At 37.0% G+C, this 128560-nt stretch overlaps 1 protein-coding gene and 1 long non-coding RNA gene across 3 annotated transcripts in view; both read left to right on the top strand.

The window, feature by feature from the left end:
• The first annotated feature begins 15539 nt into the window (after window positions 1–15539).
• On the top strand, window positions 15540–102274 carry ACVR1C (activin A receptor type 1C). Of its 2 annotated transcripts, XM_079924107.1 has the most exons (9): window positions 15540–15721; window positions 60570–60800; window positions 81572–81811; window positions 86586–86816; window positions 89404–89571; window positions 90908–91064; window positions 93043–93167; window positions 95311–95441; window positions 99654–102274. In XM_079924107.1, the coding sequence occupies exons 1-9, from the start codon at window positions 15649–15651 to the stop codon at window positions 99777–99779; spliced, it is 1482 nt and encodes a 493-aa protein (XP_079780233.1). In that variant the 5' UTR covers window positions 15540–15648; the 3' UTR covers window positions 99780–102274. The 2 variants fall into 2 exon arrangements, with proteins under 2 accessions (XP_079780233.1, XP_079780234.1); XM_079924108.1 differs by lacking the exons at window positions 95311–95441; window positions 99654–102274 and adding an exon at window positions 93429–93923.
• A 21835-nt stretch (window positions 102275–124109) lies between these two features.
• Window positions 124110–128560, top strand: part of LOC307187619 — a 17298-nt gene continuing 12847 nt past the window's right edge. Inside the window, exon 1 of the long non-coding RNA XR_013828665.1 lies at window positions 124110–124321. This is a non-coding gene — a long non-coding RNA (uncharacterized lncRNA). The remainder of the gene's footprint in view (window positions 124322–128560) is intronic.

The raw sequence follows: 128560 nt of genomic DNA, 5'->3' as shown, positions 1-128560 counted from the left end.
TTTCCATCCCTTACGCCCTCCCTTTCTGGCTGACTCTACTCCCTGGGTAGGGCTCAGCTTGGACATCTTCTTCCAGAGGAGGATTTTTCTGACTTCTTCTCCCTCCCTCTTTATTTCAGGATGGGTTAAGTGCCTTGTGCTTCCTCATATGAGTGTCCTAAGAATATCTCCATCATAGTATTTGTTTCATATTATTAAAACCATAAGCTTACACTTGACATTTCTTTCCCAAACTTGAAGCTTTCCCATCTTGAATATTTTATTCATATATGTATAAACACACAATGTATCATCAATTACATAACTAAACTACATCTGATATATCTGTAGTGCTGAATTAATGTTTATTAAATTGAACTTAGCCATTTTTATTATGGATAGCCTTATATTATATATATTTGTATTGGAGACTTATCTTTCTTGCTGAATCTTATCTTGCTTAAACATAGATGTTAAAAAATGTTGAAGCGTAGAAGCGCCTTAGAAATTATCTTATTAATATATTTCTCTTGTAATTATACACAAGAGGAAAATGAGGTTAGGAGAGGAGAGAAGCCTATGTGGTTAAGCTTAATTTCTGGAATCATACTGTCAGGGTTCAAATCCTGGTTCACCACTTCCTAGCTATGGGAACTTAACTGTAAATTCTGAGCTTCACTTTTTTTGATGCGAGGATGAGGCCAATAATATTAAGTCCTTAAGAGGGATAATATGTTGTTTCAATGAGAAAACCCCTTTTTTTACGCTTGGTAAAATTCTTATCATGTTTCAAGCACTAACTACATGTTACTTGTTGTAGTTTGCCCCTAAAATACATAGTAGTTAGTGAAAGAACCAGAAGAAGAACCCAAGTTTTCTGACTTTCATTCCAGTTACATTAACAGTTTAATTAATCCTCTACTATGGCAGACTACATGTTTACCAGTTTTGGCACTGGCCTTGCCCCCCAAACACCTAATACTTAGCAAGAGGGCTAAGCAATGAGGGCTTTTTGCTGGAGCCTTTAAAAGTGCGTGCAAGGTAAAGGGAAAGCATTCTTAAGCAAAAACAAAACAAAATGAGAACAATGACAGAAATTTGGACTAGATGAATAGACAAATTCTTTTTCTCACATGTAATACATTCTGCAAAACATTTAGATAAGCCACTGAATACATTTCAAGTCAAGTTTGCTTCGGTGGTTTAAAAATAATCATCCAAGGTGAGTTGGAGGGAAACATGTCTGGCTGTGTCCTCTCAATGACAACGTGCTTGTAAAATGGCGAGCATTTGGGAGTCCTTGATAAAATCATGACAATCATTTGAGCCATAATCATAGTGAATAGTGTCAATAAATTATTCTTTTAAACATTGTCTGTAGCATTACATAATGTTCAAGTTCTTGTTTTTAAATCAATTCTACAGGATTCTCACTAATCTAAAGAAACCAAAAATATTTTACCATTGCAGTGGGACAACCAATTGCTCATCAGTTCAGCTTTGTATAGAATGTTCTATTCAATGTAATGTCTGGCATCCATTTTCTTGCCTTGCCTACAATATCCTCTATCAAGGCTTCAAGACATTATTTAATGTTAGCCATGCTCACTGGAAACTGATTAGTTTGATCATATATATAATCAAATAATCAGTTTTAACAGATGGTTTTAATGGATATGTTTTTAATATATATTATTGTAAAATTAATCTGTTTTAATATATAGCATCAAAAGGTTTTTGATAATCCCAATATTGAAGTTGACAGAAATCATTGTGTTTTTATTGAAAACAATAATGCTTAACTATAGATTTAGATCAGTATATCGTAGGAACCTAAATCCTTTAAAAAAAGGGATATATGTTACCTGTGCAGAGTTGAGGCTGGCATGGTACGTTGGTTCTTTATGACAATGTGATCTACCAAACCAATGCTGAGACTGCCCACCTCCAATTCTTTTGTTAATGAGTAAGAACTGTGTCATATTCCTACCACAGGACAAAGGGGAGTGACTTAGGCCAATGATAATTTAGTCCACAGGGCTGGACACATTGCAACCAACAAATCAGAAGGAAGGGGATAATGAGCAATGGGGCAGTAACCAAAGGTGTGTGCTGCATCACCTCTAGAAATCAATTCGAAGAATAGATCCTAGTGCTAGGATGATGAGTGTTTTCTCACACCACGATGGCATTCCTAATGATCAGGCATTTATGTTCGTGAACAGCTTGGAGGATAAAGGTGTGCAGAAGTAATAACTAGCATGAATTTAGCTGTGGTAATAAGATACATACCGTTTAAAAACTGCTCTAGTATCTATGCAAATACGATACGTATTTAGGGAAACTTTTATTATTTCAGGCCACCAACTGGTGCTAGTTAATAAGAGGTTTTAGTTAATAAATAGGATTAGTGTTACACCAAGAGTCTCAGGAAATAATAGTTGTTCCCAAACCTGGCTATGAAGCTGAATCACATGGACTTGAGAAATTCCAAGGACTTGTGGGATAGATGAAGAGGTGTTAGTATGAAAGGTGGAATGGTCCAACGTATTTTTAATTTGAGCAATAAAAAAGCTTTGAGATATTTTGTGACCTATAGAGTTTAGAGTAACACCGTATGAAATAAACACGCCTGCCCTGAGCACGCTGGTATTCTTAAAAGGTGAATAAAACGTACTCAGGTGTGAATAGAAACCCTCATTTAAAAAAATGGAACAAACTCGCTTGTGTTTGCCTCTATCCAGTGGTTCTTAACTTTCTTGGTTCAAGGGCCTCATTGAGAATCTGATCAAGGTTATGGAACACTTCCCAGAGAGATGCACATTTACATATTCACACAGTGCTTTGAATATTAATACTCCCTTCTCTAATGTTCTTGGTCTTATTAGAAAAACCGAAACAGCATAACTAATAACTAACAACAGATACGATTGATCAAGTCCTTACCAGTTTTCCAAGTTCTACCTAGATCTACTGAATTAGAAGCTTCAGGGGCTCAAAAATACGTAATTTCATAAAGTCCTTTTGTTGTTTCTGATGAAATTAATTGGATCCCTCTTGATTAGTCAGAGAAACAAGGGCTTTAGAGTCAGACAAACTTGAGTTAAAAAATCAAAACTTTACATTCAATGAGCAAGGAAGTCACTTAAACACTGTGTCTTAGTCCCTCTCACCTATAGAATGTGAAAGGCAGCTGTCTTCACAAGAGTGTGATAAAAATAATATGATATAATGTATGACAGGCTCAGAGCACGCCCCTAGCATATAGTAAGCACTATATGCATCTTTTCTTTATCGTAGATACTCATAAGGGGCCTGATTTGTTTGCAGTGAGGATATTGTCCTAATATTAAATAATTCCTTGAGATAAAAAATTCAGAAAGCAGAAATCATGATACTAAAACCAAGATAAAATAGGAAAGGCAAGAGCTGCAGATGGCTTTTATTTGAGTCGCATAATGTATAAACATATTATCACGGCAGAGCTTCAGAAAACAAAGCTCATTGCTCCCCAGATGCACAGGTCTCATCTTTAACCTTAATTTTGCAAGGCTTCTGGAAGGTTTCCAATTCTTAAAGCTTTTAAATTTTCATGTCAATATAGTGAATTCTTGGTTGTGTGAAAGGAGACACAAGTGTTCAGAATGGTTCTGAATTGGGAAAAGGATAATATAAATCATGTTTTATGTCTAGCAACAAACCTTTGAGCATGATGCAATAAACACTGTGGAGAAGAGTTAAGATTTAGAGATGTACCCCGATTGTTTGGTCAACCAAAAAAGAATATTCTTATTGGAAACGTTAGCTTTAAAAAGGATAAAAATGGGGGGTCTGGGTTAGACAAAAAAAAAAAAAGAACAGTAGCGGCATTGGGTGAAATAACTGAGAAAATGGAAAAGGAGGAAACAGCCAAAAACAGGGAAGCAGTGATGACTGCTGGCATTTTGGGAGAGATTTTAAAGTAATTTTGCATAGCTCAGTAACTTACTTGGGAGGTTTTCTCTCGCTTCTTAGGTTAATGTATCTTTGATACATCCAAGAATCTAAGAGATGGGTCAGGAGAGTTAAGGTCAATGATGGAGTGTCCCGAAATAGAATCAGATCACTAAAAGAGCTTAGTGACATTTAGTGACCCATGAGGCCACTATTGTCTCACAGAGAATCAACATATGAGATAAATATTTGCCCTGAGCTGGTGAGTGTCCTCTCAAAATGTTGAGTGCGGAACCATGGCTGTGAATCAGTACTTTCACAGAGAACAGAGCCAACACGTGTTTGTTTTTTTTCCGTGGTCTTTACGTTTTCCACCCATGGACTTCACTGAAAATCTGACAAAAGATTTTATATACCCTTCCTAGAGAAATTGTTTACATTTACATATAAGCATAGTTTTTTGTTGTTTGATCGCCACTTCTCTCATGTTCTTGGTCGTCTAGGGAAATATAAACAATGTAACAAGTAATAATACCTTCAATTATTAATTAAGCTAATAATAACTAATAGTTACCATTAATTAAGTCCTTACTGTGGTAAGGACATTGTGCTAAGCCCTTTATATGCATTACCTCATTATATCCTCACATTTACCCTATGAATTAAGTAATATTATGGACCCCATTTTATAGATGAGAAAACTGAGGCTTAGAGAACTTAAATAGCTTGCTTAAAGCTCTACGGCTAGCAAGTGGCAGAGCCTGGAATCAAACTGAGGTCCGTGTGGTGCCAGTGCATATAATCTTAAACACTCCTTCATAATACCTCTAATTTTTTTATAGAATTTTTTTATAGGCACTTAAGATTCCATATTCCAACCTGGGCTCTAAAAGATTAGTGAACCTTCTGAATTTATACATTGTGTGCGTGTGTGTGCAATGTTTGTTTTTCTGGAGATCGATAGCTTTAAGCGGATTCCCTTAGGATACCTCGTCTAAAACAGTAAAGAGTCAGTCATCTAGCTCTGTCAGATTTTAGCTGTGGAGTAAGTTAGGCCATCATAGAGCCACATATTTGGGCCACATTGACCGTCTTCTCTCCACTTCTGTCATCTCACAGAATTGCTGTTATTGAGTTGTTTTTGGAATAATGCCCTAGTCTTGAATTGAAGAATACTGCCAGAAATAGATGTATAAAATCTACGACTGCATTTGCTTTAGGAATATTTTTGAGTATATTTTAAATATACTCAAATATTTTAAATATTTAAAATGTTTAAAAATACCTCCAGTGTCTTCTAAACGAAACCTCAACCAACAAATTACTTTTAGAAGAGAGAATATACCTTCCTTATGCATAATAAAGAAAGTAATGATGTATCCCTTTACGCAAAAGCCAAAATTTCAGACTCGAATCTGCAATCCAACTTTAGTACTTTTGGAGGGGTCTTTGGCTTGCATACTTGAATTTTATCTCACCCTCAGTTATAGTCATCTACTCTGATTTGTATTTTCCCTTGTTTTGTGTGTGTGTGTAAATAAATATATATATTTCATTCCATGAATTTTTGTTTTTGGCGGGAGAAGGATTTATTACTTGCAGCAAGTAGGGAGAACACAAGGGATCTTTCCTAAAGCAGTGTCTCCATTCCATGAATTCTTGTAAAGCGTCTGAAATTCTTTATGGAACACTGAGGAATATAAATTAAAAATTTAAGTTTTCCTCCTTCTTCCTTTTCTATCACTTCATGCCTAAAAAGAGGCAGAGCTTTAAGACCTTGCAAATGTTTGTTCTTTAATGCCTTAACCGACAAAGATCATTTTCAAGGAAATGATCCCCAGTTAGGGCAAAATAGCAGATTAAAATAGTACAAATGCCTTCAATGACAAACACTTTTCTTACTGATTAACTTAGCAGAGGACCATATCTTGCTTCCCTCCTCCCCTACAAATATTTTCTCAGGCAAAAATGGATTTCTTTCATTCACGACTGGATTTTCTGAGAAGTAGCTGTATTGTAGCTATTTTGTGTTGTGAATCTAATAAAGCCACATGGTTTAAACCCAGATTTGAAGGGGCAAAGTTCTCTTCCGGTTGTGTATACTTAAGTACCTGAATGTGAAGTCTAGCCCAGTGAAAAGATCAACACACCAGCTCAGGCGTTAGCTAATATTGCTGGTATTTATGCATAGAGTTAACATTTGGCTCAAGAAAGAACTTTGAATTTTCTTAGTCAATTAAAACAAGTAATTGGTTAAGAGTCTAAACCTTGGTGCCATAGAGCATGATTCTTGAAAACATTTTAGGTCAGGTTGAACCAATTATGAACTCTGCTGGGAAACTGTAAAAAATCAGGAAAAACTTTAAGACAGCTACAGTGGGTGTCTGTTCTGAAAAAAGTGTATACAGAAAATCTTTTCCACTGCCTTGCATACCAAGAGAACTCTCAAATTTTTGCTTCTCACCAAGATCAGTCTTATAAACCCTACACTTACATATCTCACTACTGGTTCCTCAGCTCTAACGCATGTCTCATCATTTCGAACTCAGTATCTGAAGTGGAATTCATACACATCCAACCTGACTCTTTTTTTTAAGTATAGTTGATTTACAATGTTGTGTTAGTTTTAGATGTACAACAAAGTGATTCAGTTATGCATATATATATATATATATATATATATATATATATAAAATATACTTTTTCAGATTCTTTTCCCTTATAGGTTATTACAAAATATTGAGTATAGTCCCTGTGCTATACAGCAGGTTCTTGTTGGTTATCTATTTAATATATAGTAGTGTATATATGTAAATCCAACCTGACTCTTCTCAGTGTTCCCTCTCTGAGTGAATGGCCCACCCAGGGCAGGCATCAGAACGCTGAGGGATACCTTGAATCATTCCTCTCCTTTCCTGTCTCCCCCTCCTCTTTCAACAAACTGCTCTTTTTTCTATTTCCTTTGTCAAAATTTGTTCCTGCCAAGAGTCTTTTTTCAGCCAGATGACTGAGCAATCCTCCTGGCTAGTGACCTAGATTTCACTCTTGCCTAGGCACAGCCCATTCTCTGCATTAGAAGCTGGAATGGTATTTTAACATTTCAATCTGATCATGCCATTCCCTTTATTGAAAACTTCCAGTGACTCCCCATTACTTTAAAAATTAGGATCCAAATCCTTAATGTTGCCTAAAAGGTGCCCATCTTCAGACTCATCTCTAGCATTCGGATTTCTCTAAAACCAAGTGCCTACTTGCCTTGAGTCTTTCATACACACACACACACACACACACACACACACACACACACACACACGCAAGCACTCAACCCCTAACTAATTTCTATTCTACTTTCAAACTCTGCTCAACACACATCCTAACAGAAACTTTCCTTGCTACTTCTGACAGATTCAACCCACTGTAATTTTTAGAGTACCCTATATTTGCCCTTTCTAATACTTATCACAATTTAATTAATTCTGTAACTAGTTTTTAATATCTTTTTCTTTTGTTTGACATAAATTTCAAAAAAGTAGATGACATTTTTTTTTTACACTATATACCCAGTGTCTGAAATTAGTGCCTTGCACAAAGCAGGTATTGGGTGAATTAAGTGACAATTGGTGAACCACCTTGTGAGTTAGGTACAAAATGCCACTCTAAATAGTTATATGATTTTTACCTTGTGGAAATTATTAAACATTAATGCTACTAACTATTCCTATTTCCTTTGGGAAGAAGTCAATTTTAAACACAATTTTTAGTAAAAACTAGGAAAGAAGAGGATGGACATATACATTGACTGAGTGCTTACAGTGTAGAACGGCTTTAGATCATCAAGCGATACTAATTCTAGTGTAATTCTCACAATTGCTCAGTGAGAATTCATGAGAAAAGAACAGAGACCCAAAGGATAACTTGACCATAGTTACACAGTTATCAAATGACAGAGATGGCAATAATTCAAAGGTTTCAACAAAATAAGTCCACTTTTGGGAAATAACAGGACCAAATGTATCTTCTGGTGTATTAACACTCGTTAACAAAGGAGATGCTGGGATCTAGGTGTATTTGACTCAAGTGTCAAGAAACCATTTCCATCACATAACTGTCACTCCATCTATGGAATGAACGAAGAAAAGGCTCTTAGCAGTAGTGCTTTGATATACACGCTGAAGATGTATTAATTGCCCATAAAACTTAAAACTAAAGTGAAACTTTGGGGCTTTGTAGGAGCCATCTAAATTAAATCAAGATACAGCATAGCAAGTTTTCCATCTGCTTCTATGCCATGTGCTATCAGATACTTTGACCTTTGAGATTTATGAAAGAGTACGACAAAATCCTGTTCTCCAGTTTGTTTATCCTAAGGACATCATGGCTTCAAGGTCTTCCAGGACCTTGAAGAAACAGATGACAACCTGTTGTCCACTTCTCTGCCTCTCTGGTATAGTCTGAGCTTGATCTCTTAATAGATAGCTGCAGCAGGGTAATGGGACAGGCCACCCTCTTCAGCGAAATGAAATTCATATTTGGTGCTTTTGATTGCAGACTTGACTGTCAGTGATCCACAAAGAGATACGTACGGTGCTGCAGTGAATTGGGTCCTTGCTACTCTGTGTGTGTGCACATGTGTGTGCACCTGAATGTGCACATGTGTGTGCACATGAATGTGTATCTCTTTTGGTGCTTTTGGTGCTTTGGATTCTGATATGGTTCTCCTGTGAAGTGGTAAGGTCACACCTATGTGGGTGGAAGGAGAGTAAGTGGTCTCACTTTAAAGAGTTGGATATTACTGGAGTCAATGATGTGGTGAAGAGGAGGATTCTCAGAAAAGAATGAACATTTAGAAGGTGGGCTTTAGAAAGGCAAGAGGGAATGTCTGTTGCTCTCTGGGGTCAGCCTCCCCCTAAATAAGATGGCCTCTGCCGAACAGGCCACAGGGAAATGAGTCTGGAGCTGAGGGGGGAAACGCCTCTCTAGGAGACCACAGGAAAGAACATGAACAAATAATACTTTATGAACTATGTTGCCTGGTTGTATGTTCCTATCTGGTTTGGTTTCCCTTGTTATTATATCTGAGCTTCAAGTGGAGTTTGTTTCACTCCTCCAGCCTTGCATCAACTCCAGGACTAGGAATTTAGAGAGCAGTTGTGTTCCACATCAAGCTGTAGTATTACACGTGAATTTTTCTTCTATTTATGTCCCCATGTCCCCACTCTCTGGGCCCACGTGGTGGTGGCAGAGTTGATTACTGAGTTGTTTATCCGTCAACCTCTTGCCTACATGACAATATTCTCTCCATTGAAACCTCAGAAGGTATTAGACTTGAGTTATTGAGCAAGGTTCTGGACTCTTTAGAGGAATATCTTTAGATTCTTCTTTCTCGTAAGTTTCTCCATAGCCCTCAGATTTCCCACTAATAATTGCTGTTTTCTGAAAGTCATGTAAGAAAAAATTTTTCTTCAAAAAAAAAAAAAACACTTAAAGGCACAATATACAAATACACAGCTATATACTAGCCTGAAAGAATTTTGTTCATTCTGAAATATAATTTATCAACCAATAACCATACAATTTCAGAACGTTTCTTGTTTGAATGGGAGGAATGGGTGGGAGATTAGGAGCCCTTTGTGTAGGACAGAGGGGGCAAAAGAGGAATAAGAGAGGCTAGAAATAGCAAAGACCAGCTGGGCTTACTTTGCCTCTTTTCTTGGAGTGAGGCTAATTTACTTTCAACTGGTGGAGTCCTTTTGCCCAGAGTGGGAAGAGATAAGCTGTGAGCCAACTTGTTTTTCAGTGATGGACCAAGTATTGGATGACTTTTTCCCTCAACCACAGCAGTTTCTTAAGAATCTGGTTTCCAGAGAATTCATAAATAGAAGTATCAGTGTATTTTACATCTCTATACAATAGATAAGGAGAAGGGGCACACCAAGAAAATAATGTACCTCATCTTCCAAAATGTCATGGTTTGCTGTATGTTTGGTAATCCTAATGTAGGAGTCACCTTAAAGGAAATGAGTGGGTTGATAATGACTTATTATGAACCTCTAAGAGCAGGACACATGTGGGTCCTATCACAAGATAAGCACCCTACTTGGCAGCAGGTTAGTAAAAGCTACTGGGTCACATAGACAATCCAACAGGAAGTAATTGAGTTTGGATTATTTTTGAGATCTCCCAGCATCCTTCGCATCACTCTCAAGTTTACTCCTCTGGAGCTTTGGGCAGTAATGCTTTCTATCATTGTTCTTTTTGGTTTCTTGTCCTGTTAGGTTATAGAAAAATCCCTGACGTCTCAGTTTAGGAACAAGAGTCTCACTCTTAGGGGATAGAAAGTGAGTACTTCTGATAACTATTTTTGGGCTTTTGTCATTGGCAATCTTTTTTACTTTGTGCATTTTATGTTTTACAGTCAAAAGTAAATAAATAAATAAATAAATATTTTTAAAAACCTGATGCTCTGTTCCCAAGCCTTCCTTGAAGCTACAGTTAGGGTGAAGAAAGGCACAGCTAGTGTTCAGATGCAGCAGCAGGAGAGATCCTAGCGGAATCATCCACTGTCCGGCCTCAGAGTGTTGATGGCATCAGATGCACTGTCTGTGCCCATTGGGGGACAGGGCAGAGCACTTCAAAGGCCAGTCCCCCTGGGTGCTTATTATGTGCCAAGTTAATTTCAGTTGCCAATGTCAGAACTGCCAGTGTTAGAACTAGCAATACGTCTTAGGTAGCATTCTGTTACATGAACACATTTGTGCTATAAAAAGATCCTTCTGGCTGAAGAGTCCATGAGAATAGATTGGAGAGGAGTGAATCTCAAGGAAGGGGGACCAGTTAGGAGGCATGTTTGACATTTCAAGTAAAAGAAGATGATGACTTGCGGTAGGATGGTCGCAGTGAGATGGAAAGAAGTGAAAAAATTTGAGAGATTTTTAATAAAAGTTAGAATCCATAGAAACTGCTGATTAACTGGATGTAAAAGATGAAACAGAGGGAAGTGATAAGGGGGAAAGAAACAGGGTATTTGTCTGGGGTTAAAAATAACTGTCCTTTTTGAGTGATTTACTCAGGAAGAGATGCATTTGTACTGAGTCATCTAACTCTCTTACCTCCCTGTAACCTCACTCTGGTAGAGTATAATTACAGGCCCATTTTAAGGAAATGATCCAAGTGGTGGAGGCTTGCTTACTTGGAACTGAATCTCTGACCTGCCTTTTATAGATAGAGCCTGTATTGAATGCACCTAATCAGCTTAGCACACTGACATTAGCCAGTGGAAGAGAAAACAGACAAAGTTTGAGTTTGTTGAAAGACCATATTAATAGTATTAAAAGCATACAAAAATCAGTGAAGGGGGTGCAGTCATTTTGGAAGGTGGTGAAAACACCTAGTGTGAATACTTTACAAAGATATTAAGCTTTTAGCAGTGGCAGTCGAGCTAAGAAACTGTTTGATATCCCCCCATTATCCATGTCCACAGAGCGGGGTCATTATTTTTCTTTTTTATGAGACCTGAGCTGTCTCATGAGGTATAGACACTTTGAAGGTATATATTGTAGAATCTCAACAAAGTTCCTAAAACACATGACTATTTTCATGGGATGGAATGGAATTAACAACAGACAAGAGAAGAAGAAGAACCGAAGTGAAACTAAAATTTCCCAGTGTAAAACTTTCTGGGATTAAGAGATGAGATGAGTGAAGATGAGTGTGTCATGCACTTCTTTAGAGAGAATGTGAGTTTAGGGAAGGAAAAACGCAGTAAAATGAGAAAAGATTAGACCTTGACAGTATATAGCAAATTATCATAGTATGCCTCCTCACCATATGCTTGTTCCATGACAAGTTCATGTTCCAAGATGAAATGAGAAATTAAGATGCATGGCATTCATGATTCTGGAAAGGATAATAATAAAAGAAACCTGTACAATAAAAAAAATCCTAAACAACCACACCCAACCAATAGTCATTTTCAAAGTTCAGTTATTACACATTTACTTGCCTTATTCATTTGGAATGTTATTCTGCAAATGCATCAAATCTTTACAATTTATACCTGTTTCCCTGGTTATGTAAGATTTACTCACCCGAAGTCTGTTTTGCTGATGGGTTATGAACTCCTCAATTATTTGTTGTTTTTGTTTTCCGTTGATGATGAGAATCCAGGAGTCATGATGTAATGTTGCTATGGTAATGAATATGTACAAATAGATGATTAAGGGTGGGGGGAACCTTAAATCTTTAGAAACATATTTGCATGTAAATTTCTTTCCAGTGAAATTTTTTAAAATTTCACATGTAAATTTTTTTGTTATGTACAAAAGTATGAAAGATGTACTATATTATATCGTATCTTGAACAATGCATTTGTGCTGCTTGTATTAAGTAACAGGAGTCACTCACTATGCTCCAAGGAGTGTTTTCTTAATAATAGTTCATTTTTAAAGATATTGGATTAAAACTGGATTAATTTCCATAGGTGCGTTTATGTGTGTGTGTACAAATAAAGTATACTCTTTTGAGTAAAAATTGGGACACATTATAAGGGTGAAGCTCTTTTCTTCAAGCCTATCAGAAATATTTATAGTTGCCTAAGAATATACTTTGCCAGCCATTGGAACTCAATACATGCTGAGTGGTTAACTTGTTACTTCAAAGCTGCCATAGAACTGATGTTGGAAGAAGACATGAACTTAGGACAGAGGGAAATGGTATTTGGAGATGTAGTTTAATATAATCCTACAAGTTAAGTATTTAGATTTTGACTTATTAACCTTTTTTTGTTGTATCACAGAACTTTGCACCAAGATGTCAAGAGTTGCTGCTTCCTTCATTGGCTGGCCACATGTTGTCTGGCAAGGTACTTAACAACGCTTGGCTTTTTTATACTGTGCTTAAGACAAAGGTAATGATCTTTTGCCATTTGAGGAGGATTCATTAGACCAGCATTGTCCAATAGAGATAGAATGCGAGCCACACATATAATTTAAAATTTTCTAATAGCTATACTAAAAAGTAAAAAGGAAGAGGTGAAATTAATTTTAGTAACATTTTATTTGACCCAATGTATCCAAAATATTATCATTTCAACATGTAAGCAATATAAAATTATTAATGATATATTTTACATTCTTATTTTGTAATAAGTCTTTGAAATCCAGCATGCATTTTTTTTTTTTTTTTTGCGTTGCACGGGCCTCTCACTGTTGTGGCCTCTCCCGTTGCGGAGCACAGGCTCCGGACACGCAGGCTCAGCGGCCATGGCTCACGGGCCCAGCCGCTCCGCGGCATGTGGGATCTTCCCAGACCGGGGTACGAACCCGTGTCCCCTGCATCGGCAGGTGGACTCTCAACCACTGCGCCACCAGGGAAGCCCCAGCATGCATTTTATACTTACAGCACATGTCAATTTGGACTAGACACAGTTCAAGTGCTCACTACTCACATGTGGCTGGTGGATAACATAGCAGACAATGCACCATTAGACTAAGAGGAAAGTGTTGAATTTATTTAGAATATTGAAATTATTCAGTATCAGACTTCTTGGGCTAATAACCTTGCTTTCTTAGAAGATGAGAGCTTTCCAACTTGCAGGGAAATTGCTTACTGTATTCAAGAGACAAAATAAATATGTGGAGGGTAAATACCTGACATTAGCATAATGCCTTGGTTTGACAGTATGTTCACTTTCACTACCCTTTTTAATCCTGTCGTGGTTCTGAGAAATAGGGAGGAACGAAGTTCCACTTACTTTTGAGGAAGCAGGCCCTGATCTTTAGGCTCCAAGTCTCATGATCGAATGGTAGATCACCATCTAGGGTATAGTTACCAAATAATGAGCAAGCCAAGTCAGCCAAAATATAATGTGTTCTAGCATTTTCTTTTCTTTTTTTAAAAAAAGCATCTGTTTTGTGGGTGTCTGGAAGGGCTCAGGCTTGTCCCAGATCTCCATTTTTTTTTTTGATTTATTTGTTTGCTTGGATCCAGAATGAAATGAGAACAAAGTCTTTTTATGCTTAGGAATGTTTTGATTCATACAAGGTGGTGGTGGTGGGGGTGAGATCCTCAAGACTGTCACTATCATGCATCAAAGTCCAACAAATATCCCACCCCCAATACTGTGACTCTTTGATTAAGTCAACTGCATACAGCATTTCACCATAGGTCTTCTATAGATGTGCTATTTAGAGCTAAAGTAGGTGAAGAAGCAAGTAATATCTCTTACTCGAAAGCAATTCATTTATATGACAATCACTTTTCAAAGAGGCCCCTAACAGCAGCAATAACACCAGCACTGGATTCTTGGCTTTTTGTGTTGTTCAGTTTAAAATAATCCCATTCAGACTGACATATACACACTACCATATATAAAATAGATAACTAATAAGGAGCTACTATATAGCACAGGAAACTCTACTGAATACTCTGTAATGGCTTATATGGGAAAAGAATCTAAAACAGAGTGGATATATGTATATGTATAACTGATTCACTTTGCTGTACACCTGAAACTAACACAACATTGTAAATCAACTATACTCCAATAAAACTTTTAAAAAATAATTCCACTCACTTTAATGTACAAGCTACATACCTGGATTAAATTTAGGCTACTTTCTATTAATTGGTAATGCTGCCCTTATATTTTCAAACGCAATCCACATGGGAAGCACACTCATTTGATAAGCCCCAGGGATTTAAACAATACTCAAAGTGTCTAGTGCAGTACTTTCAATCATTCTTCACCTCCCCTTAAAGCTTGTGTATGATTCCAACCCGCCCCTCAGTTTTTCAACTGCTGAAATTGTACTTGCTAAGTATTTTGCATAGGACGGGTCCTCTACTTCCTTCTAAACCTGGATTACACATTGCAGACGACCACATCACCTGGTGCAGGTAGTCCAGCTTCGGTCGCCATTCATGGGGGGGCGGGTCACTTGAAGGCATCAGATTAGAGATGAAGTTTGTTAAGCCAAAACTATAGGTAGCCTAGGAAGTGAGGCACCTGGTTATTTCCAGGGCTGGACAGAGAGGGCGCCCTTCCACAGACGCGCGCACAGCCAGGACGTGGCGGAGTGAGGAGCCAGGAGGAATACCCAGGATGTTTCAGGGCTCAGTCTAGTTAGAAAACCTTTAGGGCACTGGACAACAAATGAGTGTCGAGACCTGGACGCGTGGATCTTCTGTAGGAGACTATAGAGCGGAGCAACAGGAAGCAACTGCTGCAGGGTTTAAGTCTTCCTGAAGTCTCAGTAGGGCTTTCCCTCCTGTCCCGACGCCCTTCTCAGCGTATCCAGTCTTGGGGACTCCGCGCCACCCCACCTGCTTTCTTTGCCTCCCCCTGCACCCCCCCCGCCTCCACCTTTCTGCGATCTCACTGCTTCTCCTGCGGGCCGCCCTTGCCCGCCAGCCGGGCTGCGGCAGGCCCCGTGCGGCTGCCGGAGAGCCCAGGGGGCGGAGGCGCGGCAGGGGCGGGCTCTGTCGCCCCCCCGCCCCCCGCCAGCCGGGCTGCCGGGGCCAGTGGCTGGAGCGCCGCGCACCGCCAGCCGCGGGGGCGGGGGATGGGGGAGGCAGGGGAGGGGGGCGCCCGCGCTGATTAGAGCCAACCGCACACTTCAAAAGGGTGTCGGGCAGTGCTTCCCTCCTGCGCCCCGGGAACTTCAAAGCGGCCCGCGCTGCCCCGGCCGTCGCGCTCGGCTCCGGGGCCTCGCAGCCCGGGCGCGGCGCCTGGTGGCCATGACCCGAGCGTTCCGCGCCGCGCTTCGCCAGGCTCTCCTGCTGCTCGTCGCGGCCGCCGCGCTCTCGGCAGGTACTACAAGCGACCCTTTCTCCGCGCCCGTGAGGGTGGGCGTCGGGGGCGGTCTGCGGGTGGGCAAGGGGTGGGGAAAGAAAGTGCTCCGAGCGAACTGACCTTCCTCGGGGCGGAGTGCAAAGCGCCAGTTAGATTGAAGGGGCGCGGGATAGGGCGCAGCGTGGGCACCTGAAGTCGGCCAGCAGGGTAGACAGGTGTGTTGGGGATGAAGCCACCAGGAGGGGGGAAGAGCTCCAGGGACGTTGGGGTATGGGATTAGGGGTGAGGTGGGTGACACATTTGGGGGCAGATTGTAGCGGAGGGAGTAGGAGAGTGTTTGTGGGTGTGTGCAGGGCTGGGAGTTGGGTGGCACCGTGAGTTCACTCTGCAGGGGCTTGGGGGACGCTCCGTGCTGAGCTCCGGAGAGCTAAGCAAGGATGACGACACGGTGGTGGTGGGAGAGTGGGGAGTGGTGGTGGCGATTCAGTCAGAGTTTTAGGAGATGAGGGATACCTCAAAAGCCGCTGGTGCCAAGCTCTGTAGGCGGGAGTGGGAGCTTAAATCTGCGTGGTTTGCAAGGCACAATGCTTTCGAGGTATGATCTTTACTAAGAGCTGCAGGGAAAAAAATTTCTGGCAAGAGTCCCAGCGTTTATGACAGGTCTGTGCTTTGATAGGCTAAATAGAGCCCTCGGCCCAAGCTAGAAATTAAACATTTCTTCATAATGTTTACTAGAAACTGGGGCAAATGCATATAGTGTGCTATGATGAAGAGCCCTTTAACTCTAAAATTCTTTTCATTATCACATTATTCTGGGTTATGGAGAGAGACCAGGAGCAGATTCCTTGCTAACTCATTCTTTAAACATGTCAATCAGACATTTAAGACATTTGCACATAAAAACCTGGTGTTTTTCCGTAGGGCTGTACTTTGTCTGAAGCTGATTTTGATGCATTTTTGTTTTCTCCGATGACAGTCTGTTTGACATTAATAGCTATACTCCAGGGTAGGTAGTTTTCCTCTTAGTGACATGTGCACGAGAATGTTTTGAATAGTATGATTGCTGTCACGTGCAGATTCAGTGTTTTAGATGGTCTGAGAGACTCACCAAATACAATATTCAAATGAAAATTTGATTGTTGGAAGTGATCAGTTGATACAATATTAGAATGAAAACATTTCAGTTATCTTTGAAAAGGCACAGCCTTTTAGGAAGCAGTTACCCAGAGACTTGTCAGGAGGATGATGGGATAAAGGGAAGTATTTGCATTCAGAGTTAGTAAATTCATCACTGGGAAGAAAAATGACTATGGGAAGGTCTTTATGAGAAATGGGCAGAAACTCCACTAACTTGGAATACTCAAAGTGCTCTTGATGACTTAGTAGAATTTACACACACAAAGTCTTCTGGAGATCACAGTTTTAACTGGACACCTGTGAAGTTGCCTCTGAAGGCTATCTTTACAAACCCTTTTTTATTTCAGGGAGCTAATAGCTTTGTTGCAGACATTTAAAAAAATAGACTCAATTATTTTTTATCTAGCTTGAAAGGTATATTTTGTTGTATGACAGAATCATTAGAAGATTTCAGAGACTCTGGGCATAGCAACATGGGAAACACATGCCCTGCCTGCTATGTTCTTAAAAAGGCATGGAAACTTTTGACATTGAAATGTGCAAAAAAAAAATTTGATTGTTTCCTTAAAATTTGAAGGCTAAGAAAAATGCCTGATATGGAAATAATGTGGCAATACAGTAGAGAAGGACTTATCAAAATTGAACTTTAACGATGAACTTTTCTATGTAGAATGCAATCATTCTGAAACCTGTTTAAGAAATTTTACTCCTCTTTGTGTCCCACAGGAAAAAAAAAGTATATTGCAATCTACATTTTTGATTCTTATTTTTTTATACAAATCTTTGATTATTTGATAGAGGGAGTCAAGGTTATTTATTTATTTAATCTTTTAAATTGTTTTCTCATGTGGCTACCTTCATTATCTTTGACCTGGTCACTTTTTTTTTTTTTTTTTTTTGCGTTACGTGGGCCTCTCACTGTTGTGGCCTCTCCCATTGCGGAGCGCAGGCTCAGCGGCCATGGCTCACGGGCCCAGCCACTCCGTGGCATGTGGGACCTTCCTGGACCGGGGCACGAACCCGTGTCCCCTGCATCGGCAGGCGGACTCTCAACCACTGCGCCGCCAGGGAAGCCCTTGACCTGGTCACTTTTACAAATTGCATTGTTAATCATATTTACCATGTTTTGGAGATGTACATGCCATTGTTGACATGTTATATGAGAAGTTGCTATTGACAGTGACATAGCAAAACCACATGACAGAAAACACTACTTTCCAACTTGGCTCTGTTGAGCACCAAGCCTAGGATCTTAAATATCTGAAGATATTGATGAACGAATAAACCCTTTTTGCTTTGGCTGTTCTTCCCCAGCATCTCTAGCACCTTAGGTATGTCAAGCCTTGACAGCAGAGTAGAAATCATTGCTCCTTGGTGAAAATCTCAGAGGGTAACCGCTGGTCTGGTGGAAACTTAGAGAAACTATTTATTGGTCTGGACTGGCTAAAAAAATTAGGCTGCTCTGTGTTGCTCTAATTATCTAGTTTCTGGGTTCCTTGATGTTGATAAGAAAGACCTGACATGACCTCACAACATTTATCATGTGTATTAAACAAAGAATTGCCAGAAAATGCCCTGGAGTTCTCAAATTTGAAGCTGGACTTGGGCATTATACAGATTTACACATTGTATATTTTCTAATAATTTCATGAAACTCCTTTGTCTTCTGGCTAGAAAGGATTATTAAGAGTCCAGAAAGCTAGATGCTGTTACTCTAAAGGTGAAAAGATAACTGTTTCATTTAATAACCACAGTGGGGTAGGGGTTTCAGGTAGTGAGGGTTTTTTTTTCCCCCACTTAACAGCAGTTAGCAGTTCCTACCATACATTTTAAACTGTGCTGGAAGTAAAAGTGAAAGCCTTGGACTGAGTTTATAATGCAAAAGATGGCACCTTTGCCCTTCTTTAAGCATGGTCATTTATTGGTTGATTGACACAAGTGTAGCAAGAGGCTCCCTGGTTCCAAAAAAGAGACTTCTTTGGACTAGGAGAAACTCTGTGCAGAAGTCCTTGGGAGCGTATTTCTTCATTGATTGTACTGCCTGAACCTGTTTTCTAGCCTCAAACTTACAGAAGTATAAAATAGAGAGTTCCTCCGATTTTCTACAATGACGCAAAAATACAGGATTTGAGGTGTGAGAGTAAGAGAGGAGCAAAGGATGACACAAAATTTTGACCCAAGCAATAGAAGAATAGACCATTAAGTAAGGTGAGGCTGACTGCAGGTGGAGCAGGCCTGGGGAGAGGTGGGGCATGGTGGAGGAGAGCTGGAGCTCAGTTTTGGGTATGTTGAGTGTTAAATGTCTCATAGGTACTGGGGTGGAGATGTCATGTGAGCAATTGGTTTTATGAGTCTGGAGTTCAGTCTGACCTGAAGATTAAAAATCTAAAGCCAATGGCATTTACAGATAATTTTATTTATTTATTTATCTTTAAATATAATTTATTTATTTGACTGCATTGGGTCTTCATTGCTGGGTGTGGGCTTTCTCTAGTTGTGGCGAGCGGGGGCTACTCTTCGTTGTGGTGCACGGGCTTCTCATTGTGGTGGCTTCTCTTGTTGCAGACACGGGCTCTGGGCGTGTGGGCTTCAGTAGTTGTGGTTCACGGGCTCAGTGGTTGTAGCTCACAGGCTCAGTAGTTGTGGCGCACAGGCTTAGTTGCTCTGCGGCATGTGGGATCTTCCTGGACCAGGGATCAAACCCATGTCCCCTGCATTGGCAGGTGGATTTTTAACCACTGCACCACTGGGGAACAAATAATTTTTTAGTATAAGTAAGTTACAAATATGACATGGGGCATATATATATTAAAAATTAATTGCTGTTTAATTCTAGTTTAACTGGGTATTCTGTACTTTTATCTGGCAGCCCAACATTAAATAAATATTGTGGTGAGATGAACTGCTTCAGATATATGTATTCCCGGCTCTTGCATTAGAGAATACACTTATTTTCTAGTTCTCATCTCTTAAAACTTCTGTTCTAGCTTTGCTGCCATCCCCATGTGTATCTCTGAATAGATCACTTCCAAGTCTTGGCACTGAATGTCCTTCCGAGTCAACAGAGGGGGATACCCAGCCTTTCCTAATCTTACATGAGTACCTTAACATAAAAGGATGTGTGAAAGAGAAACAATACTCTCTAGACTCTCTGCAAATATTTATTGTTACGTGAAAGCAGTTGGTTTTGCCCAAAGTTATGGTCTTTTGAATGTGATTGTTGCTTTCAAATGCATTTTTAGGGTATAGGGGGACTGGTTCCAGGATCCCCGGGATACTGAAATTTGAAACTTGAGGATGCTCACGTCCCTTATGTAAAACGGTGTAGTATTTACATATGATCTATGTACATCCTCCCATGTATTGTACTTTAAATCATCTAGATTACTTATAATACTCAATACCGTGTAAATACTATGTAAATAGTTGTAAATATAATGTAAAACCTATGTAAAGAGTTACCAGTGCATGGCAAATTCAACTTTTGCTTTTTTGGAACTCTCTGGAGTTGGTTGGTTATATCTGCAGATGCGGAACCTGTGGCTACAGAGGGCCAACTGTGTTTTCCTTTTGAATAAACATTCATGTGTTTCTCTTTAAAAAACTTCTAGGCAGCAGCTGAGATCCAGGTTGTTGTATTTTTCTTGGCAGAACTTGCATCTCTTATTGTAAATAAGGAAAGGTTCAAGAGAGGAGAACAACTAGGGTCACACAGGACCTGATAATCTGACAGTTTATGGTTCCAGAGCATCTTCCTAAAAGAATGATCTTGAGTCCTTCAGGAGAGGGACAGGGATACATAAATATCAGCCAGAGGATGTTTAGTTCCTGCTCTAGCTAAGTCTCGACCTGCTACCAAATAATTAGCATTGGCTTCATTTTGAGGTTTGCACGGGAAAAGTGTCCTATAAGTGAACTGTAGGCATGGATCATTAAAAACTCAAACAGATATGTTCACATGAATAGAAAGAGTTTGTTTTAATAAATAAACAATAGGATTAATTTTCAAATATAAATGGAAAACAGAACTAAACAGGAAAAAAAGGAAAAGTTCTAAGCACAGAGTGTGTATTTATCATTCCTTATCTTTTATATCTTTTTCGGGATTTTTTATCGATTGGGATTTCATGTTTAAAAATTTTCACAGCAAATACTAAAAATCTCAAGGTTTATCTTTACATTGTTTAAGAAATTGGGATAGGACTTCACTGGTGGCACAGTGGTTAAGAATCCGCCTGCCAGTGCAGGGATCACGGATTCGAGCCCTGGTCTGGGAAGATCCCACATGCCACGGAGCAACTAAGCCCGGGCGCCACAACTACTGAGCCTGTGCTCTAGAGCCCGTGAGCCACAGCTACTGAGCCCACGTGCCACAACTACTGAAGCCTGTGCGCCTAGAGCCTGTGCTCTGCAATGAGAAGCCCACACACCACAATGAAAATTAGCCCCTGCTCGCCGCAGCTAGAGAAAGCCCGCGTGCAGCAACAAAGACCCAACGCAGCCAAAAATAAATAAATAAATTTATTTTAAAAAATTGGGATAATATTGGGATATGTTCATAAATGATATAGAAATTCAAGATAGATGCACAACTATATGAATGTACTAAAGCCATCAAATTACATACTTTGACAAATTGTATGGTATATTATTTTATCTCAATAAAGCTGTTAAAAAGTAAATACAATAATAATAAAAAAAAGAAATTACTCTTTTGTTAAGGGACCTAGGAATACCTAAATACTGTCTTGGTTCAGCTGTGCCTCTCCTCCAGTCTAAGATGGCTTACTAAGGGGGGCATCTAGAAAAGGGAGGGAAAATAAGGCAAGGTAACTTTTTTTTGTTGTTGCCTGGTACTTTGGCTGCAAATTCCATGGCAGAACTCTAATATTCTCCCTTTTTCTAAACTTTGAACAACTAAATAGCCTAGGATAAAGAAAGGGAGGTTATGATAAGTCAGAATCCTGGATCCTGACACTACGCTACCAACAAAAGGTCTTGCAATGCATGGATGAAGCCAGAGTGACAAAGCAGGGGACCTCTATCTCCAGTAGCTCATGGTAGTTCAACCTTCATGGCAGCTCTGACAGGAGTTCTAGGCCATAATCTCAGGGGTGACTGCTAAGTGGGGAAAGATGGAGTGTCTGTGGAGTTAGGTGGCTGGTTCTCTTCTATGAGGAAGCAGGTCCTGCCCTTCCCACGCTTGCTATGAAAAGAAGTAGGAGACAGGGACATGACCATGAGCCCTGTGCCTTTCATGTTCTTTGAAAGCTGGATCCCTGAAGCGCGTGGGTCTCTCGGTTCCCTGGAACCTGAACAATACAGATCACTACTCCTCTCACTTAGGGATCCAGCAAAAAGTAAAAGAGAGGGAGGAGGTGAGTAGGAGTGTGAAAGAGACAAGGAAGACTTTATTTTCATAGAAGCCAATACTCCATTATTTTTCACTCTTTTGCCTTATCATGTGGCTCTTGAATTCATCTGCTCTGATTGGCCAACCAGGCTAACAAGGTTCTATTCTGTCCTGATGCTTCCCTTTTTCTCCTCTAGAATAATTTCCCTTTTCTGTTGTTCTCTTCTGGTTTTTTTAGAGTAGGTATGTGAAGATGCTGTTTCTTCGGAACTGTTTTAAATTAATCCCCTCAAGAATTCATGGGTGAATCATTCCGTATGACTCAAGAGCTTGGCTTATTAGTTTTTTTAAAACAATTTAAATTTGCCAGTGACTTAAGCATCCCAAATTAGATCAGTCTACTTTTTCATTAAACTTTTCACGTCAAGAAAATGATTAGGTTCTCTAATTTTGAAAGTGAAACACATATATTTTCTTCTAATCTGTTTTATCATTCTTGTCTCATGCTAAAGTAAAATGACAGAGATAGATGCTACATCTCTGTATGCTGATTAAGTTCCTTATACATTTTTCATTCAGTGCCATGATTGAATTAATACTTTGGTCAAAAACCAGATTAGAAAAAAATCTAATCCATCAGGATCTGGACAATTATCATTTTAACGCAAAATGTTTAGTTTCATAAGTGCATGCTTATCTTAGAGATGTTAACTCAGAGGGTGGTAATCCAGATTAACACAGCTTTCAGGAGCCAGATTGTTTTCAAACAGAGCCAAAATATATTAAAGAATATTAACTCATCACATCTCATAACTTTATCTGATGACATTTTCCTGGCCTGATCCCCTAGAAATGTGTTTTTTCCTTCTTTCCATTCCCATTATTTCTCTTCAAGAGTGAAGATCTACACTGTGAACCTTTGCCTCTCTAAAATCATAGTGAGACTGCATTCTCACTCAAATTCCACTTGGAATCAAGAGTGTGTATTTCCAGGAAATAGACAATACACTCTAAATTTGAAACACTGAAAAAAGAATAATTATATGATTAGCAGAAGATTCCTTACAGAATAATAAATGCATAGTTGAATGAACCTCTCTCCCTTTTATAGCTGTTCTCTAGATACAGCTGTTCTCTAGATATATTAGCTATATTATATTAAAAGGCATTGCTTTTTTGCACATAGAAGAAAGTTGACTTTGTTAAAACAGCTGGACCTCTTTAAAAGGATTGAGAGTTACTGTGACAAATCAAGATGAGATGCTCCTTTAGAGTTAGTTTTCCTGAACTCTCCTTTGAATATTGTCTTTATCATAGTTTTTCATAATATTTCCTTATTACCTTTTTAATACCTATAGTATTTGTAGTGCTGTCCCTTCTTATATTCTTGACATTGAGAATTTGAATATTCTTTCTTTTTCCCTTGATCAGTCTAGCTGGAGGTTTATCGATTTTATTGATTTCTTTCAAATAAAAAACTTTTGGTTTTATTGACTTTCTTTGTTGTTTTTTTCCTTCAATTGTTTTCTGCTCTTATCAGCACTGTTTCTTTTCTCTACTTACTTTGAATTTATTCTTTTTCATTCTATCTTCTTAAGTTGGTACCTTAGATCAAGAGTTGACAAACTTTTTCTTATAGGGGCAGATAGTACATATTTTACTCTTATGGACCCTACAGTCTCTGCTGCAGCTACTTAATTCTACCATTGTAGTATAAAAGCAGGCATAGACAATACATAAATAGGTGTTGCTGTGTTTCAATAAAATTTTATTTACAAGTGGGACAGCCAGTGGGCCATAGTTTGCTGACTCTTTCTTAAGTCATTCACTTAAGACCTTCCTTCTTTTCTGCTATAAGCATTTAAAGCTCTAAATTTCCTTCTCAGCAGCTGCTTCAGCTCATCCATAAATTGTGCTGTACTGTGTTTTTGTTACCATTGAGTTCAAAATATTTTCTAGTTTTTGTGATTTTTCTGGGACCTGTGGGTTATTTAGATATCTGTTGGTTAATTTCCAAATATTTTGGGAATTTCCAGATCATTTTGTTATTGACTTCTAATTTAAATCCATTGGGGATGAAAATACATCAGCTGTATGATTTCAGTTTTTTAAATTTCATTTTTATTTGTTTCAGAACCTAGCATGTGTCTGACCTGGTGAATGTACCACATGCACTTGAAAATAATATGTATTCTGTTGTTGTAGGGTGGAGTGTTCTATAAATGTTATTCAGGTCAAGTTGCTTCACATGTTATTCAAGTCATCTATATCTTTACTGATATTCTGTCTTCTTATTTTATCAATCACTGAGAGAGGATTGTTGACATCTTCAACTTACATTTGAATTCAGCTATTCTTCTTTTTAGTTTTTCCAATTTTTGCTTTATGTATTTGAAAAGTTTGTTAATGGGTACATACACATTAAGATTATTATGTCCTCTTGATGTATATTCAGCATTAGGAAACCACTTGCTTTATCCCTGATAATATTTATTATCATGACATATCTTTCTTTATCACTGGCAGTATTCTTTGCTTTAAAGTCTACTCTGTCAAAATTAATATAGACATCCCAGCTATGCTTAATATTTGTATATCTATCCTTTTTTTACTATTAATATAGCTATTCCAGCTATCTTGTGCTGAATGTCTGCATGTTATAGATTTCCCATCCTCATATTTTTAACTTTATGTGTACATACATACATTTATACATGTACATATACGTAATATATACATATGTATATATGTATGTGTGTGTTTATGTATGTGTATAGATGGTTACTTGAAGAGAGCAAATGGTTAGGTATTGTTTTTCATCCAGTCTTCCATACTTGTCTTTTAAATGCAGTGTTTAGACCATATACATTTAATGCATTTATCAATGTGGTTATGTTTAAATCTGTCATCTTATTATGTTTATATCTCTCCTTCTCTTTCTTCCTTTTTTTGCCTTCATTTAATTGACTAAATGTTAGTATTCTATATTATTTCTTTTTTAAAAATTAATTAATTAATTAATGGCTGTGTTGGGTCTTCGTTTCTGTGCGAGGGCTTTCTCTAGTTGTGGCAAGCGGGGGCCACTCTTCATCGCGGTGCGTGGGCCTCTCACTATCGCAGCCTCTCTTGTTGCGGAGCACAGGCTCCAGGCGCGCAGGCACAGTAATTGTGTCTCACAGGCCCAGTTGCTCTGCGGCATGTGGGATCTTCCCAGACCAGGGCTCAAACCCGCGTCCCCTGCATTAGCAGGCAGACTCTCAACCACTGCACCACCAGGGAAGCCCTTATATTATTTCTAATACTAGTTTATAAGCTACATCTCTTTGTTTTTAGTGATTACTGCAAGATTTATAACATCCATCTTTAAATTATCAGAGTTTAATCTAAGAACATTATTATCATATTCTTCCATTTCTGTCTTCTTGTCCTTTGTGCTATTAATCTCATATATTTTACTTCTAAATATTTTATAAACCATGGGACAAGTTATTATTCTGGCTTTAAATATTTAATTTTATTTATTTTATTTGTTTTTAGTTTTATTAACTTTTCCATTGAAGTATAGTTGATGTAATTACCTTTAAGTGAATTAAAAAATGAATGTGGGGGCTTCCCTCGTGGTGCAGTGGTTAAGAATCTGCCTGCCAATGCAGGGGACACAGGTTCGATCCCTGGTCCAGGAAGATCCCACGTGCCACGGGGCAACTAAGCCCGTGCATCAAAACTACTGAGCCTGAGCTCTAGAGCCTGTGAACCACAACTACTGAGCCCTCACGCCACAACTACTATAGCTCGGGTGCCTTAGAGCCCGCAGGCCGCAACTACTGAGCCCACGTGCTACAACTACTGAAGCCCGTGCACCTAGAGCCTGTGCTCCGCAACAAGAGAAGCAATGAGAAGCCTGCACACCACAATGAAGAGTAGCCCCTGCTTGCCACAACTAGAGAAAGCCCACACGCAGCAACAAAGACCCAACGCAGCCCAAAAAAAATAGAAGAAAAAAATGAATGTGGTATTTTGCGTTTACCCACCTATTTATCATTTCCATTTATTGCTCTTCATTATTTTGTGTGGATCTGAATTTACAACTGGTGTCACTTTCTTTCAGCCCACCTATTTATCATTTCCATTTATTGCTCTTCATTATTTTGTGTGGATCTGAATTTACAACTGGTGTCACTTTCTTTCACTTACACTGGAATTGAAAGTTTTCTACATCTTTGACTCAACTTCTGTTTTGTAAATAAGTTCATTTGTACCATTTTTTTTTAGATTACACATATAAGTGATATCATGTGATATTTGTCTTTCTCTGTCTGACTTACTTCACTTCGTATGGCAATCTCTAGATCCATGCATGTTGCTGCAAAATTATTTTGTTCCTTTTTATGGCTGAGTAATATTCCATTGTATATGTATACCACATCTTCTTTATCCATTTCTAATCTGTTTTTGTTTTCTGGAAATGCTTTTATTTTCATTTTTCTCAAAATTTTATTATTAAGCTTTTCATACACTGGAATTGAAAGAATTTTATAGTTACTACTGATACATTCACCAACTAGATTATATTTGCTTTGTCCATATACATCCATTTATCTCTCTATTCATTAATACATATTATTTTTGATGCATTTTTAAATAAATTACAAATAGCAGTACACTATTCTCTAAGTACCTCAGCATGCATGTCATTACACAAATTCAATATTTGCAAACACTTGCAAACACAACACTATCCTCTTTTGATGAAACATTTACATATAATGACATTCACAAGTCTTATGTGTGCATTCTTGGTGTTGAGAAATGCAGTCACTTAATCTTCTTCAAGATGTTAATGTTAAACGTCACCACAATGAGTTTACTCATGTCCTTACCCAGTCATTTCTCAATGCCATACTCCCAAAAGCATTTGCTGTTCTTATTTTTTTCACTGTAGATTAGTTTTGGCTGCTGAGTGTGTTGCTTTGTAAATGCCAATTAGGTAAAGTTTGTTGATAGTGTTGTTCACATCATCACATTTTTACTGAGAGGGGAGTGTTAAAAATCTCCTACTGTACTTGTGGATTTGTCTCTCTCTCCCTTTATTTCTGTCGGTTTTTATTTCATGTGTTTTGAAACTCTCTTATTAGACACATACACATTTAGAGTTGTCTGTCTACCTGATGCAATGACTATTTAATTACTATAAAGTCTCTCTCTTCATCTCAGTAATACTTCTTGTCTTGAGTCTATTCTCTCTGATATTATTATAACCATGCTTCATATTTGCATGTATATTTTCCCCATCCTTTTACTTACAACCCATCTGTATCTTTATATTTGAAGTGCACCCTTTGTATATAATGTTCAGTTGGTTCTTGATTTTTATCCTTTAACGATATGACAATATCTGCATTTAATTTGGTGCAGATATTGCATCAAATTAAATGGCTAGTCCATTAACATTTAGTGTAATATTTGATATGGATTTAAGCCTACCATCTTGCTATTTGTCTCTCTTTCTATTGTTCCTCTGTTTCTTCTCTTTTGCCTTCTTTGTGTTTGATCATTTTTGGGGCATATTCCATTCATTTCCTTTATGGATTTATTTACACTCTGTTTTAATTATTGTTATTTTTAATGTATCTAGAGTAACCTAAAATTAATAATAATAAATTAGGTTACTCTAGACCTAACTGTATTCTTTCTTAACTTAATGTTTACTTTGAGTCAATATTGTACTATTTCATACTTCACTCTTTATACCTGACACTTCATTCTTCCTACTTTACTCCCCTCTTTATCCCATGACATCTCCTACTTTAATGTAAAGACCATATAATAATATGATTACATTTACCAATAGTATGATTATACTTGACACCAACCAAAAATTATTAGAAACACAAATAATCAAGGAAAAAACCTTACTGTCCGGAGACAGGGCACTCAATAGAACCTAGTTTAGATGTGATGCAGATATTGGAACTATCATACAGGGAATTAAAAATAACTGTGATTAAAAGCTGTGTGGAAAAGGTGAAAAATATGCATGAACATCATTTGCACTCTGAGTGCCATCCCAAGTGAAAGAAAATTGACAGAGTGAGGCACCTTTATTGATAAAGGCTTGTTTTTTCAAAGGATTAAAGCTTAAATGACAGAGCTTGGTTTATGAGTCCTAAATGGAAAAGGCTTCCCAAACAGGTGTTGAATTCCTCCCTATTCACAACTTGCTCAGCTTAATACATGCTTCTTGTGCTCCCTGAAGTGCCTGAAAGTTTTTATTTTTAATTTAGTCTTTTTGCTTTGAAACAGGTTTCATTTACTGTGTGCTTTTGGCATTATTTATTCTTTTCAATTTTATTTTCTAAAATACTGTTGTCCTAGATTCTACTCTACCCTGGAGCCCATTTTTATGTTTTAAAACTGATTAGGTGGTTTATTTCATTTGTTTGCTTCTGTTTCCTGATTTTATGTTTAGTAGAAATAAAGCACCATGTTACGGTATGCCTGATGAGAAAAAAATATGCATGAACAGACGTGGCATTTTAGCAGAAAGATAGAGTGTAAGAAAATGTCAAATGGAAATGCTAGATGTGAAACATGAGATGAAGAATGTTCTTGATGTGCTTATCAGTAGACTTAACACAGCCGAAGAAAGAATCATGAACTTGAAGACGGAACAATAGAAATTACCTTATAATTATGTAATTTTACTATTATAAAGTCATTACACAAAAGTGGAAGGTGTCAGGAGGTAAAGACGGAAGAATGAAAAGAACAAAAACAGGGCATCCAAGAGGTGTAATACAATATCAAGTGGCATAACATATGTGTAAATGGAATCAGGTGGAAAAGAGAATGGGATAGAAGAAATATTTGAAGAGATTGATGAATAATTTTCCAAATATAATGAAAGATATCAAATCATCAATCACAGAGACTCAAAGAAGCCCAAGCAGGATAAATATCTCTCCCTCCAACCCCCACACTATTAGACATATCATATACAAATTGATCAGATTCAAAGATGGAGAGTAAATCTTGAAGGAAGCCCAAATAAAATAGACCTATAACATACAAAGGAACAAAGTTAAGAATTAAAGCAGATGTCTCATCAGAAGCTATGCAAATCAGAAAACAATAAAGTGACAACTTTAAAGTACAGTATAAAACTGTCAACTCAGTATTCCATAAAGTTATCCTTTAAAATGGAGGAGAAACAGACATTTTCAGGCAAATAAAAACTGAGAATTTATTACCACAAGACCTGCACTACAAGAAATGTTAAAGTAACTTTTTCAGACGGAATGAGTACAACATCAGAGACTTGTATCCACAGAGTGAAGTAAAGATCTCTGGAAATGGCTAAAATGAAGATAAATATAAAATAAATTTTTCCTTAACTTTAATCACTCTAAAAGATGATTGACTCTCTGAAACAAAAATAAACTCTGTGAGTTTATAGCATATGTATGGATAAAATGTATGACAGCTTCAGCACAAAGGATGGGAAGGAGGAAATGGGAATATACAATTGTTAAGTTTCTCATATGTGAAGGGTTATATAGTATTATTTGAAGTTATACTATAATTAATTAAAGATGTATATTTTACAATCAAGGGCAATGCCTAAAATAGTAAAGTGTAAATTAAAATATTAAGGTATAAATAAGAAACAAGTACTGTACATAAAATAAAATGAAAAATTTTAAATCCCAAAACATGATGACAAAATGGCAAAGGCACCAAACATAGATGGAACAAATAGAAAGAAACTAGCAAGTTGGTAGATTTTAATTCAACCATATCCATAATCACATTAAATGCAAGTGGTTTAAATACAGTAATTAAAAAGATGAGACTATCAAATTGAAAAAACAAACAAGAACTAACTATATGCTGGCTATAAAAAACTCACTTTCAATATGAGAAATGCACTTTAACTATAAAGACACAAATAGGTTAAATGTAAAAGAATGAGAAAAGTGGTACCATGCAAACAATAATCATAAGAAAACTGGAGTGACTATCTTAATTATAAAATTGACTTCAGAAAATGGAATGTTGAAAGGGATGTTCCATAATGATAAAGGAGATAACTAACCAAGAAGATATGATAATCTTAAATGCGTATGCACCTAAATACAGAGCTTCAACATTCGTGTAACAACAATTGATAGAACTGAAAGGAGAAAAGACAAATCCGTAATTAAATTTTGAGTCTTCAACACTCCCCTCTCATAATTGATAAAATAAGCAGACCAAAAATTAGTAAGAATATATAAGGTCTGAAAAATACTTTTAACCAACTTGACTTAATTGACATTTGTGTAACATTCCTATCAACAACAGAATATACATCATTTTAAAGTGCACATAGAATGTTAATCCACATAGATCGATTGTGGGTCATAGAACAAACCTAATAAATTTAAAAGAACTTAAAATATACAGGGTATTTTCTTTGAACATAATGGAAGTAAACTAGAAATCAACAACAGGAGCCTACCTGGAAAATCCCCAAATATTTGGAAATTAAGCAATAAACTTCTGAATACTCATGGATCAAAGTAAAAGTCAAAAGAAAAATTAGATATTTTTAATGGAAGGAAATGAAAACACAACATATCAAAAACTGTGGGCTATACCCAAAGCAGTGATTAGAGTGAAATTTATAGGAACAGCAAATAAAGCAAACAGAAGGAAGGAAATAAAGATAAGAAGAGAAGCCAAGGAAGTTAGAAATAGAAAAAACATTAAAGAAAATCAAGGAAACCAAAAACTTTGTTTTTAAAGATCAATATAATTGGTTTACCTCTATCTAGATTTACCAAGGAAAAGGGCAATACACAAATTACCAATGTCAGAAGTGAAAGACGACATCACTATAGACCCTACATACATAAAAATAAGGGAATATTTCAAACATTTTTATGCTCACAATTAGGATATTTAGATAAATGAACACATTTCTCTTTTTTGATTTTTTTTATTGGAGTATAGTTGATTTATAATGTTGTGTTAGTTTCTGCTGTACAGCAAAGTGAATTAGTTATACATATGTATATATCCATTCTTTTTTAGAGTCTTTTCCCATATAGGTCATTACAGAGTATTGAGTAGAGCTCCCTGTGCTGTACACTAGGTTTTTATTAGTTATCTATTTTATATGTACTAGTCTGTATATGCCAGTTCCAATCTCCCAATTTATCCCTTCCCACTTTTCCCCCTTGGTAACCATAAGTTTGTTTTCTACATCCATGACTCAGTTCTTGCTTTGGAAATAGGTTCATTTGTACCATTTTTTGGTTCCACATATAAGTGATATCATATGATATTTGTCTTTCTCTGTCTGACTGACTTCACTTCACTGACAGACTCTAGGTCCATCAACCTCACTACAAATGGCATTATTTCATTCTTTTTTATGGCTGAGTAATATTCCATTGTATATATATGTACCACATCTTCTTTATCTATTCCTCCATCAATGGACATTTAGGTTGCTTCCATGTCCTGGCTATTGTAAATAGTGCTGCAATGAACACTGGGGTGCATGTATCCTTTTGAATTATGGTTTTCTCTGGTTATATGCCCAGGAGTGAGATTTCTGGATCGTATAGATCCAGCTGGATCATATGATAATATCTCTATTTTTATCGATAGTGTTTTTAAGGAATCTCCATACTGTTCTCCATAGTGGCTGTACCAACTTGCATTCCCACCAACAGTGTAGGAGGGTTATGAACACATTTCTTAAAAAGTACAAACTACCAAGTTTACTCAAGAAGTAACTGAATAGTCAGAGGGATTTATTTCATAGCTCAAAGCTTGAAAACTTTTATCAAAGAAGTATCCAGTCCCAGATGGCTTAACTGGCGAATTCTATAAAACATTTTAAGAAGAATAATGTCTATTTCCACAAATTCTTTCAGAATATGGAAGTAGAGTGAACACTTTTCAGTTCGTTTTATAAGACCAGCATTACACTGAGACCAAAACTAGGTAAAGACATCTCAATGAAAAAAACCTACAGACCAGTATCTCTCATAGAGATGCAAAAACTTCAACAAAATATCAAATTGAATCCAACAATATAATAACAGGGTAATACATCATGATCAAGTGGGGTTTTACCTGGGTATACAAGACTTTCGACATTCAGAAATCTGTTATTACAATTCACCATTTCAGTAGCCCAAAGAAAATAAAAATATGACAATATCAATAGATGCACAAAACCCAGATGACAGCACTCACATCTATAATAAAAACTCTCGGGCTTCCCTGGTGGCGCAGTGGTTGAGAGTCCGCCTGCCGATGCAGGGGACGCGGGTTCGTGCCCCGGTCCGGGAAGATCCCACATGCCGCAGAGCGGCTGGGCCCATGAGCCATGGCCGCTGACCCTACGCGTCCGGAGCCTGTGTTCCACAACGAGAGAGGCCACAGCAGTGAGAGGCCCGCGTACCGCAAAAAAAAAAAAAAAAAAAAGTGTAATTAAAAACTCTCACCAAACTAAGAATAGAAGGTGAACTTTCTTAACATGAGAAAGAGCTTTTTCAGAAAACTTACGGCTAACATTGTACTTAGCTGTGAAAGACTGGATGCGTCTCACTAAGTGTGGGAACAAGGCAAGGATGTCTGTTCTTACTACTTCTAATAAATACCAAATGTAAAGTCCTAGCCAATGCATTAAGGTAAGAAAACTGTATAAAAGTCATATGGATTAGACAGGAATAAACAAAAATTCTTTATTCACAGATGATTTGATTTTATATATTAAAATACTAAAGAATCTCCAAAAAATTGTTAGAACCAATAAGTTCTTGTTTAAGTTCAAGGTTGCATGATACACAGTATAAAAAAATCAATTGTCTTTTTATGTAGTAGCAATGAAAAATTAGAAATTGGAAAAAAGGAACCATTTACAGTAGCATTTAAAAATCCATGTAATATTTAGGTATCAATCTAACAAAATATGTGGAGAATCTGTATTTTGGAAACTGTAAAACACAGTTGAAAGATTCAAAGACCTAAATAAATGGAATGATATACTATATTTACAGAATTGAAGGCTCAATGTTGTTAATAAGTCAGCTATCTACAAATAAGTCTATAGATTCAGTGTAATCACAGTCAACATCCCAATCAAAATTCCAGCAGGGAGTTTTGCAGAATTCACCAAACTTTAAAAAAAAATTACTATATATGGAAAGGCAAATGAGCTAAAAGAACCAATCAGTTTTGAAAAAGAAGAACAAAGTTGGAACCTCACAATGCCTGATTCAAGGCTTATAAATCTACAATAATTAAGACAGTGCATTACTGGCAAAAGGAGAGAGGAATATTGGTTAATGGAATAGAATAAAGAAATGAGAAATAGATCCACACATTATGATCAATTGATTTTTTACAAAAGTATAAAGGCAACTCAGTAGAGAAAGGACAATCTTTTCAACAAATGATGCTAGAAAAATAGGCAAAAAAAAAAGAATAAAGAACCTCAAAACATGACTGACATGGTTATAATTGTTAAGTCAGAATGGGTAATACATGTAAAAATAACATCTAAAACTATAAAAACTTCTAATAGAAAACATAGAAGAAAATCTTGTGATCTTGGGTTAGGCAACATTTTTTAGATGAGAGCACCAAAACCATGATCCATAAAAGAAAATATTGATAAATTGGACTTTATCAAAATTTAAAACTTTTATTCCTTGAAAGGTGCTGCTAAGAGAATGAAAAGACAAGCTGAAAGCCGGGAGATAATATTTGCAAGACACATGTTTGATAAAGCACTTGAATCAGAATATATGAAGAATTCTCAGGACTCAATAACAGGGAAACAAAGAACCCAATAAGAAGTGGGCAAAAGACCTGAACAGGTATAAGGAAGATATCTGAATGGAAATAAGCACACCAAAAAATGAGGAAACACTTATTAAAACCACGACATGCTGCCACACACCTGTTCCAGTGGTGAAAAAACCAAAATAAAACAAAACAACAAACAAAAAACAAGATAAAAATACCAAGTGCTGTCAGGAAGGCTAAATACCTAGAACTCTCATACATTACCAGTGGGAATATAAATGGTACAGCCACTTTGAAAAACACTGGTAACTTTCTATAAAGTTAAACATACACTTTCTGTAAAATGTACTAATCCCACTCCTAGATATTTAGAGAAGAGAAATGAAACATTTCATATAAAAATCTGTATATTAATGTTTATTACAGACTTGTTCCAAATCAGCAAAAACTTGGGAAATACGTCCTTTAACTAGTGAATGGATCAACAAACTCTTGAGCATTCATTCAATGAACTTTAAACATTTTTAAAAAAATTTTTATTGGAGTATAGTTGATTTACAATGTTGTGTTAGTTTCTGCTGTACAGCAAAGTGAATCAGTTATACATACAGTTTTAGATCCTTTTCCCACATAGGTCATTATAGAGTATTGAGTAGTGTTCCCTGTGCTATACAGGAGGTCCTTATTAGTTATCTATTTTATACATAATAGTGTGTATATGTCAATCCCAATCTCCTAATTTATCCCTCCCACCCTCTTTCCCCCCGGTAACCATAAGTTTCTTTTCTACATCTGTGACTCAATTTCTGTTTTGTAAATAACTTCATTTGTATCATATTTTTTTGATTCTGCCTATAAGTGATATCATATGATATTTGTCTTTCTCTCTCTGACTTACTTCACTTAGTATGATAATCTCTAGATCCATCCTCATTCAATGAACTTTGGTTGTATGCAACAACATGAATGAATCTCAAATGCCTTCAGGCAAATGGCAGAAGCCAGACTCAAAAGGCAACATTCATTTGACATTCTAGAGAAGGCAAATGTATAACAGAAAACAACATTGTTTGCTATGGGCTGGGGTAGCAGGAGGAGTTGTCTAACAAGCTGTATAGGGAATTTGGGGGGAAATTTGAACTGCAGTTGTCAAAACTCATAAAACTGTATACTAAAAAGGATGAATGTTACCATATGTAAATTACACCTCAATAAACTGGACCCTGCTTCCCAAATTGGAATGCATGTGTATGAACTAGGGAGTCTTAATATAAATCAGGAAGTCAGCAGATAGTTGTTCAAATTGGTTAATCAAGAACAGCTACTCTATTTTTAGAGTTAATGCCCTAAGACAGTATCCTAAAAACAAGAACAAAAATAGTTAAAAATGGGTGCCTCTGGGAAGTGAGACTGGACAGATTCTTTTCATTTTAATTCTTCCTATACTACTTTTTTTTTTATCATGTGCATTTGTAACATTGATTAAACAAACAAAAAATTAAAAATTACAAGTAATTGATTTACTTTTGTTATATAACTTCCATGTAAGTAAGGGATGTCTGTACATATTAAAATGCTTTTTTGTGTGTATCATCTTCAGTCTGTAAAATAGCATAAGGTAGACAGAAATGAAATCAAATTAGGGTACATAAGGCTGTGTTTCATTCATTAGCGGGGAGTAGTGATTTCTTCTCTTAGCAAAGGAAATTGCAACTGAGGGTTGTTATCCATACACAGATAAAGCCCGTTGTAAATGTGGCATTGCTCACCTGCTGTTTTAGGTGAAAGCATTTGGTTCAACTTGAAAGGTCATTTATCACCTACAAGAGAGCACTTATGGGCTGCTTTGGCTCTTTTTGTTGGTTTACTATAGCATTAAGCTTGCTTATGGAGAATTTTGCTTACATCTGCAGTCTATACACAGACCCATTAATGCATTAACAAACCTTATTTTGCTGAGTCAGGTTAGAGGTACCCCTTGTTTAATACAGTGTCATGCACATAGTGGGCAGTCAGCATTTTCTTGATTGTCTTCTACACAGTCAGAGAAAGTCACCTTGCTGGTTTTGACACTCTTCTAAGACAAATTAAAAGATGAGAGGAAATGTTGTAGAAAGATCATCAGGCTACACTAGTGTGTTGGTTTATGTCCTCGAGATCAGGTAAGATTCCAGTGTAGAGTGGGAGTCATTATGTGATATTCATATATCTGAATTTTCAGGGATAGCCCTGCTTTCAAATATGCTAGCCTATTTTCAGAGCACAAATTACAATTTTTGGACTTGAAAATAGAGTTGCTGTAAGCAATGGGGTAACATGGCAGCACACATGTGGGTGAATGCCAGACTCTGCCATCAGTGTTATTTTAAAGGCATAGGCAGAAGAGCTGACTGAAGATATCCCTATGATATCCTCAGGCACTCCCTATGAACTGAATATTTTAACAGAGCAAAAAGTGATTTTAACAAAACTTTTTTGTTAGTTTCTGATCATAGCATTAATATGTGTTTATTATAGGAAATTAGGGAAAAGTGTTCAAAAATGTAAAAATCATCTTTAGTTTGATACCTCAGAGATAACCACTATTACTATTCTGTTTTCTTTCCTCCTAATCTTTATTTCTATGTAAATTAAGATCATATCCTAGATGTTTTATGACTCTACTTTTCATTTAATATCTATAGTGAGCTACTCTAATTAAATATTATTAAAAACAGTATTATGCTGTCATATGTATTATCAAAATTTATTTAAACATTTTGATTTGGGGATATTTAGGTTATTTCCATTTTTCACTTTTGTGAATAATAATTCCGCAATGGAAATTTTAAATAAAATTTTTTTTTTGATTATTTCATATAGAGGAAGTGGAAATGCAACCGCAAAGATGATAAACATTTTTAGGACTCTTGAGACAGATATGTCAGATTGTACTCCCAAGTTTGTACCAAATGATACTCCATCAACTGTGTGTAAAGGTGAAATTAATTGATCCCCTCTTGTCATTTCTGGTTGTTATAATTTACAAAATAATTTTAAATAAAAATTATGTCTTTGTATTAATTTCCTGTTTTGATTATTAATGAGATTAAAGCTTTTCATGTTTATTGAAAGTTTTTCTTTCTCTGTTCATCTTCTTTGTTCATTTTTCTATTGACATATTTGTCATTTTCAAATTTATTTGTCAAACTCAAGAAATCATTGATTGATATGTGGGAAAAAAATAAGTGTAGCAACCAATATGAGAGTTAACATTCTAGATACTTCTACTCTTTGATCATGCTCAGATGTCAAAGCTTTGGGGTTTTCTTAAGACAAAAAAAGTCTATTTCGAGTTACAGCTGCTGATTTTATCACCTTAGTGGAGCAGTTTCACTACCAAAGAAAAAATTAATCAAAGCCAGAAAGAGTTGTCAGAAACACTCACAGTTATATTCAGAGAGTATGGTTTGGGCTTTGAATGTTGAGCTCTGAACAGCTTATAACTTATAACAGCAGGAACTTAATTTTTAGGTTTTTTGTTTTAACCTCTGTGTGTCAAATGTTTTATATAAAATATCTCTTTTAATCACAAAAACCTTGTGAGATTGGAATTATTATCCCTGCTTCCCCAGTGCGTAGTCACATTTAGAGAGGTGAAGAAACTTCCCGGGCTGTGCAGCTGGTCTAGCAGTGGCTCAGGATTTCAGCTACAGATGTGGAGTCTTCTGAAGCACAGGATGCTTTCCCTACACCTTACTGAATTCCCACAATGTTAAACTTAAACGAACAGAGCTAGAAAGATAAGGGTTGTTTTTATTATTTTGCTACAGTTTTTGTTTTGTACTGTTTTATACTGGCTTATCACGACTGTAGCAGCAAAACTCAGGACTACCTGCCTTAGACTTTCCTTTTCTTTTGGCTTAATATGAATTCTTTGAGGTTTCTGAGGTCCTCTAATTTCTTATATTTCTTCACTTTTATGTCTTGAAATATATTTGCATAGCTGAAAAAGCAAGCAGTTATTTTGTTTAATAATGCTTTGATAAACAAAAGGAAGACATAATTCCAGGGAAAGCCATGTAACCTACCTTCTGTAGCAGCTATGATAATCCCTAGAGGTCTGAGAATTACATATGTTTTAAAAATTATGAATTTAAAAATGTCATCTCCCACTCATCCGCTCCCACTCCTACCCATCTTCTTTGAATAGAGGAAGGTAATGCTGCCCATTTCATGCTTGTACAATGCAAGTTCTTCACAGTATCCAAGCTAAACCTTTGAGTTTTGGGGTCAGTGTTGGAAAGAGGCCCAGTGGGATCAGCCTTAGAGAAAACTTTCCTTTTAAATCACTTGCCCTCCTCTTCCCCTTTCAACTCTTCACTTGCCACTCTATTTTTAGTTAGAGTAGGTTCTTACTTTGTATAGTTTCCTTTTATTTCTAGATTGAGAATTATCTATTCCTTACCATATCTGATCGTAGAAATGAAGAACTGTGGATTGTGATAAAAATTTCTGACAAGTGAGCCCTTAAGAACGCTGAAGACTTTAATTTTTCAATTTTATTTGTCACTTTCATTTTAAACTTGCTACCATTTTGTCTCTTTTTCTATCTGTGTATTCTTTTAGTCCTGTTGTTTGACTATTAATTATTAGTTACATTTTTCTTTATTGATTATTTTAATTGCCTCCTTTAAATAAGTCAGAACCTCCTTAGCTTTTAAAAATTTATCTTTGTATCAACTTTCTGTATTTTTTTTTTTTTTTTTTTTTTTTTGCTGTACTTGGGCCTCTCACTGTTGTGGCATCGCCCGTTGCGGAGCACAAGCTCCGGACGCGCAGGCTCAGCGGCCATGGCTCACGGGCCCAGCCGCTCCGCGGCATGTGGGATCTTCCCAGACCGGGGCACGAACCCATGTCCCTTACATCGACAGGTGGACGCTCAACCACTGCACCACCAGGGAAGCCCCAACTTTCTGTATTTTGTTCCATTTTTTATAAATAGATGAAATATTTCACACGTTCGTATTCTCCTTTCATCACCAAATTCTCTGTGTTCCTCTCCCACTTGGTTTCTATCTTCTCTACTTCATAGAGATTGAAAAGACAACACTAGCTTTCTATGACTCAGTGGACTTCCAAAGTATGAACTCTGGTTATACACTTCAATCTTCAGCAGAACGATGCAATAGTCTCCTGAACAGGTTTCTTCGAGAACTAAGATTCTAGGACAATGACTTCTTTGTTCTCTGGGTATGCAATCACTCACATTGCTCTATCTCATACTGCATGGTGACCATCTATGCATTCACCTCTTGGAGTCATAGATCTTTAGAACTGGGAAGGACATTAGAGGTCATCTAATTGAATTCTTTCTTGGATGGATCAGTTGAGGTCGCAGAAGTCTCAAAGGCCATGTTACTAGAACTAGGATTAACACCCTGCCTCCAAAATACACTGAACTGAATCAGAATTCCTGGGCCGTTCTTTTCTTTACCTAGGTTCATTTCTCCATGCAACAGAGTAGCAACCTGTGCTCATCACTACAAGATATTGCTGGAAATCATATCCTTCAGGAGGTGGTTATAATTGGTAATAATTTCTCATGGAAACAATGTTAAAATTGTACAGTGTGTTCCTGATTAAGAGCTCATCATCAAGTAAATCACAGATTTGAGAAGCAGTATATTGAACACAGGTCTGTAATAATTTTAAAAATACCTTCCTCCAAGTTCAATAAAATAGACCTAAAAGTACAGGTTGATTAAATACAGTGTTAATATCTGTGCCCCAATACTGGTGGAAGCATTTACAAAGTGAATCTTTGGCAGGTGAGAATTTGCCTAGACTGAGCTCATTGAGTTGAGTCCAGAAGGCCCAGCAGTCTGTTTTCTGAACAAAGAAGTCCCTTGTTAGTCAAACACTGTACTGTCTCCCACTATTAGCTTTCTTTGTAGCTTGGCGTGCGTGGCTTTTATTATTCAGCTTTATTCAGTTTTTTGGAACGTTCCATATTGAATAAAAATAGCACTGTGGATGGTTGCCTCTTGCATTTAAGAGAACATTTCTATGTGGATTGTGGCCATTGATCATGAACAAAACAAAGTACAGGAACAGGTTGAACACTCAAGTTCCGCTTTCTGATGCACAGTTCATCCCCAGATGAACAATCTGTATCAGAAAAAGACAAAAGAAATGTAACATGATAAAATACAATTATGTTTTACAACATCTGAAAATTTTAAAAGATATCCTTGATCTTATTAAGGTCTGTCCTTAAACCTGGGATTTATGTCCTTCCTTACTTCATTGGTATTGTAATTCCCTTTCTTTTTTGAAATGATGCTAATAGAGTGTGCTTTTTTTTTCTTTTTTTAATGTTCTTCCTTGGGAAAGCAAAAATTTAGTTCAACCCTTGACTGAGTCTCAAAATTATTTTCGAAATTTTACGGGTGGGCGATATCCCCAAATCTGGTAACCATTACTATCAAGTGTGATTTTATGTGAACATCAACATAGCAGCTCTATGGGCAATGGGATCTAAATGAATATGCAAATAATAAGTATTAAAGACTTAATTATCTATTTTTCTTTTATTCATTTTATTTCCAATGTCAAATAATAGAAAACTAAGGGTGTCAGATTTTTATGTTTAGTTAAAAGAAATATGGGTTTTAAAAATGCTTGAGAGGGACTTGCCTGGTGGCACAGTGGTTGAGAATCCGCCTGCCAGTGCAGGGGACACGGGTTCAAGCCGTGGTCCAGGAAGATCCCACATGCCATGGAGCAACTAAGCCCATGCGCCACAACTACTGAGCCTGCACTCTAGAGACCGTATGCCACAACTACTGAAGCCCGCGCACCTAGAGCCTGTGCTCTGTAGCAAGAGAAGCCACCACAATGAGAAACCTGCGTACCGCAACAAAGAGTAGCCCCTGCTCGCCACAACTAGAGAAAGCCCGTACGCAGCAACAAAGACCCAACGCAGCCAAAAATAAATAAATAAATTTATTAAAAAAAAAAAGGCTTGAGAAACGCTACTCGGGAGTGGAGGTTATTCTGTAAAAAGTAGCCCGCGTCCTCTCTATGCTGCCACTAGATGGTACCCAGGATCACTGGGAAGGCATCTCTGGAGTGAGACTCTCTCTGGGCAGGCAGGGGGTGAAGCCAGCCGGAGCTGACTGGGTCCGGAATTCACTCATGCCAAAGCCCGGCTGACATCCTGGGGATCTGGGCAACCCGAGGGAGGACCTGCAAACCGTTCAGGTGAAGAGGAGGTAGAAGTCCCCAGGCCCTGTACAGGGGGAGGGCTCTGAGCCCCAACCTGCAACTCCAGGGAAGGTGACTGAACCTTCCCAGTCAGTGCCAGAAGAGTCGAGGGGCCCTTGGGAGGGTGGTGCCCAGGACACTGAGATGCTTGGACTGAGAATGTAGTTCCATCTGGGGAATGGGTGTGACAAGAATATATTGGCAAAGTGGGGACAAGTTAGCGCCCATATATTTCAGCCCCATAACAGGAGCTATTTCCTCACTGTCCAGTGGGTGAGGACTGCCATGCTTTCCCCAGGCTGGTGGGGCTGGCTGGAGGGTCTTTGGGGACTGCTGAGAGTGTGGGGTGGGACTGGTACTCTGAATGGGGGAGGAGAGGAGACTGGGGATGGTGAAGAACAATTGTGCTTCTCAAGACTCACCTCAAAGGAACCTTCCCTATCCACCCCTGCCCCCTCCCCAGCTGAATTAAGCAGCACTCAGCCTCTGTGTCCTAACACACTGTGTACACATCTCTGGCTCCGTTTTCCACATTATAGTACTGTCCTTTAACACTGCAATTTCTTTAGGAAATGACCTTTTTGCTTTCCTCCCTACCTCCTTTCCTTAGCTCTTACCATGGTGTTTGACACATAATAAATACTTGTGATGGTTAATTTTATGAGTCAACTAGACAAGACCATGGTACCCAGTTTTTGATCACCAGTGTGGATTTTGTTGTGAAGTTATTCTTAAGATGAGATTAACATTTAAATCAATAGTCTTAGAGTAAAGCAGATTACCCTCCATAATTGGGTGGGCCTCATCATATCAGTTAAAGAGCTTTTGAGGAAAATTAAGGTCCCAGAAGAAGGAATTCTGCCTCCAAACCATTTTTAGACTTGAGTTGCAACATCAACTCTTCCCTAGGTCTCCATTCTCCTGGCCTATTCTGCAGATTTGGAATTGTTAACCTCTACAATCCAGTGACCAATTCCTTAGAATAAATTTCTCTTTCTCTCCGTAGGTACAGATGTATAGATATATATATATATACACACATACGCGCATGTGTGTGTACACATCCTACTGGTTCTGTATCTTTGGAAAACCCTAACTCGTACAATATCCTTTTTGTTAAAGTCTAGTTTATATTTATCACCATATACTATCACAAGATTTTAATTTTCAGATTCTACATGTAAGTGAAATCGTATGATGTTTGTCTTTCTCTGTCTGACTTATTTCACTTGTCATGATGCCCTCAAGGTCCAGACATATTGTCACAAATGGCAAGACTTCATCCCTTTTTATGGCTGAATAATATTCCAGTGTGTGTGTGTTGTGTGTGTGTGTGTGTGTGTGTGTGTATGTGTGTGTGTGTATACCATATTTTCTTTATCTATTCATCTGTTGATGGACACTTAGGTTCCATATCTTGGCAATTGTAAATAATGTTGCAGTGAACATTATTTACATATATAATGTTCATATACCTTTTCAAGTTTGTGTTTTTGTTTTCTGTGAATAAATATTCAGGAGTGGAATTGCTGATTATATGATAGTTCTATTTAAAATTTTTTTAGGGACCTCCTTTTCCAGAGTGGCTGCACCAATTTATATCCCCATGAACAGTGTACAAGGTTTCCCTTTTCTGCACATCCTCACCACCTCACTTGTTTGTTCTTTCCTTCTTTCTTTTTCTTTTTTTTTTTGCGGTACACGGGCCTCTCACTGTTGTGGCCTCTCCCGTTGTGGAGCACAGGCTCCGGACACGCAGGCTCAGCGGCCATGGCTCACGGGCCCAGCCGCTCCATGGCACGTGGGATTTTCCCGGACTGGGGCACGAACCCGTGTCCCCTGCATCGGCAGGTGGACTCTCAACCGCTGGGCCACCTGGGAAGCCCCCTTTTTCTTTTTTTTTTTTGATAATAGCCATTCTAACGGTATAAGATGATATCTTCTTGTGGTTTTGATTACACTTCCCTGATACAAATTCTTAAAAATTGCAATATTCTTTTAATAATGTTTTAAAAAACATTTTTAACATCTGGGAACTTGGCATAAAATAATTCACTTATCACCTTCCCTGGTGGCGCAGTGGTTAAGAATCTGCCTGCCAATGCAGGGGACATGGGTTCGAGCCCTGGTCCAGGAAGATCCCACATGCCGCGCTGCAACTAAGCCCATGCGCCACAACTACCAAGCCTGTGCTCTAGAGCCCGTGAGCCACGACTACTGAGCCCACGTGCCATAACTACTGAAGCCCACATGCTTAAAGCCCATGCTCCGCAACAAGAGAAGCCACTGCAATGAGAAGCCTGTGCACTGCAACGAAGAGTAGCTCCCGCTCTCCACAACTAGAGAAAGCCTGTATGCAGCAACGAAGACCCAACGCAGCCAAAAATGAATAAATAAATAAGTTTAAAAAATAAACAAAAAAGATTTATGTATTTTTTCATACCACAATCAAATTCCACATGAATTTAATGGTTAGTGTATAAAAAATCATTAGGTGGAATAAAATATTGAACATTTAGAAAACATCTGGATGGGAGATTTTTCAAGCTTGAAGGCAAAGGAGGAAAGTGCCAAGTAAAAGACTGGTAATCCAGAGGAAATATATATATTTTTCAAAACAATGAAGATGGTGCATTAGGAAAAAAGCAAATAAAATGAAAGTGGGAAAGGTTATATGTGACACATATGACAAAGGATTTCTATCTTTATAGACAGCTCTTTTAAACTGAGAAGTTTCAAGATTTATCCAAGAGATAAACGGCATGGACAAAAAATCACCTAAGAGAAAATCCAGAGGAAATATTAAAAAAAATTTCAACCCCATTAGGAGGGAAAAGCAGATTAAAATGAGATGCAACTTCCACCTGTCATATTATTAAGTTTTTAGTGAGAATATCTAATGCTGAAAAATGTATTGTGAAATAGGTACTTTCATAAGGGCCAATGGAAATCTTAATTAGTACAACTTTTCTGGAAAGCTGTTTGACAATTCTATCAAGAATGTCAGATGTTGTAATTCTGGGGGCTCTAGATTAGGAAATTAAATTTGGTTAAAAATTAATCCACAAAGATGTTCAACAGTGTTATTTAATTGCAAAAATTAGAAACAACTGAAACGCCTAAAAGTAAGGAAATGCTATATGCCATCCATTTACATTAATAATAGGTCTATCAATACCATCGAATTACCATAAAGAAGATATTATAAAGCTCATGATATAATGCTGACAGACTTAAAAAGCAGCACTTAAAATTGTGTTTATAGGTAGAATTCAACTGTGAAAAACTCTTACGGAAAAAACTAGAAGAAAATATACCACAATGAGAATATTATAGGGTTTTGAGTTGTGTTATGAATTTAGCTATCTTATATTCTTCTGTACTTTGCAGTTTTCTACAATTTTTAATTTAATACTTGTTAATTGGGTTTTTATCATATGCCATACCGTCTTCTAGTTGTTGGAGAATATGATGGTAGATAAGGCAGGAAAAGATCCCTGTCTTCATGAAGTTTTCATTCTAGTGAGGCTGATATAATAAATAAGCTAATTACAGATTGCAGTTAAGTACCAGAAAGGATGGAGAGCAGATGGTCTGGCAAGAGGAGTCTGTGAAGATTTCTCTGAGGTGGTGATGTTTGAGCTGAGATCTGAAGAATTAGAAGGAAAGGAGGAGCATGACAGGCAAAGGGACCAGTCTGAGCAAAGACAATGATGTGGGAAAGAACTTGTTATTTAGAACTATAACAAGGAGACCGGTGTGTCCAGGAGGCTTAGTTATAAGAAATGAGGTTCAAGGATTGAGAAGAATCCAGACTTACTAGGCTCTTAGGTCATAATAATGATTGTGGATTTTGTTTTATCCTAAATGTAATTGGAATCCATTGAGATTCACTCTTCTCCTAGGCAGAAGACAATACAAAATCTCAGGACTTGAAGGAACAGTTTGATAAGGAACCACTTAGGCTGCCAACGTAAGAAAACTTCTCAAATTCAATAAGAAGTATATGGGAGGGTAGCAGAAGACATGTGTCCTGTGATTAGGAGCAGCCTTTTCTTTGACATGATGCTTTGAGATGGGAGACCCCAAACAGCGTCAGTCCTTTTCTTCCTTACATGACTACAGTCAAGGTCTAAAGTTGTAATCATGTATATACGGTGATTTAGGGATTAGTCAAGAGTCTGGATGTCAAGATCAATTCAGAGAGGCTTTGAACTTTCCTCTACTTCCCCAAAATGTCATGCTGCATCGAAAAGAACATTAGATTCTCATATGATAAATATAGAGCAAGATAAATCATCTTTAATATTGACTGGAGAAGTTTTGTTGGATTACAAACCTGTAGGATCCACTCACCCACTGAAATATGTGTGTGGATTTGGAGGTACAAACCTGTCCTTCACTGGGTGCTCATATTTCTAACCCAAGCTCTCTATCTATGATAGATCGGGTAACCCCAAAATTACTTATATTGAGATTGTGACCTGAGCTCAGAGCAGAAGAGGGCTATAAAATTGGAGGGGTCTTTAGAAATCGAATCTACTTCCTGACCTTATGATATATCGGATGAGGAGTCTAAGATGCGGAGAGGTTGAGAAATTTGTCTGAAGTCTTAAGTGGTTTATGGTAAAGGTGGGCTGAAACCTCAGGTTTCATTTAGTGCTACTTTATTTTTTAATATTTATTTATTTTATACTATTTTACTTACTGATTGATTTTGGCTGCGTCGGGTCTTACTTGCAGCATGCAGGGTCTTCGCTGAAGCATGCAGGATCTTTCACTGCCGTGTGGGCTGTTCGTTGTGGCATGCGGGCTTCTCTCTAGTTGTGGCTCAGGCTTCAGGGCGCGTGGTCTCTGTAGTCTGCGGCATGCGGCTCTCTCATTGAGGCGCGTGAGCTCGGTAGTTGTGGCACGTGGGCTTAGTTGCCCCTTGGCATGTGGGATCTTAGTTCCCCAACCAGGGATTAAACCCGTGTCCCTTGCACTGGAAGGTGGATTCTTTACCACTGGACCACCAGGGAAGTCAATTTAGTGCTGCTTTTGGATTGAGGACGTTCAGAATGGCTAATATTAGAATTCAAGATGTGCTGGACTTTTCCTAAATTGAGCTCTACAACTGGAAGTGAAAGTGGTTCACCTAGATAGCATTCCTCCTGTTAGGGTGGTTCTGCTCCTTCTCAGCCATGAGGATGAGGCCTCCTGGAACAGGGAATACAATTGCCACTTGTACAAAGGAATGGTTTTCCGTTGTGCTGGGTATACATGCCTATATTTTAGGAGTTATGAATTTCTTTGGATACAGCCAGGCAAATATAATTTCTAGAAGTTGAATTTCTGCTTAAAGCTCATTTAGCCAAAAAGTTTGCTTTTATATTGCCCATATTTTATTTCTTTATTTAGCATCTTTATTGTAGTATAATTGCTTTACAAGGTTGTTGTTAGTTTCTGCTGTATAACAAAGTGAATCAGCTATATGTATTCATATATCCCCGTAACCCCTCCCTCTTGCATCTCCCTCCCACCCTCCATATCCCACCCCTCTAGGTGGTCACAAAGCAGTGAGCTGATCTCCCTGTGCTATGCAGCTGCTTCTCACTAGCTATCTATTTTACATTTGGTAGTGTATATATGTCAATGCCACTCTCTCACTTCATCCCAGCTTACCCTTCCCCCTCCCTGTGTCCTCAAGTCCATTCTCTACATCTGCATCTTTATTCCTGTCCTGCCTCTAGGTTCATCAGAACCTTTTTTTTTTTTTTTAGATTCTCTATATATGTGTTAGCATACAGTATTTGTTTTTCTCTTTCTGACTTACTTCACTCTGTAAGACAGACTCTAGGTCCATCCACCTCAATACAAATAACTTAGTTTCATTTCTTTTTATGGCTGAGTAATATTCCATTGTATATATGTGCCATATCTTCTTTATCCATTCATTTGTCAATGGACACTTAGGTTGCTTCCATGTCCTGGCTACTGTAAATAGTGCTGCAATGAACATTGTGGTACATGACTCTTTGAATTATGGTTTTCTCAGGGTATATGCCCAGGAGTGGGATTGCTGGGTCGTATGGTAGTTCTATTTTTAGTTTTTAAAGGAACCTCCATACTGTTCTCCATAGTGGCTGTATCAATTTACATTCCTACCAACAGTGCAGTAGGGTGCCCTTTTCTCCAAACGCTCTCCAGCATTTATTGTTTGTAGATTTTTTGATGATGGCCATTCTGACCGGTGTGAGGTGGTACCTAATTGTAGTTTTGATTTGCATTTTTCTAATGATTAGTGATGTTGAGCATTCTTTCATGTGTTTGTTGGAAATCTGTATATCTTCTTTGGAGAAATGTCTACTTAGGTCCTCTGACCATTTTTGGATTGGGTTGTTTGTTTTTTTGATATTGAGCTGCATGAGCTGCTTGTATATTTTGGAGATTAATCCTTTGTCAGTTGCTTCATTTGAAAATATTTTCTCCCATTCTGAGGGTTGTCTTTTCATCTTGTTTATGGTTTCCTTTGCTATGCAAAAGCTTTTAAGTTTCATTAGGTCCCATTTGTTTATTTTTGTTTTTATTTCTATTCCTCTAGGAGGTGGGTCAAAAAGGATCTTGCTGTGGTTTATGTCATAGAGTGTTCTGCCTATGTTTTCTTCTAAGAGTTTTTATAGTGCCTGGCCTAACATTTAGGTCTTTAATCCATTTTGAGTTTATTTTTGTATAGGGTGTTAGGGAGTGTTCTAATTTCATTCTCTTACATGTAGCTGTCCAGTTTTCCCAGCACCACTTATTGAAAAGGCTGTCTTTTCTCCACGGTATATTCCTGCCTCCTTTATCAAAGATAAGGTAAACATGTGTGTGTGTATTTATCTCTGAGCTTTCTACCCTGTTCCACTGATCTATATTTCTGCTTTTGTGCCAATACCATATTGTCTTGATTACTGTAGCTTTGTAGTATAGTCTGAAGTCCAGGAATCTGATTCCTCCAGCTCCATTTTTCTTTCTCAAGATTGCTTTGGCTATTCAGGGTCTTCTGTGTTTCCATACAAATTGTGAATTTTTTTGTTCTAGTTCTCAGAAAAATGCCTTGGTAGTTTGATAGGGATTGCATTGAATCTGTAGATGGCTTTGGGTAGTATAGTAATTTTCACAATGTTGAATCCTCCAATCCAAGAACATGGTATACCTCTCCATCTGTTTGTATCATCTTCAATTTCTTTCATCAGTGTCTTATAGTTTTCTGCATACAGGTCTTTTGTCTCCTTAGGTAGGTTTATTCCTAGGTATTTTATTCTTTTTGTTGCAATGGTAAATGGGAGTGTTTCCTTAATAACTCTTTCAGATTTTTCATCATTAGTGTATAGGAATGCAAGCGATTTCTGTGCATTAATTTTGTATCCTGCTACTTTTACCAATTTCATTGTTTAGCTCTAATGGTTTTCTGGTAGCATCTTTATGATTCTCTTTGTATAGTATCATGTCATCTGCAAACAGTGACAGTTTTACTTCTTCACTTCTGATTTGGATTCCTTTTATTTCTTTTTCTTCTCTGATTACTGTGGCTAAAACTTCCAAAACTATTTTAAATAATAGTGGTGAGAGTGGGCATCCTTGTCTTGTTCCTGATGATAGTGGAAATGGTTTCAGTTTTTCACCATTGAGAATGATGTTGGCTGTAGATTTGTCAACATGATCTTTATTACATTGAGGTAAACCCCCTTTCCAGAGGGTTTTTGTCATAAATGCGTGTTGAATTTTGTCAAAATCTTTTTCTGCATCTATTGAGATGATCATGTGGTGTTTCTCCTTCAATTTGTTAATAAGGTGTATCACATTGACTGATTTGCATATATTGAAAAATCCTTGCATTCTTGGGATAAACCCCACTTGATCATGGTGTATGATCCTTTTAATGTGCTGTTGGATTCTGTTTGCTAGCATTTTGTTAAGGATTTTTGCATCTATGTTCATCAGTGATATTGGCCTGTTGTTTTCTTTTTTTGTGGCATCTTTGTCCGGTTTTGGTATCAGGGTGATGGTGGCCTTGTAGAATGAGTTTGGGAGTATTCCTCCCTCTGCTATATTTTAGAAGAGTTTGAGAAGGATAGGTGTTAGCTCTTCTCTAACCGTTTGATAGAATTTGCCTGTGAACCCATCTGGTCCTGGGCTTTTGTTTGTTGGAAGATTTTTAATCAGAGTCTCAATTTCAGTGCTTGTGTTTGGTCTGTTTATATTTTCCATTTCTTCCTGGTTCAGCCTTGGAAGGTTGTGCTTTCTAAGAATTTGTCCATTTCTTCCAGGTTGTCCATTTTATTGGCATAGAGTTGCTTGTAGTAATCTCTCATTATCCTTTGTATTTCTGCAATGTCAGTTGTTACTTCCCTTTTTTCATTTCTAGTTCTATTGATTTGAGTCTTCTCCCTTTTTTTCTTGATGAATCTGGCTAATGGTTTATCAATTTTGTTTATCTTCTCAGAGAACGAGCTTTTAGTTTTATTGATCTTTGCTATTGTTTCCTTCATTTCGTTTTCATTTATTTCTGATCTGATCTTTATGATTTCTTTCCTTCTGCTGACTTTGGGGTATTTTTGTTCTTCTTTCTCTAATTGCTTTAGGTGTGAGGTTAGGTTGTTTATTTGAGATGTTTCTTGTTTCTTGAGGTAAGATTGTATTGCTATAAACTTCCCTCTTAGAACTGTTTTTGCTGCATCCCATAGGTTTTGGGTTGTCGTGTTTTCATTGTCATTTGTTTCTAGGTATTTTTTGATTTCCTCTTCTATTTCTTCAGTGATCTCTTGGTTATAAGTAGTGTATTGTTTAGCCTCCATGTGTTTGTAGTTTTTGCAGGTTTTTTTCCTATAATTGCTATCTAGTCTCATAGCATTGTGGTCAGAGAAGATACTTGATATGATTTCAATTTTCTTAAATTAACCAAGGCTTGATTTGTGACCCAAGATATGGTCTCTCCTGGAGAATGTTCCATGAGCACTTGAGAAGAAAGTGTATTCTGGTTTTTTTTGGATGGACTGTCCTATAAATATGAATTAAGTCCATCTTGTTTAATGTGTCATTTAAAGCTTGTGTTTCCTTATTTATTTTCAATTTGGACGATCTGTCCATTGGTGAAAGTGGGTTGTTAAAGTCCCCTACTATGATTGTGTTGCTGTCAATTTCCCCTTTTACGGCTGTTAGCATTTGCCGTATGTATTGAGGTGCTCCTATGTTGGGTGCATAAATATTTACAATTGTTATATGTTCTTCTTTGATTGATCCCTTGATCATTATGCAGTGTCCTTCTTTGTTTCTTGTAATAGTCTTTATTTTAAAGTCTATTTTGTCTGATATGATAATTGCTACTCCAGCTTTCTTTTGATTTCCATTTGCATGGAATACCTTTTTCCATCCCCTCACTTTCAGTCTGTATGTGTCCCTAGGTCTGATGTGGGTCACTTGTAGACAGCATATATATGTGTCTTGTTTTGTATCCATTCAGCCAGTTTATGTCTTTTGGTTGGAGCATTTAATCTATTTACATTTAAGGTAATTATCAATATGTATGTTCCCATTACCATTTTCTTAATTGGTTTGGGTTTGTTTTTGTAAGTCTCTGTTTCCTGCCTAGAGAAGTTCCTTTAGCGTTTTTGTCAAAGCTGGTTTGTTGGTGCTGAATTCTCTTAGCTTTTGCTTGTCTGTAAAGGTTTTAATTTCTCTGTTGAATCTGAATGAGATCCTTACTGGGTAGAGTATTCTTGGTTGTAGGTTTTTCCCCTTCATCACTTTAAATATGTCCTGCCTGTCCCTTCTGGCTTGCAGAGTTTCTGCTGAAAGATCAGCTGTTAATCTTATGGAGAGCCCCTTGTATGTTATTTGTTCCTTTTCTATTGCTGCTTTTAATATGTTTTCTTTGTATCTACTTTTTGATAGTTTTTTTGTTTGTTTTTGTTTTGCGGTACACAGGCCTCTCACTGTTGTGGCCTTTCCCGTTGTGGAGCACAGGCTCTGGACGCGCAGGCTCAGCGGCCATGGCTCACAGGCCCAGCCGCTCCACGGCATGTGGGATCTTCCTCGACCGGGGCATGAACCTGCGTCCCCTGCATCAGCAGGCGGACTCTCAACCACTGCGCCACCAGGGAAGCCCGATAGTTTGATTAATATGTGTCTTGGCGTGTTTCTCCTTGTATTTATCCTGTATGGGACTCTCTGCACTTCCTAGACTTGACTGACCATTTCCTTTCCCATATTAGGGAAGTTTTCAAGTATAATCTCCTCAATTATTTTCTCAGACTCTTTCTTTTTCTATTCCCCTTTGGGACCCCTATAATTCAAATATTGGTGAGTTTAATGTCCCAGAGGTCTCTGAGACTGTCCTCAATTCTTTTCATTCTTTTTTCTTTATTCTTCTCTTTGGTAGTTATTTCCACTATTTTATCTTCTAGGTCACTTATCCCTTCTTCTGCCTCCGTTTTTCTGCTCTTGATTTTTTTCTAGAGAATTTTTAATTTCATTTCTTGTGTTGTTCATAATTGTTTGTTTGCTCTTTCGTTCTTCTAGGTCCTTGTTAAACGTTTCTTGTATTTATTCTATTTCCAAGATTTTGGACCATCTTTACTATCCATACTCTGAATTCTTTTTCACGTAGACAGCCTATTTCTCTTCATTTGTTTGGTCTGGTGAGTTTACCCCTTGCTCCTTCATGTACTGTGTATTTCTCTGTCTTCTCATTTTGCTTAACTTACTGTGTTTGGGGTCTCCTTTTCACAGGCTGCAGGTTCACAGTTCCCATTGTTTTTGGTGTCTTCCCCCAGTGGCTAGGTTTGGTTAAGTGGTTTGTGTAGGCTTCCTGGTGGAGGGTACTGGTGCCTGTGTTCTGGTGGATGAGGCTGGATCTTGAGTTTCTGGTGGCCAGGACTGCACCTGGTGGTGTGTTTTGGAATGTTTGTGAACTTACTATGATTTTAGGCAGCCTCTCTGCTAATGGGTGGGGTTGTGTTCCTGTCTTGCTAGTTGTTTGTCATGGCATGTCCAGCACTGTAGCTTGCTTGTCATTGAGTGGAGCTGGGTCTTAGCATTGAGACGGGGATCTCTGGGAGAGCTCTTGCCAATTGGTATAACATGGGTTCCGGAGGTCTCTGGTGGACCAATGTCCTGAACTAGGCTCTCTCACCTCAGGGGCTCAGGCATGACACCCTGCCGGAGCATGAAGACCCTGTCAGCCACACGGCTCAGAATAAAAGGTAGAAAAGAAGAAAGAAAGAAAAATAAATAAATAAAGTTATTAAAATAAAAAAAACTAAAAATAAAAGAAGAGAGCAACCAAACCGATAAACAAATCCACCAATGATAACAAGTGCTAAAAACTATGCTAAAAAGAAAAACAGACTGACAGAACCCTAGGACAAATGGTAAAAGCAACCCTATACAGACAAAATCACACAAAGAAGCATACACATACACAGTCACAAAAAGAGAAAAAGAAAAGAAAAAATATATATATAAAAAGAAAGAGAGCAACCAAATCAATAAAAGAATCTATCAATGATAATAAGCTCTAAATACTTAACTAAGATAAACATAAAACCAGAAACAAATTAGATGCAGAAAGCAAACCCGAAGTCTACAGTTGATCCCAAAGTCCACCGCCTCAATTTTGGGATGATTCATTGTCTATTCAGATATTCGACAGATGCAGGGTACAACAAGTCGATTGTGGAGATTTAATCTGCTGCTCCTGAGGCTGCAGGGAGAGATTTCCCTTTCTCTTCTTTCTTTGCACAGCTCCCGGGGTTCAGCTTTGGATTTGGCCCCGCCTCTGCATGTAGGTCGCCTGATGGCATCTGTTCTTCGCCCAGACAGGAGGGGGTTAAAGGAGTGTCTGATTCAGGGGCTCTGGCTCACTCAGGCCGTGGGAAGGGAGAGGTACTGAATGTGGGGCGAGCCTGCAGCGGCAGAGGCCAGCGTGACCTTGCAACAGCCGGAGGCGCGCCGTGTGTTCTCCTGGGGAAGTTCTCCCTGGATTACGGTACCCTGGCCGTGGCGGGCTGCACAGGCTCCTGGGAGGGGAGGTGTGGATAGTGACCTGTGTTTGCACACAGGATTCTTGGTGGCTGCAGCAGCAGCCTTAGTGTTTTATGCCCATCTCTGGTGTCCGCACTGATAGCCGTGGCTCATGCCCATCTCTGGAGCTCTTTTAGGTGGTGCTCTGAATCCCCTCTCCTCACGCACTCTGAAACAATGTTCTCTTGACTCTTAGGCAGTTCCAGACTTTTTCCCTGACTCCCTCCCAGCTAGCTGTGGTGCACTAGCCCCCTTCAGGTTGTGTTCATGCAGCTAACCCCAGAGATCCCAACCTCTCCCTGAGATCTGACCTCCAAAGCCCGAACCTCAGCTCCCAGCCCCCACTCTCCCCAGTGGGTGAGCAGACAAGCGTCTCAGGCTGATGAGTGCTGGTTGGCAGCGATCCTCTGTGAGGGGATCTCTCTGCTTTGCTCTCTGCACCCCTGCTGCTGCACTCTCCTCCATGGCTCTGAAGGTTCCTCCCACCCCGCCCCAGCCCGTCTCCACCAGTGAAGGGGCTTCCTAGTGTGTGGAAACTTTTCGTCCTTCACAGCTCCCTCCCAGAGGTACAGGTCCCATCCCTATTCTTTTGTCTCTGTTTTTACTTTTTTTCTTTTGCCCTACCCAGATACGTGGGGAGTTTCTTGCCTTTGGGGAGGTCTGAGGTCTTCTGCCAGCATTCAGTAGGTTTTCTGTAAGAGTTGTTCCACATGTAGATTTTTTTTTTTTTTTTTTGTGGTACACGGGCCTCTCACTGTTGTGGCCTCTCCCGTTGCGGAGCACAGGCTCTGGACATGCAGGCTCAGTGGCCATGGCTCACGGGCCTAGCTGCTCCACGGCATGTGGGATCTTCCCAGACCGGGGCACAAACCCGTGTTCCCTGCATCGGCAGGTGGACTCTCAACCACTGCGCCACCAGGGCAGCCCTAGATGTATTTTTGATGTATTTGTGGGGAGGCAGGTGATCTCCACATCTTACTCCTCTGCCATCTTAAGGTCCTCTGCCCATATTTTATTAAAGCTACTTTCTTTTTCTATTCTATTTTTCCTTACCATTAAGAAAGGAAAATGTTTTGAAATGACCATATGACAAGAAAATAAAATTTTGAAAAGGAATACAAAGGATCAAAGAATTTCCATTGCCCTGTCTAGCTTTACTTCACAGACAGTAGTGCCAGTTGTCCCGGCTCCTTTCCTGTTGCTGTCCTTTTCATATTCAAAACACTGATGAGCTTGAGTTGTTCTTTTTTTAACTCAGAAGTCTGCAAATGATGAAAGGCAGCAGGTCAAACCTGAGAGTTTTCTGAATTAAAAAGATATTTTGCATTTTATGTCCTGCTCCCAAATTAGGGAAATTGAATCACCTAATTTTTGGAAAAGAGGAAAAGGTATGTGTCAGAAATTTATGTAAGGCACTGGCTAATAAATGTTTTAGCATATAACCCCCAAATGTAGGAAACCAGTTTATTGAAAATAGTATCTAATTCAAAACACTAATATTTCCCAACCAAATATTAGTAAGAATAGCACACAAACACAAGTGATACATTGGGTTCTTTTTTGTAGTCTTATGGTCTTTACATTTCTAGACACCAGGGTGTGCTTGCCACCACGTGTAAATATGGATGAACACTTATTTTCTGGTTGATTAGAAATATGCACATCCTTTGGTTTCATGTGGGTAACAGATGTCTTGTGGGTAACAGATGTCTTGGCTTTTATAGACTAATTGGCAAAAAGGGGGAAGAAGAGGATAATTAAAAGGGTAGGAGGAGACACAAGAAAAATGCAATCTTCCTTGTGGGGAAAATCTAATAGACCTCCTTATTACGGGTAATTACCTCCTTCTTCTACTTCATTTGCTATCCCTTTCCATATGACTCAAGTACAGTAATGGGAAAGTATAAAATAAAGAAATGTAAGTCTGACCTGTTGTCTGCTAACAACCAGTTTTATCCTGTCATAGAATATTCTAGTGTAATTGACTCAATAACATAATTTTTTTTAAAAAACAAAATATGAATGCATGTCTCGTCTCTAATGGCAACCTATGTTTTAATTGGTAACACTAGGGATCTATGTTCAGTCTTGCATTTTTCATTTCCCACCAATCCACTATGTGCAAGACTGAATACGTTTGTAGGTTGTGTCTTAGATATACATCTTAGGTTCGTTTTAGTTTACTGTTTGTTCTCTGTCAGTGCTACAGTACAGCCAATTGACCTGGAATAAATGAGGACATTTAGCAATTGTTTGAAGCCATTATCATCAACAAATCCTCAGTTTTTTCAGTGTTTTCCAGCATGCAAGATTTAAAGTAAATGTGTCACTTAACTATGTCTTAACTGTATCACTTTGGTCTGTATTATTCTTCTGATTGGTACCTTTTACTTTAAATTGAAGGAGTTTTTTTTTTTTTTTGCAGTACACAGGCCTCTAACTGTTGTGGCCTCTCCTGTTGCGGAGCACAGGCTCTGGACTCACAGGCTCAGTGGCCATGGCTCACGGGGCAACCGCTCCGCGGCATGTGGGATCTTCCCAGACCGGGGCACGAACCCGTGTCCCCTGCATTGGCAGGTGGACTCTCAACCACTGCGCCACCAGGGAAGCCCTGTAATCATTTTTATAAGGAGCTAGTAATGCTTCCAAGAGAAAGTATCAGATTATGTACTTAGAAACTTACACTTAATACAAAACTTAAACAAACTGAAAGGTAAGATTATTTATACTAGATATTAGGCACAGGATATTGACTTTTATTTGACCACTTGTCTCAGAAAACATGTAGGCAGAATTTGTTTAAAAAGATAATTAGGACAATAAAGATCAAAATATCAATTGTCCATTGTTAAGTAATTATTAATTTCTTTTTGCTGTATTAGAATTAAATTTTATTCTAAAAATAAAATATTTTCTTGTATATAAAATATAAATTTTATAATAAGTTATATTTTATTCACCATTGCTAGAAACTGGTGAGGTGTGAGGATGGTTTCTGTACCCATCTTTTTTTTTTTTTAATATCAGCTTTGGTAGAATAGAGACAACATTGTTTGAGTAGTCTGATGACTGCCACATAAATTCAGTCACTTGATCTTTTTGAGCCTCATTTCATTATCTGTAAAATGGAGAGAGTGGCAACTAATTCCCACGGTTGCACTGGGAATTATACGCAACGATAAGCACACATGAAACTAACATATGTTTAGTTATTGAGTACTTAATGGTTGTCTCCACTCATTGGACCCATATCCCTTAGTTACTTGCCTTGATTTCCAGGCTAGGCTTCTCATGGAAATAGAAAATTCAAGGAGACTCTGATGAAGAGTCTAGTAACAAATGGTTTGAGACTATGTGTCAGGAGAGTTATTCTTCCCAACTTCAGCCCCTTAAAATATGAGATTGAAGAATAACCACAGTGGGGTAGGTTTTTTAATTGTAAAAGAATTTTCCATATTTTTAAATTTCTGTAAGTTGTAAATTCATAAAATTGTAAAATGTTGGCACTCTATGAGACTTCAGGATTTCTAGACCCACTACCCTTCCCCTGGTTAATTTACCATTTTTCAGAGGAAGGCACTGAAGCCCTATAAGGTTAAATATCTTCTCCAAAGCCAATCAACAAGTGAGTGACAGAGCCAGGACTGGAAACTTGGTGTTTTCCTGAAATCTTTATCTGTACTATCACAAGACCACCCTTCTTTGTGACCACTGGGGATCTAGCCTGGACCATTAAAAGAATAAGAGCTTTCAACTCACTCAGCCATGCAGAAAGAGATGCATTTCTTTGTTATGCTTTTTTATTTTTATTCTTTATTGGAGTATAATTGCTTTACAATGTTGTGTCAGTTTCTGCTGTACAATGAAGTGAATCAGCTATATGTATACATATATCCTCTCCCTCTTGGATCTCCCTCCCACCACCTCCCCCATCCCATCCATCTAGGTCATCACAGAGCACCAAGATGAGCTTCCTGTTCTTTATAGCATGTTCCTGTTAGCTATCTGTTTTATGTAAGGTAGTGTATATATGTCAATCCTAATCTCTCAATTCGTCCCACCCTCCCCTTCCCCCACTGTGTCCACTTGTCCATTCTCTACATCTACGTCTCTATTCCTGCCCTGCAAATAGGTTCATCTGTACCATTTTTCTAGATTCCACATATATGCATTAATATCTGGTATTTGTTTTTCTCTTTCTGGCTTACTTCACTGTATGACAGACTCTAGGTCCATCCACATCTCTCCAAAGACCCAATTTCGTTCCTTCAAATGGCTGAGTAATATTCCATTGTATATATGTACCACATCTTCTTTATCCATTCATCTATCATTGGACATTTAGGTTGTTTCCATGTCCTGGCTATTGTAAATAGTGCTGCAATGAACATTGGGTACATGTGTCATTTTTAATTATGGTTTTCTCAGGGTATATGCCCAGTAGTGGGATTGCTGGGTCATATGGTAGTTCTATTTTTAGTTTTTTAAGGAACCTCCATACTCTTCTCCATAGTGGCTGTATCAATTTACATTCCCACCAACAGTGCAAAAGGGTTCCCTTTTCTCCACACCCTCTCCAGCATTTATTGTTTGTAGATTTTTTGATGACGGCCATTCTGACCCATGTGAGGTGATACCTTATTGTAGTTTTGATTTGCATTTCTGTAACAATTAGTGATATTGAGCATCTTTTCATGTGCCTCTTGGCCAACTGTGTGTCTTCTTTGGTGAAATGTCTATTTAGGTCTTCTGGCCATTTTTTAATTGGGTTGTTTGTTTTTTGATATTGAGCTCCATGAGCTGTTTGTATATTTTGGAGATTAATCCTTTGTCCATTGCTTCATTTGCAAATATTTTCTCCCATTCTGAGGGTTGTCTTTTCATCTTGTTTATGGTTTCCTTTGCTGTGCAAAAGCTTTTAAGTTTCATTAGGTCCCATTTGTTTATTTTTGTTTCTATTTTCATTACTCTAGGAGGCGGGTCAAAAAAGATCTTGCTGTGGTTTATGTCAAAGAGTGTTTTTCCTATGTTTTCCTCTAAGAGTTTTAAACCCAGAGTTAAACCCACACACATATGGTCACCTAATTTATGACAAAGGAAGCAAGAATATACAATGGAGAAAGGACAGCCTCTTCAATAAGTGGCTCTGGGAAAACTGGACAGCTGCATGTAAAAAATGAAATTATAACACTAGCTAACACCATACACAAAAATAAGCTCAAAATGGATTAAAGACCTAAGTTTAAGACTAGACACTGTAAAACTCTTAGAGGAAAACATAGGAAAAACACTCTTTGTTATGCTTTTTAAATGGTCTGTGCACATTAGTTCATTCAGTCTTTCTTTATGGATTACAAATGTATTTTGATTGTTTCATAGGACCACCAGCTTTAACTCCTCCAGTAAAAGAAGACAGAGTCACTAATATTTACATAGTAATTCCTATGAGCCAGGCATTATTCTTAGGACTTTATGTAGATTAACTATTTTATTCTCCATAATGACACCGTGAGGAGGTATATCTCACCTTTCATATAAGGGTGTGGAAGCACAGAGGAGCCAAGTAATAGCCAAGATTATTACCAGGATTTGAAGGCTTTTGTCAGATTTGAATCAGAAGATGCTAGAGAGAGGGAGATTCCACTGTCAGAAGATGCCTGGGTAGATGGATCTTTATTATATGAGCTCTCTTTTATGCAAGGAGAGTGACTTAAAACATTTCCAAATTACCTAGATTTTATATATCTAGCTCTCCTGAGTCCCAATCAGTCTACATTATTAGGTTCTACCATAGCACATTAATATCAACAAAAGATTATATTTATTTATATTGATAACCACTAGAATAAATAGAAGAGTAAGCTATTATACTTGATCCAATGTTGATAAAAAAAAAGTATTTTATTTCATGATTGTAAGTCCCTTAGCATGTAGTAATAAAAATGTTTGTAGGGATGGTATTTTGCTGTTCAAGAACAATTATCAAAAGAAGAGGTAATTTCTGTTGATCACTATGTGGTTTGTTCTTTCTTACACATGCAGTTATATAGGAATATTATCTATATTGCTTACATTGGTATTTGAAGTTGAGTATAAAAATGGCCATTTCTGTATCAAATATTTTACAGGTATAAAATCAGCTCCAATTTGAGTAATTAGCAATTTAAAGACTTTAATTTGAGAAAAAAGTGATTGTATGGAAAAACGTTGGACATTCAGAAATTGCAGGGTGCTGTTACGATTTAACAAAACCTTCATTAAAGTAATGATACAAAAGGCTTATTCAGCATTGTTCTATTTAAAAATAATTTAAATAAAATTTGAATAAATTACTCACAACCACTGGATTATTCCAGTGGTTGACGTGATGACAGATATTTAACGTCAGAACAGAAGTGCTCTACCACTTTGAACATGCGAGTTAACGTGGGGTGTGTGTGTATATGTGTGTGTGTGTTTATTAAGTAGGGAATGTTGAGAAAACTTGAGAAGAAAACAGATTAATTTAGCAAAGTCTAATTTTTGAAAGTTTTATTGATGCGAATATATTAAATTCTATGATTGATTTGTTTTGCTCTACTGAATAGATGTGTTCATTAAAGAAAATTGCCTGAGGGTCATGGTCTATGTTCAAATGACTCTCGTTCTGAGATGTATTCTTTAGTGAAGAGGGGGAAGTATAATGGCTCATCAATGCCTTAAAGGTAACTGTGACAATACAATAATGTTAAAGAATCACAGAATATAAATGTGAAGAGTCACACTATTTTTTAAAGCTGTAAATATCTATGGTTAGGTTTGTGTTTAGCACATTCACTTAACAATTTAAAGGAGAAATTGTAAATGAACAGAATACACTGGACTGTTCAGTTACTCAGCTCCTGTAACAATACTTATGTTCTACAAGTGATGCTGGACAGCGCCCCTAGGTTGCTGTGTTACTGTATCCTAGCATTTCATAGGAGCTATTGATTTAGGAAAGAGCTGGTTGAGCTTAGAAAGGAGGGATTTACACCATGGATTAGAAAATTGTTTCAAAATATAGTAGCAACTGAATAAATTGCTTGTAAAAATATAAGCAATAGTAAATGATGATTGGGCAACCCTTTTGATAAAACACATTGCCGAGAGGGAGTAACAGCTTTAGCATGTGTGTCTATCTAGTACTATTTAAACCCTCTCTCAATCTTCATAAAGATTGAATTTCGCTATTCAAGTATTATGAAATAAATTTGCATTATAGCTTCCTAAAGCTTTTTGCCTTACCTTTTCCAGGTTTGAAGTGTGTTTGTCTTTTGTGTGACTCTTCAAACTTTACCTGCCAAACAGAAGGAGCATGTTGGGCTTCCGTTATGTTAACCAATGGAAAGGAACAGGTGATCAAGTCCTGTGTCTCTCTCCCAGAATTAAATGCGCAAGTCTTCTGTCATAGTTCCAACAATGTTACCAAAACGGAATGCTGCTTCACAGATTTTTGCAACAACATAACTCTGCACCTTCCGACAGGTAAAGGGTTTATCTTTGTTCATGCCAAATTTAATTGTACTCTTGGAAAGCTATATACACATGATAGAAATCAAACTGTTTTATGTTTCTTTAAATAAGAAAATCTGTTTTACAGTTCTCTCTCTCCCTTTTTTTGTTTTTGGTAAAATTCTCTAGAGCCTAGTTGAGATTGATTTTTTAAAAATTGCGCAAGACTGTCAAAACATTGACAACAGCATAACAATTTTGAAGAAATCTGTACACGAGTTGTATTTTTTGAAGTGATTAATGAACCTAAAGTAAAATATAAATTTTTATGGATTCTCTTAAAGGAAAGAAATTAAAATGTATACCAAGAAAAAGAAGAGAAAAAAGAGCAAAACAAAAATAGTAGGTTGCCAACTTTTATGGAGACAGAATCTTTTTTTCATAGGTAACTTCTGCATATCTTCTTTGCCCACACTCAAGTGAGAGCACTCATTAACAGAAGACAGATAGAATGGAATTTGACGCTTCATTATTGTGCAAATATATTCTTGCCTTTCCCCCAATTTCATGGAGTTTTATCCTAATTTACAAGGTACAAAAATCTTAATCTGGCCTTTTATCAATAATCTGGAGTCTGAAATTTTGGGGGCTAGTAAGGGGCAAGTAATTCAAATTAAAAACTAATTTATGACATGAAAATGTCCTGCTTGTAGATTTTCTTTAGTACGTTAATATCTATACACAAATACATATTCTTCCTCACAAATGAACATTTACATGTACTGTTATCCAATCTCAGATGTTCATATATCACCATATTCTAATATAGTATTTTTAACCTATTATTATTATTATTTTTAATAAATTAACTGCTCTCCCCCTTTTTTACTGGAGAACATTTACTTTATGCAAAAACTTGACATTACTTCTACAAATGAAAAACCAATTTACTTGCCATAAATAAAAGGTAACTACGTAAATAAACAAATGTACTGACTGCATTACAGTTAGGTATTTTGTATTTTCTTTTTGTTTAAAAGAGAAGACAGTGGTGTTAAAGACATACTAACATGAAATGAGTGCTTTTGATACATAATCAGAAAAACTAAGAGAACTAGAGGAGAAATTCTTGTGTGATTCAATGTTATTTAGTATCATGTTGGTTTACCACTCCAATTAATCTCAAGAACCCTTAAAAATCATTTCATGAACCACCCCTAATACTTGTCCCATTCTTTGAGAAACACTACTCTGAAGCATTATCCTATATGTTACGACCTCAGAAGTCAAGGTTGGCATATTTCATCCCCCAAAGCTACTAGGAGTCTTTGATTTTAGACCACAGTTATTTTTTCTCAGATTCCATAGATTTCCTTGGTTTGATAGTGATCTGGTTTCTATTCTGATACCAGAATTTTTCTTTCCTTATATATTCTCCCCTGATTTTGGTGGACCAGAGAACCCTAAAATGAAGGTCCCCTATATTTGATGCTGGTCTTCCCATGACAAGATCCAAAAGATTAAGGAGGGGAAGGAAAGTCTCCATATTAGGCTGTGGCAATGACCTCTTTAATGTGTCTTCTTAATAAAGAATTATCCATAAGACCATGTTCTGCCAGTCAGTATGGGTACAAGACAGTACTTTGACTGCAACAAAAGGTCTTGGAGGACAAAATGGTTCACACGCAGTTGGGCAAATTAAAGGTGCTTAGCGCAGCTAGGATGTGGGTCCTTCCCAGCCCAACTCTAAACTGTCTAACTACTGAGATGCCTATGATCTACCTTTAAGTCCACTTGGGAACCAGACTTTCTTTTTAAAAAATCAGTTTTATTGAGGTATAATTTGGATATAATAAAATGCACACATCTTAAGTGCACAGTTTGATGTGTCTTGACACATACATTTGTGTAACTGCCACAACATTTCCGTTACCTCAAAATGTTCTCAGTCAATCGCCACTTTCACCAGGGCCGGGAAACTCATCTATTTTCTAATAGCTGTAGATTAATTTTTACTGGAGTTTCACATAAAAGGAGTCCTATGGAAGATATAATTTTGCACTTGGCTTCTTTCACTCAGCATGGTTTTTGAGATTTATTCATGAAGTTGGGTATATCAGCAGCTTGTTTCCTTTTTACTGCTGGGTAATATCCCACTGTATGTTTTGTTATTTTTACGTTTTCATCCACAATGGGTATTCAGGTTGTTTACATTTTGGGGCTGTTATTAACAAAGCTGCAATGAACAATTGAGTACAAGTCTTTGGAGATATGTTACCTTTCTCTTGAGAAAATACCTAAGAGTGGAATTGAATGGTCAAATAATAACTATATGTTTAATTTATAAATCTAATCTCCCAAATAGTTTTCACACTGCTTATACCATTTTATGTTCCCAATAGAAATGTATGATAGTTCCATTTGATCCATATTTTTGTCAGCACTTGGTATAATCAGTCTTTTTAATTTTGGCCATTCAAGTGATTGTATAGTGGTATTTCATTGTGGTTTTAATTTGCATTTCCCTAATGATGATCAATTATTTTTTTCTTGTGCACATTGGACATTTGTGTTTCTTTCTTTATAAAGTGTCAAATATTTTACATATTAAAAAAACTGGGTTATCTTCTTATGGTTGAATTTAAGAGTTCTTCATATATTCTGAATACAAGTCCTTTATCAGATATGTATATTATGCCTATTTTCTCTCATTCTGTGGATTGACATTTTGCTTCCTTGAAGGTGTCTTTTGCAGAGTAGAAGATCAAAATTTGATGAAGTATATTTTATCTTATTAAAAATTATTAATGGTTCACATATTTCATGTCCTGAGAAGTCTTTATCTATCCAAAGGTCATAAATATTTTCTTTTATGTTTTCTTGTAGAAATTTTAACATTTCAGCTTTTACATTTAGGTCTATGTTCAATTTAAATTTAATTTTTGTTATTATGTGAGGTTAGGTGGAGTTTTATTTTTTCCACATGTATATGAAGTTGTTCCTAGCATCTTGTGGAAAAATCTATCCTTTCAATTACTTTGACCCTTTGAATTAAAATAAAGTGACCATGTATATGTGGGTATATTTCTGGCCTCTATATATCTATACTTATGTCACTATCAAACTTTCTTGATTATTGTAGCCTTATAGTAAGTATTAAAATCAGGTCGTATGACCCCTCCAACTTTGTTCTTTTTCAAAATTGATTTGGCTATTCTAAGTCCTTTGAATTTCCATTTAAATTTTGGAATTGGTTTGACAATTTTCACAAAAATATGATGATGAAATTTTTATTAGATTGAGTTGAGTATGGATTATTTGGAGAAAATAGTCATGTTAATAATATTAACTCTTTTGATCCATGAACATAGTATGTTTTTCCATTTATTTAGTTTTTCTTCAGTTACTCTTAGTGTATTGTAGCTATCAGAAAACAGGTCTTATACATATTTCCTTGAATTTATCCCTAAGTATTGCATGTTTTTAGATGCTACTATAAATGGTATTTTTAATATATCAATTTCTAAATGTTAACTGCCAGTATATGAAAATAAAATTAATTTTGTATATTGACCTTATATCCTGTAAGCTTGTGAAAATAGCATATTAGTTCTAATAGCTTTTTAAAAAATTCTTTGGCATTTTCTACATACAGAATAATCTGTGAGTACAGACAGTTTTACATCTTCCATTCTGATCTCTATACATTTTATTTCTTTTTCTTGTTTTTTTGCACTGGCTAGGATCACTAATATGATGATGAGTAGGCGTGGTTAAAGATCCTTGCCTTTTTCCTGGTTCTAGGAGGAGTGCACTCACTCTTTTACCATTAAATATGAAGTTTTTTTTGTAGATCCCTGTTATCAACTGAGGAGATTTGCTTTTATTGCTAGTTTTGGGAAAGTCTTTTTTAAAATCATGAATGGATATTAACATTTTTCAAGTATTTTCATGGATTTATTGAGATTATAGCATGACTTTTCTTCTTTAGTCTACTGATATGATGGATTATCTTAATTGGCTTTCAAAGATTACTTATAACAGGGAAGGTATGTATTATCTAGCCAGTTAATTAATATGTCTACAAAAAATGTTATGTGACATTTAATTGATATCAAATTTCTTTACATAAACTAAAAATTTGTTTCTTTTAGTGACATGGGTATGGTAAATTGACATTGAATTGAGTAGGATTGCATATGCAGTCATCTTGTGTTAGGTTGTTCTCTCTGTGAGGCAGCACTGAATGGTTATTAGCTGTGTTTGGAACAGCAGCTGTTGGAGAGGAGTTGGGAACCTCTAGGCTGAGCTGTGATATAGCCAGTGCCAAGAACTCTGCTGTTTTTGTGTCATCAGGTGAGTGTGATTGATATCCCCTGCTCTGCCTAGTAAGAATTTATCAATTTCAAATGTGATCACATGTATATGAAATATATAAAAGCACGCTGAAAAGTAGACAGTGTGATATTTCCACAGTACTTAATCCTCTGCATCACATTCATGGGTAAAATGATAGAAGAAAAGGTTGAGAGGTGACCAGAACAGGTTGGAGAAACTCTGGGACTTCCCTTTTCAGTTTCAGCTGAAAGCTAAGTGGATCCTTCCCTTTTGGCTCTTTCATTCATCACCCCAGATTGTGGTGTCATTTCTGGCTAACTGACTTCATGTAGGTACAGTTACCCACTCTTGTCATGTTTCAGCTGGCTCTTTTCCGTCCGTAAGTCCTGTTTGTGATGATTGGGCTCTTGCTTTGTTTCTTTGTGACAAACTTCCTACCTTGAATACATCTCGTGACTTTTTTCTCCCCCCTTCCTCTCCCTGATGGTGTCCTAGTAACTCAGCAACTGGAGATCTGTAGGCACAAACTCTTGCCCTCCTAAAAATCCTCTTAAGTGTTTGATTCTAATTCTTAAAACTTCAGACCAGTGGCTTTCATACAGCTTTCCATTGTGGCACACAGAAAGAAATACATTTTATATAATTTCCCCCAACCCACATGCACACACATCTGAAACAAGAATTTCACAAAATATTCTTACCCATAAAATGTACAAGGTACTCTGTGCTCTTTCATTAAGTAAAAATGCTGATCAGACCCCATAAGTTGTTTACATATTTACAGTTGAAGAGAGACTGCTTTAGTTGATATTTAAAATGTGGTAATTTTAAATGCAGCAAGGACATTTATTATTTTAATTAACTAGCTCAACAAACTATTAAGAATCTGGTTACTATTTTAATTTACAATGTTTTTCTTTTAAGTGGCCTTTTAAAACCTTCTTACCCATTCATTTATAATACTAAATTGGATTAAAGTTGAATTAATTCAGATCATTGTAAGCAGGATTTGATTTAGATCACATTAAATTTGATCACTTGCCCTTAAAAAAAAGTACTTCCTTGCTTCACATTGCATGTGGGTTTAATTTTCAGGAGTTAATTTTTTTGATAGAAGTAATTTTATAGTTTAGTAGAAATATAACATTAGAAAAATTGCTCGTTTCCCTGAAGCTTATTGTAGTAGATATCTTTGATGTCACTGGAGTGACCTTCCAAGTTCAACTATTATCACAAATATTTAGAGGGCTTTTTTCTAAGTAAACTTGAAAGGTGAAAACCATTTCCAAAAACAGGCATGTATTTGACTAGTGCTTGGAGCTCATGTCTCTACTAATAGTAAATATGTTATTTTCATTATACGAACATACTGAATATTTAAATAATACAATTAATATAGGCTATGCAAATCAGTTAAGCAAGAGAAACATATGTATTTTATGTAGTGTAACCTAATTTCTTATTACTGTTTATTTCTAGACCAGATAAAAATAGCTCTTTTAAACTCCAAAAATATCTGCCCACCTTTCTGGATTCTACTTGTCTTTCCCTGACTCCAGTGACTTTAGATCTAGTACTCTCAGGCTTCAGTACATTTCCTGCACAGTAACTCATGCAGATTGACCACTCACAGCTTCCTCTGAAATTAGGAGAGAAGCCACTTTGGTGGGAAAAATTCACCTCAAAAATAAATGATGTTTTCTTAGCTCTTCAAGAGCATTTCCATTTCAATAAAAAAAGGACTTATTTACCCAAATTAGTGCGTACTTTTGGGGTGGAGGATGGGGAGGGGGATTGTTTTCAGGGTAAACAAACAAATAATAAGTGAAAAAGTTCCATTCTTTTGGAAAATGTTCCAAAAGATGTTTGGGGTGTGTGTCCCTGTAATGGGTTCTGTCTGTGAGCCCTCTAATAAGTTCTCACAGTTTCTTTACTGGTTTTGTGTAAGTTGGGCCTTCTGTATCTATTCTTCAAGCTTCTTAAACTGTTTTCCCTATATTTTCTAATATTTGAGTCTCTGATAATTAATTAATAATATCTACAGCTTCTATGAGTTTGAATCTGCTGACTCATATTCTGGGTGGCTACTTTCCTTGCGTGTTTTTTAATTTTTGATTGTGAGTTCATGTTTTGAGAATCATATCTGGAGGAAACTTTTGATGCCTGTATTTAAAATATGTTCCTCCAGAGGAGATTTATATTAGCTACTGCCAGGTATCTGGAAGTGCTACCAACTCCAACCCATTCAGTGTTTTGATTACGTTTTTTTGGCCAACATATAGCATGAATTCTGGCTCTAAGCCTGCCTATATAGATGCACACTTATGGTGAGGACCTCTCAGAGAGGTTTTTTTTTGCTCTACCCAAAGTCAAGGTTGAGACAGACAAATAGATGAATATACACCCTGTCTCTCTCTGCAGAAATTTTCTATTTTGTTTTATTTTCAATGTAATGCCATTCATATTTGACTGATTTATACCAGGATCTCTGATCTGACCTTTCACAATTTCAGGAACCATGTTTTATTTCCTGATCTTGTTATACAATCTGATAAACTAAGCACTGAACTACCAAGAACTGGCAGATGCCTCCAGGGTAAATGGCAGTCCCAGTGCTCAGATACCTCCTGGGATTTGCATTTTATTTTTGGCTGCTGAGCAATTCATTTATTTTCCTCCCAGGTTAATCATATAATAGAAAAAAGAGTTTTTCATTTATATTTTATTCAGCATTTTTGTGTGTGCTGTACTAAGAAGGGCTCTGTGGACATCTAAAGTGTAACTTGGCAGAAGTGGAAACTCCAGGATGGTTTATTTTTGAAATGATGCTGGCATAATTATCTATCCATCTGGAAGAAAACAGGGCTGTACCACAGTGTCATACCATATACAAAAATAAATTACAGCTTGATTAAATATCTAATTGTGAAACATAAAACAATTTAAATGTCAGAGGAAAATTTAGGAAAAAAAGGGTTTTTATGACTTTACAGTATGGAAGCTGTTTTTAAGTAAGACAGGAAATCCAATTGCTGTAAAAGGAAAAGACAGATATAATTGACTACATGCAAACTAAAATAAAAATGAATAATAAAAGATAACATAAATAAAACCAAGATAATGAAATATGGGATAGAAATATTTGTAGCATATATGACTGGAAAAAAATAACTATTTAAAAGATAAAGAGCCTCTGTGTATGTGTGTGTGTGCATGTGCACATGCCTGTGTACATGGCAAGGGAGAGAGTGGAAAGAGAGAGAAGGAGAGGGGGTGCTAAATGAAAAAATGGGCAAAAAACACACATGGAAATTTTACAGAAGAGAATCTTCAAAGTGGTAAAGTATTGAAAAGATGTTCAACAAAACTAATAGCTGGGGAGATGCAAATTAAAACAACATACTATTATTTTCCACCCACTGGATTGGTAAAAGGTAAAGGAGGATGTTTTCAACTAAAAGTATCAGAAACTTAGATAATATCTTAACTAGTGAGGGAGTTCACAGCCTCAGCATGACAAGAAATCTGGAAGTAGGTTCTTTCTATGATTTGTTAACAAAGAGACTCAACAGTGTCAACAGCCTACTTCCAGTTTTCTTTTTATGTGAATTGGTGAACACCATTATTGTTTAAGACATTATTATCTAACTTTCTGATGCTCTTATCTGGTACATTTTTTTCCTCATGTGTATCTGCTTTTTCTAACAAGGGAAATGTTGGGTTTTGCTATTAACAATTTGAAGATTCAGGGAAGACAAAAGTAAAACATCATGATTTGCTCAGATTGGGTCGTCTAATAGAAACTGCCATGTTTAGCAGAATTATCAAAGGTCTCTTTCCTTTTTGCAAGTTTAAACCAGACGTAAATACATCTCCTTCTAACCTCAGGGAGGAGGCTTGGGTTTATTACTAAGCAGAACAGGGGAAAAAAAGAAATAATGACAAGCAACAACTTTAAAACAAACCAAAAACCTTATTCTTGAGAAGCTGTGGACATAGCATAGCCATCACATGGATTTTAAACCTGAGTTTCCATTGTCTGAGTGGTACTCTCCAGAAGAAAAACTTTTTTAAAGTATACCCAGACTAATAGTGTCCCCAGTTGCCTGCCAGAAGAAAGTTCAAACTCTCTGGAGAAAGGCACTTTAATATTAGGTCTCAAAGAGACACAACAAACACTTTTTCAAGGACATGAGAAGTACATAATGAAGAACAAGGACTCCAAGCTTACAGGGGTTCAGAACAGCATGAGCATGAGCCAATAGAAGAGAGCACAAAGTTTCATATATTGGAATTATCAGACAATAATTATAGAGTAGCTATTCTATGTTTAAAGAAACAAAAGGCAAATTTGAAAACATTTGTTAGAGAATAGGAAATTATAAAACAATGACCTAGCAGATTTGAACAATATTAAAAAAACTTTTTAAAATTAAAGATACAATAACAAAAATTAGAAACTTAATGTATAGGTTTAACAACAATTTGTATAACAACAACTGAAGAGAGAATTAGGGATCTGAAATATGGGTCCGAAGAAACTATTTTGTATTCAGTAATAAAGAAAATACATAATGGAAAATATGGAAGAGAGGGTGACAAATAGAGGAAAGTATAAGAAGGTTTGATATGTGCTTTTACATATACCATGCATAGATTACATTAATAAAAATGTTGACATATTACTAGCAGGCAAAATTAACTTCAATGAAAAAAATTACTAGAGTTAAAAAGTTCACTTTTTAATGATTAAAGTTTCAATTTACCAGGGATTCTTTTTTTTTTTAATTATTTTAAATTTATTTTTGGCTGCATCAGCTCTAGTTGCGGTACTCAGGATCTTCGTTGAGGCACACAGGATCTTTCGTTGTGGTGCGTGGGCTCCTCACTGTGGCACACAGGCTTCTCTCCAGTTATGGCATGCAGGTTTTCTCTTCTCTAGTTGTGGCGCATGGGCTCTGTGGCGCGAGGATTCCAGAGTGTGTGGGCTCTGTAGTTTGCGGCACGCAGGCTCTCTAGTTGAGGTGCGTGAGCTCAGTAGTTGTGGCACGCGGACTTAGTTGTCCCGCAGCACGTGGGATCTTAGTTCCCTCACCAGGGATCAAACCTGTGTCCCCTGCATTGCAAGGCAGATTCTTTACCACTGGACCACCAGGGGAAGTCCCTACCAGGGATTCTTAATAAATTTAAATTTCTGTGTACTTAAGAATATGGTCTCAGACTTTCCTGGTGGCACGGTGGTTAAAAATACACCTGCCAATGCAGGGGACACAGGTTTGATCCCTGGTCCAGGAAGACCGCACATGACGTGGAGCAACTAAGCCTGTGCACCACAGCTACTGAACCTGTGCTCTAGAGCCTGTGAGCCACAACTACTGAGCCCATGCGCCAAACTACTGAAGCCCGCATGATCTAGGGCCCGCGTGCCACAACTACTAAGCCTGCGTGCTGCAACTACTGAAGCCCACGTGCCTAGAGCCCATGCTTTGCAACGAGAGAAGCCACCACGATGAGAAGCCTGCACACCACAAGGAATAGTAGTCCCCACTCGCCGCAACTAGAGAAAGCCCGTGTGTGGCAACGAAGACCCAATGCAGCCAAAAAAAAAAAAGAAAAGAGAAAAGAATATGGCCTCAAAAATAAAGAAAATATTTACAGATCTATAAGGAGAAATAAAGAAGTCCATGATCTCAGAAGGAGATTCACCACTGTCTTGGTAATTGATAGAATAAGTAGATTTTTTTAAAAAACCAGTGAGACTACATAAGGTTGAAACAACATGATTTATGAGCAACCTAATTTTTAGAAAATTATAATGTAAATTGTAATAGTCTTATGATGTATCTGTAAGGAAAATTTCAAAGCCAAGACGTTCTACCACAAAATTCTGCTAAATTTCCAGGAACAGATAACTGTGTAACTGTTACACAAACTCTTCCAAAACATGGACAAAGAAGAAACACTCCTTAACCTATTTTATGCATAACCTTGATATCAAAACCCAACAAAGACAGTATGTAAAAAAGAAATTACAAGCCATTCTCATTTATGAGCATATATGTAAGTATCCCAACTTTAACCTGTAACCATACAGGAAAAGGGATTCTGGGAAGCACAGTACAAGGAGAAATGATTATTTGCCAAATCAGGATAATGATTACCCTGGAGGTTGGGAAAGGATATGATCATGTTGGGTATCTCCGAGTGGGGGAACAGGTAGTGGGTAAGGGGGCTGGTGATCCATGGGGGTTTATAATTATTTTTATGCTCAGTGTATATGTTGTATGCACTTTTCTGTATATTTATTATATTTCACAACAAAAGGAAAACAAAACATCAAGTTTCAAAGTAACTTTTTTTGGCCACACCGCGCAGCACGAGGGATCTTAGCTTCCCGACCAAAGATCAAACCCGCACCCCCTGCATTAGAAACACAGAGTCTTAACAGCTGCACCACCAGGGAACTCCCAAAGTAACTTTTGAGTATGGGTAAATTTATGAAAATTACACATTCTCTTAACATCCGGAGTTGATATCGGAGAGCTAACCGGCTGAGGACATTATTTAATTCTTTCTTTATAAATTTTTATACTGTTTGTTTTGTTGCAAATGTGTTCTTTTTCTAATGAAAAAATCTAATGGCTCAAAGTTTGCTAAGACTATAAATGTTTCAAAGACATCTAGTTTCCTCCAATACCCATTTAGTAGCAGAACCTAGACTTAGCTAGGTGTATGGCTCTCCTACCAACTGACAGTATTTTCAGCTACTCTTACTGGTAGGTGTGGCGTAAGTTGTGGCTAATGAGTTGACTGGCAGTGTTTTGGAGAACTTCTGAGAAGACTCATTTAAAACAGAACTGGCACCTTATATGCCATCCTCCATCATGCTGCCTGGATGTAAAGGATGGAGTTTAGCAGCTGCCTTGGACTACATGATAGGGATGGAAACAAGGGAGATGAAAGGACCCTGACCAAAAACTACATGGAACCAACCTGCTGACATTGTACTATCCATCTTCAAATTTCTTTTACGTGAAAGAGAAAATGAAACTTCTATATAGTTTCCTCTGTCATTAGTAGCTAAATCTAATTCTAATGAACATAGAAACAGCAAAACAAGTCATTGAGAGTTCTACCTGCTTATTGGTTGTACCTGACCCACAGACAGGTTTCATTTGATCTACATAGTTTCTGGGAGAAAAGAGTGAGTTTCTTTATAATGTTAAACATTGAGTCAGTATAAAACTCCAGACATCTGGCTTATCTTGAAAAAATCAGAAGATTTGGCATTCTTGAAGTTGGCTGTAGCAGAAGTGACTGATTTCCTTCCTTGGTTCATTCATTCACTCATTCAATACCTATTGAACTTATAGCCACTGGCCTAGAGTTCCTACTATCAGTAGTTTAGTCTATTTTCTATTTTAATATAATTGAGTTATTCTGTTTAATATAATTTTATGTCTGACTTTCCTTTCTTATTATTAAAACATGTCTTTCCTATGTGAAGGAATCACATTTTGTTGCTTGTTTCTTTCATAGTGGGTTGCATTGTGATTTGTAACAAATGATTTCTGGGGACTCTAGGTGACATCGGAGACATGCTCCGAGAAATAGTGGTGATGTCAAATAGCATCAAGAACATTCTAAAATTGTCTATGAAAGTTCATCGAGGATAAGGTCAGGAAACCTGGGCTAGAGAAGCCTCTTATTTATAGGGTTAATTTTTATAGGAACTGCTATTTGGTTTATGCGTGCACTAATTACCACCCTTCATATGGAAATAGAGTATTCAATAAAAACATTCAAGTTCTGGGTATCTTTGTTCCCATTTTGCTACCAAAACATACAGTGACTGAAAGGGTAAGTGTAATAATAATTTCTGATTTTTCCTTTTGGAGTTCAATACACTATTTTAATACTATTATATTTTTGACTAATTCAAATAATTAGTTTCAATAAAGAAAATACATGCACAACATTAAAATGTGGGTACTTTCCTAATTAACCTCAGTACAATTTTCACCTTCCTGTTCTCAATTGTGTAAAGAAAAAAAGAACAATTTATTATTTATATCAGCTAGGGTAGATGAACAATGCATATTGTTAGGCACATGTCTAAATTAAACTTTAAGGCAAACTGAAGGATTACATTTGAAGGAAGATAAAATGTGAAAACATTAGAATTGAATTTATCAAAATTAATCATTTTAAAGCGTGCTATAATTATAAAAATTTGCAGGCTCAGATAGTGAATATTATTCTTTGGGGAGCTGAAAAGTCTTGCTATCTTAATCCCTTTAAAAAATCCATTGTTGTCTCAATTTTTATGGTTTTCTATTTTAAATGTAAATTTATTGCTCTAGGCAGTGTAAGGTGATATCAACATGCTGAGAAATACTCATGGGACCCCTTGTGGAATTGTTCTGCCACCACATGAACAAATCCATTTGTAGCTCATTCTCTGAGGAGTCCCCACACACCTGACAGGTGTGCCAGACAGGGATTTTTTTTCCCCCATAAGCTGAAAGATGCTATGATTTTTACATTTTGAAAAGTCTATGAAATATAAGCATACAAAAAATCAAACTTGTACTTTATGTTTAATATAGGAAGCATTTCTTGTCTGAAGGAACAAGTACACTGACTTTAATTATGAAATTTTGTTCATAGGAATTAATAGGAAATTGAAAGTAAAATTTATAACCAATTCTAAATTGAGGATTTTACACTATGTAAGCCCTACTCTTCTCAGTTACATAAATACTATTACCTGTTTACTCAAATATTTTTCATGTGATTATCATATACAGGATGTTGAACTGGGTCAAAATATCATTATCTCATGTCATTCTTTTCCAAATGGACAAGCTGCTTTGTGTGAATGTGTTAGCTGAGGGAGAAATTCTATTAGCGTGAACTTTAGGACAGAGAAGTGTAACTTTTCCTTGTCACCAATATTTTTAAGTGCCTTCTTTGAACAACGCCCTCAGCTATGAGATAGGGTGCTTCTTCCAAGGAACTTGCATTTTTCTTAAGTAAAAGTTTGGCTTAAAAAAAAATTAAAATATTCTTTGAGTAATTACTATCTAATTTCTTTATAGATATGTATCATTCAAGAATACACACTACTATATATAAAATAGATAATCAACAAAGACCTACCGTATAGCACACAGAACTCTACTCAATACTCTGTAATAACCTGTATGGGAAAAGAATCTGAAAAAGTATAGATATATGAGTATATATAACTAAATCACTTTGCTGTATACCTGAAACTAACACAACATGGTAAATCAACTCTACTCCAATATAAAATAAAAAATTAAATAAATTAAAAAATGGATATGTGTTTTGATGACAGATTAAGAAACTGATCTCTGGTGCGTGCCCTAAAATTAAGAAAAACTGCGAAGCCGATTTGAACTCTTCCTACATTGTATTAATCTCACCTCTGCTTGAGTCAGAGTTCTTCCTACCCCTTATGCCAAAGATTATACTCTTCAATCTAACATTCTTATTTCCTTAATATATAAAATCATTGTTATTTTTAAATTCAGGTGCTGGTGGACAGAAGAAGATTTGAGGCTTCTCAGTGTTCCTCCCAGAAAACTGGCAGCACAAGGGGAACTAGCTAGGAAATATTTTGATGTGGGGTGCTGTCTGCCTGTTACACATGCATGAACTCAGGCCAGATGTAGACCTTGTATACTAGTAGCCATTTATAGATTGATCACTGAATGACGGAATGGCCCATCAATACCTCATCTGATATGGTTAAAAGGCAGAAGTAATTCTCATGTTATTTCTGTCACTGTCATGGCTCAGTTGAATCTCTAGATTAGAAAATATTCTGCCATTGTTCAGTACTTGAGGTTCATGTTGATCAGAAACAACCTGTTTGACATGATTATTCTCACTCTGTGAAGACGGGGGACCATTTGCTTCCCCCTATAGTGAAGCATGTTGGAGGGATCTAATCAACTTAACTTCTAACTGCATTTTTCTTGGTGACATTTATAAATATAAGGGTCACTGTGAAGAAGTAGGAGGCTAGGACAAGCTCTCGTGGGTGGTGGTGGAGGGCTCCCTGTAATCAGGAGTAAAGAATTACATGGAAATGTTAGACAAATAAAACTGCATTTGTGACTTAACTCCTTGGACCCGTTCTACATCCCATGTGTGTGCTTCACACATGTAAAGTTTTAGTTACATATTCTTTATACTAGACTGATTCATCATGAATGGAACTCTTCATCATGATCTTTTTCTTATCTGCCACATCTCTCGCTCCTACATAAAGTTTTCTCCGTATTTTTACCAGCCAAATTGCTTTGGAATTGTACCCTAGATAGTAGATTTTCAATTCCACAAAGATGTGGACTCTGCTCCACTCTCTGCTCCCCATCCCAGAGAGTTGTTCTCAGTGCAGTAGTATACACACCAATCCATTTGGTTCCAGGTTTTGAACCAATTTAGTAAAGCAACCAATTAGAAATGTATTTTCATTACCATCAGGCAAATGTTTGAGATAATGGTACCCATATTTCTGGGTGCTTTGAAATGGCAGGTAAAGGAGAAGATTTGGGAGATTTCTTGTTGCTTAACATGTCACTCTGTTTTTGACAAAAGAAATCATTCCTGTTGAGCTAATTAGCAAGGTAGCTTTGAATATCTTAGAGGTAATGTATTTCTTTTTTCTGTTTCAGCTGCACTTATTATTTCCACACTTTCCCGCCAGAAACCTTTGAACTAAACAAAAGGCTCTTTAACTGAAGTCAGAGGTCATAGAAGTTTATAGGGTAGGTAGATGGACTGTACATCACCATGTCATTCAGTTGTTCCTAGTGGCATTTCTTCTGGTGCCAGGACAGAAACAGACCTATCAGAAAGCATCTCGAGCTACACTGTCTTTTTGGTTGCTTTATTCTGAGAACATTTCAAAGCCACAAGCTGGAGAAACAAATGCTTCCCTTTTCCTGGGGTGGGCGGGGGGCGGGCGGGTGGTAGGGAGGCAGTTGAAGACTTGATATTTATACGTTCATGGATTCAACCTTGCAATAATAGCATCTTTTCGCTTGGGGAAAACTTTTGATAAAAGGAATAGGAGTGGTTCAATGCTAAATTAGTTTGTGGTTTCTTTAGGGGTGCTTTGGACCCTCTTAAATTTAGGTAGCTACTTGCTGTAGCAACTTTTGGGAAGGAAGCACTAACCTTGAAATGATTCATAAAAATTCACTTTGTCTGGATGAAGACCTCTGTTTTCTTTGCTCAGATTTGTTTTTAAACAGCTGTCCAGCCAGTATATATCTTTTCAGTCACTATATCCTCATTTTCTGTACATCGCTCCATTGTAATATATCAGTTTCTAGTCGGTTGAATGCCATTCAAATACAGTGAAGAAATATACCTTTAAGTTGAACACAAATATACTACAGAATTTTTGTGTTATTTGAAGGCACCGATCAAGTCCACATCTCTCCTCAGTTCTAAGGCATCTCCTCCTATTAGCATATACTAAAGAAATACAAATTAATTAATATGAAGGTCATATAAATCTCATAAACATCAATAATTTTTCATACTTTTAATAAAGAAAGAGAAAAGGTCAGCAGGGGAAGAAACATGGAGATCATGCCCACATTTTCTCATCTTTTTCTTTTCATCTTGAGAAGTTTGCCTCCCTAAAGCCAGAAATAGGAGGTGGCGAGGAGGTAACAGGAACTGTCCTGGGAGAAGCTGAGGCATCTAAACTGGTTCTGAACTTTATTTGGGCAGGAGTAACCACCACTGCTTTCACAATCACCAGTTCCACTCCTGTCTCTAGGGAAAGCTGCAAAGTCACAAAAATAGTTTTAAAAAATTTCTCCTTTCTTTCCTTTTTTCTTCCTTCCTTCCTCCCTCCTTCCTTCCTCTCCCTTTTTTTGTTCTTACCTTCTTACAATCTTTTGCCTTTTGTATGATTCCCTCCAGCTGCCCAGAATCTTCCACCTCATACATTCCCTTCTTCCTGGCTTGTTAATACCTCCTTCCCCTGCGCCATCTTGGTTTAATGGACTGCAGAACTTCTATAGGGGAGACTCTCATCCATGTGGGCTAGTGTTTGTCTCTTTTTTCCCAACCTCTTCTATTTCATTTACTAGAGAGTGAAATAACTAGAGTTAGCAATGCAGCACTCCCAGACCTCACTTTTGGGATTAACGTATGCCACCATGGAGCTGCTTATTCCATGGAGATACCACCTCAGTTGACATGGTCTCAAAATTTGGAAATTATCAAATAATAAAAGTTCTCCTGGGACTTCCCTGGCAGTGCAGTGGTTAAGAATCCGCCTGCCAATGTAGGGGACATGGGTTTGATCCCTGGTCCAGGAAGATCCCACATGCCACAGAGCAACTAAGCCCGTGCACCACAACTAGTAAGCCTGTGCTCTAGAGCCTGCGAGCCACAACTACTGAGCACACATGCTGCAACTACTGAAACCCGCATGCCTAGAGCCCTGCTCTGCAACAAGAGTAGCTACTGCAATGAGAAGCCCATGCACCACAATTAAGAGTAGCCCCTGCTTGCTGCAACTAGAGAAAACCTGTGCACAGCAATGAAGACCCAATGCAGACAAAAAAATAAAAATAAATAAAATTATAGAAATGGAAAAAATATTTAAAAAAGCAAAAAACAAAGAAAAGAGTTTTCCTATGATCAAGAATGTAAAAGCTGGGGCTTCCCTGGTGGCGCAGTGGTTGAGAGTCCGCCTGCCGATGCAGGGGACACGAGTTCGTGCCCCGGTCCGGGAAGATCCCACATGCTGCGGAGCGGCTAGGCCCGTGAGCCATGGCTGCTGAGCCTGCGCATCCGGAGCCTGTGCTCCACAATGGGAGAGGCCACAACGGTGAGAGGCCCGTATACCGCAAAAACAAAAACAAACAAAACAAAAAAGAATGTAAAATCTGTTGGGAAAATTAATATTTTCATCTGAGATAACTTATTAAAATGTATTCTTAACTGCACTACTGTCTTTTTCTACCATGACTTATTGGGTGTAGACCACAGTTTTCTTCATTTGTCTCCTGTAGAGATTACAATCAACATTTGGTTTAGAAGATAGTTTTACAAATGTTTGCCTTAAAAATTGCTCAGTGCTTAAGGAGCTCTTTCTGGATGGTGTTGCTAGCCTTTTTCTAGCCGAGTCATCTTTTTTTTCTTACTAACTCGTTTCAGTAAATTGTTCACAAAAGTAGAAACATTGCCCATCTGTAATAAACATCCCTGAGAGCAGTAGCCATCACCAGAGCTGTGCACTTTTATAGATATTATTCTATTTTGTCTTGCTGACCTTTCGCCTCTTTATTGGTTGCCATAGTGATGATCTGAGCTCTGCTTAATAGAGCTTTACTAAAATGAAGACAATCAATAAACTTTTTAACAGTAATGTTTATACTGATAGTTCCTAATAACATGTATCAAAATAAAATTTAGCCATATAAATATATCCAATAGTGGAGTTTTATTTTTAAAAACATGTTTAGGTACATGTTTATGTAAGTTGCAAATGGTTAAGTACATTCTGTGGCTTTCTTAGAAAAGGTATTCCTGGAATACCTTTGTGAGGACATAAAAATATGGATGCAACTTGAAATGTAGATTTGAAAGATTATTATGAAGTGGATTATAAAACTTTTTTATAACAGCAAACTTCAGAAGTGCAACTTCCATGGTTAATGATTTCTCATTCAAAGTCAAGTCTGAGATCTCTTGTAGCACCTTGTCCTAAGAACACTCAAGGCCAAGCTGTCCGCATATGCACCTGTACAACTTCTAATGATTTCAGAGGAATCCTGCAACACTCAGGAGAAGGAAAGTTGGTGATCTGCCAAAATTCACCTGGCAAAGTAGAAGAGCATGAAATATGTTTGTTTCCAAAGTTCACTTAACAGTTTTAAATATTTTACTCATTGGTAGTAGATAGACTACTATTTTTAGGCTTATAGTGAAACTTTTATGAACACATCTTTGAGGAATTTGATTCTTTTTCCTTTAGAATTAAATAATATTTGTTTTCAAATTATGTTCACATATTCTGGTTAACATGTTGTAAGTAAAATTCAAGTACATTTAGTATAATAAGCTCTCCTGGGTTGTCATTACCAAGAAGGAAGTCTGACTTAATTCCTCCTCTCATTAAGAACTAGCATATGTTTTTTGGAAGAAATTAGATAATAAATAAGTGAATCTATGATGTACCAGGTGGTGATAAGATCCAGGAAGTTAAATAAAACAGGACAAGGGTATAGAGAGTAAACGGGGAGTGAGAAGGAAGTACTATTTTAGATAGAGTTGTCAGCCAAAACCATCATCTCTGCCTGCATTATTGCATCAGGCTTCTAATTGGGTTGTAGGTATTTTCCAGGTAAACATCCTCGCCACAAACATTTTTGCAGCAAGCAGTTTTTGCCATATAACTAATTGGCCGTAAGGTAATTTTGCCATGAAAGATGAAATAACTGGTTGACAGTTTGGTTTCATTTCTCCATTGATGGAGTACTCCTGTTTTTATATTAGAGAAATCTTAGCCCTCATAATGGTCTCTACAGTGATGAGTAGATGTGGTGATCTTAAAATACTGGATGATAACAATTATATCAACTTGATAGAAAAGACAGTAATAAATTACTGGAAGTGTGAAATAAGAGAATGTAAAGCCAGATTGCATACGATACTAGAAAATGATAACATATTGGTTTGCAAATCCTCCGGTGATTTGAAGGTGCAGAGTTGAACCCACATTTCCCATGCAACTTTGGAATGTCTATCAGTAGACGTGTGACAGTTTGCCAAGAACAAACAACAGCATAGAGGTTTTCGTGAAGCAATACAAAGCTCAGTTACAAGTATGCATCCGGGCATTTGGAAACTGATACCTCTCTTAATTAAGGAAGAAATTTTAGCGAAAAGGTGTGATGCTGAATGAGGAGACGAATCAACAAGCAAAAACAAAAGATAAAATACTATGAACGAAAGACTTGGAAGACAAGTACTTAGGTACAACTCATTAACTAAAATTAGTTATTTATGCAGTATCACCATGAATCTCTTACACATTTTACATGTATTCAAATATTTTGTATTTCACTATAAAGTCTTTTAAATTTTGTTATTCATTTTTCATTGTTTCCTTTTTTTTTTTTTTTTTTTTTTTTTTTTGCGGTACGCGGGCCTCTCACTGTTGTGGCCTCTCCCGTTGTGGAGCAACAGGCTCCGGACGCGCAGCCTCAGCGGCCATGGCTCACGGGCCCAGCCGCTCTGAGGCATATGGGATCTTCCCGGACCGGGGCACGAACCCGTGTCCCCTGCATCGGCAGGCAGACTCTCAACCATTGCGCCACCAGGGAAGCCCCATTGTTTCCTTTTTAATGTCACTTTTATTTTTTGTTATTTTATCTTTTACAGCAGAATTGCCTTATGGCCAAGTAGTTATTCAGCAAAAATGTTTGTGGCAAAAATGCTTACCATGAAAATACCAGATACATTGTAATTGGTTTCTTAGCTTTTACTTTGTGCCCCTAGTGTCTGTTCACACAGTGGTCACTCAAGATATGTTAGATCCTATCTTCTGTCTGTTCAGAACCCTGTGCCAGCTTCCACTTGGAATACAATTCACAGTCCTTTTAGCCTTCAAGACCCCACATGATCTTTTTCTTTTTGACCTCCCTGACCCCATTTCCTTCTACCTTTCTCCTCATTTACTGCACTTGAGGCAAAGATTGTTCCTGAACACTCCAAGTAGGTCTCCACCTCAGGGCACCTTGCACTTGCTTTCCTTCTGCTGGCAACATGCTTCCCTGAGATACTTCTCTTGTAGCTCCCTGCCCCCTCCTCAGAGTGGCCTTCTGTGACCAGTCTCTCTAAAGTAGTGTCCCACCATCACTTTGTCTCTTTGTTCTGTTTTCTTTTTCTTCATAGCACTTATGATTTCTTGCTTTTGTATTACATACCCATCTGTGGTTGTATGAGAACATAAGCACCACAGAGCAAGGATTTGGGCTCTCTCACTCACTGCTATATTTCCATCACCTGGAATAGTGGCAGCATATTGCAAGAGCTCAGTAATTATTTGAGGCTAAAAGAACGAATGTGCCTTAAGGATGGATTGCTGAAAAATGGGGAGAAAATAGTAATAAAATGTCAAATGGTTTGGAGGTTTTAAAAAGGATCGCAGGTGCTAGTGCTTTCCATGATCCTAATTCTATCTTCCATTGTCACCTAGCAGAACGGAACTGCAACTGCATCCTCACCTCAACTTCCTTTCCCCACCTTTGCTTTTATCATAGAGTCTTCACCAACTAACATGAGTGCATACTGTGTAGCTGCACATTATAGATGTAAAATTTTGGTGATCGCATTTCCAATTTCTAAAATACTTAACGTGAGTTAACATATGGTCATGTTCTTTCTTTTTTTGATTACAGCATCACCAAATGCCCCAAAACTCGGACCCATGGAGCTGACCATTATTATTACTGTGCCAGTTTGCCTCCTGTCCATAGCTTCACTGCTGACAGTATGGGCATGCCAAGGTCGACTGTGCACCTACAGAAAGAAAAAGAGACCAAACGTGGAGGAGCCCCTTTCTGAGTGCAATCTGGTCAATGCTGGGAAAACTCTAAAAGATCTGATTTACGATGTGACTGCCTCTGGCTCTGGCTCTGGTATGTGCCTATTGTTCATTTTTCAATAAGAAAAACTCTACTTAAAACTAACACCCATTTTAACAAGAAAGGGCCCAAATATTCTTAATTCCATTGTTTAAAATGCTTGATATGGTACATTCTGGCATGGAAACTCCTTTCAGGATTTGATGAAGAATAAAAACTGTCCTGGCCTAAAGAATGAAGTCTTATCAATTGCTTTTTGTGCCTTTAGGTGTTCAGATTCTCATTTCCACATGCCTTCAGAATTTATTTCTGAAGCCAGAAAGAGTTTTTTTTCTCTGCGCTCTGCCACATTATGGTTAGTAATAATCATGGTTGCCGTCTTGGTCACGTTTCATGGGCACAAAATAGTTACGGGGCTTAAGCAGTTGAGTTCTGGGGAAAACATATTAGTTATGCAAAGTAGCGTTCTTTGCTTGTGATTATAAAGGTCTTTGGAATCGGTCCCCCGGGATCAAGAATGTGGTCTTAAAGCATAGAAACGGAAGATGAAAGGGAGCAGCACAGCATTCCTGGGCTGGCTTGTGCTCCTAAGGTTATATGACAACTCTTTCCCTCTTTAATGGAATTTCAGAACCCCTGATGAAGCAGTTCAAAATACCAGGCTGTATTATGGCTTAAATGAGCCTTTCTCATAGCACAAAGCAGCTGAGGGCCTTTTGTGTTTCCGGTGACAGAAGAGTGTTGACCCCCGACCCACATCCCGTAATAACAAACTCCCTAAAATGGCAGGGGACTCCCAACTTTCATGTATAATTCCAGAAATCCTGTCAGCATGTGGTGTTGCAGAAACATGAACGAGGGTAAGCCTAATTGAGTCATTTCAGGCACCCCTGCATCCCATCTTGCTTTGGAAAGATCATTAAGGATGATTACCCCAAACAGATTTTGAGGAACTCCCTTGCCCATGGCCTTTCGGAGTGTCCAGGCAGGCATAATTAGCAAGGGCAGGTGACAGAGGGTTGGTAGCATCTATGTGGGCATCCATATTTAGCAAGAAGCAGCTTTGGACTCAGAAGTATTTATCAGAAAAGAGAGGCCTAGGGCTTCCCTGGTGGCGCAGTGGTTGAGAGTCCACCTGCCAATGCAGGGGACATGGGTTCGTGCCCCGGTCCAGGAAGATTCCACGTGCCACGGAGCGGCTGGGCCCATGAACCATGGCCGCTGAGCCTGCGCGTCCGGAGCCTGTGCTCCGCAACGGGAGAGGCCACAACAGGGAGAGGCCACAACAGTGAGAGACCCGCGTACCACAAAAAAAAAAGAAAAAAAGAAAAGAAAAGAGAGGCCTAATTATGTCATCCAGAAAGCCCAGATAGTTGGCTGCTTCTGGGGGCAAGATCGCTTGCTCACTGACCAAAGCCTCAATGTTTACAACATCACTGCACAAATCAGGCGGCATGTTTTCAAAGGAGGAATACTGGAAAGAGTATCTCCAAACTGCGAAGTTTATAAAACTGAAATCCAGATTAAATTGTTGGATAGAAAGTTGACATTTTTTCTTTAAAAGTAAAACTTACTAGGATTTAATACTCTTTCCTTCCTTGAGTGTTACCTTTTGGGGGCCACTGCTCCCTAACTTCCTGAGCCCTGGCAACGTTCTAGGCTCAGAATATAGGCACAGAAAGCTCTGGTTTGTGCCAAATTCCTTGAAACCTTATACAATTTATTAAAAGGTTCAAGTGATTAAATAACCATCTATTTAATCCCCACCAAACCTTTCAGTTCGTATGAAGAGGTAAGGCAGAAATATGTGTTTTGGAGCTACTTCTTGACTATACTTAAGATTGACCAAGGATTTCCCTTTCAAATAAAAGTAATGAAGATTTTATAACTGGAGACTGGATATTTAGTTTAAGAAAGTGGTTGTGAGCCAGGGCATAAAATCAAAAATTAACGTTAAGTTTTTTGGTATTTTTGTGTATCTTGAAACCTAAATCTGGACTTATTGACTGCTGGACCCTTTCCTCTTTAGATTATTCTAAGTTCTCTCTTAAAAGAGAGCCGTGAATATACCCAAGCATGGATGATTTCTTTAATGATCAACTTAAAATAGTTCTAGGCACTTTTCTCCAAAGCCAGCTGCATATGTTTGCCAGTGACCACTGGCTAACAGTAATGGATGGCCATACTGCCTTTGATCATCAGGGAGAACGGGTCCATGTGTAGCAAGGCTTCTGTCACAAAAGCTCACCCATAGGAAGGAAATCAGTTCTGCTTCTCCTCTGCTTCTCTTCCCTGGACAGCGACCTTAAGCAAGAAGCAGCTTTGTCAGATGTTGAGAGACAAAAATTATGAAGCATATCCCGACCTGGTCAGGGACAGATTTCGAAGAGATATAATGTTCGCAAGAGAGGAAAATGGACTGGTGTTTGACGGGATGGTCTTTGAGAGATCATGGTGTCTCAGGTGGCTTCTAAGAGGCTTGGTAGGTTTCTGCTTTCCTGTCGTGATATAACACTACTGAAGGATGGTGACATTTCCATAAGTCAGGCATCAGCTTCTACAGCCCCTGGTAAAAAAGAGTAACATAGCAGGGAGAGCCAAAGTCCATGTGTCTTCAAAGGAAATCTCTAAGTGTGTAACACAAAAATTACTCAGATTATTTTTGGTGGTTGCTTTGAAAGATGCTGAAGCAATTTTCATTGTTTTACCTCCTCAACTTAATTGCTGTGCTGAGTACCATAGATGAAATCCTTCTTTGTCCCTGGTCTGAGGCATTGATTATGTGCCTGATCCATTTGCAGTTTGAAAACATTGGCTTATCTAGTTCTCTAGCCAATTGTTGTTGTTGTATTGTTGGTATTGTTGTCGTTGTCATTGTTGTTGTGACTGGTCGTGGTGATGCTTTTGTGAGTTTGTGTGTGTGCAAGACGAGGGGAGGGAAGAGAGAGAGATTGAAATTGTACTTTGGCTTAATAATTGTTAGTACAACTTTCATTGTGTGGCAAGTAGTGAAACTGACTACGGCTTACAAAAATATCCTGGATAGTTTGCTGCTAGAAATCTTTCCAGCTGGGGAGGACTGTAGTCATATCCACTGAATGGTGAGAGCATAAGAATTTGGATTGAAAAACAGTGTTTTAGTTGTAGGTCTGACTTCCACTTATTCCTGGGCAAGTTTTTGACTACCACACAGCCCCAATTTTCTCATCTCTAAATGATAAAGTTGAACCAGATGATCTCAGAAGAACTTTCTGGCTGTGAGGCTTTGTGACTAATTGTTGAGATCCATAATAGCAAATTTATAGTCTGTGCTTATTTAGTCATGGTGGGTGGTTCTCATGCACATGAGAACATCTGAATAAACTGGCTCATTTCAGGAGTAGAGGTCGAAGCCTACAGGAGCTTACAGGGTTGTTGCTATAAGGGTTTCCCAGCCATCTGAGTACAATGACAACTAAACATGACTTTCCCAAATAAATTATACTGTGACCTCTTTAGCTATTTTCCTTCTAATTATAAGAGTAATAAATATTTATGGACTATTGTGGACATTAAGCAAATGTAAAGAATTAGAAAGGAGAATATCACAATTTGCTTCACCCTGATTCCACTAAATAGAAATACCCATCATAGCATTTAGCATATATTCTTTTCAGTCTTTTTCCCGTGAATATTTTCAATAGCTAGATACACTTATCTAGATGGATAGAATTTGCTATGCTATTTGTCTTTAACAAAAGTATTTTTTCACTTAACAAGGTATGGTTTTTATTATAGCAGAAGTACTTTCCTATGTCATTAAGAAATAACTCTTCATAAACAGCATCATTATTTTTGGCTCTAAGTAATCCATCCTTAGACATAATGTTAAGGGCAAGCCATTATTGAGCATGTAATAGGCCAGATACTGTGCTAGGTGCTTAACATGCTTATTAATTCTCAAAGTATCCCTATGATATAGGTAATATTATTGCCCACAGGTTTTCAGGCAAGGAAGCTCAAGCTCAGAGAAGTTCAATAATTTGCCCATGATTACCATGTGGCACAGATGAAATCTGAACCCAAGCCTTTCTTATCTGTGGTCTCAACCTCTGCACTGTACTTAACAATTTTTCCATTATCAGACACTTTTCCTTACTTTTTCTATAAGTAATAATATATTAAATATCTTGACATAAATTTTTCTGCATTTTTCATTAAATCTTTAGAATAGAATTCTAGAGGTAAAGCTATTGGTTCAAAAGAACCTAAACATTTTACATACATTCAGAATATATTTTCTTTGACTTTCTTTTATTCCACAGAAAATATCCATTTGATATTTTCTATGACTGTACCTTGCTTTCAGTGTAACATGATTGCCTCACTTCATCATTGAATTCGATTCTTCACTTTCCAATTTTAACTTGGTTTTTAAAAAAATTCATAAAGCATTCTCTGTTGTACTAGGAATCATATTTTATTTTAGAGGCTGAAAACTTATGCTTTTTAACCTTTGTGTATTTAGCAAACTGACTGGCTTCAATGTGCAAATCAGAGAGATTTGCAACAATTTTGGAAAATTAGATATCTGCAGTGGCAGGCTATATTCAAGAAATTTTTATTTGTTAATATGAGGAGAGAAATCATAGTAAGAATTTGGAGTGCTTTTTGAGCATGCTTTGACTAAATTAAAGTTTGGTATAATGGTGCTTATTTCTTCGAAATCAGTAAAATTACTAAAGTGGTTAAATGTTTGCTTTTTTATGTGAAAATAATGGTCATCACGACAGTTATTTTCTGGCAATTACTTGTTTTTAATCATCGATTTCATCTTTTCTTTGGTTAGGTCTGCCTCTGTTGGTTCAAAGAACAATTGCAAGGACGATTGTACTTCAGGAAATAGTAGGAAAAGGTAGATTTGGTGAGGTCTGGCACGGAAGATGGTGCGGGGAAGATGTGGCTGTGAAAATATTCTCCTCTAGAGATGAAAGATCTTGGTTTCGAGAGGCAGAAATTTATCAGACCGTTATGCTGAGACATGAAAACATCCTTGGTTTCATTGCTGCTGACAACAAAGGTATTTTCAATCTAATTGGGTCCAGCAAATAAGATATTATGTCTACTATCAGAGGAGAATAAATAATCTCTTTGTTTTAATAAAATCTACGTAAAATCTGATTTCTTTTTTGAGGAAAGAAAATGCTTTCCTCTTCTCCACAGATAAATGTGCAATAAATGTAAAATAAAGCAGGGCAGACGAGTGATATGAAGTCATGATGACGCTATAGCCAGCTTGATACTTAAAATATTTGATGACTGGTCTGGCACAGGAGCTAACCAACCGGAACAGAAGCTTCAACTGGAACAGAGCTTTGGGAGAACCCTGCCATGCTAGGTTTTATCCCTTTAGTTGCTGGGTCATAAAAAGATCTGGAGGCATCTTGAGGGTTCAGGATTGCTTTGGGTGTCTAGGGCAAAGGAATACCATTGGAAGTTTTGAATAGCAGCTGTTAATTAAACAGGACAGAAATATTTCAATATTTTGATAACTGGTACAAAGATACCAATGAATGATAGTTGAATATTCATCTTTGTTAGGACTATACTTTCATCTGTACAGCAGACCTCAACTCCAGGACTCTAGTTTTCTATGAACATTATTAGAATGGTGGCAAGCAAGACACTTTTAGTGAAATTAATGTACTTTGAGTATGGTTTATATCGTGAGGTTTAACATTAACAACCCCAAATAACACTGCTTTATGAGATTTGTGGAATAAGACAGACCATCAACTTTTTGGTATTTAAATCAATAGTCACAAAATTTTGTGTATATGCCCAGTAATCAGGGACTAGATATAGAGTTTGTGGATTACCTATGCTCTCTTTCTTCTTTTTGCATAGCTTTTACTCACTTAGCTATGCAACAATTCCCTTAAAGGGAAACAGGGAACAAAGGTGAGCAAAACTTGATCCAGTCAATTATTTTTTTATTTGTATCAGTTATACTCATGAAGAACTTTGGAGAGGTGGAGATTATAACATCAATCTAGCCACAAATTATCTGTGGCTATCAGAAACCTACCATTACCTAGGAAAATTTTAAATCTATGGTTATTTCTATTTAATATAAGCTTGATCATGAAAGTATTTATGATTCATTAGATGGCCAAAGGGAAGTTTAGTGTTATTATACATTTTGGCCGTAGTTATGTTTGCTGATGATTTGTCTTTTCTGATTTGCCAGGGAGAAACTGAATAAAGCCAAGTCAAGCCAGGGAGAAACTGAGCTTAAAAAAGGAAAAGGTTCTTTCCAAATTCTTAACTATACTATTGAAAGTGAAACATTTCTTATTAAGCTGTTAAGAACTTTTACTTTTTCTTCGTAACATTGAGCTAAACTATCTACTGGTTAGCTTCATTCGCAATGTTATGAAAGCAGTAATGACTACCGTTATATGGATCATCCTGATAGAGCTAATTTAATCATGACATTTATTGGATTATAAAACAATATGCACAACAAAGATCACCCTTGATTGTCTCTTCTTCAGTTTAACTGGTCTACCTGTGTCAATGGCTTACTTGTCAGTGGCTTTGATTCCAAGTGGTCTCTAACATCACTTTCATTTTCATGCATTTCTATATCTTTTGCGACATTTACAGTTTCACTCTTTAGTTTAGTCAACTGTCTGACAAAGACATTGATACGAGAGGGCAAAGATAGCCGCTGGTGTTAAGCAGGGAGAGAGGTGTAAGTGTTAGTTTTATATGTGGTCAGTTTATTAGTGAACTTTATCATGTTATGTTGATTTTTGCATCCCTAGGAAATGTTATCACTACCTGGATTTGGAAATTAAATACTTGGATAACCAGGAGCTCTTGTACATAAAGCACTAAGTACAAAAATTCCTTAGCAAATGTTCTTTAATTATAGTTCCCTTTCACTGAGGATCAAAACTGGTCAGGACTTCCCAGGGCTATTGTAGACATCTGATTCTGAAAGCTAAAGCTAAGTCTAGGGACTCTAATACCTAGAGAAATTTTAGGCTAATTTCTCGTCTGCTAAAAATCTTTTATAAACTGGATTAGCTTTGGTTAAATAAGGTAAATTATTTGAAAAGGTCTAGTAATTGTGTTTGGCACTTATATTAAGCTTTGAGGGAAATCATAAATTTCATATTGTGAAAGATGAATAATATGACCATCCTTGGAATGTTAGAGTTTTATGATAGTAATAATACTTTGTGTAAATTTGTTATATTTCTGTTTTTATTGGTACAATCTTTCTTAAAAGCTCAAGAATAATTTATAACACAACGCTGAGCCTAAATGCATCTCTCAGTAGTTTCTGCCATAATGTGGTTGCTATTACCAGCAGGTATTGATGTAGAGGGAATAAGAAAGGAGTAGTTCAGTTGGTAGAATCACTGCCTCACAGCTTCCTATAGCAATGGTGGGTACATGTAACAGGTTCTAATATGTCAATAGGAATTCGTTGAGAATTTTCACCCTACTAACTTGGACTATAAGTATTATCACGGAAGGAGTTAACTTTGCTTCGTTAACAACACAGATTTGCTTTAAACACTGACATTTGTTAAAAGCTTTTGGCTTCTTTCTCAACATAAACTTACAGCAACAAAATAACTTTTTCCTGTTAGATAATGGAACTTGGACTCAACTTTGGCTTGTCTCTGAATATCATGAACAGGGCTCCTTATATGACTATTTGAATAGAAACATAGTGACAGTGGCTGGAATGATCAAACTGGCACTTTCAATAGCTAGTGGTCTGGCCCACCTTCATATGGAGATTGTTGGTACACAAGGTATGTATTTTCTTTCTAATTTTTTTTCTCCTTGAATATGAAGATAGAAACACTAAGTTGTATTTTAGTGTTCAGCTGTGTTTTAGTTTATTACAATTATCAAGTGTAAAGAAACACTAAAGGTATTTTATAAAGCTGAAGGTTTTGTCATGATATAGCCAACTCTCATCTACATACTTGTCATTTTGTATACTATCCATAATAATATTTTGATTCCTAGTGGCTCTATCTTTGCTATTTACAATATGTACCTGAGAGATCTTGCTTTGGTGGCAAATGCTCTATTTTCAGAGAAAACAAATGATTTAACTGTTTACCTTTGATAATTAAAATAATTAGAAAGAGTTATTCTGACCTTAAAAAAATACTTATATATCATGTACTTGAACTCCAAATAATACACACTGTCTCGTCTGTTTATTGAGTTAATAGAGAATTGGCTCTAGAAAGTCAGTCTAGTCACCGTAGTGCTTCTCAGATTTGGATTCATGATCCCTTTAAACTCTTAAAGATTATTGAGGACCCCAAAAGTTTGTATATTTGGGTTATATCTATTAATATTTACTATATTAGAAACTAAAATTGAGAAATTTTAAAGTATTTATTAATTTACTTTAAGTATAATAATTAACCAATTAAATATTAAAATAAATAACATGATTTTTAAAAGTTACATAATTTTTGTAGTACAAAAGCCAATCTAGCTAAAATAATGCCATTTGACACTTTTGCAAATCTCCTTAATGTCTGGATTTTCATACCTGTTCTTCATTCAGTCTGTCCCAGTATGTTGTTTTTGGTTGAAGTATGTGAAGAAAATGTGACATCACACAGATATGTAGTTGGAAAAGAGCCTTAAGGACCCCCAGGGATCTTTGGGCCGCATTTGAGAACTGCTGGTGTAGGGTGGTAGAAGTTTGAAACTTGTTTTGTAAGAGAATATTTGCTATGTTCTTATGTGGACATAGCAATGCTAATACTTTCCCTACTTATTCAGCAAATATTTACCAGTGGTTACTAAATGTCACCTAGTGTTCTAAGCATTGGAGGCACGGTGATGAGTAAGACATAGCCACTGCCCTTAGGTAGCCTACAGTCTAGTTGGGAGGGACAGATAATGCATATGAATGAGTAAGATAATTTAGATAGTGATAAGGGCTATGAAGAAGGCAAAATGGGATAGTCTGATGGAGAATGACTTGGAATGTAGAATGGGGGTCAGGGAAGACCTTTCTTAGAAGATAACATTTGAGCCAAGTCTTCAAGATGACGCCTTTCAGAGAGGTTCAATCTCCAGTAATGAAAAAAGTGAATATGTTTACCTTATGCTTCATAGGTAAACCTGCTATTGCTCATCGAGATATAAAATCAAAGAATATCTTAGTGAAAAAATGTGAAACTTGTGCCATAGCAGACTTAGGGTTGGCTGTGAAGCATGATTCAATACTGAACACTATTGACATACCTCAGAATCCTAAAGTAGGAACCAAAAGGTAAGATAACTTACTTTGGTAGCATACTGAGACTTATGACTGCCCATAAACATGAATGCCTGGGATATGTGTATAGGGAGGTGGGTGGAAATCCAAAGTTGGAAACCATTAGGCCCAAGAAAGCAAGAAGTCTTCTCTGGGTCACCGAGAAATCAGTGGCACAATGGTTATAAAGCAAGAAGAGTTGGCATTTGGTCATATAGAAAGTAGCTATTTGTGTGGGGAGTCCAGTGGAAAGGAATGGTGGAAGTGATGGTGATATATTATTTTTAGCGTGCCACATCTGAGAATAGTTTTCCTACAGAGAGGAGGAAAAAAATGTTAGCAGTGTATAGCTCCTCCAAAGCCTTTATATCAATTCTTCAATACCTCGTAAATGAACTGAAACTCAGGGCTAGTTCTATACATTCAGGTCCTAACAACAGATATAGAATCAATACACTTAACTAGATAGGTGATATAATATATATATATCTATATAATATAGGTTATATAGATATATATCTATATAATATTCTCTCAATATTTAAAAATATTATGTAACATATTTACCTATAGTTGTACTTATCCATAAGTCTCCCCAGTTGATGTGTATTAAGGTAATATGAGTTGGACACAATTCCCACTTTCAAGGAACAGAATCTCTGAAAGTTAAGAACAAGCATGATTTATATAGAGCATACCACACGTATGTCAGGACAGACCCATTAGTAATGGGATTCCTGGTGTTTTCTTATTATAGCCAGACTGTGGCCATATGGCCAGCATACTTCTGTTTCCTTTCATTTGAATTTCAGGATCTGTGCTACTTTGGCATAATTCCAGGTTTCTTGACCTTGAAATCAGAAATAACCAAAACACTTTCCTGGAGTTGTTAAAGGCCCTTGAGAGTAGAGAATTTCTAAGCTGGTATAGTTAGCCTACAAGCCATATTTGAGATTCCAGGCCAGTCCCTCTGAGTCCTTCACTTTGTTCCCTGGGAGACTTTAATGGGGCCCCAGAAACACTTTAGGACAATTTATTCAGACTGGGCAGCCCTAAGGGACCTCTTCTTTTTTCCCTTTAAAAAGCAAGTTTTAACTTGTCTGTCAGGGAAGTCTGGGATGCTGGATTCCTTCAGAGAATCTAAAGCTTTTAAAATATTGGGGAGAGTGTTGCATCCTCACCTCAATATTCTGAGAAATCCTCGATATATCCCTAAGACAGCTAGGCTCTGTCAGGTCCCAGGGACTGTAGAAGTTTTGATTTAGTCCTATTCAAGCAAGGCTGTAATTTTATTGGAGCCAATATATAATATGAATATATGTCTTGGAGCCAATGTATAATAACATTGTTCATTCAGAGCAGGTATTTGTGGAATGATGCTGAGCACTGTGTTGGAGTACTGGGCCCACCATGATGAATAGAACATACTCCTTGCCCTCAAGGAGCTTTCTTGGCTACAAACTACTGGAAATTGAGTTCCATCTTTCCTATTGAGTGCTTTCCAAGTACTTGGCTCCTGGCCCACAGGCTTTAACACTAGGATGATCTCTAGTTCTATTTAAAATGTTTTAAAAATTATCGTTCAATAATTAAATAAATTTATAAATAAATAAAACACACAATTATGTCAATAGATGCAGTAAAAACATTTCACTAAATTTAATCTCCATTATTGATAAACACTCCCAACAAACTCGAAATGAAAGGAAACTTTCTTAATCTTATAAAGGACTCCTACAAAAAACTTACAGTTAGCATCACACTTAGTGAACCCTGGCCCCCTGCATTGGGAACGCGGAGTCTAAACCACTGCGCCACCAGGGAAGTCCAGTTAGCATCATACTTAATTTTATTCTATTATAGTGGCTCAGATCAACCTGTAAATTTGATGTAAACTGCCTTAACATATTGTATATCAGGATTTATTAACATTGTGTTTTACTGGACTGCTATAAGCTCATACACAGAATCTGAAGTGTGCATGTTTTTGAAGGTACATGGCTCCTGAAATGCTTGATGATACAATAAATGTGAATATCTTCGAGTCCTTCAAACGAGCTGACATCTATTCTGTTGGTCTGGTTTACTGGGAAATAGCCCGGAGGTGTTCAGTTGGAGGTAAGATTTTGGAAATATTCTTTGTGTCTGCCTTTCCTTGATGCTCTAATTCAATGCACTATGTTGAATCGTTTCTAAATATTTAAGAGATTACCTTTTGGCGATATCTTTCCAGTGGCAAAAGTGGAGCATTTTGAACAGAACGGAGATTTTAGGTTGTGATTACCACTTAGTTCTCCTGATAATTCTGATTTCCATAATAATACTTTGCAAAGCACTTGAAAATTTTCTTCTTTGAGCTGTATTCCTATTTTATATCAGAAATTAAACCCAAGGAAGCTAAATGACTTGCCAAGGCCGCAGGACTTAAATTGAAGTCTTCTGGTTCTCGGGCTTTTCTTGTTCATTTCTTTCCGGTGATGATGTATGTGTGGGGATTAAAGTGGAGGACAGAGGTAAGCAAAGACTAACTTCCTGACTCTACTGCTCCCAGCAGTTTAGAGATTAATAATGAGAGGAAGAATTTGGGAAGATGAAACCCTGTACATGCAGTCTGATGAAGTTGTTTCATCAGTGGAGAAAAGTTAAATCCTGGTAGAAAATGATTTAGATTTTTCAGTTTCAAGTGAGACAGACTTAGTCCTAAACCTTGTTTTAGCAACTTCCTGAATGTCTGACTTTAGGTGAGTTATATGGTCTCACTTTCCTCATCTGTAAAACGAAGATAATAAAACTGACCTCTTGGGCTTTAAGGATTTAATGGACTAATTCAATTAATTCATGTGAAGCTTTTTGTATAGAGCCTGCTCATAGTAAACATTCAATGAAAGAACTGTCATTATTAAACCACTGTCAGTTTTTGCATTTTGTATTGATGTCATTTTGCCTTACATAAATCTCATATTTAAAAAAATGAAAAGCTTAAAATTTAAAATTATATTTGAATGAGAAAACATGCTTTCCCCCTTTTATTCCTAGGTTAGATAATAAAATATTCAGGAAGATGAAACTATTCACAGAAGCAATAGACTTAGAGTGGTGCAGAAACAGTACATGGACACTGGAATCCCCAAGCCTGGGATCAAGTTCCAGATCTGCCACTTACTAGCTATGTGACCTTGAGAAAATTCATGACACTCTTTGTGCCTCAGTTTCCTGATTCTGTAAAAATGGGATACTATGTACTTTCTTTAGTCAGTGCTTTTGAGGAATAATTAGTTAAAACATGTAAAGGGCTTAGGAAGGTGCTTGGTAAATAGCAAGATTCAAACATGTTACTATTTTTTTTAATTTCATACTGATATTTGTCTAGATTTGCTTTTAGATTTTTGTCCTTAAATTTTCTTCAACAGTTGAAATGGTAATTTAGTTAACATGATTTGAATTTCATTTTCTAAATTATGCCAATCTTAAATATTTAAATTAAAAGAACTATAGTTTAATTCAATTGATTCTGTAAGGAAATTCTTGAACTCAGGTAACATTCTGATAATTAAAGTCAAATCTTTGTCTATTATTTGAGACTCTTTAAATATTAACCTTCACGTTGAACTGTTCATCTTCAAATACCTTTGGCCATTTCTCTGGAACATTCTCAGATCTAGTAGCTGTAAGATCCAAATGTAAAAAACTCAGCTCTTAAAAGATTGCCTAACAATGTTCAAAAAGAGAAAGCTATTGTGTTTTGAAAAGGAGAAATATACTTCATTCACGGAGAAATATACGTCATTCACAGATCAGTGAGGCTTGCTGTAAATTTTGTAATTAGATATTACTTCTGAATTGCACAATGGCATTTTATGAAAATCAAAATTTACATAATTTTCATAATATGAAATTATATTTTTATAATTATTAAGTTATATAAATGTAACATATTTTATATAAAATTATATATGTATAATTATATAAAATTATATATTTTATACAGTAATTACATATACTTTTGTCTCATATAACTTGTTTAATTATCAAAATTATATAAATTTTCATAGTATAAAATTTCATAAACTTATATAACTATTCAACTTAGTGCTTTAAACTTATATCTTTGGTTTTACAATGATACATAATTTTAATAAGCCTGATTTTCCAGTTTTCCAGGGTACCACTTGTGCCTAGAAAACTTAATTGGTATTATTTTGAAGTAAACATCTTTGTTTATTATTCACACTGGGAAATTTATTACGCAACTTTTTTATAGGAATTGTTGAGGAGTACCAGTTGCCTTATTATGACATGGTGCCTTCAGATCCCTCAATAGAGGAAATGAGGAAGGTTGTCTGTGACCAGAAGTTCCGACCAAGTATTCCGAACCAGTGGCAAAGCTGTGAAGTAAGGCTATGTTCTTATGTGTATTTTTCCCATTATAATTTTGAGGTAAGTATCAGGGTGGATTTTCAGAGGCCATAGTCCTGTTTATCTAGGCATCCAATTCATTTCATGTATGTAGGTATATGTCTTCATATAAGCTTCAGAAGGATTTTATTCCCTTTAGCTGTCAGTATCATAAGGCTAAGTTATGTGGCAGGAACAACCTTGACATCCCAGTGACTTCACACAAGACTTTATTTCTTGCCATGCCAAGTCCCCTGTAGGTTAGGCAGCTTTCATTGGAATCTGTGCTCCCTGTGGTGATTCAGTAATCCAGGTGACTTTGATCTTGTGATGCTGCTATCTAAACACATAGTTTCCAGAGGTCTAGGTCAGGAGAAGAGAGGAGCTGGAGGGTCACACACTGGCTCTCTAATACTTTGGCTCAAGTGACACATTTCATTTCCACTCATGGTTCATAGACCAGAACGAGTCACACAGTCCCATCCAGCTGGAAGGGAGCTGGGAATGTCGGGAACACAGGCATATTCGGTGGGTAGTCAATGTCTGTGCTACACAGAGTATTACAATTTCAGTCATCCTTAGAGTCAATAAATTATTCCTAATCCCTAACTTGCTGAAGTTTGAGTTTATTCTCTTCCATCAGAAAAGCTTCCCCATGGCAGGGACCATTGTTGTTTAGCTCCTCATCTTGTACCACACATGTAGTAACCATCATAGAGCAGACATATTGCAATGCTTGTTCTGCCTGTGTGAAGAGAGAGACTTCTCTAGCTCCCACAGGAAGTAAAAGGGAAGGTGGAGGAAAGACTATAAATCATCTAACTAGTTCCACAACTATTTTAATGCTTTAATCTCCCCCATCCCAATTATGACTGTTTGTCTTCTGCCATATTTAAATGTAATGCTTGAGGCGATTTTTTTGGTGACATCTTTTAGTTTTGGCTCTGTCATATCTTATACGGTTACGTTTTTCCTCATTTTTCCTCTCCTTCATGTTTCGCTCAACTCATTTCCTATTTAAGGCAAGATTTATGTCCTGATATTTCTATTTTGTGTAGATAGCTTACCTATATACTCATTTGAGAAGCAGAATTTGAGGCATTTATAAGCAAATTGAAATTAAATTAAAATTTTTTCTGATATTAACCATTTCATGCATATGAGAGGATATTAACATATATGTAAAGTTATATGTAAAGATAATAGAATTCATGACCAAGTTTAAAGAATAGGACACTTCCAATACCTTTGAAGATTCCTCACCCCTCTGAGAGGCTACTATTATAACTAATCGTTTTATTATTGCCTTGCTTTGCTTTAAAATTTAGCCATACATATATATATATATATATATATATATATATATATATATGTACGTGTATATGGCTAACTTTTGTTTATTTGTGAAATATATTGACACTTACTATAGATATTCTTCTTAATTTTTTTTACTTTACCTTATATATGTATAGCTATAATCTGTTTATTTTCATATCTGTGTAGTATTCCATTGTATGTATCTAATTTCTTTTTTTCACTCTACTGTTGATTGTCACATGTGTGATTTTTAGTTTCTTTTAAAACAATACTGCTGTGTGTGTGTGTAAAAATTATTTCTTTAGGGTATAAAACTATAGATTCTTTTGGGGTGCCTACATAGATGATCATATCCCCAAATAATGAGAGTCCGGGGACTCATACCTTTCTTATTGCAGTTTCTAGGATTTCCAGTATAATGTTGTGTGAAAGTTATGATAGTTTTGCCCCTTAAAACTTTTCATGTCTTACCTTTGACACCTTTTTTTATATTAGTTTTGTTTTTTATTGTTTGTTTTGGGGTTTTTGTTTTCTTTTTAAAATTTTCTTTGTTTTTTGTTCTGATTCTGTAAAAAATTCCATTTATTTGTTTTGTTTTGTTTTAAATATACTTTTGCTTTTTACTTATGTTTAGACTTTTCTCTTTGCTTTTTAAAATGTACTTTATTTTTTAAATATTTTATATCATTTAATTTCTAGCATCTAATGTTTTGATAGGTTTGATTTTCCTGTTTGTTGTTTTGACTAACTCTTGCTTGTGATACTTTATTTCCTCATCTTCTTGTGAATTTTCACTATGAGCTCAGGCTTACTGCAACATTTTAAGGCTAAGGTTTGATTTTTTTCTTTACCAAGATCAAAGATTTAGACAATTTTCTTCACAAAGTTCCTTCTAAGACCAATTCATGCTTACAGTCTGGACTTTGTAAATGTCTTGATCTGACACCTTCTGTGTGCTTTGGGCTGTATTTCCTGTCTTTCACATATGGTCCATCAATTCTGAAATTCTAGACTGTGAGATCAGCAAATGCCATCAGAGCAACGCCTTGCTTCAGTGATTTCTTATACCTCTCTGGATTCATGCATTCTCATTGTTTTCCCCTCTGAGTATTTATCTTATTTATTTACCAGTTCACTTATACTGATTTTTTTAATTCAAAATTTTTGATATTAGTATTTAGATCATTATTTTATTGTGGCATAATTTACATATGATAAAATGAATAAATCTTAGTATGTAGTTTGATGACTTAAAGAAAAATGTATATGTGTGTACTTACCATCCAGAGCAACACAGGGAATTTCCAACCCATCCCTTATCCATTTTTGTCTTTCATGTCCTTTCTTAGAATATTTTAAAAGATAGTCATTCTACCATATTCCCAGAATTTTCAATTAAAAGAGGATTAATAGCCTCCCTCTATAGGATTAATATCTGTGTTTTGACAGGATTTTTAGAAATATTTTAATTCCACTACAAAGATTTTAAAGAAAGTTTACATATTCTGAAAGCCCAAGGGCAGAAATTGTTAGCTTTTTTATACATAACATATATAATTTCTTAATTGAAAGCATTTTATTTTCATGCAGCTTGAAAGAAGAGGAAAATTTTCATAAAATGCATACATAAAATGCATAAAAAGATTAATCGTTTCAAAGATTATTGATCATCTCAAGAAGATAAAGCTATTCAATTGATTTCACTTACTCTAAAAGGATGTTGTGTAAGGTGGCCATATTCTCTTTCCTAAAATTACATTCAACAGAGTAGGTGGAAGACAAATAAACAACTAATCACTAAACAGAAAAGACTAAAACAAATGAAACTGGTCCATCATTTCACATTATGCTAATCAAACATGACCTTAAAAATGATAGTGTAATTCCATAAACCAAAATGCCACTGAGCAAAGGCTCCCTATCATCTCCTATAGCTACCTTCAAGGTCCACAAATGATGGCTTCAAATCATCTAGCAGATCAGTGGGCCCTGTGCCTCTGCCTGAAGCCAGAGGAGATCGCCTGGCCGCTTTCTGAGAGGAGACACCTGGCCTGTCTGAGAGAAGACACCCTGGTCTCCCTAGGAGAGGAGGTGCCCTGATCTCTGTTTGAGGGGAGACAGCCTGGGCTCTGTCTGAGGGGAGAGCCCTGGTCTTTCTATGCTAGAAGTTGACCTGGTCTCTGTCTGAGGGGAGAAACTTTTTTCTCTGTTTGAGGGGAGAGCCTGGTCTTTTTCTGAGAGAAGTCACCTTTGTCTCTGTCCATGGGGAGACATTCTGGTCCCTCTCAGGGGAGATGCCTTAGTCCTTATCTGAGGGGAGACAGTCTGGCCCCTTTCTGAGAGGAAATGTCCTAGTCCTGGTCTGAGGGTAGATGTCCTGGTCTCTAAGAAGAGACACTCTAGTCTTTTTCTGAGAGAAGTCACCTTGGTCTCTTTCTGTGGGGAGATGCTCTGGTCCCTCTGAGGGGAGATGACCTGGTCTCTGTCAGTGGGGAAATACCCTGGTCCCTTTCTGAGAGAAGTCACCCTGGTCTCTGAGAGGAGACGCTCTGGTCTTTTTCTGAGAGAAGTCACCCTTGTCTCTGTCTGGGAGGAGAAGCCACGGTCCTTGCCTGAGGGTTGATGCCCTGGTCCGCGTCTGAGGGGAGATGCTCTGGTCCTTGTCTGAGTGGAGACGCCCTGGTCTGTGTCTGGGGGGAGATGCCCTGTTCCTTGTCTTAGGGGAGACACCCTTGACAGGATTTTTGAAGTGATTTGGCCCTGATCTCCTTCTCATATTGATTTAAGTTTACTATTTCTGTATCAGAGCTTAGCATCGATTCCTGTGTTTGTGGCTTTTCTTCTCTCGTACTGTGTTTTGTGCTAAAGACTTTGATATTTTCTCTCTTAAAGGCACTCCGAGTCATGGGGAGAATAATGCGCGAGTGTTGGTATGCCAATGGGGCAGCCCGCCTAACCGCCCTCCGGATTAAGAAGACTATTTCTCAACTTTGTGTCAAAGAAGACTGCAAAGCCTGATGATGAGAATTGTGTTAAAAAGAAACCTCTCACATCTTTCTTTCTCATTTTTCCTTTTTATGTGAATTTTTTGGCCTTTGTTTTGTCATAGTTGCTGTTGTTCTACCTCAAAGATAATGCAGTGCAGTATTTAAGTGCCCAAAGGCACCATGAAAAAATAACTAAAGTCAAGTATGGGCTGGAGTTGACTTCATCCACTCCCCATGTTGTCTTTAATTTTATTTTGAAAAGCAACACATCAACTCATCTTTTTATTTAAGAAACATATTACAAAAGTGTAAAATAAGCTATATGAAATAATGAAAGTTATTAAGGTTTTATTTTACTTGAATCAGGAGCACATGAATGAATAGAAAAGAAAATATAAAAGCCCATTGTTTTTTCCTGAGATGAAAACACGTTTATTAAAAATGTGGCCTGGAGGATGTTATATCTAAACAAAACTTTAGATCATAGAATCTGTGGTTTTCTCTTTAAACAGGATCTTTTAAAAATTAAATATTGCTCTGAACTTTAGTATACAAAACATGTAAAAGTAGTGCTGCTCAGGTGGAAGATGGAAGGGAGATCAGATCACTTCCCTGGTTTCTCCTTCCCTGTTCTCCTCTTCATAATCCACCACCACAGCAGCCCCTGAGGCAAACAGTTGGGAAGTCACAAGGTTGTTACTTTCTCTTATTTTCAAATGAGACACCTGACACCTTGAGACATTGACAGATGTCCCAAAGTCACATAGCTAGTGATAGAGCTGGCACTAGGTCCAAATCTTATGATAATCCACATGATAGTTAGCTAGCTTCCTACTTTCCCTTTAATTCCTATAGTATTTTTTTCTCCCTATGTAGAAACAACATCTTTCATGACGGAATTTGTGGTTTAGTCAAACGGAAGACAAATTAAGTTATTTTGCAGAATCATAATGGATCTGTATGAACTCTCAGGACAATATCCACTGACATTTTCCTCATAGAAATTCCATAGTCACCCTATTTGTTAGATGAGTTTTAATGTTCTCTGAATACTTCCAGACATTAATCAGTCATAAGGTCATAAATTGTCAGAGATGTCTTTAAGATGTATTGCAGAGATCCCTACCACTTTTGTACATACACATTTAGAAAGAGAAGAACAGAAAAGGAAGAGGCTACTAGGGGATATTTTGAGGAAAATAAGAAAACTCTTAAATGATATATGATAACCAAACCCAAGCAAGGGTTATCAGTAAAGAGATATTCCCTTCCCTTTCAAAATGAGCAATGGGTACAGAAGGCTCATGATAACTTTGCTTTTATTCTATTTCCTGTGGAGACAAAAGTGATGCATTCTGAATAATACATGGAACATTAAATTTTTCCTTCAAATCTATAATTCTGCTTTGGTGAAGCAAGATTTAACATGGTATTGTTTATTGTTCTAAAACATTGTTTCCTAAACTCTGTTCCTTAGAATGCTCTTCTGAGATGATCAAAGACCAAAAGTGTTCTTTGATAGATTTTTAGAAAGTGATACCGCATATTAGTATATTATGTGCTTTGAGGAGTCTAGCAGTAAAAAAATGTTACTTGAATTTCTTTAACTGGATTTTCCAAATTATTTGACCAATGGAACTCTTTTATAAAAAACGGGAAACCTTTCACTAGCCCACATTTTAGTTTCTACAAAACATGACTTGGGTAACAATGTTCTATAGGATATACCTGTGTATTATCACATAGAGTACAATCTAGTGATTACACTTCATTCCACTATGGAAATGTGTTACTAAACCCATCTTCATTTGACTAGGATGAGATATCAAAGGCAAAAATCTGACAGCTGTGGTTTACATATACCTTCATTCTCATTCATGCAATTATCCATTCATTACAAAATGTGGGGCACTGCATATCTTCCTTGCCACAATTTTGGGTTCAACAGGGAAATTAAAAGGTGGATAGGTTCTGCCCTCAGGGATTTTAAAGTCTAATTTGGGAATGGGAACAGGGATGTGGGTGTGTAGGGGAAGTAAATTGACAAATGTGAGGATGTCTTGAATTCTATATGACCGTGGGTTTCAAAAATTGCTCTCAATTTGCAGCACATGTAGGAAGTATCTTTATTGGTTATTCGAGACAATCTAAATTATGTAATCAATTTTTTAAAGTGCATATGGGAAGGAATTCTAAAACGAGCTTCTGTGAAGGAGTAATCTTGCTTGTGCTTGTTACCTTGGTTTCTCATAGATTGTTTCTGCATATATGAGAATGAAATTATTTATTTACTATGATTGTACTATAGTTTCATAAAAACAAGAGTAATATTTCCTCTTTTATTCACATATGATGGGTGAATATACTTATTTAATTTTTGAGAGAAGGTGTTTTATAATCTCCCATTTTCCTTGACATTATGTTTTATAATCTATTTGAAGGTGTCCAAATATAATTCCATATTTTTATTGAGTCAACTTCCACTGTAGAGAAATCTGTACATTTTGAGATATTTTTCTTGTTTTTGTGTTTGTTAACTATAACTCCTAAATGAATAGTCTTATATTTCAATTTCCAAATGCATTTTTAAAGAAAGAGGGTAGGTTAACATAAATTATAAGAAAAAGTTAAAAGTTTTAATTTTTCCTTAACTTTCAGAATGATTATAAATAGAAAATGCTCATTTACAGAAATATGATCCAGTTTAGAGCATTAGGCAAATTTACTGTATATAACCTATGCTGTTAAACTTTACATTATTTCTTTTTAATGGAGTCATTGTGTAATATTTATTTCTTTTGAATTGTGTTACAAGCAAAAAATATTCTTCTTAGGCTCAAAGTGTCAGTGTTCTTTGCTCCTTTCAAATATTTTGGCTTTGGATATAACGTGAAGCTTGGGAAAATGCTATTTATGAAATTTCAGTACTGTATAAAGTGGTGATGGGATTTATATGCAGCATCACTTCCTTAAACTAAGGGAAGCATCATTTGTTGTCAATATTTCAGCATGAACTTGTTGCCTTATAAGCTAAGCATTTAAGTGTGTAATTGGTACAGATTCTGTTGTGTGCTTTCTTCTGTCTAAAATATTTGGCATGTCACATCTAGAATTCTTAATTTATGTTCTGACTTGAAAGTTAAGTGAAACATGACTGTGTCGTGCACTATTTTAGGTATAGCACTTGCTTCTCATCTTTATACTTTCAATTAACTTTGCATTTTAAATTTCCATGATTATATGAAAATAGTAACCTGATTGCAGTGTCTGAAGACTTCAAAATCAGCTTTTATTTTAAAATGAAAATCTACAATAGATTCACTAGGTTAGACGTTCCATAAAAGTTTATTATTTGTAATATTTCTACCTTAGTAGAATTATTAAATAAAACAAAAGAAAACTACTTCTACTATGCTGGATTTTTGCCACCATGTGACTTATTGGGGCAGAGAAAACTCAGGGCTATCTTAGAATTTACGCAAAAGTACCAGGGAAACTACTTAGCAAATCATCTGAAGACAGGGAGCTCACATTTGCCATTATATAAAGTTCAACTTAAAATTACTTAGCAGGGAATAGTTTCTGATTAATTATTTAAAATAAATACGGAAATGTAATTCATTTACAAAAATTTATTTAAAGTCTGGACAGTTTATTTCCCACCAGGAAATTAAGAAAGTAAAAATAGCAAATGAGTGAAGGTGATGGTAGTTGATGTCTTCAATAATTGTTCCTTTAAATAAATTTACAAGTACAACATTTTAAGTTATTTGGAAATGTTTAAGAATTAGTATCTTAAAGTGGTGTCATTGTGGTTTCTGAAGAGATTCTAAATATTTTTTCTTTTGTGAAACATATTCTTCTGTGTTTGATAATGTTTTGTATTAGCTCCCTCCACAAGCTAATACCTACATGGACTTGATGCATTATTTAGTGAAGACAGTAATCCCTTTGCTCCTGAGGGCTTCTTCTAAACAGAAAAAATGTCAGTTGGAATACAAAAATTTCATTAAAATGTTAATATTAAATAGAATTTCTATAGTATAGACAATTTTTCAAAGTCTTTTAATACAAATTTTCAGATATTTGGCTTTCTTTTCTCCCTCTAGCTTTTCTTTTATGCTTCATTATTTTTCTCACCTCCTTTTAAAATATTCCCTCACTGTCTCCCAAAATTATCTTTAGTCTCTAATTAAAAAAAAAACAAAAACTAGCTACTATTTACCTTAATCATTTTACTATTTAGCCTTCTAATAAAGGGAGAATCCCTTGGTGGTCTAAATTAGTTTAGTGGTGTCACAGACAAAAACCAAACCCAGTATTTGGGAACTGTAAAGGATGTAAGAAATTTTATAATTCAATTCCCATATTTTGTTAGATGAAGAAACTGAAGATCAGAGATTAAATGACCGCCAGTTATTAGCAGAACTAATGTGAGAAACCAGTGGTGACACCTACCACACTGCCCTGCCACATCCAACATTTAATAATTAAAAAATAATTAGCATCCATGTACACCTACGTTGAATGTAAACTAACATGCCATTTAATGGTGATGATCAAATCCCCCTTCTCTTTTTATTTCTGCTAAAATATTCTGCTCACTCATGGTGAGATCAGTGAGTAAAACTAAAATAATCTAAGGAAGAGTTGTAAAATAGTTGTCCAGCTAGGTAGGTGACCACTGGAGTGCTGAATAAAATTTAGAAATTGTGAGAATATAGAATTTCTTAGTGCAAGTAGTGATAAGAGATGCTTCATGACTTCTTTCTATAAGGATTTTTCTTTATATGCACTGGAGTGGGAGTGAAAGATGATTTGGTAGTTGAACGTGGGGCCATGTGTAAGTAGCACATTATCTTACTTCTTTCTTAGTTTCTCATTAGTTCATCCTCGGCATTCACATTCTTTCAGTGCATTAAAAAATATCTTTGCTAGATTTCATCAATTCCAATCACTGTTCTTTTAGTATTCTAGCTCCTGTTCAGATTACTACACACTGAACCTCTTAACAAGATTTTAATCTCCCGTATCCACATATGAGAGCTTTCATCTCATGCCTTCTGGTACTTTTTCATTAGCATTATGAAGAGTGTATTTGTTAACGGCAGAGAAGACTTTCTTTTAAATTTTAAAAAGACTAAGCAGTCTAGGTATATTCTAGCTTTTAGCTAACATACAAGGGATGTCTACTTTTGCCTTAATGATAAATTCCACCTAAGACGTAGATTGGACAGAGAATGTGAAATATATGTCCCATAATGTGATTGCTAAATTTCTTTCTGCTATATTTCATACTATTGCTTTGTTTTGCTTTGACTGTCTTAAAATTAAGCCATTATGCTATATGGTTTGGAATATATTATATTGATGTTAGGTAATAATCCCCATTTAAAAAGTCCCTCTATTAATATAACTTCCAGGATACTTCTTTTTTTTTTTTGCGGTACGCGGGCCTCTCACTGCTGTGGCCTCTCCCGTTGTGGAGCACAGGCTCTGGACGCGCAGGCTCAGCGGCCATGGCTCACGGGCCCAGCTGCTCCGCGGCATGTGGGATCTTCCCGGACCGGGGCACGAACCCGTGTCCGCTGCATCGGCAGGTGGACTCTCAACCACTGCGCCACCAGGGAAGCCCTAGGATACTTCTTAATTAAGTTGTAGATTAATACAACATTTGGGAGAATATGAGCTCTATCTAATCCTAGATTTTAATATTTTCAGATATGACTAATTTTTTTTTTATCATTGGTCAATGTTATCCTACAAGAAGTTTTTCTCTCCATAACTAACAGTTTTAACTGCTAGATTTTTACTCTGGGCTACATGAACATGAATACTAGCATAGCCACTAAGAATCCAACTGTATTAGGGAAATTAACCTTATGCTGAGTGTCACCAGATCCAGCTGGGCGTGTGCTTTGCTAGAATCCTCTCAGGTGAGGGGTAGGTAGGGGCTGAACTCCAACCTGCAATTGCAGAAATATTTTTATAGTTTGCAGAAAAGCACCGTATTAGCTTATATAGCTTTAGAAACGGGCCTGCTTACACATCTTCAGAAAATGAGAACTAAAACTTCAAAATGGTTCCTGATATCTGCAAGTTGAGAACTTGGAAAAAAAAATACTTTAGATTTTCATCCTACATTCCCAAGAGAGCAAAAGAGATTGCATGTTTATCTTGTTGATTTAATTTTTCAACCCAGACAATAGGTAGCAAGACACATGGACCCTAATTTTTATATCTCCATAGAGTTTTTAATTCCACACCCAAACCTATTTGCTGACTTTGCCTTTAAAAAGGCAATTATGTGCCTAAATTCTAACTAATGCAGGATTAGAGTGATATTTACCAATATCTCCATTTCCTCCAGTAGGCTAAATACAAGTAGTTAAATATTTTTGAAAATCCAACTCTTTTTTCTCTTTATATAAAGGAAGGTTATTTTAGCCAACATACTAAATTCTAGTTCATTTCCACAATGACTAGTGTTCAGCTTTTGTACTCTTCTGATCCTAGACTGGAGAAAATTATTCAAACTTAATCTGTGTTTCAGATTTTAAAATATCCTAAAAACAGAAAATTAGATTCAGATCTCGAAAAAAGTAATTTTGGATTGACTTTCAAAGTACTAATACTAATTATACTTTTCTTTTGGTAGTGTGACTTTTCTTATACCTAAGAACATATTACAAATGTCAAAACCATTGCATTTTGACATTGCAAAGCATGCCTTGAACTCTTGAACTACTGTGAAAAGAATCACTGTTGTAAAGACATTGTAAGCTAGCTGAAATTCTTAAGAATGTAAAAAGATATTACCTTTCAACAGACAGGCACAAATGAATGTATATAAGAAATATGAAGAAATAAATTAGGTTTTAAAATGAGAAATAGGCAATAAATTGTATAAAATATATGTAGATGGAAATTTTAGTAGTTGCAATTTAATCATTGATGCTGAAGAGAATTCCAAATTCCAAAGAGAAATGAATGACATTCAGAGGTTTCATTAATTTCTAGCCGGTGGAAATATGCATTTTATAGTAATATGTGTATACTTATTTTGTTTAAAAATAACAGTATTTTAGAATTTAGTATGAACTCAGTGATAGCCTTCATACCAAATGTTTAACTTTACCAAAAGCAAGTCATAAAAGTATTTATTTTAAAGCTTTTAAAAATATTATTGCATAACTTTCAGTTGCCTCCAGATGTAAATAGGTATCTGCCTGAATGTTATATTTTTATGTATGCATTTTCCAAAAAAGTATTGTTTTGTAAAGTGGCAAAAATAATAAATTAAGCACTCCTTGAACTTGTTTCTGTGAAGCATATAGAGCTCTATTTTAAATAAAAAGAAAAAGTGTCATATTCCAGTTTCTATACAATTATGTTCTATTATTTTAAAGTCGTATTTATATTTGCATGCAGTATATGGAGGGGGTTTTGGGAATTTAAATGCTGCCTCCATGGGCACTGGAATTTTCCTTCCTTCCTTCCTGGAAGTGACACTTGCTTCTTCAACAGCTGTTTCTCTACATGAGACTTAGGACAATAGCCTTTGTTTTACTTTTCCTGTAGAGTAACAGGAAAAATATTTGAGCTGGGTTGTCCTGCTTTCAAGCCTAAAATAGCTTCCTTCACACTTAAAATAAAAGCCTAACACTCACGAGGTCTACAAGCACCTTGGGGATATGGACTCTGACAACCTCTCTGCCTTTATTTCCGGTATCCTCTTATCTCCAGCCCCAGCTGTTCTGGAGATGCCTGATCTGGCTGTTCCTTGAACTTGCCCTACACATACCTGTCCAAGGGATTTGCTCTATTTCCTCTGCCTGTTCCTTCTCTAGACATTTGTATGGCTTAAGTTTCTGTGCGAAAACCATCACACCAAACAGACCTTTCTTGCCACCCTTTATAGAGCAGCACCCTTTGTCATTCTATCCACTCGGTCTGTCTTATTTTTCTTTATGGCATTCTGCATTAGCTGGCATTATATTATATCATGTGTCTTGTAGTATATAGAACCATGGTGACTAAATCCTTGAGCACTAGAATTAGGGGTAATTTCAGCTAAGTTTGAAGATGTAGGTTTTTAAAATTTATTTTGTATTTAAAAAATTTTTTATACAGCAGGTTCTTATTAGTTATCCATTTTATACATATTAGTGTATATATGTCAATCACAACCTCCCAATTCATCACATACTTTAGATGGACATTTAATTCCTGAGTGGTTACCTTAAGCTATCATTTTTCTCTCTCAAATTGTTTGATAGAGAACACTTGGTAGCACGTGTGACTCTTGGAAATAAGAACCTTAAAACATGAAATTTTGTATTACAGGTTTTTTTTTTAACATCTTTATTGGAGTATAATTGCTTTACAATGGTGTGTTACTTTCTGCTTTATAACAAAGTGAATCAGTTATACGTATACATATGTTCCCATATCTCTTCCCTCTTGCATCTCCCTCCCTCCCACCCCTCCAGGCGGTCACAAAGCACCGAGCTCACCTCCCTGTGCTATGTTGCTGCTTCCCACTAGCTGTCTACCTTACATTTGGTAGTATATATATATCCATGCCTCTCTCTCGCTTTGTCACAGCTACCCTTCCCCCTCCCCATATCCTCAGGTCCATTCTCTAGTATGTCTGTGTCTTTATTCCTGTCTTACCCCTAGGTTCTTCATGACATTTTTTTTTCTTAAACTCCATATATATGTGTTAGCATACGGTATTTGTCTTTCCCTTTCTGACTTGCTTCACTCTGTATGACAGACTCTAGGTCTATCCACCTCATTACAAATAGCTCAATTTCGTTTCTTTTTATGGCTGAGTAATATTCCATTGTATATATGTGCCACATCTTCTTTATCCATTCATCCGATGATGGACACTTAGGTTGTTTTCATCTCTGGGCTATTGTAAACAGAGCCGCAATGAACATTTTGGTACATGACTCTTTTGGATGGTTTTCTCAGGGTATATGCCCAGTAGTGGGATTGCTGGGCCGTATGGTAGTTCTATTTGTAGTTTTTTTAGGAACCTCTATACTGTTCTCCATATGGCTGTACCAATTCACATTCCCACCAGCAGTGCAAGACTGTTGCCTTTTCTCCACACCCTCTCCAGCATTTATTGTTTCTAGATTTTTTGATGATGGCCATTCTGACTCGTGTGAGATGATATCTCATTGTAGTTTTGATTTGCATTTCTCTAATGATTAATGATGTTGAGCATTCTTTCATGTGTTTGTTAGCAGTCTGTATATCTTCTTTGGAGAAATGTCTATTTAGGTCTTCTGCCCATTTATGGATTGGGTTGTTTGTTTTTTTGTTATTAAGCTGCATGGGCTGCTTATAAATTTTGGAGATGAATCCTTTGTCAGTTGCTTCATTTGCAAATATTGTCTCGCATTCTGAGGGTTGTCTTTTCGTCTTGTTTATGGTTTCCTTTGCTGTGCAAAAGCTTTGAAGTTTCATTAGGTCCCATTTGTTTATTTTTGTTTTTATTTCCATTTCTCTAGGAGGTGGGTCAAAAAGGATCTTGCTGTGATTTATGTCATAGAGTGTTCTGCCTATGTTTTCCTTTAAGAGTTTTATAGTTTCTGGCCTTACATTTAGGTCTTTAATCCATTTTGAACTTATTTTTGTGTATGGTGTTAAGGAGTGATCTAATCTCATACTTTTACATGTACCTGTCCAGTTTTCCCAGCACCACTTATTGAAGAGGCTGTCCTTTCTCCACTCTACATTCCTGCCTCCTTTATCAAAGATAAGGTGATCATATGTGTGTGGGTTTATCTCTGGGCTTTCTATCCTGTTCCATTGATCTATTTTTCTGTTTTTGTGCCAGTACCATACTGTCTTGATTAATGTAGATTTGTGGTATAGTCTGAAGTTAGGGAGCCTGATTCCTTCAGCTCCATTTTTCGTTCTCAAGATTGCTTTGGCTATTCGGGGTCTTTTGTGTTTCCATACAAATTGTGAAATTTTTTGTTCTAGTTCTGTGAAAAAAGCCAGTGGTCATTTGATAGTGATTGCATTGAATCTGTAGATTGCTTTGGGTAGTAGAGTCATTTTCACAATGTTGATTCTTCCAATCCAAGAACATGGTATATCTCTCCATCTATTTGTATCATCTTTAATTCTTTCATCAGTGTCTTATAATTTTCTGCATACACGTCTTTTGTCTCCTTAGGTAGGTTTATTCCTAGATATTTTATTCTTTTTGTTGCAGTGGTAAATGGGAGTGTTTACTTGATTTCACTTTCAAATTTTTCATCATTAGTGTATAGGAATGCCAGAGATCTCTGTGCATTAATTTTGAATCCTGCTACTTTACCAAATTCATTGATTAGCTCTAGCAGTTTTCTGGTAGCATCTTTAGGATTCTCTATGTATAGTATCATGTCATCTTCAAACAGTGACAGCTTTACTTCTTTTCCGATTTGGATTCCTTTTATTTCCTTTTCTTCTCTGATTGCTGTGGCTAAAACTTCCAAAACTATGTTGAATAAGAGTGGTGAGACTGGGCAAGTTTGTCTTGTTCCTGATCTTAGTGGAAATGCTTTCAGTTTTTCACCATTGAGGACAATGTTGGCTGTGGGTTTGTCATATATGGCCTTTATTATGTTGAGGAAAGTTCCCTCTATGCCTACTTTCTGCAGGGCTTTTATCAAGAATGGGTGTTGAATTTTGTCGAAAGCTTTCTCTGCATCTATTGAGATGATCCTATGGTTTTTCTCCTTCAATATGTTAATATGGTGTATCACATTGATTATTTTGCATATATTGAAGAATCCTTGCATTCCTGGAATAAACCCCACTTGATCATGGTGTATGATCCTTTTAATGTGCGGTTGGATTCTGTTTGCTAGTATTTTGCTTAGGATTTTTGCATCTATGTTCATCAGTGATATTGGCCTGTAGTTTTCTTTCTTTGTGACATCCTTGTCTGGTCTTGGTATCAAGTTGATGGTGGCCTTGTAGAATGAGTTTGGGAGTGTTCTTCCCTCTGCTATATTTTGGAAGAGTTTGAGAAGGATAGGTGTTAGCTCTTCTCTAAATGTTTGATAGAATTTACCTGTGAACCCAACTGGTCCTGGGCTTTTTTTGTTGGAAGATTATTAACCACAGTTTCAATTTCAGAGCTTGTGATTGGTCTGTTCATATTTTCTATTTCTTCCTGATTCAGTCTCAGAAGGTTGTGCTTTTCTAAGAATTTGTCCATTTCTTCCAGGTTGTCCATTTTATTGGCATAGAGTTGCTTGTAGTAATCTCTCATGATCTTTTTTATTTCTGCAGTGTCAGTTGTTACTTCTCCTTTTTCATTTCTAGTTCTATTGATTTGAGTCTTCTCCCTTTTTTCTTGATGAGTCTGGCTAATGGTTGATCAATTTTGTTTATCTTCTCAACCAGCTTTTAGTTTTATTGATCTTTGCTATTGTTTCCTTCATTTCTTTTTCATTTATTTCTGATCTGATTTTTATGACTTCTTTCCTTCTGCTAACTTTGGGGTTTTTTTGTTCATATTTCTCTAATTGCTTTAGGTGCAAGGTTAGGTTGTTTATTCGAGATGTTTCCTGTTTCTTAAGGTAGGATTGTATTGCTATAAACTTCCCTCTTAGAACTGTTTTTGCTGCATCCCATATGTTTTGGGTCGTCATGTCTCCATTGTCATTTGTTTCTAGGTATTTTTTAATTTCCTCTTTGATTTCTTCAGTGATCACTTCGTTATTAAGTAGTGTATTGTTTAGCCTCCATGTGTTTGTATTTTTTACAGATCTTTTCCTGTAATTGATATCTACTCTCATAGCGTTGTGGTCGGAAAACATACTTGATACAATTTCAATTTTCTTAAATTTACCAACGCTTGTTTTGTGACCCAAGATATGATTTATCCTGGAGAATGTTCCATTAGCACTTGAGAAAAATGTGTATTCTGTTGTTTTTGGATGGAATGTCCTACAAGTATCAATTAAGTCCATCTTGTTTAATGTATCATTTAAAGCTTGTGTTTCCTTATTTATTTTCATTTTGGATGATCTGTCCATTGGTGAAAGTGGGGTGTTAAAGTCCCCTACTATGAATGTGTTACTGTTGATTTCCGCTTTTACGGCTGTTAGTATTTGCCTTATGTATTGAGGTGCTCCTATGTTGGGTACATAAATATTTACAATTGTTTTATCTTCCTCTTGGACTGACCCCTTGATCATTATGTAGTGTCCTTCTTTGTCTCTTCTAATAGTCTTTATTTTAAAGTCTATTTTGTCTGATATGAGAATTGCTACTCCAGCTTTCTTTTGGTTTCCATTTGCATGGAATATCTTTTTCCATCCCCTTACTTTCATTCTGTATGTGTCTCTAGGTCTGAAGTGGGTCTCTTGTAGACAGCATATATATGGGTCTTGTTTTTGTATCCATTCAGCCAATCTGTGTCTTTTGGTGGGAGCATTTAGTCCATTTACATTTAAGGTAATTATCGATATGTATGTTCCTATTCCCATTTTCTTAATTGTTTTGGGTTCGTTATTGTAGGTCTTTTCCTTCTCTTGTGTGTCTTGCCTAGAGAAGTTCCTTTAGCATTTGTTGTAAAGCTGGTTTGGTGGTGCTGAACTCTCTCAGCTTTTGCTTGTCTGTAAAGGTTTTAATTTCTCCATCAAATCTGAATGAGACCCTTGCTGGGTAGAGTAATCTTTGTTGCAGGTTTTTCTCCTTCATCACTTTAAGTATGTCCTGCCAGTCCTTTCTGGCTTGCAGAGTTTCTGCTGAAAGATCAGCTGTTAACCTTATGGGGATTCCCTTGTGTGTTATTTGTCGTTTTTCCCGTGCTGCTTTTAATATGTTTTCTTTGTATTTAATTTTTGACAGTTTGATTAATATGTGTCTTGGCGTATTTCTCCTTGGATTTATCCTGTATGGGACTCTCTGTGCTTCCTGGACTTGATTAACTATTTCCTTTCCCATATTAGGGAAGTTTTCAACTATAATCTCTTCACATATTTTCTCAGTCCATTTCTTTTTCTCTTCTTCTTCTGGAACCCCTATAATTCGAATGTTGGTGCTTTAATGTTGTCCCAGAGGTCTCTGAGACTGTCCTCAGTTCTTTTCATTCTTTTTTCTTTATTCTGCTCTGCAGTAGTTATTTCCACTATTTTATCTTCCAGGTCACTTATCCGTTCTTCTGCCTCACTTATTCTGCTATTGATCCCATGTAGAGTATTTTTAATTTCATTTATTGTGTTGTTCATCGTTGTTTGTTTCATCTTTAGTTCTTCTAGGTCCTTGTTAATGTTTCTTGCATTTTGTCTTCTATTTCCAAGATTTTGGATCATCTTTACTATAATTATTCTGAAATCTTTTTCAGGTAGACTGCCTATTTCCTCTTCATTTGTTAGGTCTGGTGGGTTTTTATCTTGCTCCTTCATCTGCTGTGTGCTTTTCTGTCTTCTCATTTTGCTTATCTTACTGTGTTTGGGGTCTCCTTTTTGCAGGCTGCAGGTTCATAGTTCCCATTGTTTTTGGTGTCTATCCCCAGTGGCTAAGTTTGGTTCAGTGGGTTGTGTAGGCTTCCTGGTGGAGGGGACTAATGCCTGTGTTCTGGTGGATGAGGCTGGATCTTGTCTTTCTGGTGGGCAGGTCCACGTCTGCTGCTGTGTTTTGGGGTGTCTGTGGCCTTATTATGATTTTAGGCAGCCTCTCTGCTAATGGGTGTTGTTGTGTTCCTGTCTTGCTAGTTGTTTGGCATAGGGTGTCCAGCACTGTAGCTTGCTGGTCGTTGAGAGAAGCTGAGTGCTGGTGTTGAGATGGAGATCTCTGGGAGATTTTCGCCGTTTGATATTATGTGTAGCTGGGAGGTCTCTTGTGGACCAGTGTCCTGAAGTTGGCTCTCCCACCTTAGAGGCACAGCACTGACTCCTGGCTTTAGCACCAAGAGCCTTTCATCAACACGGCTCAGAATAAAAGGGAGAAAAAGTAGAAAGAATTAGTATAAGAAGAAAGAAAGAAAGAAAGAAAGAACGAAAGAAGGAAGGAAGGAAAGGAAGAAGGGAGGGAGGGAGGAAGGAAGGAAGGAAAAAAAGAAAGAAGATAAAGTAAAATAAAATAAGATAAAATATATTAAAGTTATTAAAATAAAAAGTAATTATTAAGGAAAAAACAAAACAAAACAACCCGGATGGATAGAACCCTAGGACAAATGGTGGAAGCAAAGCTATACAGACAAAACCTCACACAGAAGCATACACATACACACTCACAAAAAGAGGAAAAGGGGAAAAAATCATAAATCTTGCTCTCAAAGTCCACCTCCTTAATTTGGGATGATGGTTGTCTATTCATGTATTCCACAGATGCAGGGTACATTAAGTTGATTGTGGAGCTTTAATCCTCTGCTTCTGAGGCTGCTGGGAGAGATTTCCCTTTCTCTTCTTTGTTCGCACAGCTCCCAGGGACTCAGCTTTGGATTTGGCCCCGCCTCTGCGTGTAGGTCGCCGGAGGGCGTCTGTTCTTCGCTCAGACAGGACGGGGTTAAAGGAGTCGCTGATTCGGGGGCTGTGGCTCATTCAGGCCCGGGGGAGGGTGGGGCACGGCGTGCGGGGCGGGCCTGCGGCGGCAGAGGCCGGCATGACGTTGCAGCAGCCTGAGGCGCGCCGTGCGTTCTCCCGGAGGAGTTGTCCCTGGATCCCGGGACCCTGGCAGTGGCGGGCTGCACAGGCTCCCCGGAAGATGGGTGTGGATAGTGACCTGTGCTCGGACACAGGCTTCTTGGGGGCGGCAGCAGCAGCCTTAGCGTCTCATGCCTGTCTCTGGGGTCCGCGCTTTTAGCCGCGGCTCGCGCCCGTCTCTGGAGCTCCTTTAAGCAGCGCTCTTAATCCCCTCCTCTCGCGCACCAGGAAACAGAGGTAAGAAAAAGTCTCTTGCCTCTTCGGCAGGTCCAGACTTTTCCTGGACTCCCTCCCGGCTAGCCGTGGCGCACTAACCCCCTGCAGGCTGTGTTCACGCCGCCAACCCCAGTCCTCTCCCAGCACTCCGACCGAAGCCCGAGCCTCAACTCCCAGCCCCGCCCGCCCCGCCGGGTGAGCAGACAAGCCTCTCGGGCTGCTGAGTGCCGGTCGGCCCTGACCCTCTGTGCAGGAATCTCTCTGCTTTGTCTTCCGCACCCCTGTTGCTGTGCTCTCCTCCGCGGCTTCGAAGCTTTCCCCTCCGCCACCCACAGCCTCCGCCCGCGAAGGGGCTTCCTAGTGTATGGAAACTTTTCCTCCTTCACAGCTCCCTCCCACTGGTGCAGGTCCCGTCCCTATTCTTTTGTCTCTGTTTATTCTTTTTTCTTTTGCCCTACCCAGGTACGTGGGGGTTTCTTGCCTTTTGGGAGGTCTGAGGTCTTCTGCCAGCGTTCAGTAGGTGTTCTGTAGAAGTTGTTCCACGTGTAGATGTATTTCTGGTGTATCTGTGGGGAGGAAGGTGATCTCCGCGTCTTACTCTTCCGCGATCGGGTGTTTTTTGAAGATGTAGTTTTAAAACATTAAGACTAATATATTGTTTTGCACAGTGAGTAATACTTTATGGAATGCATTAACTCCCCCCTCCCCCAGAAATGTCTGTAGTAAAACCCAATCAAGAATAGTTTAGCCAAATTCATAGTGGCTGTTCCAGAGTGACATTATGAGAAAATTAGGTTGTTTGGTTTATATTTCCAGCCCTACAAAGATTTTTCTAGGACTTAGCATAAGAGAAGCAGAACCCTGCGTGGGTTTTATTTTTGGTGTGGGTTCTGAAGTTTTTTGCTTCTTCATTTTTTTTCCATTTGGGGGGCAGTTTTGTTGATGTGTCCTCGTCTTGCATTAAGTGGGTACTAGCCAGATTTACAAGCCAAATATTCTTGCTCAACAATCATTAAATCAGGTTCTCATCTGGCTTCATCATTAGCTTCTTCTTGGAGTTGAGGAGAAAGGCAGAATATATTTATTTTACATCAACCTAGGTTGTGAAACCTATGCAATAAATAAAACAAGTGGCTTAGTTTCAGCAGCACTAGTGTTAGTATTTTATCCTCAGCTCTAATTTTGTAATAACTTTTTAGCATTTGATTTTTTAGCACTAATGTGTGCAAAAGTTGAACATTCATGCTGATGAAATGATTTACCTAATGAGTGAACTTAACAAATGAAGAGTTACCTTCCTTCCCTTAGGATGGATTCCTGGAGATCAGGGAATTACTAAATCAAGGCTGTTTTATGGGATGTTTTGGAAGAGATTGATGACTTTTATGACTTTTAGAGGAAATAAATGTATGTTCAGTTAAGGAGGGTTATGAAAACTTTAATTTGAATAGTTTCTTTAAAATTATTTAATGAGAAACATTTTTCTATAGTTTTTTTAATGCTATATCTAACAGTGTTGTAATTACAAGTTCTATAATTAAAAGTTAAAATTATTTTCCTCTCATATATTAGTCAACAAATCTTTATCAAATATTGCTGCTGCATAGTATCATAAGAGTCATTGTAGGTGGTGCTAAGAAACCAGTAAGCTCCTGCGCTTAAGAAGATAATCTATTAAGGAAGACAAAGCATGTACATGAATTGCTATCTAGCCTTAGAAGCTAGTAATACAGAGATGTCATAAGGAAGAAAATTATTAAGGCTGAGTGTGGGTACAGGTAAAAAATGATAACAAAGACAAAGAAATGAAGTATGAGTTAAGCTGTAAGAGGCAAGAAAATTACTGAGTTGATACTGTAAGATGGGAAGGACCTGTATAAGTGGAATAAACAGAGAAGTCCTTGGTAGGAAAAAATATCTGAAAGTCAGGAATGCTCATGGCAGTGAGTAACCACGGAACTAGAATGGAGGGTCTGATGAGGTTCAACATTTAAACTTGATTCTGCCTTTGAGGAAGACTGAAGGGTTTAAAGCAGCAAAGATAATGGGACGTTGGTATTTAATAAAGGCAGTAAAAGAGTTATCTTCTTAGGAGATTTATCAAAGTAACCTGAAAATCCTGCCATTACCTTTCTTCCCTAATTGGTCAATATTTAGAGAGAGCAGACAGGTGAAGAATTTCAAGATAAGCTGTACGGTTGGTGTCATGTAGGTGTCTTTATATGGTACTTTTTTCTTACTTTTTACTGTGCCTTAAAAGAAAAGCAAATTTTATTCACAAGGAAGAGAAAAATTAAATGAAAAATTATTAAAGATAATTAAAGATTTCAACTTTAGTAATTTAGTTTTATCACAAATATGACCCAGGGTATTTTAAAACACAAATATGACCCAGGGTATTTTAAAACACACACACACACACACACACACACACAAACAATCATCTTAAATAGTCTTTCTTGTAATTTTATCTATGCATGAAGAAATTTCCAGGTGCCACTGAACTGTGTGCAGTAAATTTCAAATATAATCAAATTCGGTTTAGAAATACTAATGGTGATTTCATAGAAGAACACTTGCTTCAACAACTTAGGAAATTACACTTGATTTTCTTTTGAGTGTTACTCAGTTGTGCTTGAAATTGTTCATTTGAACTCTTCTAAACAAGAAGCAGGTGGTTAAATGTGGGCGCTGTTTAACATTTACACAAAACATTCCAAGCACAATGCACTTTTGCCATTTGAATCTCAACCAGCTCTCGCTTCTCTCTCACAACCTGTCCTTCCTAGGCCATTTGATTTGACCTCACTACATCCCTGAAAGGAGAGTTTGTTCAAAAGTAGTTACCTGCTAGGAAGCATTAGACTATTTTTACAATCTTCCAGCTAAAGCTTTTAATGTGGCAACTGCTGGTTACTGAAGCAGTTTAGGAAAAAAGGAACTGCTGAGTTTGCCTTTTATTTTCAAATGGAGAAACACAAGGTGACACAATCACGAGATACAAGTGAACCAGAAACAAGGAAATACAGCCTAGTTTTCTTCACAGGCAAAAACAAGACTTTCAATTCTATACCGCAATCTGGATCTTTGCTTTTATATAATATGTGAACTAGTTTATAAAATGTGTTTTTCTCTAAGTCAGCTTTTCCTTTATCAGAAAATGCATGGGTGATATCATGAACCTCTTACTGAGAAGCCATTTGCTGAAGAGTACTTATTAAATAGCCCAAATTTATAATCAGGTAGGAAGATTACATTCACAGAAATTCATAGAAATACATAGACGTAGCTATTTCTTTATGTCTTCTTTCCTTTCTGAAACAAACTTCTGTAGGATATATTCTCTGTCCCCATCTCCCCTCTCATCCATTCCTCAGTCCACTGTAATAGACCTTTTTTCTCATTGCTCCTCTAAAATATCCTTCTCTATGCTCAGGAATGACCGTATATAGCCTAGTGCAGAAAACACTTTACCCTTTTCTTTCTTAGTCCTTCTAGGATCTTTGACACAGAATGTCCTCTCCCAGAATTATTTTTCCTTATTTTCTGAAATATCATTTTCTTCTGGTTCTCCTCCTACTACCTCTTTCTCTTTTTCAGTGTTCTCCACAAAGTTTTTTTTCTCTGTGTATCCCTAAAATGCTAATATTTACCCAGGATTCTGGCTTTGGTTCTTCTCAGCCTAAAAATTCCCTTTTGGTGATCTCATCTGCTCTTTTTCTTTAACAAACCTACATGTTTGTTCCAGACTTCTCTTCTAAGATCCAGTCCTAATTTTTAGTTGCTTCCTGATGTAGCCACTCTGATGTGCTACAGTTACTTGACTCAAATGTCCTTTTTGTATCTGACTTCCTCTGCTTAGCATAATATATTTGAGAATTGTTCATGTCGTTAGATGTATCTGCAGCTTGTTCTTTTGTATTGCTGGATACAATTCTGTTGTATTAACATATCACAATTTGTTTATCCAGTTACCTTTGGGCATTTGGGTTTTCCAGTTTGGAGCTATTATGAATAAGTCTGCTATGAACATTCATGCAAAAGTTTTATTGTGGATATGTATTTTCATTTCTCTTGGGTAAATACCTAGGAGTGTAATTTCTGGATCAAATGATAAGTGAAAACCATTGTCCAAAGTATTTGTACCATTTTATACTCTCACTGTCAATGTATGAGGTAATAGTTGCTCCCAACTTTTTCATTTTAGCCTTTCTAGTGACAATGCAGTAGTATCTCCTTGTTATTTTTTAAAATTTAATTATTTTATTTTTGGCTGCATTGGGTCTTCATTGCTGGGCACGGGCTTTCTCTAGTTGCGGTGAGCGGGGGCTACTCTTCGTTGTGGTGCGCGGGCTTCTCATTGCAGTGGCTTCTCTTGTTGCGGAGCACGGGCTCTAGGCACACGGGCTTCAGTAGTTGTGGCACACGGGCTTAGTTGTTCTGCAGCATGTGGGATCTTCCCCGGCCAGGGTTTGAACCCGTAACCCTTGCATTGGCAGGCGGATTCTTAACCACTGCACCACCAGGGAAGCCCTCTTTGTTATTTTAAATTGCAATTTTGTGATGGCTAATGATATTTAGCTTCATTTCCTGTGAGTATTGACTCCTATATTGGGAGGTATGTTAAAATAGTTTGCCCATTTTAAAATCGGTTGTTTGTTTTCTTATTGTTGAGTTGTGAATGTTCTTTATATAGACTAGATACAAATATTTTGTCAAAATGAACTCATTTTCTTCATGACAAACCTGTGCTCTTGACTATGATTCTCTTGTTCCACCCAGTAACCAAGTCCTATTGTTTCTAGTTCCTTAGTGTGACTATTCCTCCTCTTCATCTTTATGCCACTACTGTTTTAGCTCATTTCTACTCTTTATGTTTCCCCCTTTACAGATAACATTAGCAATAGTTCTAAAACATAAGTATGATGGCTCTAAGTCATAAAAAATAGGGGGCAAAATCTCATTCTCCTTCTTTCTACTTATCAAATAGGAATAAGCAAGTTCTATATACTTTGACCAACAGATTCTTGGAAAAAAGAACATCTTTCCAGAAGTTGGCAGTATTCCCCCTTTGCAGATGACATGTTGTCCTTGCTAGTGGAATCAGTCTTCTGAGCCCAAATCTAGTTTACTGATAGTTTTGTCCTGAGTTGTCCATACTCCAAATGGTTTCTATCCTTTTTAACTTATTATTCAGTGTATTGTTTTATGGTCTGGAATATGGTTTATCTTGGTGAGTACTCTGTGTGCACTTGAAAACAATATGAATTCTGTAGTTTTGTGTATAGCGTTCTATAATAGTAAATAAAGACACATTACTTGATAGAGTTTTCAAGTCTTTTTAAACTATCTGATTTCTATTTTCTGTCAGTTACTGAAAGAAAGATGTTGAAAACTCCAAATATAATTGTGGATTTGTTGGTTTCTGCTTTCACTCAGTCAGTTTTTGTTTATGTATCTTGAAGCTGGTTTTAGGTGCATTCACATTTAGTTTTATGTCTTCTTGTTAATGAATCCCTTTATTATTATGAGATATCTCTTTTGAAATCTCATAATATTCTTATTCTGAAATATGCTTTGTATGATATTAATATAGCCAATGCAGCTTTCCTGTAGATTGTATTTAAAGTGGATTTCTTGTAGACAGCATATAGTTGGGTCTTACATTTTTAGCCAGTCTGATAACCTCTGACTTTACAAAATTGGAGTGTGTAGACCATTTATATTTAATATAATTATCAATATATTTAATTTTAATTTATTACCTTGCTATTTTTTTATAGTTTTCTCATCTGTTTTTTTTATTTTACTTTTATTCTTCTTATTTTATTTTGAACTAGTTCACTACTTTTACTGTTCTAATTTATTTCCTCTATAACTTAGTGACATCTCTTTTTTTTTTAAGGGATCACTGTAGGTTTTACAATATGCAACTTTAATTAATTTATCCTAATCTTCCTTCAAATACTGTCATATCAGTTTATGTATAATGTAAGAATTTTACAAAATATATTTCCATTTTCTTCCTCCTTTGTGTTTTTACTGTTGTACAATTTACTTCTCTGTATGTTATAATTTCACAATTTATTGACTTAATTTTCACTTTAAATGGTCGGTTTTGTTTTAAATAAATGAAAAATCCTTAAATGAGCACTATTTTTTCATCATATTTACTATATCCGATGCTCTTGATTTCTTTGTGTAGATTTGAGTTTTAATCTGAGGTTATTTTCTTCAGTCAGAAGATTTTCATTTAACATTTCTTATATAGCACCAAGTTCTCTCAGCTTTTGTTAATCTGAAAATACCTTTCATTTTTGAAGAATGTTTTCACTGGACATAGAAATCTAAATTGCTTTGTTTTGTTTGTCAGCACTTTAAAGATGTTGTTGTGTTATCTTCTAGTTTGCATTATTTCTGATACAAAGGTCAGTGGTAATTCTTGTCTTCTTCTGTATTATGATCTTTTTTTGCTTTTTTCTTCAAATAGGAGGCTTCAAGTATGTTTATATTAGATAACCTCATGTTGTTCCATTGGTAGCTGAGGTTCTAATCATCTTTTTTCTGCTGCTGCTTTTCTGTGCTTCAGTTTGATTCATTTCTATTGCTTATGATTTAAAGTTTATTGTCTCTTTCTTTTGCATTTTCCAATCTGCTTATATACCTTTCTAGTGAAATTTTCATTTCTGATATTATGCTTGTTTCAGCTCTAGAAGTATTGTTTGGATTTTTTATACACCTTTTCTTTTCTCACTATTTTCATATGTACTTTTATGTGTCCTTGAGCATATTTATAGTAGCTGTTTTAAAATCTTTGTCTTCCTTTGGGTCTGTTTCTTTTAACTGCTTTTTCTCTTGTTTGTAGATTATATTTTTCTTCCTCTTTGCATGTCTAATAATTTTTTATTAGAAGCTGAACATTGTAAAGGCTACATTTAGTGAGTGTCTGGATTTTACTGTCATCCTTTTAGGAGAGTTGAAGTTTGATTTAGAAGACATTTTAGGGGCTTGGAGAATAGTTTTATCCTTTCAAATCTTGTTTTCAAGATTGTTTTTGTTAATCTAGCTACTTTTGTTAAAGTAGCCTAACTCTAGGGCTAGTTTAACACTATTACAAAGGTGTGACCCTCCTGGGGTTTCAACTGAATACCCCAGGTTTCAGTAAGCTCTCTATACACTGCCTGGTCAGTACTCAAACATTTCCCAGTCCTGTGTGAGCTCTGGGAATTGTTCAGTTTACAACTTCTCGATAATTGTTCTTTGCCTTTTCTCATTAAGATTCATCTAAGCATGCACTGTACTCTATTTGGCAAAAGACTCAAGGGTACCTTACTGCAGACATTTGAAGCTATTTCTCTGTGAAGCTCCCTCCTGTTCTGCCAGTATGAGTTATCTTAGCCTTCTCAAACTCCAAACTCCATCTCCTCAATTTAATGAGCTTGGTTCCTCCTCTCTCCTCACAGTCCTCCAGGAAGTGCCTCTAGGAATATATCCTGGGCAATGGTGGGGCTGCCTGTTTCATGTGTTTCCCTCATTTTAGCAATTATAATCCTGTGCTTCCTATTGTTGGATGTCTGAAATATATATATGTAAATATATTATATATAATATAAAATATATAATACTGCATGTATAGTTGACCCTTGAGCAATGTTGGGGTTAGGGGTGCCAACTTTTCATGCAGTTGAAAATCCGCATATAACTTATAATCAGTCCTTCATATATGCAGTTCCTCCCTATCTGCTGTTTGGCATTCAGGGATTCCAACAACCACAGATGGTGTAGTCCTGTAATATTTACTAGTGAAAAAAATCCTCATCTAATGAAGCCACACAGTTCAAACCAGTGTTGTTCAAGGGTCAACTGTATATTACACAAGTATATTTGCATATCTATTTCACATATATATTGTGCATATATTTCATTCATTTCAGATTTTTAACTCTTTATGGCAGGGAGGCAATTATAGCACCAGATGGTCTGTCATGGATGGAAGCAGAAGTATCTACTTTTATTTTTTAAGCTTTTGATGTATTAAATGTGTTTTTCAAATTACTTATCAATAAGCTTGTCTATCCTGTGGACTAGGTCTTTTGAAACTGAATCAAGTAGAGGAACTACAATAAAATTTTGGACAGGTACAATTCATTAAGCCGTGTTTATACTAAAGGGGACAGGAACAGGGAATGAGAGAGACAGAGAAAGATCACAAAGGCTTCACAATCATTTGTTCATATCGAGGAGTTAGTATAGACAGATGGTGGGAGGTGGTGAATAATAACTTTGAGGTACAGACTACTTGTAAGCAGGCAAGCATTTCCAAAATTGTCTCTGCAATGTTCAATTTCGTTGTAGAAATAGCTTGAAAATAATATTTTCTAGCATGCCTATGTTACTTGGATCTTTAGTTTTAGATCGCTATGAAATTTGCAGTTTTTACAGAATGCTAGAACAAAACTATTGATTATTATTCTAAATGAATGTAGGTAATTATATATACTTTTGACACTTCCATCTTATTTCTGACAGTTACAAGTTTTTCTTCTCTGGAATTGGGGGTTGGAGTGGCAAGTGCCTGACGTCCTTCCTAATATAACACTTATATTCCTCTTTCTTACTACCACTTTTTCTCCTTTTCCTTTCTGATTATGTGTATTTTTCCATTTCCCGCTCTAGTTACTCAAGAAGCAGTAGATAATAGGAATTATAGTGGTGAGGACTGGTTTAGAAGGGGAAAAGAATTTTGCTTAATTACTTCCTCCTTCACATGGCTTGGTCACCTTTGAATCATGACCCATGTGAATCTAACTTAATGTCTTTTGAGGCTAGATTCATGAAACCAGAGCTTGTTATCGAAATTTGAGAACACACAACTCTAGGGGCAGGTTGACACAGTCCCCAGTGACTTTCAGTACTATCATAATGTATGTTCTTTGATGCCCGCTCTAAAGAAATAGTAATGCTGAATTACTGCAAATTGATTCTGGTTTCAGTTGAGAGAGCTTATTTAACACATAAAGAGATAATATGTGTTTGCTTAAGACTATATAATACATATCATTTAGATTAAAAAAATGATAGGAAATTTAACTTTTTTGTACCAATGCTCCTTTTTCCTTCTGTTAATTTCTCTGAATGAAACACCTGTAAAACTGACTTCAGCATTACAGGAAATAGGTCCCTTTTCCAAAAATGCAATTTAAAAATATTGTACTCTATAATACAGATCATAGCAATAGTTCTTAATTGTATTTGTTTCTGGTCAATGATATTTTAAGAATGTGATGTGTTCTCCCCATATAAAAATTTTTACACACACAAACACTCACAAGATTGTGCATTCAATCCAAGGTGTCTTTAAAGACCATGAATATATCCCATGTTAAGGCAGTATTCTGCATGAAGGTAGAAGAGAAATGTAGGTTTTGCTTGAGACAGAGAATTGATATGTGTTGAACATTTACTTTTTTAATGTAAATTATTTCATTTATCTCCTTTGAGGCAGACGGTATTTTCCGAAAATGGCAATAATATTTTTTTTGGTCTCACGTACCCTTCCAGAACATTGCTACTGTCCCTTCTATGGAAGCTATTTCTCTTCCACTTGAAGAGTGGGGCCTGTGTGACTGTCTCAATGAAAAGAATGTAGCAGAAGTGACATCCATGACATCCATCTGTGTCATACAAGGTAATACATCTTCTTATTGGCTTACTATTTCTCTAAAAATGTTCACTCTTGCAATCCAACCACCTTGTTGTAATGAAGCTCAGGACACATGGAAAGATTACATGTAGGTGTTCTGGCTAACAGCCCCAGTAAAGATTTAAGCCAACAGTCAATATCAACCAGCAGGCATGTGAGTTAACAAGCCTTAAGGTTATTCCAGGCCCCAGCCTACAAATCATTTGCAAGATTTTAGTCTACCAGCTGACGTCCCAAACGTCATGGAGCAGAGATAAAATGTGAATTCAGTCATCAGCCTTTAAGCTGCCCCTGCTAAGGCTGAGTTGAGCAGAGATGAGCAATCCCCACAGAGTTTTTCTCTAATTGCAGATTCCTGAGCAAAATAAATGTCATTCTTTTAGGTCATTGAGTTTTAGGGTGGTTTTATAGGCAGGAGTAAACAGTTGGAACACATTTGGGTTTCAGGAAGTAACATACAGCCAAAACTAAAGCAAATATGTGTGGAAATAGATTTAAGACTAGGACTCAGGCAGAAATGAGAAGCATCCTTATGACAGTGTTAGTGCAATCTTAAAGGGGTCAAGGAAATGAGTAAAGGAAGCCTCATGGATCTTAAAAAGGCTTTCAGTGAAGACTTAAAGGAAGAGGAAAATGCTGGAAGCTGGAGGAAAAGATACTCTTGTTATGTAGTGAAAGAAAGTTTAGCAACAATGTCTCCTGCAATAAGGTGGAAAATAAGAAGTATACCTATTTTCTAGCTAAGAAGAATTGCTGAAAGAGGGTTGAATGTACTTTGCCTCTTGTCTGCTTCTAGCTGCCTGCAGTAAAATGCAAGGAAGAAAGATGAGCTAAAGAAAGAACTGTTATATATAAAGTCTCTAGGACTTGCTGGGTTGGAAAAGAAAACTGTTTCTCATTCCCAGCCTCTCCAGATGGCAAATGATGCTAAAATTAAGATGTGGCTTCTGAGCAGAGATCAAATCCAGGGTGCTGTCAGGAAAATGTGGTCTAAATATAAAACCTTTTGTTAAAGCCTCATAAAGGTTTTAGATAGTGCCTTACAGACCATTTCAAACAGACAAAAGGCCCTCTAGGGATCTTGGTAGGTGCTTCACAGATTCATTCTATAAAAACAATAAGCTTTTTAAGAATCTTAAAGGAGGTGGCCTTAAAGAGAGCTCAAGTCAGAAAAAGGCTTATCCCAGTGAGATTTGGACATATTTCTATTCTCTAATGGGGTGGATTATAAATTGATTCATAAGAAACCCACAGAGTGTTTAAAGGAATTTTATCTCCTTGTACTGAAAATGATAGAGATAGTACAACATGAAAAGATATATTTGGACCCCTCAAAATCTATGGACAGGAAGCAGATTAAAAAACCACTCAACTGTAAAGGTAACCTATATTTTAGGGAATAGAAAGATGAGTCAGTGTTTGGAAAGAGCCCAAAAAGCAGAGCAAAGAGTCATGGAGAATTCCTGGTAGTAGGACTGAGCACTAATTAGGGAACTGGTAACATGTACCTGGCTGTATTTCAGAATTGTTATGAACCAGTGACTACTGTGTTTCATCTATTTTACCTTTTTTGACTATGAGTACATTTAATGGTTTTCCTCTGTCTAACACATCATTGTGTCTCAGGTGTACGTGGAGTTGATGAATCATGTGTTTAGTTCACAGATCTGCAGATCAAGAGGAATGGCACTCAAGGTGCTTAACCCAAGGAACCACACCCAAAACACTTGATCAAATTTAGATGACAAGATCCTAAACCTCAAGTCTAAGCTTGATGAGCTTGGGAGAGAGGTCTTGGGGAAGAAAGTGAGTGTATTTTGCTTGTGGAAGAGATGTGAATTGGTATGGCCTGAAAGTTAATCATGGCATATTTTAGTTTTCAAGAGTAGCCTCTACTCTATTTTTGGCCCCAAGTGATCTTCCAGAACATTGCCACTCCCCCATTAATGGACTGTATATCCCATTCCCTAAAACCTGGCGGACCTTAGTGGCTACCTCAAAGAATAGATTGCTATAAAAAGTATTGCTGTGTGGCTTCTGAGGCTAGCGCACAAAAAGAAATAGAGCTTCCACCTAACAGCTCTTTCTCTTGGAATGCTTATCTTTGGAACCCCACGTTGTGAGGAAGCCCAAGCTACCGGGAGATGTAGATGTTCTGACTGACTGCGCCAGCTAAGGGATCAGACCACAGCCAGAATCAATTTCCAGACTTGTGAGTAACGAAGCCTTTTCATGATTCTAGCCCTAGCCTTCAAGCTGCCCCAGCTGATGCTAAGTAGAGCAGAGATGAGCTATCCCTACCAGACTCTGATCATATCACAGAATTATTAACAGAATAAATATCATTTTTAAGCCACTAAATTGTGAGGTGGTTTGTTATGCAGCAATAGGTAACTCAAATAACCACCAAGAATACTGTAAACTAGGTATGATCATCAATTTTTACAGACAAGGAAATACGCTGACAGCCACATAGCACATAAATGGAAGAGCTGAGTTGTGGATCCCAGGGTGCCTAAATCCACAGTTTGAGTTCCTTCCACTCTTTGAAACCCTTCTGTAAAAGGGCATAGGTTGACCAGAAAGACATTGAGTTGAACTTGATTGAGCTCTAGACTGAGAAGATTGAGCCCAGCGGAAGGAAGATGAGATTTGTAGCCTGCTAAATGTAGAGGCCTTCCTTGAAGACAGGATACATTTTGCTGTCAAAAAATTTAGAGTCAAATTCTGTTCTTGCATTTATGAGTTTTTGTGTGACCGCAAACATGCTATATAACTTCCTTGTGTGCAAGTTTCCTCAATCAGGAAAAGGTGATATAATATCTGTCTTGTAAAATTGTTCTAAGAATTATTATTTTTATATGAAAATAAGAGAAACTATTATTATTAGTCTGACTATCTTACTGTAGTCATCTGAAAGTCCTGTGGGAATATGAGTGTCATACATCCACTGCTCATTGACCTTTGATCAAAATGTCAGCACTGAACCTGGCCATTGTCCCTTTCTCTTTGGAAACACTGCCATCTCTTTCCCTAGTTTCAGATACTCACTGCCCTCTGGGGCTCTAGCTATCAGAAGTCTGCCACTTCCCCTAATCCTCAGAAAGTTTCTTCATATCTCCTTCCCCTACCACAAACTTTTCTGCCTTGAATTTTAGCTAAAATAGATTATTTATTTAATGACATTCAGGTGCAAGTGAGGCTTAACCCTATAAGACCTTTGCACTTTAAAAGAACAGCTCATTAACTACTATGAGTCTCTACTTGGTAGAATTAGTGGGAGAAACAACTTTTGTTCCCAGAGCTCTTGGCCTACTCTCTCTTTCCTCCCACAATAAGCAAAAAATATTCCTGAAAGTTACTTTGTAACCTCTCTGCACTCCTTTTGTAAAACACTTTATATCCCAACAGGGCCCAATAGAAATGAATTTGTTGCCAACAGGGCCCAAGAGAAATAAATCTGTTGCCTGAGGAGGGAATTGAGGTTGGCAGTAAGAACACAAATGAACTTTATTTTAAAATTACAGTTTCTTTACTACCTTTCACCCTCCTCACACAGTGGATGGAGTTGGTTGGGGGAGGAGGCTACCATTTATTGACCGCCTTGAAGTACTTGATGTCGCTCTCAGTTTATTCCATTGTTTGCTTGTGTATTTACTGTCTGGATTAGCCAAACCTTATTTTCTTAAAAATATGTTCATTATTAGTGATTATTTGAATCCTATGGGGGGGCAGGAGAAAGGGAGATTTATGTTGTTCCTATGACTCTGGAAAGGTGACTTCACTCCATTTTGTTTGACACTGAACACAAAGCACTACTGTATGCGATGCTGTAGAGGCTCATGGGGTAGACATTACAGAGAACAAAGTGTATAATTAGAAGTTCTTTGGAACAGGCATTTGGTTCATTCTTTAGGAAATATGCAAGAGAGGTTTTTACAGTTCAGGCCAATGAGGGAGATGAAGAAGGAGAATAAGAGTAGATAGAGCTTGTATTATACATATTTTTATCGATTCATACTCTCCCCAGTATACATAAAATGAAACTTGTAATTCATTATAATTTAATCAAGATATAAAAAAATTTGTCCTAAACAGTATTGAACAGTCCCCATCCAAATCTCTAGCTTCATTTCTAGTCAGTGTAAAGTTGTCCACTTCATTACATTCCCTTTGGATTTATTACTTTGAGGTTTCATTTTGTTCAAGTGCTCTGTCTTATAA

The sequence above is a fragment of the Stenella coeruleoalba genome (genome assembly GCF_951394435.1).
Source record: "Stenella coeruleoalba genome assembly, chromosome: 6".
NCBI lineage: Eukaryota > Metazoa > Chordata > Mammalia > Artiodactyla > Delphinidae > Stenella > Stenella coeruleoalba.
Note: the sequence above shows the minus strand (reverse complement) of the source record. Positions and strands in the feature narration are given on the sequence as shown.

Coding starts and splice junctions, on each gene's coding strand:
- ACVR1C (XM_079924107.1), top strand. CDS start 15,649: ATGACCCGAGCGTTCCGCGCCGCGCTTCGCCAGGCTCTCCTGCTGCTC. Junction 81,812..86,585: donor TGCCTCTGGCTCTGGCTCTG/GTATGTGCCTAT, acceptor TTCTTTGGTTAG/GTCTGCCTCTGTTGGTTCAA. Junction 91,065..93,042: donor CCTAAAGTAGGAACCAAAAG/GTAAGATAACTT, acceptor ATGTTTTTGAAG/GTACATGGCTCCTGAAATGC.